The sequence below is a fragment of the Nyctereutes procyonoides genome, unplaced genomic scaffold, assembly GCF_905146905.1.
Source record: "Nyctereutes procyonoides isolate TBG_1078 unplaced genomic scaffold, NYPRO_anot_genome, whole genome shotgun sequence".
NCBI classification, from domain to species: Eukaryota; Metazoa; Chordata; class Mammalia; order Carnivora; family Canidae; genus Nyctereutes; species Nyctereutes procyonoides.
In genome coordinates this window covers 49,929,616-50,073,794 of record NW_026575051.1, presented here as the reverse complement: position 1 = coordinate 50,073,794, position 144,179 = coordinate 49,929,616, and positions in this window count along the sequence as shown.

Below are 144,179 nucleotides of genomic sequence, written 5' to 3'. Positions count from 1 at the left end.
TTGGGATAGTTTTACTCATTGTATTTGAGGAATAAATAACTAAACAATCTTGAAATATTTAATGCGAAAGAGACGCAAAGATTTTTGACACAAGAAAGCATATCTAATATGCCACGAAAGGTAGCTTAAAAAACAGAACATCTCTTAGTAGATACATAATCTCCTATATAACCACCAGCACTTTCCATTTCCTTATTCCTGCCCTATAATGAGCCACTTCATGTTTATTGGTGTTCAACTTGGTTACTAGTGCCACTTAATATAATCCCATATGGTTAAGGCTTTGAGAAGCCCTCCCCCCCCCCCCCACACACACACAAAAAGTCCATCAAACAGGAAGGGAAAGCAGCAGAAAGATAATGTCACTAAGAGCCAATCTGGGGCTAAAATAGAGAAGTGCGTCTTCTCAGATTGTAGAGATTTAAACACGCCATGAAATTGTATCAGGCATCCTGAAGTGAGCCAACACACTGCTTTTACAAAACTTCACATTTCTATGCAACAATCCAGAAAGTAACATTTTTTCCATTGGTTTAGATATTTACCATTCAGTCCATCAGGTTTTCCACTGGCCTAACTCAAGTCATATAAATCAGAAGCACTCCCTACAAAGAATCAAATTTTAAGATTAGGATTATTTGGAAGACTATACTGTTTTTGTATTGTAGATTTATAATGAGGGTGTGATCCCTTCACTCCACATAAGACTTTTTTTTCATAGAAGAGTAGTTTTAGAACACATCTTTGACCACAGGATCCTCATATTGCATTTATTTAGAAAGCTGGTCTTGGCCAAGTCCATGGGCATCAAAAGCTGTGGTCATTTGAGGTATCAACTTTCCCAGCTACTAAAAATAAATCCCAAAAAAAGGACTGAAAGGAAACCACATGTCACTTTGAATACTTATTAAAACAAAGAAACTGGAAAACTCATTTGAGTTTTTGGTTATAAGATAGAACCCTTTCAGTACACTTGCTTTCTAAGGATCACTCCCAGAGCATGATTAATAAAACAATGACCAAAACTGACATAGCACTTAATACATACCAAAAATTTTTCTAAGTGCTTTACATGGATTAAATAATTTGGTTTTCCTAATGATTCCTTGAGGTACCTCATGTACAAATGACAAAATTGAGACACAGAGAGATTAAATAATTTGCACAAAATTACACAGACAATAAGTAGCAGAGCTAAGAGTCAAACTGGCTCCAGAGTCCATAATTATCACTCTGACCTACTGTGGCACAGCACAGTGCTACATATGAATCAAAATACAACCTCAAACATTTAATCAAAAATGAAAGATGAATTAAATAATTAATTTTGTCACTATCTTTTGGTCATTCCACATACTGGAATTCAGTTTTTCACTCAACACATGTTCATTAAGGATCTATCTTATACTAAGCATGATCCTAAGAAGTGGGAATGGAGAAAAAGAATAGTTTTAAAGATTCTCAGGAACTACCAGGAAAGAGACAAAATTAATAGATAAAAGGGGAAGGAGAAAAAGAGAGAGAAGTCCAACGTGTCATGAAATAAAATACTTACAATATATGTCCATGCTAGAACTAAAATGGCAAAATATATGCTAATCTTGAAAAAAAAAAGAAAAGAAAAAATTCTCTTCACTGATCTTTTTTGAAAATAAATATAGCCTTCTTGTGTTCCTCCCTTCCACTACCTCCCTTCCACCTCGAAGAGCCCGAGGTTTATGGCAGTTTGCTCTAGTATTTTTCTTAGGATTGAGTTAGAATTCCAATATTGCCTTTCTAGTTTTTACATTCTCTTTGATATTCTAAAGCCAGTGTGAAAGTTGACTTTAAAAATTCTCCATTGATAGCAAAGGTTTGTTATGCCAGCAGTTTCAGACAATGCAGGGGCCTGAAACCCAGCACAGGACTAACCACTCCATCAGGCCTGACCCAATATGAGTGAAATCATTAAAATTCATGTGCCAATGCCCCAGTCTTGCAGAATATTTTTTTTTCAATTTTTATTTATTTATGATAGTCACAGAGAGAGAGAGAGAGAGAGGCAGAGACACAGGCAGAGGGAGAAGCAGGCTCCATGCACCGGGAGCCTGACGTGGGATTCGATCCCGGGTCTCCAGGATCGCGCCCTGGGCCAAAGGCAGGCGCCAAACCGCTGCGCCACCCAGGGATCCCAGAATATTTCTTTTTAAGTCAAGACTGTATAGCTACCAAGGCTCTTCAGAAACCATTTACAGGCTATCAGAAAGTAACTGAAATGACCTGAACTAAGGAACAGGAAAGAAAATTGTCCCAGGAGGACAACTTGAGTCTGGCTTTTCATAGTCAACAGACTGATTCTGCTTGAATTAAAGTCATGCCTTGTTTCTGACACCTTCCTCCTTGGGCTAACTACTTGAGGCTTCAGCTCAAAGTGAGACCAGAACAGATTAGGCCACAGCCTGAAGCTTCCTATACTGATTTTGAAATCCTCACAGTCATTTAGAGGATGGCTTCTTACATCTGTTCTGCTTCCCTGCTCCACATGAAGCCCTGGATCTCTCTTCTTACTCTAAGGAGTTGCACCTGTCACGAACTAAATCATCTTAGGTCTCTTCCCTAGTTTTAAATGCAGTCTCATTAGCTGTTTGGATTTTATAAATTTTAAACAGGAAGACAGAACAGCATGTAAGACTGACTGGCTCCTACTCTCTACTACTGTAGAGGCTTGAGTCATTTGCTGTTCTTTGCCTCAACTTCTCCATCTAGCAAATTACAATGTTCCTTATTGATGTCAGTTTATAAGAGACACTGGTGTGCATTTTTAAAACTGTATTCATTGGCTCTCTCAGTTCCTGAAATGTTTCTTTATGAGTTTCTCCTGCAGAATTGGAATCAATTTTCATTTCCTTCTGCTCTGTTGCTCCCAAGCATCATCAGAAGTCTATATAGCTTCCTGTAATTTGAAAAGTGCTGATCTGCTGGGCACTTCAATTGACCAGGCATCAGTCCTGAGACCTAACTCCTTTTTAGCCTCTGGCTTAGTCAACTCTTACCTCATCTCTCCCTTTTCTCTTTAGTTTTTCCATTTCATCCACCAATTATTTATCAATCACCTGTAATAACAGATACTAGGTAGTCACTGGGGAGGAATATTGCAAATGGTCAGCCCATGCCCACAAAGATCTTACATTTAAGAAGGGAGATAGGCAAGGAAACTTGCCACTATGAACAGCACCAGCCTGAATCTGGTTCACAGAGCAACCCTGACTTGAAACAGAAAATTCTTAAGCAGCTTTGCCCACTCCTAGACCCAGTTCATGTCATGTAGCAGTAAATTTATGTCCCTGAAGGTCAGAACCAGAAAGTAAAGCTAAGTTATTTCCTAAGACCTTCTAGCAGGCAGAAACACATGACCTCCATTGACATCTGCTGATGGGATAGCACTGTTGTGATGTCTTCATTCTTGACTAGTAACTTTTTCCAGAGTATTTTGGAGAAAAAGTTGACCGCTGTGTGGCCCACTTCTCATGACTGGAAGCTTTCATGTAGTCTTTTCCCAAAGTCTTTATTCTGATCATTTACCTCAACTAAGGAAGAGGCTCAGGGTTGCTCACTCCAAGCCTTTCACCAGAGGATAACTCTGCACCTCCAAACCAAGCTCAGCAAGGAAAGCAGTGTGTTACATGTCAAGGTCATCCTGACCTTATCAGGGCTTCCAAGATCTGCCCACCCCACTCTGCCTACCAATACCACCTCTAATGCACACACTCCTGCCTTTCTTCTGTACTCTGTTCCTGTGCCCTATGTGTGTGTATGTGTGTGTGTATCTATGTGTGCACATGATGTTCAATTTTCAAAAGCCTATGAGCTAGGGTCAATTTTTATGCCCACTTTATAGATTAAGAAACCGACACATAGAGATGTTAAATAACTTGTCTAATGTTATACAGCTAGACGTGACAGGGCCAAGATTTGAAACTAGACAATCTGCTTCCAGAGTCTGCACTCTTAACCTCAATGCTGGGAATCAAACTGCCTTTCCAAGAGAAGACTACCAAATCTTGTAGATCAAATGCAATTACTTCTAAAAATTATTTAACAAATCCTGCATAAACCTATACATTGTTAAAGGGACACAACTTCATATTGCTATTTAAAATTATGCTATATTCTATTTCCAAAGCATGCTCTATGCTCTGAAAAAAAAATTCAGGAATACTTCAATATAATTTATGAAAAACTAAGAGAAATGGTTTTAAATGTCATCAAGGTGGTAGTGTGGCTTCATGGAATAATTCAAGATCACTTCTCAGCAAACTTCACCTCCTTCTAGCAGGCAACTAGATCTTATGTGATGTTATTTATCACCACACCTTTTGAGTCTTTGGTTCCACACTGTAAAATGGAGGAAATATAAAATGTAAAATGACAAAGAAATGGGAAGACCATAAAATATATATGTAAAATGACAAAGAAATTCTGGGGTGCTGGAACAGCATGATTAATTAAGGGTCTAACTCAGTTTCAGCTCAGGTCATGATCTGAGGGTTCTGGAATCAAGCCCCACATTGGGCTCCCTGCTCAGCACAGAGGCTGCTTGAGATACTCTCTCTTCGCTTCCTCTGCCCCTCCTGCAGAATGTACACAAATACACATGCTCTCTTTCTCAAATAAATAAATACAATCTTTTTTAAAAAAATAAAATAAATGAAGCACTGTGTAAACAATAAAGCTTCCTGTAAACATAAGATTTCATTAAGGACAAAATGACAAAATTTTTAAAATGGAAAACTATTTCTTGCTAATAAGAAAAGAGACATCACAAGGCTTTATACTTGCTGACACAGGACCTAGGTTTTTGTTCTTGTATCTTCCAAGATAGAAAATAAAAGAAGATATAGAGAGGAAAGAATAAATTACCTCTGAGAAATCTTGAGAATCTGGCTATCAGGGAAAACATCAGAAGAATGATTCTTAGGATTAGTAGTCTGTGGAATGTTGGAGAAGAGTAAGGCCCTCTCTTTCATGATCTTTAGTAGTTTCTCTCTCAGGGTTTCTTTTTGGATACCAGCACCAGACAATAGTGGAAAAAAGACACCACTGACACAAAGTCAAAAAACTTCGAAGAAACAAACTAGACTGGTGGAAAGAGGAATATGTTAGTGAAGCTAGTTTAAGATCACTTTCTTTGAAAACCATAATGTTAAAAATGGAAGAACAGGCCAGGATCAAAAACAGTTACTGAAGGGGGTACCTAGGTGACTCAGTTAAGTGTGGGTCTCTTGATATCGGCTTAGGTAATGATTCAGTGTCATGATCTCAGGGTCATGAGATCGAACCCCACCTCAGGTTCTGTCCTGGACGTGGAGTCTGCCTAAAATTCTCACCCTCTTCCTCTCCCTCTGCCCCTCCCATACATGCCAGCTCACACACATGCACACACATTCTCTAAAAAAATTTACCTAAGAATTTATATATTTTGAATATTACTTTAAATCATGAATGTGCTTCAAGAAGCTAACATTGAGTCAATCTAGTTCAAAGGTCCAGTAGAAAGGTGATGGACTCAGTAAGTTTTCATTCCTCAGGGTCTGGATCTGTCTCATCCACTTCTGTATCCATAGCAACTAACACAGTGCCTGTCATAGAGAAGGCCCATACTATAAGTAATTAAGAGGAACAGAGTCAGATTCAAGTCCTGACTTTGCCATTAACTAATCTTACAACTCAACTTCTCTAAGCCTCTTTTTCACCATCTGTAAAGTCAGATGTTAAAGAGTCTCTCACTCCCTTAAATTTCTAAAATTCTGTAATTCTGTTGTTCACATTAGAACCCAGATATCTAGGAGAAAATTAAAAGTCCCTGAAGCATTGGTCTTTTCAGTGGAAGCCTACTAAGTATGAAAGTTGGAAGGCTTACTTGATAAATAAAACCTAATGTACAAGATAGCCTGTTTACCTTTCCCTGTTATCCAGAACACACATGAAAGAATCATGTCCTGGGGAAATAGCTAGAGGAGGAGATTTGAATGAGGATCACATCTATCATCACTATATACAAATAACTCAGAGCACAGATCCTACTGAGAGTTGATTCTTTGTAGGCAAATGTAGCATTCTTATAAATTCATTATCACCAGAGGTAGTTATAACTTGTTAAACTCTCATGAGCACAATACTAAATAAGAAAAATACAAAATGAGAAGCATTATCTTAACCTTGGTCCATAAGAGATTACAATGCAGGTCTTTCTAAACAACAACATGAGATTAATGTGGTATTGGGGGGGCTTTAATGACAAATTCAGAATGAGTATAAGCCATGAAATCAATGGTATGGTAACTGGGTATGGTAAGTTGAAAAAATTCAGTGAAATGACATAGTCCATTCCTTGAAGTGCTAAATAACAGTGATTAAAAGTAGATTTCAGGAAAAAGAAAAATTGTTCTACCATTTCAAAATCAGTCAAGATGTATGTAATTTTGCACAGTAGAGTTATCACCTGAATTAAATTAATAAGAAAGCTTTGGAGAGATGCATGACCAGTGCATTCAGTGAGAAACAACACACTTGCTCTCCTCACTCTCCAAAATAGGATCTCTATCCCTCCAGCACCCAAATGCGCTGTGGTGCTGTTCCTTCCATGGACTTCCCTCTGAACTGAGTGAGCACACAATTGAATTAGATCTCACCATTAGAGAAATTGGTCCCTAGAGAGCAGCTCTAAAATCATCCAAGCAGAAAAGTGAGAAAGCACGTTTTATGGTTTGCTGAACGATTCTGAGGCTGCATATAAACCAAGAGCTGAGCCTGCCGAGCACGGAGCCCCATCTATGAATTCCACATTAGATCAAGGAGTGATAAATGCTCAGATAAACATTTTTATTTTATGCCTCAACAATATATCCTTTCTTCCTCGTATCAGACTCTGTTGACCCAACTTACACAGTGAAAACACAAATTCAGAGAATAATTGTTTACCTTTGCTCACTCAGGCAGGAATGTGCAAAGATTCCACCCATTTGTCATCCAGGTTACCTTTTATCCCTTGTCTATTCATCTTGATTTTTCTTTCTCTCGCTATTGATTTTATGAAAGAGATCTTTTTTTAATTTGTTCTTCATAAATGATATTGACATAACTGTGCTGTGCCATTTTGCCTTACATATTGTACTGTAAACATGTTGTGTGAGATAGTTCATTTTCTCCATGGAAAAAAGGCTAAATAGGGGCTAGAATAGCAACATAGGGATCAGAAAAGAATCCTCTCTCCTTGGCAGTCTTCTCAAACATCAGGGACATTTGTATAAAATCATGCCCAATCTCCTTGCTTCTCTTTCTACATTTGTAAGCAAGAAACTCAGGAGTGATTAGTATTGGACAAACAGATGAGGCTACATTTCTAATGCATTTTGTGATCATTAAATAAAAAGTTCTATATAGAAATCAGAAATAATAGCATTACTATTAGATTTGTGAATGCCTTCACTGCAGATGTATTTCTCCACAGTGCTCATAAAAATAAGAAATGAATTATTTGGAAGATATATGCATATCATTTTAAAGGCAAATTTTTATTTGATACCAAGCATTGTCATGAGTTGCCAACCAAATTATAATTACTGCTACTTGGAAGACATTTTTAAATGTATCTAGTTGTAAAATCAATTTAATAAGAAACAAACAAAATAAAATTAATGTATAGTTGGAGAGGGAGTCCCAATACTTTATTATGAAATTAAGAATTATATATCTGTATTTAAAGGGTTCCAAAAAATACCTCACATTTATGGTTTTCAATGTCAGCAATTTGTATGGAGATAAAACTTGGCCTGGAATATTGCATTTTCTTGAAAATATTAAAATTATGCCTCCAATTTTAAGTATACATTTTGTATTGTTTTTACTTTTTATTTTCTTACAAAAGATAGAATGAGAACAGTATCTCATCACTGGTGAACTTCATTCTCTGCTAACTCAAACTCTTCCTAATTTTCAGGGAGAAGGCAAACACTGGCCTTTAGAAAATAGTTTCCTTTTCTCTTTTAGACTCTGCAGAAGTACAGTCTAATTAACAATATATATTTTCCCCTTTAGCTTCTGTTTGAGTCTCTAGGCCTGAAACAAGCTAACAGAGGACATTGCATAAAGAAAGTTGAAAGTACTTAGATGTGGATTAAAGTGCCCAAATTGCCATGTCAGAGCTAACCATGTCCAACCCTACCTTGAGGTTTGGATCCAAACTTTGCCCTCAGAGAAGCCAAAAGAAAAGGTAACATATTTTTAAAAAGAAGAAGACAGACATGTAATTTTCAATCTCATTTTCTCATTTAAAGTTTACCTTTCAAAGCTTCTCAAATGTTTGTACTTCAGTCTGTGACTATATTTACTATTTATTTATCATCCATAATTGGCCAGCTAGAAACAGAACCCTTTCCCAAAACACCAGATACATGATTTAGGGGTGGTGGGACCTGGGGCTAAATATTTCTGGAGGCAGATGTAGTTCAGGAAATTCTCAAGTTCCTCAAACCCAGCTTATGCCATTTCAACACAATTTTTTATTCCTACAGATAGGAAAAATTATGAGTTTTCTTTTAGGCCACAAAGAATTCCACATTATTAGAAGTTTTTTGTTTTTTGTTTTTTGTTTTTTTTTTTTTAGAAATTTTGTTCAGAATTGTTTTACTGTTATTAACTAATACTATCATTATTGAACACTCACCAGCACTATTCAATCAGGATTCCTAATTTCTATTTTGAGCATGCTGAGAATACAAAAGTTATTTCAAAACTCTGTAATATTCTTCTAAGCAATCCTAATACCTTACTATTCAATTATTAGTTTTAGAAAAAAATCAAAGTAGGTTTGACTTAAATAATGTTTACAGTTGGTCAAGGACTTTTAGAGGGTACCATTTACCCCTGAGAAGACATGTGTGGCTCTTTGCCCAAATTGCCCTCTTTGGGGAGGGCTAATTTTTTCCCCACAACCATCACCAAAAAAAAGGTCTATGTTGAGATGCAAACCCCTAGTACCTCAGAATGTTCTGTATTTGGAAATGGGCCCTTTAAAGAGGTAATTAAGGTCAAACAGGGTCATTGGGGTAGGCCCTAATCCAATATGACCACTGCCCTCATAAGAAGAGATTAGCACATAGACATTGACAGAAGGAAGAGCATATGAAGACACAGGAAGAATATCATCTGCAAGCCCAGGAGGAAGACCTCAGAATGAAACCAAATTTGTTGACACCTTGATCTAGGACTTGCAGCCTCCAAAACTGTGAGGAAATAAATGTCTTTGTTTAAGCCAACCAATCTGTGGTACTTTGTTATGGCAGCCTTTGGTATACATACGCCTTCCTCAGTGACCTTGAAGAGTTATCCAATTTTTCAACAAAGGGTCAGTTTGGCACCCTAAGCAAAATCTACTTAATAGTCTACAATTGTGCACAATCGCAGCACAGAACTGCTGCCACTGTTCCATCAGAAACATAGGGATCTGACCATTCCAACCATATCTGTCCTATGCTTAACATCATCTCAAAATGCAAGTGCCTATGGCCATGTTACCCTCTCCAGTAGAAACAATTTATTGTCGTTCATCTCTGTACTTCCAGGTAATGGAGAAGCCACCAGGTGGGAGGAAAGATTCTTAACTCTCTTCTCTCTTCCTTAAAATATCAAAGTTTTAGCTTTTAGTCATTTCTTTTTCTTCCTTATTTTTAAATTTTTAAAAATTTCTTTGTTTTTCTTCTTTGGGAACAGGGATTGTTTTTTCTCAAAGATTTTTCTTTTGTATTAATATGGATCCTCTTAAATTCCCAATGAGTTCATGCATTTTCTAATAAATGGGGTAGAAACTAATCTGTTTCCTGTTTGCTACTCTTTAGTCTCCTACATGACTTGCATGAGTATATATTTATCTAAAACTAAGAACAGCTCATTGTGAGGAAATCAAATTTGTTTGATTTCATTCTTTGGAGTTTCTCTTTAAGTATCCATGGTTTACTAGCAACTTTGCATTCTTTTCATTCAGGCCCAAATTTCACTTTCTTGGACATTAATGGTCCTTTTTATAATTGTTTTTAAATAAAACTTTCTGCAAAAGACCAAATTAAAACCAGCTAAGCAGCTAGGTACCACACTGGGGAAGGCCTCCCAGTGAGATGGCAGAGAGCCATGTCTACTTAAGGAAGACTGAGATAACTAGGCCTGGAACCCATCACTCCTGGACTCAAAAGTGGCTGTTCAACACAAGAAGTGGTACCTAAGGCCACATTTACAGAAGAGGCCAATTACTGTAAAGCATGTTTAGTTTCCCTGAACACCTAGAAATTTGAATGTGAACTAATTTAAAGCTATTAGCATATCATAGTCTCTTCAGTGTTTCAAACAGTGATAATATCTCAGTTGGAGTGGGAATTTGACTGAGGAATTATCTCTCCCTCAATTAGCATACTTGTGTGAATATTCTGATCAAGCAAAGCATTTTAAATCTGACCATAAATTTCTTTCACCCTTGGCTCACTAGAGCAGTGGTTAAGTTGGCATAGTGTTTTGTCCCTTTGTTAACCTCCTATGAAGTATAAACTTAAAAGTTTGGCTTTACTCATCAGTTTCCTTGGTGAAAGAGACTGACCCAAACATAGTGTTGAAATACAAATTTGTGTCCATTTTGTGAAACAGAGATTGAGAATTGAGAGAAGCTAAATTCTATAGGGCTCTCAATTCTCAACCTCTGCTTTCACCACTTCTAGTCACTTCCATTAGCCAAAATGGCCAGGACCATAGAACATCATCCTTGCCTTTTATGACAGGGCAGGATTCCCAGAATCATACAATCCCCTAACCAAATACAGAAGCTTCTAGAAGTCATTTCAATCAGTTGGAAAATAGAATCTTCCTCATAAGTCTGAGGACGAATCCAAACAATGGCATATTAAAGTAGCATTTCTCATTCCATAGGATGAATGCACTGCTGTGTACAAAGTATTTTATGTGGTTCAAACAAGAACTTTTCTATTTAAATAAAATATTAGTTATATGTTCATTAGAAAATTATAATTGGCATATAAAATCCATAATTTCATGGAACTTTTCTTTTGTATTTATTTATTTATATTATACTTAAGGCTTTTTAAAGTTAATTTAAAGGAAGATATTATGATGGCAAAAAAAAAGTATGATGGCAAACATAAGTATGGTGGTAAGCAGATAGGGCAAACATTGTGGAAGTAATTAGCAAATGATGAACACTTGGGATAGGCAATACCAGAATTCCTTTCTTTAAAAAAAAAAAAAAGATTTATTTATTTGAGAGATAGAGCACATACAGAGGGAAAGGGAGAGGGAGAAGCAGACTACCTGCATAGCAGGGAGCCTGACATAGGGCTCCATCCCAGGACCTGGAGATCATGATCTGACCCCAAGGCAGATGCTTAACCCCTGAGCTACCTAGATGCCCCTAGAATTCCTTTCTATGACTTTAGGCAATTATTTTTCCTGGTCCTAAACAGGATAAACAAAAATAAATTATACCTAGACACATAATGGATATGCTGGAATACAATAAAGACAAAGATAATATTTTTACAATAAATAGATAATATAGAAAGCAAAGGCACCCCTAGGGGACTTCCAAATTAAAATAGAAGGGTGAAGGTGGGGTTGGTGGTCAGGGGGAGTGGGATACAAAGTGTTAAAAGAAAATAACTGTCAACTTACTGTCATATGACCAAACTACTCTTGAAGAAGGAGAACAAAATAAAGACATTTTCAAGCTACAAAATTCAGCATAACCACCCATTAGCAGATCCCTACCAAAAAAAACAAATCTTTAGAAGATGCACTTCAGGGGAGTGAACTTAGAATGGAAAAGTGAATGAAGAGGAAAGAGGGATATGCAACAAGGAATAGTGTGCAAAGAACTGGAAGCATGAGGTAAATCCAAGTATCAGCTTTATCAAGTAATCAAAATGACTAATTTTGAGTTTTTCTAAATGACATGAAACAGCTATGAGACAACAACATGCAAACTATTATAGAAGTCACAAGATTTACTGAATTCTAAGATCCTCATATGATTTGGGAGAAAAGCAAGACATTGACTAATATTTGGCATTACTAAGTCAAAAACTTTCTAAAGGTAAGAGTAACCATTAAGGAATTGAAAAGGCAACAAATAACCCTCCAACAAGGAAGGGGCATAGGTGCAGTGGGGAGAGAATAAAGAAAATAGAGAGAATAGAGAAGGAACTAAAGGAAATATAAGGGAAGCCATTAACAGAACCAAAGCAGAATCTAAACCAAATCTTGACATTATGGAAGAGCTACATCCAAAAGCAGATTGCTTATTTCAAAATGCAAATGCTTCTCTGTTCACACACAGCACATCCTGTTGCTGTCATTATTATCACAACCACTTTTTGCTGCAAAGATTGCCAGAGTTAAGCTGCCAGCTTCTAATTAGGAAGCCCCCTCCATCCACAAGTACAGTTATGAGGTTCACCCACCACAGGTCCTTATTATCCCAGTTGGTGCTCAGTTTCAGAAAGCATTGGTTTGGAAGAGCATAACAAAAACCATCCCCAAAAAAGGAGTTCACATTCATAAGTACAAATGGATATACTCCAAAATCCTAGAGCTTGTTACACTCTTCTTTATCTTGATCCTGAGTATGTAACTGTACAGACCCCTGAAGTCAGATCCTCTTCCCAGTATAATTTAGTTAAGGATTCTGTTACATCCATCTGCAGAAGGAATTTAATTTTTTCAGAATGGAAAGTGATAGTGCTCACCCAAAACTGAAATTGAAGGTTGGAACCTCCCTGTTTCTTAGCATCAGTAGGCATATAAAAAGAATACGATTTATGTCCCTGAACCTAAAATATTCTGAAGCAATTATTTACTTAATATTTTGTTAAATTACCTAGGATTGCAGTTTTGATTAGGAAAGCAAAAGAGAAGTCTGCAGGTGGCCTGTAAAGCTAATTTTGAAGATAGCTCTGCTAAGCTCATGCAGTGGTCTTGGAGAATATTAACATAGTGTTACAAACCACAGTGCCCTCAGGGTGTTCACCTGCCACAGAATTTAATTTATTTTATATCTCATCTAATAGACCGAGTCTCATCCATTAAGTAAATATAATGTGGAAATATTGTCTTGTTTCTCTAAAGAGGAAACCAGTGAAGACAGGAGATTTGTTCTGCAGAATCTTTTGCTACTCTAATTGGATTCAAATTCAGGCTGTGTTGTGACCTATCCCTTGTTAAAGTGCAGTGCATAGGGATCCTGCCCGCATGGTGCAGGGTCATGTGTGCTGCTTTAGCACATGGAGGATAAAGAAGAGCAAAAATCAAATCAAATAGACAATTTCTGTGGTGATGAATTTATCAGTAGAACTTGGGATGTCATCATACAGTCGCCTGACATTCATAGACCAGCAATATTTCTAATCTAAGTACTCTGCTTAGGTGTTTGAAGTATTCACCAATCTTAGGAAGACGAGTAGAGCCAGAACTCGATAATTCTGAGAAATGTTTCCTATTAGTGGTGACAGAGAAAGAGGCTTGCAGCAGTAGGCAACCTTTGAAAATAAAAATAAGGAGTGAATCAAACATGACATTACAATAGAAAGAAAATTGAATTCATCTGCACATGATAAGGGTGGCTTCGTTATTCACAGGTGTCCTGACTGTGCCATGACGCTGGAGACCAATGAGGCCACCCCATCTCTGGAAGATGAATCCAACATGCAAGGTATTGTTCTAATATATTCTAAAACTGTTTAGAATGTACTTAACAGATGGCAATGGGATAGTATTTTTATCGTTAGATATTCATAACAAGAAGGAACATAATTTGAAGCAAGAGAAACCTGGAATAAATTTTATACAGACTCACCTTCCCAACTCATTCGGCAAAATTAGAACAGTTTCTCAGGAGGAGTGATTGGAAGCCAAAGGCATTAGGATGCTTTTATAAGTCACCTTGGTAGAAGTCAATAAAACAATTGAGAATGTGCTATCCCTAAGCTGTTAAATAAGAAAGCTTCCAAACATTTGGAGAAATCATCCAGAGACAGAAAATTTCAACAAAAGTTCGTTGGCTCATTTAGTTAGTTTACCCTTTGTCTACCAAAGTTTTTTTAAACTTCTTAAATCCTCTTTGTGGCAACTAATATCTTTTTTAAATATATTTTTTTCTATTCAACTTTTCCCTGACTCCTCCCAAATTATAAATCCAGTTGAACAGATGGCAAATACAAGTAGGTACCCACACATTTCCAATTTCTCGATTGCTGCCCTGGGGCTTTTCTCTCATCTTCTGATTACTTGACCACTTGATTTCAGCAAACCTCTCCATTTACAAAAAAACACGATGCCAGTCAATTGACAGATTTCAGTTTCATATTATGGTGATTTCTCTACGATAGCGTTACCTTTAAGCCTCCTTTCCAAGTGTATAATCGAGAAGTAGCTAAAACAAAGATGAAAAACTGTCAGGGAAAAAAATCAACTTAAATGGTATGAGACACTGCAACAACCATTGGAACATATCTGGAGAAAGCTTGGGACTATAGAGGATGCTACTTGTCTAAATTATTGTGAATCATTCAAAATATACAGAATAGTTTCTTTGTTTCTAAATGTTAATACTTGCACTTTCCTAATTATAGAGGAAATCATTGCAGATGAGGAATCCTGGTCTCTGAGTTAACTATCCCAAATGAAGGACTGGAGAGACAGGTTTAATAGAGGTGGGCAAACTTTGGATAAACTTAATCTTCCAAAAGCTGAGATGCTTATCTCTTAAGTCCTTATAATTAATATCTCTAAGTAGTAGTGTTTTGTAATGTTTGGTCAGAATTCAACACTTTAAAATAAAAAAAATTCTACAAGAAGTGGCCTTACTTGTGTCATAACAGTGCTTTTTGTTACTACTGGACTGAAATAGAAACTCAGATTAGTGGCATGAATCAAGTTTTAGGCTCACCACCAAAAGACTAAGGAAGCCCTTCTTATCTATTGCTAAGTACAAAAAAAAAATTACATCAACAAGTTGACACCTCCTCTTTTATACATCTTTTTTCTTACTCCAATTCACTTCATAATAAGGGCTACTAAATTAATGTTTAAAATTAAATCACCTACTGGGCTTTTTTTCTATCCACTATTAATGAAACACTATACAAAATGCAACAAGTGATGTAGAATAATTATTATACCAAAATGTATATCCTTTTTTTAAAATATTTTATTTATTTATTTATGAGAGACAGAGAGACAGAGAAGCAGATATGCAGGCTCTCTGCAGGAGCCTGATGTTTGACCCTGAGTCAAAGGCAGACGCTCAACTGCTGAGGCACCCAGGCGTCCCCAAAATGTATATCCTATTGCAAAGTTCAAAAAATTGTTTTCATGTGCATCATCTCATCCAACTCTCACAATAACCCTGCAATGTGTTATATTAGCTTGAAAGATAAGGACTCTAAGGTTTAAAGAAAGATTGTAACTATCCCAAGCTAGTAAACAGGAAATGATTGTGAATTCTAAGCAATGTTTTATTTCTTGCATGTTTGTGTCTTTAAGGATGTTCTGATCCAATCAAGATTTGAACTGGAAAATCCTGTGCATCCACAGGAGTTTCTCTGGAGAATAAAAATAAAGATTTATTCCAAATAAGAGCTACAGAGATGATGTTCCTGGGAGAAGTGGGAGTGACTGGAAAGATGTTCTAGAAGCTCTCTGAAGAAATTAAAGTAACACCAGGAGCCTGGAATGGCAACTGCTGGAGGAATATTAAAAGACAAGCATGTAGGAATGCAGTTTGCATAGTTACCATGCAGAGGAGTGAGGGCAAGGTAAAAATATTTAGAACTTGAAACTAGTAGGAAAATCCTCAAGGAGAATGTTCCAAAGATCAACAACAACAACAACAACAACAAAAATGGTCCTTTCTATGGTCAAGCAAATAAGTATTGCATATTCAGGTTACAAAGTCAGGACCATACAGCAACTTTTTGAGGGGAAAAAGGAGGCACTTGGGGCTGGGACATCCAGGGTTTTTGCTTTGCCAGACCAATTCTTTAAAGGAAAACCAAAATGAGTGAACCACAGATAGCTCAAGAAAACAAAGATAACCTTATAGAAGTAAAGAATAGAAGAAGAAAATCCACTCAATCTATTTCAGAAAAGGTTGATGATTGTTTACTTGACCTACTAAGAGGAGGCATCTCTTTGGTTAATGATGACATACACAGTCCAAATGCCACTTGTGACCTCTCAAAATAGTAGCGTGGGCATACGGGGCATTATGTGGGCATAATGACTGAAAAATTCACAAATCTAGGACTCAAACTTAGATCTTATGGCACTAAATTATATTCTTTTCCCTTCTATATCATAAAAGGGAAGGAACAGAACAGCGAGTGCTCTGCCAAGACACTCTCTAGGGCTTACTACGAGTGTCCCTGTGAATGAGACCTGACCTGTGAGGCTGAAAAGACCATCACGGACTCCATCACCAATACCAACTTTGGCATCTGCCACAATGCTGGACACCACAAGGAGTATAACCACTGAAGGATGCTCCTCCTCCACCACTTCTCCCTGGCTGGCCACCCCCTTGACCAGCACCTTCCTTTCCTGATTGGATTCTCAGCAATTAAAGCTCTTCCTGCAACCTTCAAAAAAAAAGCAATTACAAAATATTGCCCAAAAATTAAATAAAATATACTCTACTCCACTCTCCCATCCCCACGTGTTTTAGTCTCTTTAGGCTGCTGTAACATATGAATTTGGAAGGGAGAGGACACATTCAGTGTAAGGCACCATGTAATTTCTTATTTGGACAACTGTGATTGTCTCCTGATTGATCATCTACCCACCATTGCTCCTTGCTCTATCCATCTGCTACACTGTATCCAGTGTGATCTCTCTAAAATGTGGATCTGATCATGGCACCCATATTTGCCCCAACATACACATATTCTTAAGATGCTTTAATGACTTCCCACTGAATACAGAGCAAAGCTTTTCAGCATAAATACTTCTTATACTTTTGTCATACCAATTTCCCAAACACAGACCACTTCTAGCCTCTGCGCCTTGTTACTGTCTGCTTTGCCTGGAATATTTACAGCCTCCTCCCTTCTGTCTGCTAAATCCTGTTGCTGTCTTCAGGCTCACATCCCCTACACAGCCTTTCCTGAACACATCATCCAGTTTATTTCTTCTACTTACGTTATATGATTATATTTTTGTGAAGATGTGAAGGAAATGTTATTTCTGGCACCAAAACTTCTCTTAGGAAAAGAACTGAATTTCTTTGGAAAAAAGTATATCCAAAAAAAGGTCTAGGATAAAAGGTAAGATCACAAATGGGCTGGATCTGGGGAGAACTGCTGGCATCAGACAACAGAAGAATGAGTTGTTCTGAGAACAGTTGGGAGGTGAGAATCCAAAAGGAAGGGATGGAGGGTGGGGAACTCTGAAAGAGCAGACTGTTCAATGAGATCCTTCCATGAATAACCTGGAATTATTGGTACATTCTACAAAAATGCAAGGAAACCTTGGTGTAGATGGATTTATACTTGAAAGCCAACATAGGAATGAATCTTTGAGTCCTGGAGAAGGTGGGTAGAGAAAGGAAGCACCAATACAGGAGCCAGACTATAACAGGGCAAGCCCTGTTAATTTGCAAAAATTTTAGAAGGTTCACATATACTCAAGTCATAGACTTGAACATATGAAATAATGCTGCCTATATGTTTAGAGCCAAGAAGACCCAAGCCAGTATCTAAGTTATCCTTTAGTTATGGGCTCTACCTTAGTCTGTCTTTATTATAATTAATTATATATGTCTGGCTCCCACACTGAATTATGATCTCATATAGGACAGGGACCCAGGCCTACTAACCTCTGTATTCCCTTATATAGGAAATACAGCAAAATACTTATGAGTAGAAACTCAACAAATGTTTGTTGAACTGAATTGAATTGAATTATTAATAAGAACATTTTCAAAATGTTCAGAAATTCCAGAATAATCCCTTTCAGATGCAATTTTCAAAAACCCATCAAACTATAAATGAGGGCTTGGGAAGAAAAAGAAGGAGGTGGTGTAATTGTGGCAGTGGGAAAGGTTAGGATGAGATAGTAATCATTATAGTCAACATGTAATATGAGGCCAACATATAGGAATGGGTCCTTAAGAATATCTTCCATTAACTTTCTCAAACTTGAGACCATTGACATTTTGGATCAGATAATTCTTTACTGTAGCTATCCTACGTATTGTACAATATTTAACAGTATCCCTGGCCTCTACCCTCTGGATGCCAATGACATCAGCCAGTTGTGACAAGTAAATAAATCTTCAAACATTGTCAAATGCCCCCTGGAGACCATATCACTCCCAATTGAGAATGGCTAATCTCAAGTGTAGATGATTTATAGCACCTACTAAAGCAGAACTGGGTCCCAGCTTCTAAAGGGGATGGAGTAAATGTCATGGAGACTGACAATTTGCCATGAGCTATTCAGTTGACTTCTTCACACCCTCACTCTTGGCTGGTCAGTCTTACTCCTGATTTCAGCTCCTACTTTTCAATGCCCATCAGAGCCAAACTCCGCCACATCTCCAGCTTGGCAGCCCTGTGGTGGTTAACATGATCTCTACTGGCTGACCAGTTTGTCCCAGGCCTTCTTACAACCACTCATTTTTTTTATTTTTATGTATTTATTCATTGAGACAGAGAGAGAGAGAGAGGCAGAGACAGGCAGAGGACCAAAGGTGGTGCTAAACTGCTGAGCCACCCTGCTGAGCCCACAACTATTCATTTTGATGCTTTTAATTTTTGACCAATTTGTCATTGATTAATTAAGCATTACATTCAAAATTCAAGCTCCAGAAGTCAGTAGTAGCCTGACACTCTCCCAGTTCTGCTTCCCTTTCCTGGCTCTCTGCAGCTTCTCCTCTATCTGTATTTTTATCCTGAATATTCTACTTTGACATGAAAGGGCCAGTTGCAGTACGTGTTGCAGTACGTGTATCACCATTGTAGTCAATTTCTGTGAAATAGGAATCTTTGAATCCCACCAAGTACAGCTTCAGGATATACAGTAGCATTTCCCCTTTGCATTATGGGTTCTCAATATCTACAAACTGTCACTGAATGGAAGAGGAGCCAATGGTATCATGGAAAATGATGACAATATTTTAGGGTCTTTCCAGACCATATTACATTCTAAATAAATGCGTGGGACAGCAATATTCTATAATGTAATCTGCTAAGTAATTTAAATAAGACTTTAGAAAAATACAAGAAACCAAGACACTATCACTGAAACCACATTGATTATTTTGGAATGGATGACAATGTGGAATGGAAAGAAGGTGGAGGAAGGTAAGAAAATAGAAGGCTGAGGTCCCCATCCAGTCAGAAATTGAGGAGAGGTCATTAAAAAAAGAGAAAATTGCCCAATAACAAGCCAATGAATAACTCAAGCATAGCGCATGTTATGTATGAATTACAAGTACTCAGGATTCCTCAGAAACTTCTAATTAGAAATGAGAGAATTGACTCCGAAAATGAGTTATGGTAATCAGTTTCTTACAAGACTTGAGTCCCAGGAAATCAAGAGTTTTAAACTATTAATTGACTCATTTTGTAAGAAAGATATATGTTTAAATCAAGTTGGATTTCTCTATTGGCCTTATTTTACACAAAGAGAAGAAAGAATATGGGAGGAGGCTATTGAGCACACAACCCATTACTGATTGGAGCTTAAGGAGAATTTATGATATATTTTACCATTAAAGCCTTAAAAAGATATATAGCTATTTTTTAATCAGCTGCTGCTCCAACCCAAGTGCTTTTCCTCATTTTGATTTCCAAATGCAATAATTAAATATATATATGTATATATATATGGACTTACTTTAGTCTCAAATGTGAGAACATTTTACTCACACAAACACACACAAACTAATCATAGCACAGACTACTCCATTCATTCATCAGTCATTTATCTAACATAATTACTGAGTGCCTCCCTTGTCTTAGAAAACAGCAAAATTTATTGACCTAAAATAAATTTAGTGTAGGTGTATTGTCTACAGTCCCATTCAAGTAAATCTTCCAAGTCTAAGTCCTTGCACAAGGTGCAAACATATTTTATCAGATGGCTTCCCAAACCCTCAGTGAAGATGATTGGCTAGGGATGGTCACCTGACACAAGGTCAGCCAACCTAAAGCTGACCAGCAGTTGCTCAAAAAAGATAATCAGAAACCATGAGATTTCCACCCTTGGGAAATCTCCCCCCCCCCCCCACTCGGGGAATTTAAGGAAAGAACCTTAGGAGACTGATATAGTCAGTGGTGAGACCTGAAGTACATGAAGTAAGAGACATCAGAAGAGACACAAGATCCTGTGACAGATAAAGTTCTCCAGAGTTGTTCTGTGAGTCAGCAAAAGAATCCATCTGGAGAGGGAGAAAAAGATTACGTGCATTGATCCAACACAGACCAGGGGGCAAAGGGAAAAGTAAGTCTCTGGAATTGACTTACTCTTGATCACTTCTCATCCCAGGCCACCAAAATTTCAATAAGGGGACTCCTTTTTTCTTAAGATGTTTGACTGAGTCTCTGTTTCCAGTCCCTGAATGACAAAAAGTAGGCTCCAGTCATATGCTTAAGATAGCAATAACCCATTGAAAAGAATAAAAACAAAACAAAACAAAATCCAGAAAATTTCACCCCATTATTGACTCAAAATTCAATTTTGATATAAGCACTGATATGTCAGGCCAGCAATTCAATATCTGCTTTATATGCAAAATCAGGAACACCCCTCCCCCCACCTCTGTCTCCAGTAAGCTTTATGTTAGATGTTTGGATTTGCTGAGGCAATTCTATTTGAATCTGTATATTCCTGTCAGGCTCCAGTCTGAACTGCTTAAATCCCCCATGTTGCTTACCCTGGAGTTATGAACAGGAAATAAAGGCAAAACGGATGGCACCTAAGCTAGCAGGGAGACTAATGTAAGTAAAACACAGTATTGTACTGTGGAACTTGTAATTGGTTTTAATCATATTTAACATCTGTTTCTCTACTTTAGCATATAATTTAGATGAAGCAGCTTAGAAATCTCAGCAAGAATTCATATTTTACATTTATTGAAAGAGGAGCACTTTCCAAGTGATCAAATTGCTCTCCTAATTCACTCATAATAATGTAGTAATTTGGAAAGTCTTTTTTATTTTCCTCATGAAACATTCTTAATCAGTGGTCCTAGCTACTAAAGACTTCCCATCTGCCATTCCCAGCAATAGCAATGTAAGATTATCAACCCAGCAGAACTTCTCAGAATTCTCCCCTCTTTGGCTATGTCTCTCTCTTCATTTGACCTCTAACTTTACCTTGCTGCTGAAACTGCTCTTTAGAAAGTCACCAACTCCCTCCTACTCATCAGATTCAATACACTACTCTCACTTCTTGTCCTCTTTAGCTTCCCAAAGAGATGTATCCCATACAACTTGACATTCTCACCTCCCATGGTGTCATAGGGATAAGTGAAACCTTGTGAACAATGAGAACTAGGTTCCAGTCCTATTTCTCTGGGTGTTTTCTGTCCACATCAGAAGGAGAGCTCCATGACCCTTGGTATAGTCCAGAACCACAAATACATTCTATTTCTCCTACCCAGTGCTTTTAAGTCTAATTTAATGTGTTATAATCCTATGATTCCCATTATAGTCTAGAGTTATGACTTCTTTGAAAAGTCAGAGGATCTGGCCTACTCATAAAACTCACCAGTGTCCCCATTAAAAAAGGCTTACCTCCTTGATGCCTCAGTCCCTACCTCACACTCAGTTGGCAAGTATTCTCTGAGCTCAGACTCCCCCTCCCTTTTTAAGTTACCGGCCTGACCCTTGTAGGCTCATCCAACCCCTGCTCCCACAGTGCTTTCATCCACACCATTATACCAACAGTTGACATGTGCTAACATTTTAACCTCTGCTTTTGTCTTCTCTTTGTCTCTTCAGGAATCTTATTTTCCATAGCTTTCCAAAATTACTTCTGAAATGACACCTAAGTGTATACTTGAATCCTTATATCTCATCTAGCTCCATATTCAAATTTCTAACTGAAGCTAGTCACCTCTACTCAGAAACCCCACTTAATTCAACACACTCCAAATTGATCTCCTGAGGTACTCCATCTTCCTGATCCCACAAGCCAACTTCTCTCAAATTCTTTATGTATGTTATTTCTGTCTCTTCCTCTCAGTCACCTAGGCCTCAAACCTCCAAAAATCTTGACATCTTCTCCCCTGTTTCCTATAAAGCTGGTGTTAGGGGTACCTGGGTGGCTTAAGCATCTGCCTTCAGCTCAAGTCACGACCCCAGGATCTTGGGATGGAGCCCTGTATGGGGCTATCTGCTCAGCAGGGAGCCTGTTTCTCCTTCTGCTTTGCCTGCCATTCTGCCTACTTGTGCTCTCTCTCTGTCAAATAAATGATAAAATTTTGATAAATAAATAAATAAATAAATAAATATCAAGCTGATGTTAAGTTGGTAAAGTGCACTTCTGCAAAGCTTCTTGAATACTTCCCCCTTCCCCTGCCACAGTCCAAGTACATATCATCATAACCATTGGCTCTACTGAGCCAGGCCATGAGCTAGCTGCTGAACTCCTAAGCTGTTCCCTTGCTGGAATAGTAGTCTCTCTTTTCCCTTGAATGCTACCTGTACCCTCCAATTCATTCTACATGCTGTACCAAACTAATTTTCCAAAGCACAGCTCTGACTCTGTTAAATCACATTGCATTTTTTCCCCTGAATGTTAACTAAATGAAGAACTTCCACGATATGGCCTAATCTATTCTCCTATATCCATCTCTTCATGGATATGTAATGTAAGCATCATGTTCCGCACAAACTAGGCTGCACCGTTGCTTGCACATGTGTCATAGTCACCCAACTTTTTGTTTTCCTTCATGCTATTCTCTCTGTCAGAAAACATTCCCAACTGTCTCTTCTCTCTCTGCTCTTTAGACAGTCTTTTCAAGATCCATGGCAAAATTCACTTCTTCCTTGGAGACATCTTCATGTTAACTTTTCCCTAATTCCCATAATAGCTTAATTATGCCATCAGTTTAACATTCAAGGCTCATCCAGGAGTGACCAAAAAGTACCTGATTTTGTGTGATTTTTCATATGAGTTGCACATAGAACAAGGCTTTGGAGCAGGAGTGAGTTGTTCTACGAATGAATTAGCCAAGCTTCAGATGTCTACAAGATAATGTCCTCCTTTTTTTTTTTTTAATTTTTATTTATTTATGATAGTCACACAGAGAGAGAGAGAGGCAGAGACACAGGCAGAGGGAGAAGCAGGCTCCATGCACCGGGAGCCCGATGTGGGATTCGATCCCGGGTCTCCAGGATCGCGCCCTGGGCCAAAGGCAGGCGCCAAACCGCTGCGCCACCCAGGGATCCCGATAATGTCCTCTTTTGATACATAATCTCACTTAAGAGACATATAACAACTTACATTTTATAATTTTTCATTTTAAAAGTGAAAAAGCCAAAGAAATTGTTGACTATAGTGATATTTAGGAATCTAAGGATTCACCAAGCTTTCTAAATAAGATTTAGTCTACTTCTCTTAAGGCATGAACCTCTTAAACACCTACAGTCATTGTGTCCTTGTCCAATCCATTATTCTAGATTGAATTTCCTTAGAGCAAATATTGTAGCTGCCATAACAGCTAGCATAATGCCATGCACATGGTAGATATTTAATATCTATTAAAATGAAATAGAGGGGAGGGAAATCAACTTTTCAGGTCCACCTTTTTCCTGAAACTTTGAATTTGAAAGAATTGTATCAATATCAGAGCATTAAGTATGCAGTTGAAAGAATGCAATTTCAATAAAGAATCAAGTGATGTTCATTAGTGCTTCTCAGGGAATACAATATGAGACATAAGAAGAATCAGTATTGCAGACCACCCACCTCAGGGAAAATGGGTTAAAATCTCCACAGCACTCAGAACCACTCTTGACCCAGCTGCTCTAAGGAGTCACTAGGTCAAAAGCCTTCCTGAGACTAAAGCCCTGGTATGGAAAGTTTTCTTTTAGCAGGATCGGCTCAGCCTGAGACTATCCATCCATTCTTGCTTCCTTCTGTCATGGCACATTTTCTTATTTAAGCTGTTGGCATTTGAAAGGTCCCTCTGAATAATTGATGACTTTCTGGAAATATGCAGAGAGCATTTTGCCAAGAACAGGAGCCCCATTTGGGGAGCTGGTCAGATTAGAAATTCAGTTTCAAGTCCAAATCCCTTTCAACCTGAAACCTTCTGTCAGCCTGGAAAAGGAAGGCCAGGTCTGGTCAGCACTTGGCAAGGAAATAGCCATATATAATTAGGAAATATTTTTTAAAGCAACAAATATCACTCATTTCAATGAACAAAAGCAGCTTTGGGAGTTATTGTCACTGCCATTACTCTTTTGTGAAGCTTGATCACTATATATATATTGCTACATGGCAAATCTCATGCCTGTACATAAGGCACAAAGAATTGAAGTCATGGATATGTCTTACATGACTTTTTAAAAGATCATTTATTTATTGCTGAGAAAGTCCAAACAAATACAGTTAAAAATACTTTTTAACCAATATATGGGGGAAAACCCACAAAGAACAAAATAGTTATGACTTCTTTTCTCATATAGATATCTCTGACATGTAGTAGTAACAAAATGTTACCTCTGCAGTCTCCAACTTATAATCATAATAGACCTGGTCAGTAAAGGGATCTTTTCTTTGTCAACTGTGGCTAGGCTACTTGTCTTCAAAACATCTGACCTGTTAACTCCCAAGTAAAGACAATCATATTATGGCTTTGACTGCTATTAGATCAGGGTTTCTTTTTTTTTTTTAATTTTATTTATCTCTTCACGATAGACACACAGAGACAGAGAGAGAGAGAGGCAGAAACAGGTAAAGGAAGAACCAGGCTCCATACAAGGAGCCTGATGCAGGACACGATCCCGGGATTCCAGGACCGCGCCCCGGGCCAAAGGCAGGTGCCAAAACGCTGAGCCACCCAGGGATCCCTTAGACCAGGGTTTCTTAATCTTTCCTGGGCCATTACACTTTGGAGAGTCTTGTGAGTCTTCTGCATTTCTTCTTAGAAATGTTCTTAAATGCATAACATAAAATAAATGGGATTACAAAGGGACCTAGTTTTATCACAAAGATACCATTTTAAAAATTTTATAATATAATGATCTATGTGCTTCTTTGCTAATGCGTTTAATAACAAAATCTAATGGATTTGTCTAACACCTACCATCATTTCAAATTAAAAATGAGCATACATTGTATTTCAAGATATCTGTATCCACAGTAATATATGCAAATATCTTGTGTCAAGGTCACAAATACTAGTCATTACTAGAATGGTTTGTTGCCTACATTCATAACAGATGGAAATGTAAAATTTTAGTTAAAGGTTAGTGAAATTACAGTTTTAAGTTTCTTTCATCCAAGTTCAGAACCCTTTGGACTTTATTCTCATAAAAACAAGAAGCATATCCTTTTAATTAGTTCTGTTGGTTATTATAAATCCCCAGTATTGTTAGAAACTTTATTCCCCTACCTTAAATTAACACATGGTATGTGTTTCTCAATTCAGTGATTCCAAACAGATGTCATGGAGGGCAGGTAGAGATAGAAGATATTGCTTGTATGTGCAGATCCACAGGTCTGCTGGATCTATTCCACAGAATAGCTTTATTCTATTCAGTAGATTAGGTAATATACATAGTTTTTTTTGTTTTATTTAAATTCAATTTAGTTAACATATAGTATATTAGTAGTTCCAGGGGTAGAATTTAGTAATTCATTAGTTGTACATAACACCTGGTACTCATTATATCAAGTGCCTTCCTTCACTCTCATCACGCAGTTACCCCATCCTCCCACCCGCCTCCTCTCTAGTAACCCTCAGTTATAGCACATTTTCTCTGTTAAGGTTTTCATTAACTCCATAGATTTTTATATAATGTTAGGATTATCTGATTTATTTGTTTAGACTGAAATGCATCTCTTTAACATGCTGTGGTGTTCAGTAAAGGGCTTCTGACAAGAAGCAAAGATTTTAACAATCATTTGGTAATCAGTAGGCTTTCTCAAATCACATCTTAGCCCAGGTACAAATCAGTGACTTATTGTGAACAAAAAAACACCCCATTTATTGAAATAATCTTTTAAAACCATCCATGGGGTGAAACTCTTATTAGACTCTAAAATAGAGGTGTATATTTTCAATGAGTTATTCCAAAATATCTATCGAGTACCTATTTAACTAGATATTGAGGAAGTTCAAAGAATATGAAATAGACTGCATTCTGCTTTCAAGAAGTTGATAACCTAAATGTAGAAAGCAAAAGATCTTGGAAGTAAAAGATATCATTTTAAAGGTTACAGTCTTACTGATATTATATTCCAGTGCCCAATCTTTAGAGGCCATATCTTTACCACATTGATTTCAGAGAAATCAAGAGACATTTTCCTAAAGAAATATTTCAACACTTGCAAATTTTAAGACTAATTTCCTCATATGAATCAATTTTTTTTATCCTTTCTTGTCTTGAGTTTTCAGTTTTTTTTTTTAAAGGCTTTTAACTTTTTTTTTTTTAATTTTTATTTATTTATGATAGTCACCAGAGAGAGAGAGGCAGAGACACAGGCAGAGGGAGAAGCAGGCTCCATGCACCGGGAGCCCGACGTGGGATTCGATCCCGGGTCTCCAGGATCGCGCCCTGGGCCAAAGGCAGGCGCTAAACCGCTGCGCCACCCAGAGATCCCATCAAGGAGTTTTCAGTTTTAATTCCAGTGTAGTTAACATGCAGTGTTATATTAGTTTTAAGTATACAATATAGTGATTCAAAAATTCAAAACACTACTCAATGTTCAACATTAAGTGTATCCTTAATCCTCTTCACCTATTTTACCCTTCTCCCCACCCACCTCCCTTCTAGTAACTATCAGTTTGTTCTCCATAGTTAGTTAAGAGTCTATTTTTTGGTTTGTCTCTATTTTTTTTTCTTTGTTCGTTTGTTTTGTTTCTTAAATTTCATGAGTGATATCATATACTATCTGTCTCTGACTGGCTTATTTCGTTCAGAATTATATTCTCTAGATCCATCTATATTGTTGCAAATAGCAAGATTTAATTATTTTTATAGCTGAATAGTATTCCACTCACACACCCACATACACACTATACAAACACAATTTATATATATGTATATACAATGGTATATATATGTGTATATGGATATAAATATACTAGTTTAGATTTATACGTATATATATTATGTGTATATGTGTGTATATATATGTATATATAAAACATCTTTATCCATTTATCTATTGATGGACACTTGGGCTGCTTCCATAATTTGGCTATTGTAAATAATGCTGCAATAAACATATGGTTCCAAGTATCCCTTTGAATTACTGTTTTTCTATTCTTTGGGTAATATCCAGCAGTGCAATTACTGGATCATGGGGTAGCCCTATTTTTAATTTTTGAGGAACCTCCATACTAGTGGCTACCCTAGTTTGCATTTCCACCAACATTGAAAGAGAGTTCCTTTTCCCCACATCCTTGCCAACACTTGTTTCTTGAGTTTTTCATTTTAGCCATTCTGACAAGTATGAGATGATACCTCATTGTGGTTTTGATTAGCATTTCCCTGATGATGAGTACAATGTTGATCATCGTTTCATGTGTCTGTTGGCCACCTGTATGTGTTTTTTGGAAAAATGGCCATTCATAACCTCTGCTTATTTTTTAATTCTCATATGCATAAATTTAAATAGAGGCTTTTTATTCATAGAGTGAATCCCATTATATTCATTGTGGTCAGGGGCAGGTACACCACAGTGATGTTTATCATACAGCTATATGCCCACAATCTTATCTTTTTCCAATTATCCTTGACTTTATTGCTGACAACTTTAAAGAATTTTAAAGGAAGCCTGGTTTACTTTCCTTTTTAGTTTACTCAGGACCATCTCTAATATTTCCCAGAGTTCTTTCTGCTAAATAATAGCACAGTAAAGTGATATTTTATCACATCTAAATTATGTTGCAAAGTTACTACTTTGGAAAGTAGAAAAGGAAAGAGGGGAATTCACAGGCCAAATGCTAACACCTCTGCTTGGTGAAAGTTGAAATAATGTTTCTAATGGCTCTTTATATTGTTTCATTATAATAAAGTAAATTTAAAATAGCACTCTCAGCACATGGAATAAAGGCATGGTTCACATTATTCTGACAAAGGGTGTATGTTATTTCTCTTTACCAGTAACTGGATATTATATACCCAGTTTATAATTTACTCAGTTTTGAAATTGTATAATTTGGGCAACTTTTTTTTTTAATTTGGAGGACTTCCTTCATCTCACAATTTACATATAAAATATTATTAATATTTTATATTACCTTCTTCAAAATTACATAATGAATTCACATTCATATGCTATGTGATCAAGTTGTAATTTACTGTGTCCAAATAACAATCAAAGTTACTTTTAAGCATTATTGCCCCTGTCCACTTTTAAAATTTTTAGATCCTAGGGTAGCCCTGGTGGCTCAGTGGTTTAGCACCACCTTCAGCTCAGAGCATGATTCTGGAGACCCAGGATCGAGTCCCACGTTGGGCTCCCTGCATGGAGCCTGCTTCTCCCTCTGCCTGTGTTTCTGCCTCTCTCTCTCTCTCTCTCTCATAAATAAATAAAAATAAAATAAATTTTTAGATCCTCAACCATGGGACTACATTTGTAACTTACATAGCTCACATAACTTACAGAGCATTTAAGATTTGCAAGACATTCTCTCTTATCTCATTTGGGTATAATAATGGTTGTGTTCAATAGATAGGAAACTTAAAATATATTATTATCTGGGCAAATTGAGACTCATCAAGTCTCATTTCTAGTAAGTAATGCATCCACAACACAAACACAGAGTTCCTGATTTTAAATCCAGAGACTTTTCTTACCAAAATGAAAACCATCAGATGAGTAGGTACATAACAATCTGTCAGATGAACAAGCAATTATTGCTATGATCATCTGAAGGAGTACTCTAAGATATAATGGTCAGGAAAACTTTATAAAAACAAAACAAAGAAAGAAAAAAAAACTGGTGTTTCGGCTGGCTTTTGAGGGAATTAAGCAGAATTGCTGGAGGACACATCTTGGCTCAGTGGAAAGAGGAGAGTATTTAATAGGTCATAGTTTTCAAAGATCACCACTGACAATACTTCAGTGGGATCACAGATTGTGACAGAGCATATTGGTAAATAGCAGCTAGGATCACCAGACCAGAGGAGACAGAGTAGAATGCCCTTCAATCTCTACAGTGAGAAGCCTGTGTGTGCCATGACACATGGTGTCATGGGAAGAGCACTGGTCTTGGACCCAGGAATCTAAAGCTGTTCCAAATTTTGTCTCTGCCACGTAAATATTCTTTTGGAAAAAGCAAGCCATTTATTTCCAGGCTCTTCATTTTCCACATCTGGAACATGATTCTTGCTTTGCCTGGTTCACAGAAAACTGGATAAGTAAATAGGAACACATTCCATGAAGGGATTCTAATTTCCTTTATAAATGTAAGGGGGGGACCTATGAAGAGTGGAGGAGAATGCTAATGAAGGAGCTCTGTGTGATGGTAGTTTACATAGTTAATAAAGAGCACATAAAAACAAAACCTATTATTTCCCTTGTATTCCTGATAAAAATCTCTATTTTTTCCAGTTATTAAGTGAATATATGCTCACTGTGAAATTCAAATAGCCCAGAAGTGATTAAAGCAGAAATGAAATTTCCCCTTCTTCCTCCCACCCACTCTCATCCCATTCCCCAGAATAACCATTGTCTCCAGTTTGGTGTATACTCTTTGTAGGCCAGACATCTTCAGAAGCATGACTATGACAATGGGACAAAGCATAGATGCCTGTCCTTGGCCCCATCTAAGGAAGAGCACACACTCTTCACCTTATCGGTGGTTCTGGGCTGTAAAGCATAGTGTCAGTGCTAATGCTGACTAGAATCATGCCAAATGCCCTGTGTATATCTCTGCTTTTTGACTCAGGTAGAACTGGGAATCTCAACTGTCTGACGCCACTTCCCACTTCTGACAGAGATGAATGGCTTGCTGTCTTCATTCTGATTAGTGGCCATTTTAGCCAGCCTGGGGGATGCGGCCCTTTTCCCTCAACAGCATTGGCATGTCAGAATTGGAGGAGCCTCTGCCAGCTTCTGGCTACTGCCTGTAAATCAGGCCCATGTGATTCAGTGCAGAGAACAAGACTTCCCAGAGAGAATGTGGGCTCATTCTGCAAGGGGTACTCTCAACTCCTGATTTATAATGACTTCCTGGAAACCAGGTGCAAAATCCAGGTTTGTAAATCAGGTCTTTTTATTTAGGATTTATTTGCATGATTTGAAAATCTACTTCAGGACTTGTAAATCTAGATTAGAATTTGTAAACCCATTTAAGGATATGGAAATTAATTTTAGGACCTACAAAACACTAAAAACAGTTTGCGTATAACCACCATTAGAAAGAAGAAAGACTTATAAATCAATAGCAGCTGGTAAGATTTGCAGGCAGGTTCCATAAATTAAATCCTGGGTTTATGACTTCAAGTGAGTACAAATTTACCCAACTTGTGAATTTTCAAAAAAAAAAAAATCCAATTTGTAAATTATCAAAAAAAAAGCATAAGATTTTGATTCTAATTTGAAATATTACAGAGCAGCACCACTATTGATACCCTATTGATAAGCTAAATAGTCCAAACTAGTAGTAATAATCTATATAAATTAGAAGGATTTTATATATGGAACCAATAGTTCTTTGTTGGAAAACCTATGGGGTAATTGGTCTATGCTTTTATCTGGCCCACACTGTTAGAGCTGAGGGAGTCTGAGACCATATAACTGGATAAAACCTGTGAGAAAATCACTACATTAACTCTGAAAGCCCAGGTCACTTTGTCCATGAACTGGGGATATTTAATAAATGTTCACTTTCCACCATATAAGCCAAACTTCAACATTGTACATATTCAATAAATAGGTTTATATTAATTTTATACTTCTTGAATAATAACATTGCCCAAAGAGACTGGTCACAGCCACCAAGATTGTTATGATAGATAGAGTGGTGATTCTCAACCAAAGCAACTCATCCCCTCAGGGGACATCTGGCAATATCAGGAGATTTTCTTGGTTGTCGAAACTGAGGAAGGATGCTACTGGCACCTAGTGGGTAGAGGCCAAGGATGCTGCTAAACATCCTACAATTCACTAAACAGCTGCCCACAGCCAAGTATCTGGCCAAAATCTAAAAAGTGTAGAAGTCGAAAAAACCTGCCATACCAGGCTATTTTTAGCACAAGCTAGTACAGAATGACTCTGTCAAGACTCCTCCAACTCCGGTTCCAGTGATTCTGCCATTCAGGACAACCCAGACGCTTTTTCTTATTTAGTTGTCTATGTTCCAAACTCACAATGTGGTAAAAATGAAAAATCCCATCATGAATATGCTCTGCTACCTCAAATGCACCCTGTATTTCATCAACAGGTCTTCCACAGAAACTGAAGTTGTAGTATTTGGTGAAATTATATTATTTGACTGGAGAAACCCCTTCATTTTATTTGGAAACAAGTATGTGGGTTAGGAAGGGAATGCAAGGCAAAGAATTCTTTCAGGCTTTGTTCAACAGTTTTATAAAGCAACCTCATGTAGTGAACTCCCTGGGAGCCTGAGACCCTTTTGATTATATGGTGTTTGGAATAAAATAAAACAAATCCTATGTTCTTTTATTCTGACCTGAAAATGATTTCTAAATGATCACCTTGGGTGTTCTTTCCCTCTACTTATTGCTGTGTTCTTCCATTTGAATTACTGCTCAGCATCACCTCAGAAGCCAGCTGAATGTTGGCCGATTGTAAGAAGACAGTCTCATATTGAGATTACAGCAGCTCTCCTCAGACTTGCCCTATTCATGGGCCTGGCCATTATAAGAACCTAAAGATGGAGACAGGACTCGACATTCAAATGGATTTGAAGCACACGGTGAAGTATATTGTGTAAATGCAAATGAACAGAAATATGGTATTGTAAGAGCTCAGCCACTTGTGCAATTAGGAAGGAAATCAGGATTGCAGAGTGCAGCACCCAGCAGAGCACTCAATTCTGTACATGGGGAAAAAAGTTTAAAGAAACTTGGTGTGGTAACTCAGGTCTTTGGAAAGTTTAAGTCCAGAATGTCTAAGAGGCAATCAAGAAATAGGTGACTGTAATCATACCCCATCTCACCTCCTGCCCTCTACACACATTTCTCCACTGACATACTAAAATGCACATTATTCCCCTAATTTATTAAGGCAGTGTTTTTGTCCCATTTAATGAACCATCTGTGGCTCTAACTCAAGAGCTCCAAAGCCATTTTTCTCATGATAAGATCCTTAAATATTCCAGGTACAGCAAAGGCCAGCAAGGAGGGTCACCCATCAAGTCACTCGGATTGCTTATAGGAGCTTGATATATAAATATAGATTGGAAAAGATCAGGAAAATACTGCATTTCTTGGAATATCCTTATTCTATGTGATACAGCAGCAAGCAAACATAAAACCTTATGGTTAGAAGCAGTGACCTCATTTTATATTAAATTCATTTATCTAGTAGGTGAATGCATAAGAAAGAGATAGAGGACAACTTAAGGAAGACTCTCCGAAGAAATATTTAAGATAATTGATATTTTTAAGCAGAAAACCTACTCCTCTCACTGTTCTCTACTTCTACACGGTAACCTTCCCCTATTGCCCAGGATGTACCATACAGAACCAGCCCTCTCCTGAGAACATACAGCTCATGTCCATAATTCTTTTAAAACTATTTTCCCTCCAACCACATCTGCTAGAATTTTTATATATGGCTTTCAGATCCACAATTCATTCAGTAAAGAATCATTCAGCTAACATTCATCATGAACCTAGGTCTTCCCAGCCTCTGCTCAGTGATAGGATACAAAGATGAATAAGCCACCATTTGATACTGAGGCACTCGCATCCTAATGGAGGAGACAGACATGTAAATAATTATAACATATCCCATGTGTATCCCATGTGCTGAAAAGAAGACACTTAAAGCTACAGCAGGAGCATAGAGAAAAGTGGTGAAATCTTTAAAAGGTGATGGTGCTTGAGCTAATTCTTAAAAGACGAATAGTGTCTAGTAGGAAGTGCAGCAGGGAAGTGAGAAGAACATGATAAATGAGGAAACATCCATGTCAGACACAATTCATAAGGAGGCCAATATTCACAGTATTCAAAAAATGTGGCATGGATAGAGCAATGATTTTCAACCAGGAGGGAGAGCAGGAGAAGATGGTATCAAAACCACCTATATCAAACCATGCCTCTTGAAGCATATGACCAGAGTCCAGGATGCAGGTAAGGGACTCATAAGTTAGTGCAGAGGAAGGCAAGAAAAGTAGATTAAAACATGACAACTAGATAATCCAAAGATTTAGTCATGGCCAACTCATTAGTAATATGCTTTCTTCTTTGTGCCTTCCTTTATTTTCTACTAACACACACATCCAGAGGAATATCTTACCATTTGGGTTGGTTTGGTAAGAGATATGGATTTCACAATTGTCCCATGTTCTTATGGCAGCTCATGAAATAGCATCAATTAAGGTGGTAAAAAAAGAGACAGAGAGAGAGAGAAACTAGGGGTCTAGAGAGTCCGTAAGTCATAAAATTAACTTCAGGATGATTTAATATTGACTTTATTGGGAAACTTATTGTGTCATCAAGATTTATTAGCCTTACTAACAATCAGACGCAGAGAAGTTAAGGAACATCACCTAAATCATGTCAAATTAGACTGGCTAAATTTAGCACCTCAGTATGGAGTTTAGGGAATGATCCCAGGGATATATTAAATATATATATAATATTTCCTTCTGTATCTTCAAAGAAAAATCTTACTTCTTCATATAAACTTATTTCCAGTTTCTCTCAGGAGGTAAAAAATAATCTCAGTTGACTACCCAAATCTTTCCCGTAAAATTCTTCTGGTCTTGCAAACGTTAAAACCAATAGGAAAGCAAATTTAAATCAGAAACAAATCTACACAAGAAACACAAGGAGGGAGAAGGGGGAGCCTGATAGATGCCTGGTGTCAGATTTTTGGGGACAGTATCTCCTAACACCTGAGGCATGTAAATTCTCCCCAGGCACTCTGTGGTGAAGGCTGGATGGCTTTCCGGAGTCAGTGTCAGTTAAGTCCCTCATGTCTGCTCAATGGAAACCTCAGTTTATGAGGGAGGGAAATTATAGATTGAAAAATGCCCTTTTTGTAAAACTCTGGTCGTAATGTTCGGTGAAATGATAAATGAATAGGTTTTTACTGGCAAACTACGGTAATTAGGCCATTCCTCACTTTTTTATTGGAGGCAGACCTAGATGTTTAATCATCATTATGTGATCATTTAGTTCTAGCAAAGCATTACTATTGGAAAAAATTATACATTTACCTTGTCCCCTCCCCTTTTTTAAAGGTGGTGATGAAAAGAAAAACAAAAAGCTCTAAATCATATCTGGGGTTTAGGGAGATACAGGGCAGTCGTTTTAAATTTCACATAATTTTAGTACTTTTTTCTGATTTTCACTAGTGTCATGTGATATTATAATAATAGTGTAGAAAATGTGAAAAACCTTATTAGGAAAAATTAATAGTAATTAATTAAAATTACCCATCATTCCAATTTCTTAAGAAACCATTGTTGTTAATTTTTTAGTGAATTTCCTTTCAGCCTTTTTTCTTTGGGATTTTATTTTATAATATTCACAAAAGAAAAGATTTAAACTAATATCGGGTGCACAAAAGCATGCCAATAAAAGCAGTAAAATATGGTTATTTTAAAAGTAATTTTGGAAAACTTAGAAAGCATTTTCATACTAATCACTGACCAGGCATGGCCACAGTAAAGAATTAAGTTTTTCTTCTTATCTTTGTGCCTGAAATCAACTAGGGGAAATGAATAAACATAAATTAAGAACTTTGAAGGAATAAATATCTTCAAAGAGCTTGAATCTGTAATTTCCCTGAAGAACAGATTTATGATCTAAGCCCATTCTTTTCAACTTAATGCATCGACTCTTCCATGGGCTGGTAAAAAGCAGTTCAGTTACTGCATCTTCCGTCCTCAGTGATAAGATCTCCTGCAATAGGATCAATAAGACCTGCTTTCATAGAACTTTTTTCTTATCCCATAACCTCAAAAATCATTTTGTGCCACAATGATCACTACAGGGAGGAAAATAAAGAGATGTTGAATCTATCAAAGTTTTTCATAGCGAGGCTGGTTTATTTCAAACCATCACAGCATGGTGGTTAACAGCTCTGGAACAGCCAAAGGATGGAAGCAGATGGAAAAAAGAAACTGAAAGATCCTCTTCTTTCTTTATAGAGACCTTCAAAGTTAAAGGGGAATAAGATTCATATTCCAGGCATTTACTACTTAATTTGGCACTGGGAATTTCAAACTGGGCTTATTTTTTTAATCCCACTCTTAACGAAGAGATTTCTGAAATAAACTCTAATTCAGTATCAATATAAACATTGCTTAAAAATGGAATAAAAATGAAGATCTGGATCTAAGTTAGTTTGGAAAACCTGTAAATAAATAAATTTATTTTTTTTGTAATATTTTTCTGGGTCTTTCCTATATCATGTAGACTGTAGTGTACAGTATTCCTCAATTTTGTATTTCCATTTTTGTTGCCGAATTCCACAAAACTTATTTTGAGAAATAATTATTTTGTATGCTTCTGAGTATCCAGATAGAGTAAGTCCATGTTCCAGAGTTGATTCCTTTTAATGTGAATATAAAGGTCATACTCATAAATACAAAGTCATAATTATAAAGGGCTTACATGGCATGAAATCTTGCAGCATAATGTGTGAGAAGTATCTCTAAGCTTGGAAACCCTGGTGTAGGGCCACATACTACAATACCACATTTAGGTTTATGACCTTGGACAAATGATTTAACCTTTGTGAATCTTAGTTTCTTCCTCTGTGAAATGGAAGCAAAAGTCTTGTCTATCTCACAGGATTGGGAGGATCAACTTAGAGCTCTTTAGAAAATAGAGATTGTGTAAAAAGTTATGGGGAGTTATTATAATTGTGACTACTGCCTCCTTTTACACTAAAATACATGCTCTTTACCAGATATTTTCAAATAAGCTATAAAGAAAGCTTCTGTGTCATGTTCACTCAATTCTTTTCTGAACTTCTATTTCTATACCTTTGCTAAAAAAAAAAAAAAAAAAACAAGCTGAGGCACCTTAAAAACTTTATAGTTTACTTAAGTAAAAATCGATTCCAATTGGGCAGCACCAAAACAGAAGTGGTTTGGAGCACTCCACCAATAGGAGCCCAGGTAAAGATGTACACAGAAAATGCAGAGGCAAAGGAAAGCAATTATGTGACTGCCATAGCTCATTGTTCGTGACTGATGTGATTTTATAACTTTAAGACAGTCATAGGCTTAAATTTTGTTTTGCTTACATAGGCTCCCACACATCATTAAATAACCACCTCAGCCTTCTAGTTAATTTAACATCTTAGAGTGCAGTTTTTTTCTAAATTTTTTTTCTGTGTCCTAATCTCATCTTCCACAACAGACTAGAAAATCCTTGAAGGCAGGATTGGGGTTAGATATTTCCTTTGACTAAGAGATTGCTTGATAGTATTATGTTAAGATGGAAAATATCATCGATATAGTTGAAGTACTCCCATAGAAAGCATGTTCACTCATGCAGACATCCAAAGTCAGAAGATGGAAGACTAATACCTGTAAGCTGTTTCTGTTAGGATGATATTTATACATCTTGTATGTAAGCAACAATTCAGTCAAAATGGTCAAAACACCTAATATGTCAACACAGCACTGAAAGTAGAAAAGCCTTTATGATTGAGATAGTTGATAACAATAATTATTTAAAAAGAAATACTCCTTTCAATTCCAAGAAGCAAATCAAAAGAGGTCAGAAGAAAAAAATGTGAAGCATGTTGATAAATCTACTCTCTCCAGATAAATAATGCCTAATTCCAAAATAGTTTTATCACATTTTAAATATAATGACAAGAATGCAAAACCTTTGTTTTTCCCAATTCTATTTGCAGTTAGAGAAAAAGTTCTGCCAGAATGTATCTAACAGCAAAACTATATTTTAATTTCTTTGGCTTAAATTACAATCCAACACATGCTTTCTACAGACAGTAGGTCATGCTCCCTATTGTTTAAGCCAGTTCTCCTCAAACCGTTCTTCTAAAATGCCCTTAACTGAAAAGCAAGCGTGCTTATCCCTGGGAACTTGGGAGCCTGGGAGCCCATCTCCGAAGCCGGGCAATACAATGTGAAATTTTTTTAGTCTTATATTTTATTTACCTTAAAATGCAGGGACATTGTTCGATATACTCACAATACATTTGCGTCTGTTTTAACATAAAATTAACACTTATATTTCTTATCATCAAGGAATCCTGATGCTGCAGGAAGGTGTGTCATATGTCTAAGATGTCCCCTGCAATGCACCCTGGGCATGTGCTGAATATGAGCATCCCAGTAAGGATCTAAGGAATCTTCAATTTTAGCAATCTTATTAAGCCCTTTCTTCCATGTTATCCAAAGATATACTACAACAATAAAAAATATATTTGCTTCCTCGAGGAAGAGAATATCTGCAATTCGCACATGGGTTTCTCTCATGAAATAATAAAAGAATTTTTAAAATATGAAAAACCATACAGCAGATGAAGCTATCGTGTGACTTCATGCTCCAAGCAAAGTACATGAACTTAATGAAGCTAATGTTTCTACATTGAACTGAGGAAATTTCTTCTTAATGGTTTTCTTCTTATTGTAACTTAAATTTATGTCAAGGAGCCTCACATTTCCCTAAGGACACAAGTTCAAGGTTTTTGCCTTCTAACTTCATTGATATACAAACCCTCCTAAGCCCCGTTGTGGGAATGCAAGCATTATATCTTGCCTTTCAAAAAAAAAAAAGAAATCCTTGTACTATTTGCTCAAGTTAAAACTGACATAAGATGCTTAGCCCAACAGTATCTGAATATGGTGTATTAAATGCTATTTATAAAAAGTAAAGCTATGCTAATGTGCCTATCTGCCCCCTACTGCTTAACAGTATTAAAGATTAAAGCCAATTGTTTTGTAAACTGAAGAGGCTGTAATGGTTTCTTGGGAAGTGCTTCTCGTCAGCATTCCAGATAAGGTTGCTATTAAATTTTTGCTGCTATGGATGGCTGGCTTGGGTCATTATACACTTAAATTGAGTTGCTGTCATTGTTATATAATGAAATGAAAGAGCCTTTGGCCTATAGTAATGTGGTATACCTTTTAAAGAATGAGTACCACTACCAGATTTATAAGAATGGGTCTGTTAGCATTATTGTATCAAGCTACTGGGTGTTTCAAAGTGATTTAGATGAAATGTCCAAAGAATTCTCATGTATATCAAAGACAAATAGCTGAGTTTTGCATTAACCTGCTTTCAATAATCATTGAAACTTATTGAGTGATTACAGGATGTAGCAGATTCATGGTTCTTTTTTCTGTCTTGTAATTTAATTATGTCTTGCTCTGAAGTGAGGATAGTCAAGAACCTGGATTTTTTCATAATCCTATAAATTACTTGTTCAGATTAAAGAATAGTCATTCTGATCTCTTCATTCTAAGCATGTTATTTGACAATCCTCTTACAACTTGAGATGGCTATACATTATTTTAATTCTTAAATAGGCCAAAAGGTTAGTAAAAAAAAAAAAAAATGAAGGAGGACATTACATTTTTTTAGGCTTAAATATTCTTTCTTTCTAATACAAACAGAAAATTCCAGCTACCATTTCTGTAAGGAGAAATAATTTTCTTCCTCTTTTCCCAGGTTTGTAACATCACAGCTCACTAATTATAGAGAAGAAAGTTTGTCACATTTCTAAAATACTTATTTATAAATATTACCTATGTATTCAAAAGAGTTTTCTCCTCTACTTTTTGAACATATAAAAAATTCCTTTTGCTTAAACTACATGAATGCCAAATAGGAATATAATAACTTTGTCAATATTTTAATAACAGAGGCTCAAGAAAAACTGAAGTTAAGAACTCAGCAGATGGACAGATTTCGTCATAATGCAGATCTTTGCCATCTCCGATTCATAGTAATATGAATTGCTTTGTTAAAACTACAAGTCAGCAATGTTTAACTGTAAACTGGCATGACAATTTTTTTCACTTACAGTATTCTGTAAAAATTGAAAAACTCATGCATTTTCAATTGATCCAACAGCTCAAGAATACCTGAAATTCTAATCATCATCCCTTTTCTGGGTCTTTAGCACTTCACACTCTCTGTTCTGCTTCTCTGGGAAAAATGTTTTCCTCTCCAGTGTATCTTTATCTTCATCTGTGTACTTCAAACTAGAAAGAGAGGACACTCAAATGCTTAGAGAGAGTTTGCTTTATTATGTGGCTCTACTGAGTCTAAAAATGCTACAATCACAAACAGCCCTCTGAAGATGCCTGTATACTCAAACAGATACATGATTTTTCCCAGCAATGGAAAGCAATTTATGGCTTTTTCTACTGCTCCAGAAGTCCTTCAGAAAATGGCACTTGCAAGAATAATGTTATAGCATGCAATCAAAGAAGATATATCTTTAAAGATTAAGTGAGCTGTCCAGCAACTGTAGCCATGACAACTACTGTTGGTCCATAAGCTCAGAAATGGCAGTCCTATTGGGAGCATACACCACTGAGTGAATGGGGCACCTGGCTCCAGCATGATGATGGAGAGTGGACGTTTGTGGTACAGTGTCAATCTTTGGGAGTATAGTAAGGTGCGTCATTCAAGTCTGCTCTGTGGCCATGTGTTGTTTCACCATTTCACCTGAGTAATTCTCTAGAAAAACACAGTATCCTGCAATACAGTCTAGTCTGCAGAAGATAGAACTCTGCAGGTTTAGGAAAATGGGCAGATCCTAAACTTTTATATTTTAGAGATTCTTTCCTACATTATGTTCCAATTTTATCTTTAGGATTTAGGTTCCAAGGTTAATTATTTAGGCTTAGCACTAAGTCTGAGTCATAAGCTAGTGTCATAGCAATGAAGTTAGTAGCCAAGTGGAGTTTTATGCATGAGATAACTGCTCTTCTGTAGCCGGTATTGAGACTATGAAAACTTGGGAATCTGATTCCCATAGGTTATTTTATTGCATTTTATTAATCAGCAAGCTCAACTTGAACTAAACGCTTAGAAAGAAAATTGTACCAGTATGGTTTCTGCTCTCAGGCAAGATACTGATGATGCATTATTTATGAAATGCAACATTATGTGAAATTTTAGTCAGAAAATACTTTTAGAATAAGATAAGAGCATGTGCTGGAATAATAATAAAAATATCAAATACTTATGTAACATTAACTGTTCTAAGAATTTTATGAATATTAATTTAATCCTCACAACAACAGCTGGAGTAAGTTCTGTTATTATCAGCATTTCATGGATGGTGAAATGGAGACAGGGATGAGTAAGGTCTCTCAGCTAGCAGTGGTGAAGCAGTGATTCAAGCTCCAGAGTTTGTATTCTTAAAACTCTGCTATAAGTTGACTGAGACTGATAAGGAGGTAGAAGAAAAGATGTGACAAGAAAAGTAGGAAAAGCAGAGTGAGATGATAAGGCCCTGGGCTTGGTTAGACTGAAGTTGGTCTTTATGGGGGACCATAAGTCATGACTTTGAATGGGCATAGGCTGGCCAGTCAACAGAGAATTTTGAATTCACTACTGAGAGTCCTTTGATCAGAAAGCTATTATGGATTCTTGGGAATGTAAATAAGGTAATTTAAGAAAATATATTTTAGCAAGGTAAAAGAAGCTACTTAAATATACCCAAAGCTATGAACACTTTATAAAACAATTTGGCATTACCCTGCAAAAGCAATATACATATACCCTCTGGCATAGAATTTTAACTTACAATATAAATCCTAGAGAAACCCTTGGACATGAAACCCAGGTATATACAACAGTATTTGTCAATAATAGTAAAATGTTTAAAATAGAATTAAGTGCTTTTTAACAAGAAAATGAAAAAACTAAATTATAGTATATTCACAAAATGAAATATTATACAGCAATGAGAAATGAATGAACTGCAGCTATACTCAAAAATACAGATGAATCTTAGTAATGTGGAATTAAAGCTAAACTGGAAGTCTTCATATAACATAAAAGGAAGGAAGGGAGGGAGGGAGGGAGGGAGGGAGGAAGGAAGGAAGGAAGGAAGGAAGGAAGGAAGGAAGGAAGAAAGAAAGAAAGAAAGAAAGAAAGAAAGAAAGAAAGAAAGAAGAAAGAAAGAAAGAAAGAAAGAAAACATTCAAAATGGTCTAAATAAGAAAGAAAAATAAAGGAAAGAATACGGGGAACAAAAAAGAGAAGAAAGAAAATCAGTAAAGAAGAAGGCTCCTGGACAATAGTGACAATGGAAACGGGTATCATGAAAGCACAACTCTCACTTTTGAAATCTTCTGATTCCTAGTTCAGCCCTCTTCTACTTTTCCACAATTGGTTTCCTATAAGAGAATAACTCTTTAATTAAATCTTATGTGTTTTTATATTGCTTACAATACCAAACTCAGTACGAGGCAAATGATATTTCCTCAAAAATTATGAATTTTTTAAGACTTTATTTATTCATGAGAGACACACACACACACACACACAGAGAGAGAGAGAGAGAGGGGGGGGGGGGACACAGGCAGAGAGAGAAGCAGGCTTCATGCAAGGAGCCCAACGTGGGACTCAATCCCGGGTCTCCAGGATCACACCCTGAACTGAAGGTGAGCCACCTGGGCTGCCCTTCTTCAAAAAGTATAAAGAGAATGAATATAATTGAGTGGAACAGATACCCAAATGATGGACAATGTAAATTACTGTCTTCCACTCAGAAATCCCTCCTACAACAATCCTGGCATTTTATTTCTGCTTGAACACATTCAGTAATGAGAAGATCACTGTTTTGACATCGCTGTTCCACTGTCAAACAGCTGGAATTGATAGAAAGGTATTCCTTATAGAGATCCCAAATTGATGACTGTAAGTCCTAGATCTCCTCTGTAGAACAATGAAATACAAGTCTATTCCCTTTCCCAGGACAGCTTTTCAAATGTTAAAGAAAAATATTAAATCCTTGTAATTTACCCTTTTTCCAAGATAAACTTTCCTAGTCTTTAACAGCATGGTTTCCTGACCCTTTACTTCCTGAAATGTTCTCACCCAGTGCTGTCCAGAATAACAGCACTCTCTTTAAAGCACTGTCCCCAGACATGAGCAGTTTTCCAGATGAGACCTGACCAGTTTAGAGTAAAAAGGACTTAATACAGGACTTAATTAAGGGCTTGTCCTTAATCTGAAGTCAATACCTGTAAATTTGCTACATGTAAAAAAGTTGGCTTTGGCCTTATAAGGCAAGAAATCAGAGTTTAAAGATTGAAGGCAAAAATCTTTCCTTTTCTCACATGAATCTTTCCAAAGATATAAAAATAACAACATATTATATTTGCAAAGCACTTTAGAGTCCATTAAATGCTTTCATGTACATTATCACATTTAGTCACAGTCAGGTGTTAGTATCCCCATTTTTCAGATGAAAAAAAAAACAGAATCATAGAACAAGAAGTGACAGAGCCAGAACTAGACTCATGCATTCACACTCTGAGTCCAGCAGTCTTTCCACAGTAGCATGCTGCTTCAAATAATCAAATAATCATCAAATGGTTGACCTCCCTCTAAACAACCAACTAGGAAACAAATTTTGCAACAGAGAGCTAATATGTTATTGATTTTTAAATCAATAAGAAAAAGACTGGCAATCCAATAGAACAATAGACAATGAATTCATCTGGCAGGTTCACAGAAAAAGAAATACAAATAGTCAATATACATGTTTTAAGATGCTCAGTTTGACTCATAGTTTTAGAATGCAAATTAAAACATCAGTAAGTTACCATTTTTCACTAACCAAATTGACAAAAAAAAATTTTTAAATGATGATGCACAGTACTGGTGAGAGTGTGGGAATAGCAGAAACTTTTCTACTGAATAAAAGAATAAATTAACACACTGGGAGTGGAAGAGCAATTTTGTACAAATTTTTGAAGGTCAATTTGGCAATAACTATTAAAATATGTACACATTTGCCCTATGACCTAGCAATTCCATGTTAAAGACCATGTCCTCGAGACTTAGCTAAGCATGCAAATATATTTGTCCCAGGGTGTTTATTGTTGCATTGCTACATTAGCAAGTAAATGGATATATTCTAAATATCTATCATTAAGGGATTATTAAATAAAGTACAATACATCCATATAATAGAACAATGTGTAGCCATTAAAAAAGTAAAGTATTGCAATTTTCATTCCAGGGACACACATCCATGATGTATTAAGTGAATAAAGTGGATTACAGAATGATATATAATATGATTCCACTTATAAAAAAACATATATGTGGTCATTTTTATGTATATCTATTCAAATTGTACATATTATACATACCCATACACTTGTTTAAGAAAAGAAAATGTCTGGGATCCCTGGGTGGCGCAGCGGTTTGGCGCCTGCCTTTGGCTCAGGGCGCGATCCTGGAGACCCGGGATCGAATCCCATATCGGGCTCCTGGTGCATGGAGCCTGCTTCTCCCTCTGCCTGTGTCTCTGCCTCTCTCTCTCTCTCTGTGACTATCATAAATGAATAAATTTAAAAAAAAAAGAAAAGAAAATGTCTGGAAGGACATGAGATATATCAAATCATCAAAAATGACTATTTCTGGAAAAGGGAATTCCATAATGTGAAAGATGGAGAATAATAGAGAACTTCTACATTTCTGGCTTCTTGGATAATATACCATACACAGGAAGAGGTCTGAAATATTTTGCAATGTCTGGAACATTACAAAAACTAGAATATAATGAGGTTTTCTTTTGAACTAAAAATTTATCAATCCCATTACTTTCTATCCTCTAGGCAACTACTTTGTGTCAGGCATTACACTAAGTACTACACGCATCTTATTTAAAATAACCTGTACATTAAAACACATATGAGTTAAATATTAATATTCCTCATTACAATGGAAGTATAATCCAAACTTCTAATATTATGATCCATTGATTGCACCAGAATGGAGGGGATACATATACTTACCCAACCGAAATTCTTTCTGACCTGTATCTAATGACAACAAGAGAAATCAAAATAGCAAAAATTCAGATTTTTTAAAGGACTTCAAGAGAAAGAAAGTTATTAAATTCACTCGCAATGGACTAGGAGAACTATGTTAAGATTATGATTTGTTGTTGAGGCCAAAAATTGACCTCCTGTTTCTAATATCTTAGATGCATTAGATATTTTAGATTATGCATCAACATTTTCAAAAGGGTCAATGCCCCTAATGAAGTTCTCTACAAAAAGAAATTTTTTAAAAAAAAAAAAAAAAGCACAGCGGGAGAGAGAGAAAGGAAGAACATTTGAAATCATGTGCCTCAACCATTCGTCTTTAAAGAAATAAAAAATGAGTTGTTGATACCATGGAAAGCTCTCTCTAAATATTTAGTAGAGGCTGTCATTTGAAAGGAGAGTTAAATTTGCTCTGTGCCATTCCTTCCAATGAAAAGCTAGAGAGAGATTTCAGTTCTATTTCAGTGGGTAACTTTTTAATACAATTGTCCACATAGAATGGACTGCCTTAGGAAGAGATAAATTCCTCATCTCTTGAAGTTTAAACACAGTTAAATGAACTCTCAGTAAAAAGCTATAGTAAACCTTTATGATTGAATATTTCCTCAAATTAGAAGAACTTTATGTTCTCTTTCATGCTTTTATATTCTCTTATACATCTTGTTTGCTATTCAGATAGCAAAACATTTGGGAATCTGTGTATATATTACTTTAAAAATCAAAAATAGAGAAACAAAGCAGAGAAATAAAAGTTAATGCTTATTTACTGCTTATTTTGTGCCTTGCACTTGAAGTCCTTATGTATTAACTCATTTAATTTTCACAAAAATATGGTAATTCCTAATAATATCTTCATCATACTGATGAGGAAAGTGATGTACAGAGAGGTTAAGAAGTTTGACCAAGGTCACACAGCCACTAAGTGGAAGAATTGGGATTCAAATTTGGTCTATCAGTTCCAAAGCCTATTTTCTCTATACTAATATACTTTATACTCTATACTAATGACTAAGAGTGACATTTCCTGACTTAAAAACAACTGAATATTTTACCATTTGGAGCTCTCCATAAAATATATATTCTATTAAAAACTGTATCATAAGGAAGAGTCAGATAAATTTAAGATTATCCAAATAGACACAAAATTCAAACTCAATTTTATTTTCTAAGTCCCTAAGAACATTTTCACAGTTCCACATAAACAGAATGACTATCACCTCCAAAGTTAGAAGTACACTTTCTCCCATGTTCAGATTAGGGGTAAAAGGACAAGAACATGGGATCAAGCTTCCAGAGGTATGAATGAGATCTCGGTCCTGCCCCCAGGGCACTGTGAGACACTGAGTGAGCCACTTGGCCACTCTTTAAATAACAGCACAAGGGTCCAAAAGTTCCATTTTATCTGGAAAAAAAAATCCCATAAAGCATTTAACTGAGAATTGTTTGTGTAAAATGTATTTATGGCTTTTGTTTTTCTTATACAAGACCTTTATATTTATTGGAGTATGACCTTACTCAGAGCTGGTAAGAAATATAAAGGTCCCTTCCTCATGATTTATCCTTTCTTCATGATTCATCAAAGTTTATTCTGGAGATCTTAGCTGGAAGTTTCATTTCCCCTAAGAAAGAGAGAGATTAATTTACAGAGGTGATTATATTAACAAGAAATAACATGCTACATAGCCAGAAAAAATACTTTTAATGTCCAAGAGAAACAAAATACAAAAATAACCAACTATATAATCCCATAAATAACTCTGAAATAGCACTACATTACCAAAATTTTACTCATCCCATTGATTGGACATTATGACTTACTAGTGTTTCTGTCTTTCTAACAAATCCTACTTCTTACTTTTCCGGTGTACAAATCTTTTTTGTAACTAACACATTAATAATTCATCATATCAGATCATATTAAACCAAACAAAAATGAGATAAAAAGGCAAGAATAAAATGTATTTAATTTCTTATAAATACTGTGTTATCTATTTTATTTACAACAAGCTTTGTCCCACAGATTATTTGGAATAGCTCTCAAGATTACTTTCACTTAAAAATAAATAAGTAAAAAATCAGGGTCTGGGAAATAATAAATTAAGATAGAATATTAAGAACAAAAGATAGGTTAGACTTGCATGTATGTTCTATGCTGTTACTAAAATTGAGATAAAATTTTGTCTCCAAGCATCTGGGTAACTTCTAATGAATGGGGAAACAAAATCAGATACATGACCTTTTTTTAGTCATGAAAAAGGAGAATTCAAAGAAGTTCAAAGATTTTCTCAGAGGCCTTAAAACAAGGCACATTCTGGGATATAAAAGGCAATATTTTTAGTATCATCCTTATCATATATGCATTAATAGGTTTTATTTTTAAAAATGTCTTTTGTATAGCACACCTCAGTGTACATGAGGACAGAATGTCCAACCATAACTTAGTGAAAATTATTATTATTTTTAATATTTTATTTTATCATTTATTCATGCGAGACACAGAAAGAGAGAGCAAAGACACAGGCAGAGGGAGATGCAGGCTTCTCACAGGGAGCTCGATGCGGGACTCAATCCCCAGACTTGGGGGATCATGCCCTGAGCTAAAGGCAGACACTCAACTGCTGAGCCACCCAGGTGTCCCCTTAGTGAAAATTATTTTGCAGAGGATGAGGGTGTGGAAGGGAACAGAGGATTGAAATTAAAATAGATCTGGCTGCTCACTCTTATGGCTATACTAATATTTTTAAATGCATTCAACAAGTCTTAACGGCTACTCATGGCAAGAAAATCCATCAAGATAGCAACCTGACACAAATCCTTATAACCCAAGCAATACACAGAAGCCTCTGAGAGGGTAAGTCCTATGGTCTCCACAACTTGGAGATGATGACCTGGGAATCTCACCCTCTGTCCCAGACCAATTGTCAAACCTTCCCTGAAGGCAGAGCTAACTCGGCCAGGTGTAGTTTCAGCCCTAATGATCATTTCTTCATTTCCATGTCATTTCTCTCCTTATAATATTGCTAATAGGAACAGGTGTCTTCGTAGTTGTACAAGACAGTGTCAGGCAGCTTTTGATTTATTTGGTTGACTCCAATTTACCTTATTCTTGTGATCTCCAAAATATAAACATTTCTCTTTGGAATCTTGTCTTACTGAATGGTCTGTGCTCTTTAAAATCACTGTCTTTTATTTTTATGTACTAAACCTTATATATTTCTCTGCTCCGGTACAATAGAATTTCTTTCTCACAAATAGTACTCAACATTTTCCAACCTTTTACATATCTTTCTTGATATTTTATCTTTTTTTTTTCTTTTTAGAGACAGAGAGAGAAAGAGGTGGGGAGAGGCAGAGGTGGAAAGAGACAGAGAATCTTAAGCAGGGTCCATGTCCAGTGTGGAGCCCAACACGGGGCTCTATCTCACAACTCTGAGATCATGACCTGAGCTGAAATCAAAAGTCAGACACTTAATCAACTGAGCCACCAGGGTACTCCTTAATATTTTATTTTTCACTTTTGTATTTTTACCATATTCTTCTATACTGATACTCCCCACTAGAGACTTACAAGAAACAAATTTGTTTCAAAATTCATTCTATTTTAGTCCAGTTTATGATTGTTAATTTGGTTTTCATCGAAGATTGACTATAAAATTTTAATAATTTATACTGATGTATAATATTGGTACACCCACACACACACCCTGCTTGGGTTCCTTGGAATGGAGACATGGAATACCCTCCCATAAAGAACTTCAACATTTATAATTTTTGTATCCATAACACACTTTTAAGTTTATCCTTGGTGATCATTTTAGTAGAAAAGTATCCATGTAAGTACTTGCCAGGGCAGAGATGGGCATCTTGGCATGGGCCTGTCAAGTAGCATTCCAGAGCCTTTAAGAACTCCTCATGCTCCATCTGCTCAATGCTCAGTTGTAAAATACACTTGCATGATTTCTCATGTTAATGTTCCTTAAATGGGAAGGTCTTTTATTTGCTGGAACATCAAATACAATATTTATTTTTAAAACTTCTTATTAAATCTTCATTGAAATTTACTATTAAAGGCATCTCAGGAAATATGATAGTGGAATTTATATTATTCCTTTAGAAACAGTGAGTTAATAGGACCATTCATGTATTGAAGTCTATCCTGGTGCATGACAATTAAATCATACCATCTGCATAAAAAAGAAACTTCTTTATGATATATAGTCATGCTTCCATATCATCCAAAATTTTAATAATTTATAAGTAACTTCAAAAAATAATAAAAGGGAGGTAGACTATAGCCTTGCTTTATGCCCCTGTGAATTATTCTCTAAAGAATAGAAGGTCATTCACATCTACACAGATTCTTAATATAATATTAAGACTTTGGGTTTATACAAGCATTGGTAACTGTAGGTGCATCTCGAGTTCAACTGCAGATACGTATCGTGACATTTAACTTTGTCCAGACTAAGGAGTCAGTGACAGAAGATTACCCTACAACCTGTTTGTTCTATAAATAGACTTGAAAAACCAAAAAAATTTTTTAAGAAATTCTCATTAAATTTAGAAAGAAATGTCCAATAAAATATGTAGTTTGAGGGATGTAGAATAATGCCTTTTAAAAGACAAAAGAAATTTAAATCTGAACCACTCAAACAGGATCTTGCACGTAGAATTTGACAATGGAGTCCTTGAAAAAACTGAACAATTTTGATGACTGAAAAAAAAATATACCTTGTACTTTTTAAGCAGAGTCTTTCAATGCATATTTTTATGGTGGACATAATAGATGCATTGGTTACATTTTTAAATCATCAAAAAGTGCAAAGATAAAACTGCTTTTAAAATATGTCATTCTAGTTAAGGATCATGATAATGCATAATGCATATGTGGCTAATTCAAACTAAAACTCTTTGAATGGAGAATGAGACAGCAGAACTGAAGCAAAATTTGAGTCAGTTTATATCTTATAGTATATGTGTTAGGGAAGAAATCACCATCACAAAACTAAATATAATAAAAATAAACATTTATCAAATATTTACCAAATATAAGGCACTATACTAAACATTTTAAACATTTTATTCATTTTAGTTCATAAAAATCCCTACAACCCTTCCAAGCAGGTATTTTATTATTTCTACTTTATTTTTGTATTACTATTCCCATTTTATAGGTGATGAAACTAAAGTTCAAAAAGGAAGTAGCTTGTTCAGCAAATAAGTGACAGAACAAAGTTTCAAACCGAAGGGGTCAGATCCCAGAGCCTCTGTCTTAACCACTTACATTACTGAGAACATTGGGCATTCTACTGGGCAAGCTTCCTATGTAAATCCCCCAAATTAGGTCTCTCCACAATTCCAAGGGGATGGAAAACTCTTTCACCTTCAAGAATAGTCTTCCGATTTGCACACATAAGCTCTTTTATATTCTGAGAAGGGAGGCTCCTATGTAACTAATCCTAGAACTAAAACTTTTTTCTCCTACTGCATTTAATTCCAAAGATATAATAACTACTGTGATTAAATATCTCAGTGGCTTCACATATTTCGATTTAGAATGTCATATGGCTACAGTCTTTAATTCTACTATAAGTGTCCTTCCCTTTCAGGTTAACTGCATGGCCAATTAAATACTCTGCACAAAGGCAAGGTGACTCTGGAGGGAAACATGCAATTATGTAGTTTCCAAGTAGTAATTATCTAAAATTAATTGCTGTTTTATGGGAGTTTTGATCATAACAAACAATATTTACAATTGCAATTCAATTCCAAGATATCTTCTTACTCTGCTTAAGCTATCTAGCTATCTGTTCAGTCATGTCTTCTCAGGTTTGGGAAACATATATGACTTATAGTACAGTTAAGTGAATATTTTATTAACTCCAAAGGGAACTATTTGAACAGTAAAAATATGCAATGGTGTGGAAAAAATAACACTGAAGATCCCAAGGGTACTTAAGAAAAAACACTGGCCTTCTAAGTGTCCGCTTGGGTTAACATTTCTGACTTTCATTAAAAAGTCTACTGTTGTTATTTGTATAACCTCATCCAGAAAATTAAAGTTTCATTTTCCATGCTTTTCTCCAATCCTCCATCCTCTGTCTGCCATCAAAAGATAAAGGATCTAAGATTCTGTCCCATTTAAACAATGAGTCAACCCAGCCATTTTTCAAGTCTCTCAGGATAGTGATTTGCCTGTGTTCCTTTTTTCCCACTAAAGTAGAAACTTTTGAAAGTGAAGGCTAGGGCTTATTATCAAAGATCCTTTGTAGTTATTAAGCAGAAGAAATTTGTGTTTCTGATGCTTATCACATATTTAATAAGAAGATATAATTACTGCAGATGGTCCCCTGCTTGAAACCAGTGACCGTTCCTATCACATATTTTTTGAAAAAAACATTTGTGATTAAAACGCCACCCAAGGAGCATTTACAGAACATTCACTGGTGACAATGCACCTGGATAAGTGTATGATCAACTGATACTTGTCGTTTTCTGACATTCTTTGCTTTAAGAGGGACAGACAGCATTAACACTGACAGACATGAAAAGATATGGCTAAGCTTATGTTAAATTCCACTCTGAGCTCTGCACTCCTAGGCAATGATTATCTAGTTTCATATCCTAGAAAGAAAATGCATTCATTTAGCATGATCAGATTGGGTTCAATCTAATTGACAAAGTTTTCAGAGTTAATGTTTCACCAATGAAGCTGTGCAAGATCAAAATCTCTCCCCCCTCTCCCCGCCCCCAGATCTACAAAGGGTGACACTCATTCTGAAGCAGAGAGAAAGCTTTTACCATTTTTCTTTGGGGAAAACAGACTTTGGTTGATACCTACTCCTCCCTCAATTGTATCTGTCCTCACTTTCCCTCCTGCAAGTCAGTTTTCTTCACTGCCAGTGCATTCCTGTTTATTCTCCCTAGCCTCAACCCCTACATTCTCTGGCCCCCTTCACCTACAGGATTTAAAGCGAAGGAGACCACACTCCCACTCAGAACCCCAGAGCAGGGAACTGAGAGAGCTGTCACAACCCAGCAGCAGTGAGACCGCCAGACACCTTGGAATGTAAAGAATGCATGGAAATTCAGTTACATTTTTATGAGTCACTGCTTTTGACCATGAAATAAATGTCTCCCAATGACATGAAAGAAATGGAGATCTGTATATATGTGAGTAAAGTTTCATGCATCATTGCTTCCATGGTGTCACTTTGGTGAAGGTTAAAGGGTTTATACATTAGTGGCTAGGTTAAGCCAATAGATATTTATAAGCAGGCATTTATACTTCACAATTATTGGAGAGAATGAATGGACAGGATAATGTAGAAAAATAACTATCAGCAATAACATATAATAAAATTGGCATTTACAGTAGCCTACAAAACAATAAAAAACTTATTAGGATGCCAAAGATTCTTCACGGAGCCTCCCATGCCTAAAACTTTGCCGTGGAATTGCTTATTCATTGAAGTGAAGGGAGTTGCTGAAGTCTTTGACCTCAGAAATGAAACTTGACAAGTAATTGATAGCACATATTCCACATGTCCGGAAATGTAATAATTAAGTGATTATACATCCTTGATTCTCTGATAAAGATCCTTTCCAGCTGTTGGGCTAGTAGTACCTTGAGGATCTGTAACTAATTCCAGAATAATTAGTGTGTGGTCCCTGCATCATAAGTATTCTCCAGTCCTTAAGTTTCTAGGGAGAAAGGCTTAGCTGAACCAGTATCGCCATCCTGATCTAATACAATCTCTCAGAATTCCCTTGTCATTGCACAGCACAAATCACTGTTTCTCCCAGACTGAGGTTTCTAAAACATCCTGAATTCAGACAAATCAGAAAATTCTCTAGAAAGATTTTTCTAAAGGTCTATCTGGGGGCTACTACAAATTTTCCAATGGAAAGAGATGATCTATTTAAGATCAATTGATTGATTAACTGATTGATTGTTGTGGTTCTTGACTCTTCTTCAAGGTAAAGAGATTTCAGCTTTAATCATCTAATCTGGTCTTAGAAATCACTTTCAAAATAAGCTCAAGGAAATTATATTATGCTCAAAAAATTATGTTTTCCTCAAGCAAAATATCAATACTGTCATCCCATACAACTCCAATTTCCCAAATACTAGTAAAATTTTGCCAGTGCTTTGGGTTCTCCTGATCAACTCAAAGACAAAGTTCGATTTTTAAAAACAGCCCAAAATTATAAGTAAAATATTATACATTTCTCTGACATATTATTAATTATAAAAAGAGTAAAAGAAATTATAAAAAGAGTAAACATTTCTCTTTGTTTGATTTCTTTGAACAGCAGAACACAGAATCCAGAATTTTGTTTTTCATATTTTCCACCCGAAATGGCCTAATTGGTATTCTGTATCTGGGCAGTACAATTTCATAAACCAACCCCCAAAGAGAGACATCTGCTCTTTTTCCTGAAATCTCAAGCAGGCAATCAACATCCACTTTAGAAGAACGACAGTATTAATAAATGAAACTACAAAACTGCATCATCCACTGGGAGCAATATATTGCCCTGCAAAGTTATTTTACAAATGAAGAACCAAAGGGCAGTCAGTCTCCAGTGCCAGAGGATGGTTCTGATGAGAGCCACATGGAAGAGAAATTCCCAGCCCAAATGGTAAGCAGAATTATCTGAGGGACAATAAAAATATATAAAATCCAAGTGCCTCTAGACTCACTGACTCAGATTCTCAAAAGGTTAGCCTAGGAATACATATTTTATAATAGCTGCTCAGTGATTCTGATGACCCACAAGTTAGGGAGCCCATTGATCCAGGACAATGGTTCTCAAAGTGTGGTCCCCAAACAGCAGCGTCAACATTGGAATTGCAAATCACTGGGCCCCATCCTAGGCCTTCTGAACCAAAACACTGGGATTAGAGCCCAGCAAGCCACCTGAGCTTTAGTAAGGCCTCCCGGTGATGAGGTTGCAGCTAAAGTTTAAGAACCATTGACATAGAGAATTTAAATTAAGTTTCAGAAAAAAAAACAACAACAACAACAACAAAAACAAACAAACAAACAAAAACCCAAAGGACTGGGGCATCTGGGTGGCTCAGTTAGTTAAACATCCCACTCTTGATTTCAGCTCAGGTCATGATCTCTGGGCCATGAGTTCTAGCCCTACATGGGGCTCCTCACTGGGCATGGAGCCTACTTTAAATCCTCTTTCCCCCTCTCCTTTAGCCTCCCCTGCCCCCCCACCCCCCCACCCCCGCTCAAGGGCACACAAGCACAATTCTCTTTCTCTAAAAACAAAACAAAACACAAAGGATTTCATCCTTAAGTGGTCCTTAAAACCTAAAACCAACTTATTTAACTTTCTAAGGATTCTGATCACAGTCATTTTTGGAGGGAGCAGAGTGTAGACCAGTACTAAATATGACTGTGGGAAACAAGGGACACCTAAAGACACATTGCCCATGCTTAGATTTCATGCCCCAAAATAGGCAAATTCTGCATGAAACAGAGAATATATCAAACATGACTAATTGGAGAACTTCTGTTTCCTGACATTTGCAGAAACATTTTAAAGAGCTTATAACAATATCTCCTGGGTTAAAGAAATGAACTTAACTGATTTATTATTTTATTTATGTAAGTTTTGCCCATTTAAACAGCAAAAACAAAATTCTTTTTTACGATGCTTGTGTATTTGTCCTTCTCTCCACTTCTTTCCGTTCCTGCAAGTATTGTACACCTATCTTCCTTCTTAAACACCACTTCATATCTTCCTCTCTGACTCTTGTAACTTTCAATATTTCACTAAGAATCTGAAACTCTAGAGCAGTGTTTCTCAATAAATTTTCATTTTCACACCTCTTTTTAAACAGACATCTTTAAATATTTTTCCCTAGTCTCCCCATGATATACCACAGTTATACTGTATAGCTGTATATCTGTGGGGGGTTTTTTGTAAAGATTTATTTATTTATTCATGAAAGACAGAGAGAAAGAAAGGCAGAGACACAGGCGAAGGGAGAAGCAGGCTCCATGCAGAGAGCCTGATGTGGGACTCGATCCCGGGTCTCCAGGATCATGCCCTGGGCCGAAGGCAGGCACTAAACCGCTGAGCCACCCAGGGATTCCATGTATGTCTGTGGTTTATATATAGAGGGAGTAGTACTTTTTTTCACCCCTCCCAAGAACTAATTTACATCACCTTGGGGGTAATATTACCCTTGTTGAGAACACACCCTTTATGGTTTATAATTTTTTTCTGATACATTAGAGGTAAAAGATGTTATACCTATTTTTCAAAATCTAAAAAAATTTAAAAATCAAAATAATCAAGTCTTAGTCCTTTGGGGGCACACTCACATTAGAACCAATACAGTGCTGGAAAATTGCAGAGGGACCCTGGATTTCAGTCCATTATGTTTGTCACTGAGATGCTCTTGGTCCTGCCCTCTCCAAGGAACTTCAAGGACCCAGAGCAAAGGTGTCTCTTTCTTCTTTCAACCTGTCAAACATGCAAACACAAAGCACTCACATTCCAACTATTTCTATTGAGTTGAGCTACTTTTCTGCTCTCTCAATCCTAGGAGTCACCTCACTATTAACCTGGCTCCTCCTTCACTGAAACTTACACTTTAAAAAAACAAAAGCCTTTTTTAAAAAAAAAAATGTATTTCTTTATTCATGAGAGACACAGAGTGAGAGGAGGCAGAGACAGGCAGAGGGAGAAGCACGCTCCCTTCAGAGAGCATATGACTTGATCACAGGACTCCTAGAATCAGGACCTGAGCCAAAGGCAGGTACTCCTTTGAGAGTGCTGAGAGCCCCAAGAACAAAATCCTTTTAATTTCAAACCCTGACTCAAGGCAAATCCAGGTCACACATGACTGTTCTCTGGAGGTAGAAGGCTCATGATACATCTCAATCCTGTTAGGTAAATTTACAAGCCAGTTTTATTTCTTAGTTACTTTATGTCTAAAGTCTAGATTTATCAGAGGTTAGGCTAGAGCTGATCAAAAGGGACAGTTTTAAACCATGAAGAAACCCCTTTCCCAGCAGGCTACTGGTTGAAAAAAATTCTTGTTTCAGACTATCACCACTCTACATAAAGAGCACATGCTTAGCTTTAGAGAGATAAAGGTTCTAATCCTAGCACTACCAGTTAGTACCTGTGTAGTATCCCAATACCTACATTCTACAATCTTCAGCAGCTTTATCTATAAATTGAAAAGAATAAAAAAAAAAAAAGAAAAGAAAAGAGTAACACCTATTGCAAAGGGTTATCATGGATATTAAAAGAGAATTCATGATAAATCTTACACAGTGACTGGTATTGGGTAAATGATCAATAAATGGCAACCTTATTATTGTTAGCTGTAAGTCAACCAACTGAAATGGAAATTTTCTTTCATTGATTCTGAGCACCTGATCAGGGAAGTATCAAGGAGTACTGGATAAATGACTTCACCATAAAGATTTCCTCCCCTTCTTCAGAGAAGATGATGTTTCTTGTAGTTCAAGCTGAAGCCATGATGGGCCAGGAGCTTAGAAAAGAAAGTGGGGTAATTTCTGAGTATACAGTGGCTGAAAGATGAATGTAAATTAGGCTGGGTGAGCTGAGAAATACAAGTAGTTATCTTGGGACCCACTTTCATTTCCATCAAATTGTATCTGAGCAGCTGGGTAGCTTCCATCTCATTCACTAGAGTGCAATGTCCTATCAGCAGAGGACACTTGTCCACTCACATTCCTTTGATCAAGGGATATCATGTTGCAAGTTTAGAATTGGCTAACAAGAAAGTAAACTGCGAAAAGGTATAAATTGATATTCATCAACAGCTTTTTCTAGGAACTTCCCAACTTTTGACTTGCTGTGTTGCACACTTAGAACTGATTCAGTCAGCGGGGAATAATTAGCAGCCATGCCACACAGGAACAAAGTGTGCAGATTTGAGTTGATGTTGTGCTTAATGAGCCTATTTTAAAAGTTAGAAATCACCCAGCTTCCTATCAACCTCCACTTATCACTTTCTCATGTAGAGTGTGACAAAAATCAGAATCCATGCAAATGAGGTAATTCAGTCTTGAAATTTGCCATTTCCCTACATGCCAAGGGTCAAGGTTTATACCAAACTAGCAGATAAAACAGTTTTTTCTTATTTATTATACCTACAACTACTACTATAGGGTTAGTGGGAAGTAAAGATCAAGAAGACTATTATCTGGTCACTTTGATATTTTTGGACAGATAAATAAATACATGAATATCATCCTGAGCAACATATGACTTATTTTTTTATATACAGCAAGAAGAAATTTAAAAAATAAACTGTGCTATAAATGCCCTACTAACCTACAAAGACATTTAGGTTTTGTCCAAGCATTATTGATTGAGAAATATTTTCAAAATCCTCTTTTCTATGACAATCCTTCCCCATGAAATTTCACATTTGCTTTCATAATTTGTTGCTGAATAACTCTACTGGGATCCTCTTTTCAAAAGTCCAATGAGTTTTGCACATTTAGGATGTGGGAGATGCAGAGGTGATTCTAACACAGCTCAGGCTGACTTCTGGGAGATCTCCCACCTGAAGAACAGGGAAAGTTTAAGTTCCTTTTCTTTACTTTTCTTATTCTCCCTTTGTCTTTTGTCACCCTCTTTCCCCAGGTAAGCCTATTAAATGCCTAATGCAAATACCAGTCTTCTTTTCAAATCTTATTTTCAGGAAAAAAATTTTGAGATTTTTGACAAAATAGCTTTGCTGATTCACCATTTCAAGTATCTTTGATTTGTTACACCCCTCTCTATGCACACAGCTATACCCCCACTCTCCTTTATCACCACCTGCCTAGTCCCCTCTTCTCAACATTCTTCTCTCTCTCCCATGTAATCCCTTCTGAAAATGATGTCAGGTCAATATTTCCAGAACACAAATCTTTATGCTTCACTATTGCCCATAGTAGACACTCAATCAAGTGTGAGCCAGATTTCATAGTTACTAGCTGAAGGCTACTGTAATTTATTTCTCAAATATTAATACATATTTATAAAAATATGTAAAAGACCTCCCACCTTTCTATATTATAATGCCATTTCAGGACTTAGAGTCGCAATCACTATATTCTAAATCACATTATCAATGTGATCAAAATGGAATCTTCTCTCTATATAGAATTTAGGAGCCATGGATAATATTCTGAAAAGCTACACAGAGTCCTGAGACTTAAAGATCAGCTATCCCATAATACGGCTTATCTAATGTCTTGGGTATGAATGTCAGACTCTTCCACCCCAGCCTCATAGCAACTATTCAAACCCCCACATGCATCCTAACATCGTCTAACCCCTTTCAGACCTAGCTCCAACATACAATCCTTTCTCATGCAATCCATTCTCCTGGGATATTTCCATATCCACTGTTCCCATTTTGCTACATCTATTTCTATCAGCTCTATATTATGACAACACTGAAGACCCCTACAGATTTATCAGTCTGTGCTTTGTAATGCAGATGTATCTTAAGCTACATTGCTTTCTTGTGCTACAGAAACAGTGTATGCATTTCGGTAACTGTGATATTCCAGACTATCTGGAAAATCTCCATTGCAGCCCTTTCTTGAAGTTTCTCTGAATTCTTCAGCCTAAAGTGATGCTTCTGTTCACAAAATTTCTGTGTCACCTATATAGAAACAATGATTTGTTTCCAACGTGTAGAGGTCTCTGCTTCATGATTTTTTAAAAAAATTTATTTATTTACTCATGAGAAACACAAAGAGAGAGAGAGAGGCAGAGACACAGGCAGAGGGAGAAGCAGGCTCCATGCAGGGAGCGTGACATGAGACTCGATCCCGGGTCTCCAGGATCACGCCCTGGACTGAAGGGGGCACTAAACCGCTGAGCCACCCGGGCTGCCCCTGCTTCATGTTTATTATTCATAATTCTTCAACTATGTTATAAAACCCTGGTGAGCAGGAGTCCTGTCTTTATATCAATTTTACTTTCCACAGAATCAACCAGCGCTGAGTACATTAATAAATGTTTGTTGACCTAGCTTTTTATGTTGACTAATACTTCACCTATGGGTCAAAAATAAGTTTTATGATTCTAGAAACATGTTTTAGTCTTATAGATGTTTAGTATTATTAAGGGAATTGGTCATACTAATAATAATTTAGAGGTAACTAATCTTATAGGGGATTGGATATCAACAAAATTAAATTGAAAATATAGTTTGCAAATATACATGCATGATTGAGTAACAGCATTATAACAAAATATGACAAAGGAATAAGGGGTAGAAAAAGCAACTGTATACAAAAAAGAAAAAAGCTAAATAGCATATAGTAAAATAAGTGAAAATTGGTTGATGAACTTCTCCAATAATAAAAGAATTCTTCTAATAATAGGCACATGTTTACATATAAAAGGAAATTTCTTTGAATGTTTACCAGGATTGGGCAATAATTACTGAGTGCTCACTACATGGCAGATACAGCTTTAAGCATTTTACATATAGTATACCTAAGCTCTATGATTTATGATTACTATCTCCTTTTATCAGATGAGAAAACAGGCACAAGGAGAATAAGCAACTTGCCCAAGATCATTAAGGCTTATAACTGGTAGAGCTGAGATTTGAATATAGGCTTCCAGCCCTAAGGTCTGTGTGGTTACTTCTATGTCTTACAAAAGCAGTAGTTGGTATGCAAAAGGCTTTTACACAGTTTTCTTAAATTTTTTAGTCTCTATAATATATTTTCCTTTGGGGAAAAAACTTTGCAAAATCTGAAATAATTAAACCTAAAGAAAGTTTAAATGCAGTCTGTTTACACAGGCTAACACCTATTTTCTATAAAAAAAATTAATATCCGACTTGAAAATCACTAGTGGTAAATAAATATGGTAATGAATTTAGAAAGTGGTTGAGCCTGGTTCTTACCTACAAAAAATGAGTTTAAATAAAAATGTATCCAACAAGTATTCACACCACCAGAGATTTTCCATTATCTCTATTGTAACACAGTTCTAAAAATGTTTCTTTAATAATTTACTTTGCAGCTGTATCAAAAGCAGCATTACTTTTCACTCTATGAAAACAGTATGTGAAAGTTGAGCTAAATTTTACTCAAGTGTTTCACTTGAGTGAAAGCTTTCACAAAGCAAATTGGAGGTTCATAATAGAATATGAAACATTTCAATTAAGTATTTTTCTTACAAGTATAAGAATAAAATTATTTTCATTCAGTGTATATCTTAGTCCGAATGGGCTAATGCTACGCTGTGACAACAAAAAAAGTCGAAATCGGCTAATGTTATGCTGTGATAACAAAAAAAGAACCATTGACTTAAAAAAAAAACAAAACAACATTATTTCTGCCTTATGCTGTCTATCTAACTATATCTACTTCAGACCCTGTCAAATGGGAGGATGGATAGGAGACAAAAGGGACTCATTTATTTTTGTATTACAGGGATTCACACTGATAAAGATACCACCATTTTATAACTCCATCATCTCAACTGAGGTTTCAGGTTCACTGAGCTGGGAAAGAAAACATAAGAAATTAGCTCCTTCATATCTCCACTAAAGAGGGAAATTTCATTATCAAAATAAGGCACTTAGCCATGCCAACTAGAATTTTGGTGAGCACAAGTGATATTTTGCAGCCATTTTTATTTTCATCAACTCTTTAAAAGTAGATATTAACTTATGAGTCTAAAAAATTAAATTTCAATATTTCAGTTTTTTTAAAAAACAATGCACAAACAAAAGAAAAGCAAAAGTTTAGTAATCTGATAATCTTTTAAATTGAAATGAATTGCTTGAGAGATAAATGGATTGTGGGCGTTGTGGTGAGGACAGAGCTGCAGTCTTAGAGAAGGGATGAGACATACTAATGCAGGGAGAAAGTAAATCTCTATAGTAAATGGCTTGGAAAAGCAATGGGGCCCAAATCCCCTGAATTCTTATAACCAAGAAGATTTAAAGCCTGGAGTTTTAAAGGTCAGCATGCTTGGCCATGAAAGAGTTCAAAAGACATTGGGGCTGACCTTAGAGAGAAGGCAGGGCAAAGAGCCTACAGAAATAGAGCCTGGAAACAGCAATCTATGGAGCACCAGAGGTGCATAGTGGGAAGATCAGTTGTTCAAATTGGAATATGTCCCAGAGAAACAACATTCATGGAGAGACCCTCCTGGGAACAAAGGAACTGCCAGGTGTCATTTCCCCAACTCCTCAGTACAAGCAGAGGGCCACTTGTGGGAACCAACATGGCACCCATACTTGCTACCTAACTTGATTACAGCAAGCTCCTCCCCACAACACTCCAAAAGAACTGCTCTTCCCAGTCATGTGTGCCTCATTCTCAGTAAGACAGGCCCCTCACCAAGAAGGCTGCCTCAAACCCCTCAGTAACTCCATCAGGTCTCTAAACTCAGGAGTTTTGCAAGGCCTCAGATACAGCAGTAAATGTAACAGCTCTCATTTCACAAACAGACCAGAGCACACCAACTAAAACATGCCACACTCAGGCCAGGGAACAAACACAGCTAATAATAGGCAAAGAGAGGCCCTGCAGATAACTGACCTAAAGCATAAAGCACCTAGGACACAACAATAAAGCATAAACAGCTCATATTGGGGGCACACTTCTGGAAGCACCAGTACCAAGGGAACAGAGGACACTATATGGCATGGCACTACAGGGCCTCTTCTTCATAAAATCAGTATCTGGAGGAACAGAATATATAGCTAACTTTACTAACTAAAAAAAAAAAAAAAGTATATATATATATATACTAGATAAAATGAGAAGACATAGAAATGTGTCCCAAATGAAAAAATAGAATAAAGCCATAGCCAGAGTCCTAAGTGAAAAAAATATAAGTAACATGCCCAATAGAGAATTTAAAGCAATGATCATAAGGATACTCACTGGACTTGGGGCACCTGGGTGTCTCAGCTGGTGAAGCATCCAACTCTTGATTTCAGCTATGATCATAATCTCAGAATCATGCTATTGAACCCTGTGTCAGGTTCCATACTGGTCATGGAGCCTACTCAAGATTCTCTCTCCCTCTCTCCCTCTGCTCCTCCCCCATTCTTCCACTCTCTTTAAAAAAAAAAAAAAAAAAAGGATACTCACACTTAAGAGTGAAATATATCAGTGAGATCATTAACACAGAGAATAACATAGAAGAATAACACAGGAATAACATAGAAGAGACAAAGCATTCAATAAATGAAATGAGAAACATACTTGGTGGTATGAATAGCAGACTGGAAGAAGCAGAGGAAGAAATTAATGACATAGAAGACAGAGTAAAGGAAAGTAATCAAGTTGAACAAAAGATAGAAAAAGAAATTATGCAAAACAAGAATAAACATAGGGAGCTCAGTGACTCCATCAAATGTAAAAACATTCATATTATGAGTCCTAGAAAAAGAAAGAGAAAAAGGGACAAAAGATTTATTTGAAGAAATAATAGCTAAAAACCTCCCTAATCTGGAGAAGGAAATAGATATCCAGATCCAAGAGGCACACAGAAGTCCCAACAAAATCAACAAAATCAGATCCTTACCAAGACAGATTGTAATTAAAATGGAAAAATATAGTGATAAAGAAAAAGATATTAAAAGCATCAAGACAAAAGAAGATAGTTACATACAAAGGAAACCCCATAAAACTATCAGAGGATTTTTCAGCAGAAACTTTTCAGGCCAGAAGCAATTGGCATGATATATTCAAAATGCTGAATGGTAAAAACTTGCAGCAAAGAATACTCTATACAGCAAGACTGTCATGCAGAGCAGAAGGAGAGATAAACAGCTTCCCAGACAAACAAAAGCTAAAGGAGTTCATGACCACTAAACCATCCCTGTAAAAAATACTGAAGGTGATTCTTTTAGAGAAACGGTAGGATCAAAAGTGACAGTATGAAGGTAGGAAACATAAAAGCAGTAAAAATGAATGTTTCTGTAAACATTAGTCAAAGAACTCACAAAATAAAAGAATATAAAATATGACAACATATACCTAAAATGTGTAGAAGAGAGGAGTAAAGAATGGTTCAAATTCAAACAACCAACAAGTTAACATAGACTGCATATGCAAATGTTATATACAAATCTAATGGTAAACATATATTAAAAACCACTAATAAACATGAAAAGAATAAAGAGAAAGAAATCCAAATATATCACTAAAGAAAATCAGCAAAGTATGAAAGGCTCGGAGAAAACTCAGAAACAACCACAAAACAAGTAATAAAATGGCTATAAGTGCATATCTATCAATAATTACTTTGAATGGAAATGGAGGGATCCCTGAGTGGTGCAGCGGTTTGGCGCCTGCCTTTGGCCCAGGGCGCGATCCTGGAGACCCAGAATCGAATCCCACGTCGGGCTCCCGGTGCATGGAGCCTGCTTCTCCCTCTGCCTGTGTCTCTGCCTCTCTCCCTCTCTCTCTCTCTCTGTGACTATCATAAAATTTAAAAAAAATACAAATCTTAAAAAAAAATGAATGGAAATGGATTAAATGTTCCAATCAAAAGACAGTGTGACAAAATGAATTTTTTAAAAAAGACCCATTTATATGCTGCCTACAAAAGACTCATTTTATACCTAAAGACAATTGCAGATTGAAAGTGAGGGGATGAGAACAATTTATGATGCAAATGGATGTCAAAAGAAAGCTGGAGTGGCAATACTTATATTGGATGAAATAGACTTTAAAAAAAAGACTGTAACAAGAAACAAAGAAGAACATTATATAATAATGAAGGAGACAATCCAAAAAAGAAGATATAACAATTATAAATATTTACATGCTCCATATGGGACCACCCAAATACATAAAATAGTTAATAACAAACATAAAGGAATTAATTGATAATAATGTAATAATAGTAGGGGATTTTAACATGCCACTCACAGCAATGGACAGATTGTGCAAACAAAAAAATCAACAAGAAAACAATGACTTTGAATGACACAGTGGACCAGGTGGATTTATCAGATATATTCAGAACATTCCATCCTAAAAAAAGCAGAATACACATTCTTTTCAAGTGCACATGGAACATTCTCCAGAACAGATCACATATTAGCCCACAAAACAAGCTTCATACAAGAAGATGTAAGTCATACCATGCATCTTTTCTGACCACAACACTATTAAACTAGAAATTAACCACAAGAAAAAATCTGAAAAAGATCACCAATACATGGAAGTTAAGTAACATGCTACTGAACAATGAATGGGTAACCCAGAAAATAAAAGAAGAAATTAAAAAATACATAGAAACACATAATGAAAACACAACTTTAGGATGCAGCAAAAGTGGTTCTAGGTGGGGAGTTTATAGCAATACAAGCTTAAAAACCAGCAGAAGGAAGGAAATAATAAACATTAGAGCAGAAATAAATAATATAAAAATTTAAAAATACCAGAACAGATGAATAGAACTAGGAGCTGGTTCTTTGAAAAAGAAAAATCAATAAAATTGAAAAACCTCTAGCCAGACTTATTAAGAAAAAAAAAGAGAAAGGACCCAAATAAATAAAATCACAGATGAGAGAAGAGACATAACACCACAGAAAATCAATTTTAAGAGAAAATTATGAAAACCTATATACCAACAAATGGACAACCTAGGTGAAGTGGATTAATTCCTAAAAACATATAACCTACCAAAACTGAAACGAGAAGAAATAAAAAATTTGAACAGACTGCCAGCAAAGAAATTGAATCAATAATTAAACAACCCCAATAATCAAAATCCCAGGACCAGACGGCTCACAGGGGAACCATATCAAACATTTAAAGAGGAGTTAATACTGGGGTGTCTGGCTGGCTCAGTCACTAGACTGAGACTGTTGATCTTGGGGTTGTGCATTCAAGCCCCACAATGGATGCAGAGCTTACTGAAAACAAAACAGAATAGAATTAAAAGTCAATACCTATTCTTCTCAAACTATTCCAAAAAATAGAAAGGGAAAGAAAACTTCCAAACTCTTTCATGAAACCAGCACTATCCCAATATCAAAACCAAATAAAGACACCACAAAGAAGAGAACTACAGGCCTATATCTCTAGTGAACACAGATGCAGAAATCCTCAACAGAATACTAGCAAACCAAATTTAACAATGCATTTTTTAAAAAATTATTCACCATGATCAAGTGGGACTTGTCCCTGGGTTGTAAGAGGTTCAGTACTTGCAAATCAATCAACGTGATACATCATGTGAATAAGAGAAAAGAACCATATGATCTTTTCAAAAGGTGCAAAAAAAGCATTTGACAAAGTACAACATCCATTCATAATTAAAACCCTCAACAATGTAGGTTTATAGGGAACATATCTCAAGATGAGGAAGGCCTTATATGAAAAACCCACAGCTAACGTCATCCTTACTGAGGAAAAATTGAGAGCTTCTCCCCTAAGGTCAGGAACAAGACAAAGATGTCTACTCTCACCATTTTCATTCAACATAAGCCTAGATGGCCTAGCCCCAGCAATCAGACAACAAAAAGAAATAAAAGGCATCCAAATCAGTAAGAAAGAAGTAAATCTGCAGATGACATGATACTATGCATAAAAAATCCAAAGACTCCACCCCAAAACTCCTTCAACTTATAAACAAGTTCAGTAAAGTCACAGGATATAAAATCAATCCACAGAAATCATTTGCATTTCTATACACAAATAATGAGTAGCAGAAAAAAGAAATTAAGAAAACAATCCCATTTATAATTGCACCAATAATATAAGATAATAATAATAATAAGATACCTAGAAATAAACCTAACCAAAGAGGTGAAAGATCTATACTCTGACAACTATAAAAAACTGATGAAAGCAATTGATGATAACACAAAGAAATGGAAAAACATTCCATGCTCATGGATTGGAAGAATAAATACTGTTAAAATGTCTATACTACCCAAAGCTACACATTTAATGCAATCCCTCACAGAACTAGGACAAACAGTCCTAAAATTTGTATGAAACCACAAAAGACCCCGAATAGCCAAAGCAGTTTTGAAAAAGAAAAGCAAAGTTGGAGGCATCACACTTCTGGACTTTAAGATGTATCATAAAGCTATAGTGATGAAAACAGTATAATAACTGGCACAAAAAGAGACACATAGGTCAATGGAATAGAATAGAAAACTCAGAAATAAGCCCACAATTACAGGTCAACTAATCTTCCAAAAAGCAGGAAAGAACATCCAATGACAGGATGCCTGGGGGCTCAGTTGGTTAAGTAGCCCACTTTTGATTTCAGCTCAGGTCATCAGGCTCCACATTCAGCAGGGAGTCTGGTTAAGATCCCTCTGCTGTTCTCTCTCTCTCTCTCTCTCTCTCATTCTCTCTCTTTCCCTTTCTCTCTTTAAAAAAAAAAGGAAAAAATAATATCCAATGGCAAGATGACAATCTCTTCAACAAATGGTGCTGGGAAAACTGGACAGCAACATGCAAAAGCATGAAACTGAACCACTTTCTTACTCTATACATAAAAATACATTCAAAATTTATTAAAGACCTAAATTTGAGTCAGGAAACTGTCAAAATCTTTGAAGAAAACACAGGTAGTATCTTTTTTGACATCTGCCATAGCAAATTTTTTCTGGATAGGTCTCCTGAGGCAAGAAAAACAAAAGCAAAAGCAAACTATGGGGACTGCACCAATACAAAAAACTTCTTCACAGGGAAGGAAACAATCACCAAAACTAAAAGGTAACCTGTGGAATGGGAGAAGATATTTGCAAATGACATAACAAGTAAAAGGTAGTATCCCAAACAGATAAAGAACTTATAAAACTCAATACCTGGAAGGAAAATAATCCAATTAAAAAATGAGCAGAACAGGAATTTCTCCAAAGAAAACATACAGATGGCCAACAGACACATGTAAAGATGCTCATCATCACTTATCAGGGAAATGCAAATCAAAACTACAATAAAATGCCACCTCACATCTGTCAGAATGGCTAAAATCATAATACAAGAAGCAACAGGTGTTAGCAATGATGTGGAGAAAAAGCAATCTTCTTGCATTGTTGATGGGAATGCAAACTGGTGTTGCTGCTGTGGAAGACAGTATGGAGATTCCCCAAAAAGTCCAAAGTAGAACTACCATACTTTCCAGCAATGGCACTGTTGGGTATTTACACAAAGAATACAAAGACACTAATTCAAAGGGATACATGCACCCCAACGTTTATAGCAGCATTATCTACAATAGCCAACATATGGAAGCAACCCTAGAGTCCCTTGATTTATAAATGTATAAAGAATATGTGATACATATATGAAATATTGAATATAATACATGAATAATGAAATATTACTCAGCCATAAGAAAGAATGAAATCTTTCCATTTGCAATGACATGGATGGAGCCAGAGAGTATAAGGCTAAATGAAATGTCAGTCAGAGAAAGACAAATACTATATGATTTCACTCATATGTAGGACCTGAAACACAAAACAAACCAGGAAAGGGAAAAGAGAGAGAGAGAGAGAGAAACCAAGAAACAAATTCTTACAGGGAACAACAAACTGATAGCTACTAAAGGGGAAGTGAGTGGGGGGGGGGCGGTGAAATAGGTGATGAGGATTAAGGAGTGCACTTGTGGTGATAAGCACCAGGTAATTAAAATAAAATCTTAAAAAATAAAAATTAAAGACATTAAATACTAAGAGCAATTCCAAAAAAAAAGAGAAGTCAGACATCTACATCCACAGAGTTTTAAAAATAGGTCAGATAAGATGCCTACATAAAAAAAAAAAATCAAATAGAATGCTTAGTAGATAAATGTCCCAAAAAATGTCATGTAAATTGTCATGTGTGTTCAAAGATAAGAGATCTTTGAGTAACAGTTTTAAAGCTGGAAAGGACCATGGATATTTTTGGATTCAATATCTTTATTTTACAGATAAAGAAAATGAAACCCAAAAAGTTTCAAAATGATCTGTCCAAAATTACTCACAGTTTGGTAGTTGCTCAATATTGTTCAAAGACTAAAAGTTCTTTACTATAAATGAATTCCATACAGAAAAAAATGCATAAAAGGGAATACATCCAGAAGTTTAAGAAGCACTGGGAAAAAAGAACATTTGGGAATTAAGTAATTAAATCAAAAATTTTTTTACATTAGAAAAGATTATTACTAATTGTCATAATAGACTAAAAACATTTACACTTTAAAATCAGTATGAGTAAATGCTATTTTAATGAAATTCTCTATCTCTAAAAGATTTGTAAGGAAACTGCTTTTATACAATCTATTTTATTATCCCACAAAGCACTAGCCAAAATCTATGAAAACTATAACAGTAATTTAAATGCTTAGCCTACTACCTTTTCAAAAAGCCAGAGAGGAAGAGGAAAATCTAAGAATAAAATTACAGAAACTTTATTAATTGCTACTCAAAATGCCAAATTTACATATGTTTAAATAAATCTAAATGGCAAAACTGACCACTAAGCATTTTTAGACAAGTTTGGAGAAATTAATTATGTACTTCATCTTTTAAAAAAACAACTTAGTATTCCAAGCATTCGCCTTTTTGTCAAAGATAATACATTTGATTAAGATTATATAAATTACACTGTACTAAATAGGATAATAACTTAAAACATATGGAGAATGGGATTAGCCATACTCTCTGCATCACTTCCAATTTTAAATCTAATACCAAGTATGTATGCTTAACTTAGAGACTTTTTCTAGTCTTCTTTTTAAAGCTGCTATTCATATAAAGGTCACTAGGTTGTCTTTTAAAAATAAATCTATAATCACTACAAACTGTCATTGTATCTGACCAAGATCAAATGAAAGACCAAAGGCTAAGACTTGAGTGCAGTTGCTCAAGGAGTTAGAATGAAATGGTAGATGTAAAAATTCAAATATATGGGCCAAGACCTGCCCCAACCGCTCAACTGAAACAACCTATTTGACTTTTGGTAGTCATAACCTTGACTGTCTGAGCATTTCTTAATCCACAGTGACTCCTAGCCATGAGCTCACTCTTTCAGAAATAGTAGAAAGCACCCTGAAACTATAGCTCTTAGGTTACCTCAAGAATCATATTGGTTAATTTTATAGGACACCACTATATTCTCCACAGCAGTGACTTTCAACTTTCCTGCTTTCCCAGCCCACCGAAGCAAGGCAACACTCCAACTGAAAGAATGGAATCACTTTATTGAGCAGAGAAAATAGTAGGATTCAGACCCAAGGGATACAACCTGAGATGCAATCTCAGGTTGCTTGCCCCTTCAGCCCCACACCACGATTGTCAATTGATGAGCACTGCTGTAAAGCTTTATAGTAAAACAATCTGACTAAACAAGTTTGTACTATAAACCTGTAAGGTTCAATGAAATGGAACAACACCTGCTAAAAGAGAGACTCAGACAACTCTAACAGAGTATGAACTGTGGCAAACTCCCATCTCTCCTATCTTGCCTCTAATCTTCCAGCACTTTACTCAGTTTGAGCATCATTGCCATCTCTTCCATGTACACATGCAAACTTCAGTGTGTTTTAAAGTCATAAGACTTTAAAATTCTCATACATAATCTTCACAATGACCCCATAAGGAAGGTGTTATTGGTCCACTTAAGAGATCACTAAAGTGGAGTGCTTGGGTGGCTCAGTTGGTTAAGCATCTGCCTTTGGCTCAGGTCATGGGTCCTGGGACAGAGCCCTCGCTGAGCAGAGACTGCTTCTCTCTCTCTTCCCTGCTTCTACTCTTTCTTGCTATCTCTCTCTCTCTCTCTCTCTCTCTCTCTCTCTCTCATAAATAAATAAAATCTTAAAAAGAAAGAGGTCACAAAAGTAAGGTACAGAGCAGTCCAGAGTCTGCCCAAGGTCTCAAAAAGTGGCTAGGCGAGGAGGCAAATCTCCACCTACCAGATAATATCCTAAAGACTGCTTCTACTTCTAGGATAAAGAGGAGACAAAAGGGAATCCCAGGGCTCTGAGACAATCACTTCTCAGGTGGACCACTGATGTCAATGCTGCCGATATTTACTCCTACATCTCACTGCACTGTATACACATGACATTGATTTCTGAAGGCAATCCATAAATTTTGGTTTTATTGCTCACATCTCACCCTAAGATAAAGTCTGAAATATTTCAACCAGGTATCCAAGACTCTCCACAACCCCATTCAAACACATTTTTGCAAGTTTATCTATCACTGTTCTCTGACTGAAATTTCTAGTTCTGCCAAACAGATCTTCTCCCCTCACAGCAAACTCACTTGACTAACTCACTCCAGACTAGCTTCTTCTTTATCAGAACTTTCCAAGAAAACTCCCACATGGCCCACTCATTTGGCATTTATTTTAGAATTCCTTGAACTGTGCTTTATGAAGCAAGCATGTCTTGTCTCTACAGACTGGTGAATTACAGACTGTCATAGCTAGGAACTAATTAAGATATTACATGGTCCAAAGCTCTCACATTTACCAAAAAGGAAAGTGAGCCCACAGTCACACAGTGGATAGATCATATGCCTATAATGTTCACACAAACAATTACTATTTTATCTTACTATTTTAGATACTCCATTTTATATTAATCATCAGCTCTACATTTATTATGTCACTATCCAGAAACTGCAATGTAATAATTTATGAAAGAACCGGCCTTAGAATCCAATTGCCCTGACTCCTCTTTAGAACCCAGCTCCATGATAATCAGATGAGAATATCCTACAGCAGCCAGCCCAGAGTCTGTACATAGGCATTCATTAACTATTCTTTGACTACAGTTTATTTATCCCAAGCATTTTCCATCCAAAGAAAATGTTCTTCATATACTTGACACATGTAGACATGATTTATCAGGCCAGTAACATTACATAACAAACATCCATCCTTGATTCCTCCTTCTCCTTATACTCCATATCAAGTGAGTTTTGTTTTAGCTCAAGATCTATCTGCCTTTCAACCTCTCCATTTCCATCATCCTAGTCCAGGCCATTATAATGATAACATTATAACATTATAAACATTATAATGTTTATCTGGACTACTGCCAAAAAAATCCCAATTGGTATTTCTACTATTCTTCCCTCAGTCTTCACTCAATCAGTTCCCCTCACAAGCACATCACCCACGCTCCAACTTAGAAGTATTCAGTGATTTCTCATTGCACTTAAAATAAGATCCAAACTCATGACCATGATGCAAAAATTGTCTCATATTTCATTCTCTACCCCCTCCCTTCTTGGTTTTCTTTCTGTCCCTCAAACATTCAGGCCCTGTTGTCCTCCAGAGTCTTTTATATGCTGTTCTTCTTGGCAGTGCTCTTCCCTTCCTTTAGAGCTGCCGCCTCAGGTTTCATGTTGCACTCAAATGTCATTTCCTAAAGAGCTTTCTCTCCCTAAATCAACCTCTCACCACCACTGGACACTTGTTTTATACCATTGTCTCCTCCACCTTATCCCAGACTAAACAAATGAGACCAAGGACCATATCCACCATATTCACCTTCTTCTTACAGTAATATCCCCCTGGTTGGTATCAGGTCTGGCCAAGAAGAGTCACCTAATATATCTCTTTTAAATGTATAAATGTCCTTGAAGATACACAAAAATAATTATAAATATAAATTGGACTTCAACTCAGGGGCTACCACCAATTAGATGATATTTTAACACAAAAAGTACAATGTATCACATATGTCTAAGTCATACCAACACTTTTTCTTCCTTTACTGAGAAATGTGGTAAGATAGTAAATCTGGATTTCAACAAGGATTTGACTACTTCTCTGGTCATATCCTTTTGGAGTAAAAATGTCATTAGCATGAGCTATCAGTGCTCCTGAGTTCCTGAGGCTTCCCAGGCAATTCTGACTCAGTAAATACGGATTGGGACCAGGAATTTGTACTTATAAGTGCACTCCCAGATAATTCATGTCATCAGACATTTAGGGAATTATAGGACTTGGTCAATTGTTCTCAACCTTGGCTACACATGAAGGGCTCACCTGGAGAGTTTTAAAAAAAATACTCAATACTACTCCAAGGATTCTGATATAATTGGTCTGGTATAGGGACTGGGCATCAGGATTTCTAAAAGTTCTTCAGTTGACACTAATGCGCAGCAAAAGTTGAAAACCACTGGGCCTGATGACAACATTATATGATACATTTGTAATAGAGTGGATAACTATGCTTTGATGATACCAATTAACAGATTAATGCCAACGTGTGAGGAATTTCTTTCTACGAACTCTGAGCTCGGTCCTTTCATGATCAAAGTTTACTAGTGACTTGGATAGAAATAGAGAAGCGTGCTTAACAGTTTTTTTCTGTTGCACAAAACTGTGAATATAGTAAATAGTTTGGATGACAAAATTAGAATCTAAAATATTCACCATATTGAAGTCATAGGACAAAAACTGTTCCAAACAAGTGACTGCATAAAGGCAAAGTGGGGTGACATGTCTCACCAGCAGAATAATTTGAAAAGAACTTAAGAATTTTATCTGGCATTGAGTTCAATAGATATCTACAGGTCAGCCTGGGTGATTCAGCGGTTTAGCGTCACCTTCAGCCCAGGGCGTAATCCTGGAGACCCGGGACTGAGTCACACGTCGGGCTCCCTGCAAGGAGGCTGCTTCTCCCTCTGCCTGTGCCTCTGCCACTCGCTCTCTCTCTTTCTCTGTCTCTCATTAATAAATAAATAAATCTTTAAAAAAATAGATATCTACAGTATGCTATGGTTACCAAGAATACTGTTTTCCATTAAAATGGCAATGTAATAATTTTTTTTTTTAAAAAAAGGACATAGATAAGACCATGAGTTCACTGGTAGCAAAGGTGACCGACAGAGGAAGAAATAGGGACAAAAGGAGGAGCAAAGACATGACTACATATGTCTGAGGGTTCTTACGTAAACTTAAATTAGATTTACTTTGAAGACACCAAGAACTTAGTTAGAACTAAGAACAACAGACAGAAGCTATAAGAAGACAGCCTTAGGCTCAACATGAACAAGAATGTTCTAATGGTAGTGTCTAAAGGTTAACGTGAGCTGCCTGGAAAGCAGTGAATTCCTCATCATTGAGAATCTTCTAGGTCTAGAAAGTAGTCACATTGACACTTCCTATGTGACCCTCTCTTTCTTTTCTTTTTTTTTTTTTTAAGATCCTATTTATTTATTCATGAGAGACAGAGAGAGGGGCAGAGACATAGGCAGAGGGAGAAGCAGGCTCCCTGTGGGGACCCCGATGCAGGACTTAATCCCAGGACTCTGGGATCACACCCTGGGCCAAAGGCAGATGCTCAACCACTGATCCACCGAGGCGTCCCATGATCCTCCCTTTCTGATCCATTTGTTGGAGTTGATCAGAAAAGTTAGCAAACATCCATTGGAGCCTTGAACTTGGTTGTATTGTGTAAGGAGGATTGAGCCAAGCTGATCCTTTCCCTAAGTAGTTCATTCCCTTTTGTCTCATCCATTCTTTTTTGTTGTTGTTCCAAGACAAATAATCCCCTATTTCTCTTTCCCTTCTAGTTTTGGTAGCCTTCTAAAAGGAAAGGGATCATAAATCAGTCTTTGAACCCCAACAATACTCAGTAATCTGGCAAAAGTAAGTTACAGAATTTACACTTCTTTTATACTGCTTGTTCTAAAATATTTTCCTCCTTTCCCTGAGTTCCAGCCAAAACATTATCAAAATAATGCATAAATCTGTGTCCTGATGACATACATTTATGTTTTGCTCCCTTTCCCCTTCTAACACAGAGAGATCATTCTGTCAACTCAGAAAGTTTCCATTTTCAAAAAAGTCTTCCCTCCTCTTTTACCTGTGTTTCCACCACTGTTCCTGAATGAACATTGGGAATGATCCAACTTTCAAAATCAAACAGGGCCACATATTATTAATCCAGATTAACATAAGATCTGGAAAAATCCATTTTTATACAATAAGACATTTATCATGTGCCCACTTTGTCAAGCAAGGCCAAGACCTTGGAATATGTCAGGAAAATACACACAACTCCAAATTTGTTAAGCATTTAAAAACTGCTAGTCATTCATTCACTTCAACAAATATGTATATTTATTGAGCATCTACAACAAGCTAGCTCATTGTTGGTGCCTGAAGAGAGTGGAGAACAAAGACTGACTCTATCCTTGTTCTGATAGATATAGTTTCTGGGGGAGAAGGACCTTAATTAAATGATCACCCAAACAAATGTGAAATGCAAACATGATCAATGTTGTAAGGAATGATGAATGGAGTTTTTAAAACAAAAGAAAAATTTAACAAAGTCAGGGATGGCTTTGGGGAGGAAATGACCATTAAGACTAAAAGTATCTCAACAGAACTTAAATCTAAGTGAGGCACATGCTAAAATGTTAGTCCTTACAAAAGTCTTCTCCCTCTATGCCACTAGCACATTTTCAGTTTTATTTTTCATAGAGCATTTATCCTTTTTTCAAATTATCTTATATAATCACATTTTACATTTTATTTTCTGTCCACTACTAGAATCTAAGCTCCAAAAAGGCCATTTTTTCCTGTCTGGTTAACTACTGTATCTTCAACCACATACACAGTTAATAGGTAAATTATGGAATGTTCTTGACTATTTCAATCTTGCTAATTTGTAAATAAATTGTCATTAGTAAGAATGAGAAAGCTGAGACACAAAAACTGACAGAAAAGCCATTCATAATCATTCAGAACAAAAAGAAATATTAATAATTTGAAGAGGAGATTTTTATTAGCATAAATATTAATTTTCTATAACAGATAATCCTCAGGCAACCCAACCTGAAGCTTGAATTGGACAAAAATGGATAAATATCATCCTCATGGGTATCTCCAAAAAATGTAGTTGTCACCAAGTTTGCAAAGGTCTCTTAACCTCCCTGTTTCTGTGAGGTTGTTCCAGCCACTTAAAGCTCAGCTGAGAGCAGAGTACCCATTAAAGCTGCCCCCAGAAACCATGTTACACAGGCTCAGCCTCAAAGCCACGTGACTGCTGGGAGATCCTGCCTGCTGAGGCAGGACCTTTGACCTATACAGCCCTCAGTCCCAGTAAAGGAGGCTTTCTCCTCTGGCCAGGCCCTGCTTCATAAAGCAAGGAGTCGTTTCTAATGGCTGAGTAATATTCCATTGTATACATAAACCATTTGCTTCAATGTGGATGGAACTGGAGGGTATTATGCTGAGTGAAGTAAGTCAATCGGAGAAGGACAAACAGTGTATGTTCTCATTCATTTGGGGAATATGAATAATAGTGAATGGGAATATAAGGGAAGGGAGAAGAAATGTGTGGGAAAGATCAGAAAGGGACACAGAACATAAAGACTCCTAACTCTGGGAAACGAACTAGGGGGTGGTGGAGGGGGAGGAGGGCGGGGGGTGGGGGTGCATGGGTGACGGGCACTGAGGGGGACACTTGACAGGATGGGCACTGGGTGTTATTCTGTATGTTGGTAAATTGAACACCAATAAAAATTAATTTATTTTAAAAAATAAAAAATAAAAATAAAAAAATAAAACTGCAGCACAAAATAAATAAATAAATAAATAAATAAAGCAAGGAGTCTCTGAGACCCATGGTACTTGGCAACCTGCAACCCAATGCTTGCCTTCCTAGAGAATACTCTGAGCATTCAGGAGCCTGATGCTTTCTGTCCTAATAGCCTTTCATCTGCCATAAGGACTTGCACAAGATTCCCTAGGGCTCTGTCCTTCCAAGGGCAAATGAAACAAATATGCTCACTCTTGGGCACAGAGGCAGCTGTTAATTGTGTGAAGACTAAGATACAATTACATGTGATGCCCATACAATTTCAGGGGAGAGCTTCAGAGTAAGGGATGAAGCTGTGGGTGGGAAGAGAATGAGCTCAGACCTCCTTTTGTGTCTTCACTGACTCCACCCTAACATTGTTACCCCTGTCCCTGGTATTGTAGTGGCCTTTCCTCATCTTCTCCTCTCATAGCAAATGTGACTTAAGTCTTGGGTTTTCTTAAAGCTATTGATATACATCCAAATAGTTTTCAAGCTCATCACCTTTTCTTTATTCCCATGACTATTGCTCTTTTCTCCCTAGAATACTACTAAATGTCGCTAAATTGTTCTATGACCTGCCTATCCTTCATCCTATTCTGCAATTGTGAAAAGTTTTCCAGATTGCTTAAAAATCCTTGGGGACTTTCTAGCACTTTCTGAATAGATGTCAAACTCCTAAGGGTGGACACTTGGGTCTGTAGCCTGCTTCTCCAGTGTCAGCTCTGGTAGCTTACAGGAAAAGGCCATGCTCTTTTCCATCTCTGTTCCTTTGAACATGCAGTCAGTTTAATCTGCAACACCTGTTCCAGTTACTTAACACTCATTCATCTTCCTGGTCTAATGCAAGGGTCACTACCTCAGGAACCCTTTTGGAACCTTGATCTGAGCTAAGACCCCTCCTAAGGGTCCCCATAATACTAGAGTACTTCTCTATCATAATTATCTGCTTTAACCTGAAAGACTAAATCCCTTGAAAGCAACTCTTTTACCTTTGTATTCCCAAAGCCAGAAACATTTTTTAAATATTTGCTAAAAATTACTGTAAGTAGTTATATATAAGACATATAAGACACTCAGATTTTGAAAATCTGTACTCATTTTGAAAACAGAAGATCACTTTCTACTTTTGGTTTGCAAGAGTTATATTTATTATTCTTAGCCTAACATAAAATTAGGATCTGGAAGGTAAAAATATACAATTTACATAAGTGAAAATACTATTAGTAAGCATACACTGAAAAATGTTCATCCATGCTAGTAATCAAGAAATGCAAAATCAAGCAATGTTAAGAAACATTTTGTATATTAGACTAGCCAAAAATATTTTAATGACAAAACTTAAGGTTGATTAGAGTGAAATTGTTACATCTTTGTTTCTGGCATTGCAAATTGGTACAATTTTTTGGAAAGTAATTTGGCAATATTTATTTAGAACCCATGAAAATATTCATACCTTTTGACCCAATAATTGGACTCTTGAGGTTTTGCCTAGTCAATATAAGTTTCCTAAATGGAACAAAATGCTACAAAATATTCAATAGTGTGTCATTATACCAAAACACTGAAAACCATGTAACTGCCAAAATGTCTCTTAATATACACAGATAATTTGGTATAAGATATTTGCAACCCACATAACCAATAAGGAACTCATATCAAAAACAGGTTTTGAAAAAATCCTATAAATTAATATCACAAAGTATTAGACCAAAAAATATGAAAAGGCATGAAATGGAATTTTTCATTGTAAACATGAAAAAATATGAATGGCCAATGGCCACAGAAATGTCTTTGTTATTTAAGAAAATGGAATTAAAATCAAAATAAGGTATCATTTATACTCATCCAATTGTCAAAAGTGAAAAAGTGACAACCAAATGTTGATTGCCTGTAACTTATGTCCAGAAATCTTTCTCTTTGGAATCTCTCTAGCCTAGAGAACTCAGATTTACACAGGAACATATTTTCAAAAAGGCTCATAAGAGCACTTTTTGTATGAGCAAAATACTAGGATAGCTCAAATGTCCATCAAAAGCAATACAGATAAATAAATTATGGTATGTACCATAATAGAATACTATACATCAGTGAAAATTAGTACATTGTACATGAAACATAGAGGAATCTAAGATTAAAGTAGTAAGTGGATAAACCGAGTCACAGAAAACTATATAAAGTATTATTCCATTTACAGAATGCTTTTAAATACACAACTAAAGGTACTGGTTAATTACCAGTAAACTCATTGGTAAGGGATATACTCATGTAGAAAAACAATAATTAAAAACAATGAGATGATAAGCACAAAATTCAGAACTCCCCTTGGGGTAAATAAGAACAGAAATTGGAAGGAGGACATAGGGGCTTTACAGGTAAGTGAGTTTCCATTTCTTTTTTTTTTTTTTTACTTTTTATTTATTTATTTATGATAATCACACACAGAGAGAGAGGCAGAGACACAGGCAGAGGGAGAAGCAGGCTCCATGCACCAGGAGCCCGACGTGGGATTCGATCCCGGGTCTCCAGGATCGCGCCCTGGGCCAAAGGCAGGCGCCAAACCGCTGCGCCACCCAGGGATCCCGAGTTTCCATTTCTTTAAATAGATGGTTAGCATATGTGTATTTGTTTTATTCTTTACATCCCTCACATATTTTGTAAATATTATTTTTGCTATTTAATATTTAATAAGAATTATTTTTAAAAAAGCAGCAGATCAAAAATAGCAAATATAGTATATACCATCCATATAAAACAAGGCATATTGGTGTAAATAGTAATATGAGATGTAGACGGGGTGAATCAGTTATCAATGATCTAGGAAAAATATATAGGAGGATTTTTTTTGATTGGAAACATTGAATCTTCTGTATGATTATGTATAATTTTCATATAGCAGAACAAATTATAAACTTCTCATTTTAGAGAAAAAATGAGGTAGATTCATGTGGTAGAATTGAATTTATTTATTTATTTGTTTGTTTGTTTATTTTTGGTAGAATTGAATTTAGATATATTTTACCTCTGGGACTTCCCTCTGCATTTCCTTTTTGTCAATTCCCTTTGACAGGCCCATCAATTCAATACAACTCATTGTCTCAGAGATTATTCCAAAAAGAGAAGAAAAATAAGGAGGAGGAGGAAACGAAGGAAAAAAAGGAGAGACAAAATATATTTGGGCTTTGAGTTTCAAAATAGGCTGTGCAGGAGCTCTTAACAAAGGAAAAGTTTTGAAAGTCAAGGCTATTGGTTTGTCAGAACCAGGTATTTTGAAACTAAAGCAAACTGGGCCTAAAATTTATGCAATTAATAGAAGATGGTACCAATAGTTGATGAAGGACCTAGCCATACCTGAAAGAACTCACATTTCCCCTGTATCCTCAAAAAGGGTACAAAACAGGACAGAGAGAATCTTATAGTTAGGATTAGGAAAACATAAAATTATTTACATGGACATAACATAGCCACGGCAGATCCTGACATATCAACAGATGCAGCCACACAGAAAGACCCACTGGATGAATTACACCTCAATGGATGCCTGCGGATGCTATCTGGCCATATACCCTTCCCCATCATTACCTAAACACAGCATAACACCAGCTGAAACTGAAATGTTACCTTGAACAGAGGGGGAGACTTACCAAGGAGAGTGGGGGAGTGGTGAATTGACTCAGAAATCACTTCAAAAAGCTACATCTACCTAGAAGTGACTCCATAGGTTTCAACATTAAGAACAGTTAGGTCTTGGAATAGAAATAAGTTAGCAACAAAGAAATAAAGGTATGTTTGTTACATAGGAAATGTCAGAATCACTTCATCTATTGATCCCATTAAAAAGAAATGAATGGGTTTACATAAAAACTTTTTGAAAAGACAATGGAGTTTTTATTGATACTTTTATGTTTCTATATTTGGCTTAAAATATTTTATAATAAGCATATTTTTGAGATGGAAGAAAGTTATAAAGCTAATTCCACTTTGAAGATTTTTTAAAGCTATGTAGATTCAATGTTCCCATCATTATCTATTCAAAATCTAAATTAGTTGTAATATAGGATTTTTCACCTACATGGAGATAACATTTTTTAATAAAAGTAACGCACCGAAAGATAACTTAAATTTCAAATGGACTATTCAAGTCACCAATATTTCCTCCAAACACAGAAAAACATGATTAACCTGGTGTAAATCCCTCCCAAGAAAAGTGGTTTTGAGTATGGATTTGGGGAGACAATCAGCTTTTAATATTAACTTGAAATTATTTTCCTAGACAAATTTCAAATGTTTCAGAAAAATACTTTTGATTTAAATCTCTAGAAAATTCCTTACTATAAGAAAATATAAATTCTTGGCATGATTGCTTAATATCTTGCTAAATAATTCAATTTTGTATAAATTGATTCCCAAAGACAATAATTAATGAGAAATTGTTTATAGTTATAGGAGGAGCCTTGATTATCAGTGTATATGACCTAAAGTTATTTCATGATTATATTTTCTGAAATTTTCCTAGACTTTATTTTTTTAAACATTTTGTTATGGAATATTTCAAACATATTTAAGCTATTAAAAAAATCTCTTTAAGCCATAACTTAGCTTAAGTAATTATCAATTCATGGCCAATCTTACTTCATCTATATCCCCAGGTACTTTCCCTGCCTCTAACTATTTTGAAGTTCCAGATTTTTAAACTTTTTTGTAGAGCTCTATCACTTCTGGTAAATATCTAATTTTACTGATTACACTCCTAACATTGACATACTATAAAAAGGATGAGCAAGAAGGCTACCAGTAATCTGAAATAGGAACAAGAAATCATAAAAATGACTGAGGAGATACTAGAGATCAATAATAAAATGGCTGAAATTTTAAAACATAGTATACATGAGATTAAAAGTATATGATTATAGCTGAAGAGCAAATCAGTGAACTGAAAGATCAAATGAAAAACTCTGGCAGAAGGCAGTAGGAAAGCAAAAGTAGATTTAAATATAAAAAGATGAGTTGTTAAGTATAGAAGAGTCTTCAGGAACACAGAAAGCCCAGAAGTAGAAGGGAAAAAAAAAAAACAAATAATTATGTCATTCTTATTCTATGCCAGGCATTATTCTAAGTACTTATATACATAAATTTATTTAATCTTTATGAGAACTCTAAAAAGAGAACATTATTGTTCTCATTTTATGTATGAGGAAACTAAGACACGGAGTAGAGATTGAGTAATTCACACAGCTAATAAGTGGTACAGGATGCAGATCTAAATCTCTCTGGCTCCAAAACCTGTGATCTTATCTACTACAATATGCTCCCTCTCATGGAAGAAAGGAAATATTTCCAAAATAATGGTGTTATCTTTCCAAAAACTACAGGAAGTTTAAAAACTTCAATTTGAGAATGGTTATGTGTGCTTAACAGAATAAATGAAGTCTCCACCTGAGCAGATTATAGCAAAATTTAAAAATAGAACAAGAGAAAACTAAAAGCTTATCATTTATACAGAACAAGAACAGATGCAAGAAAATAATGGAACAATATTTTTCAAAGTAAAGGGAAAAAATCTTGATCTAAGAGTTTTATGTCTAGTTAGAAAGTAATTTAAATGTGAGACTAAAGACATTCTCAAAAGTTTATTTTTATTTTTATTTTTGCTTTTGTTATCTGTACTTTTGATAAATAGCCAAGAAATCACTGCCAATACCAATGCCAAGGAAATTTTTCCCTATGTTTTCTTCTAGGAGTTTTATAGTTTCGGGTTTACAGTTAAGTCATTGAATACATTTTACATTGAATACATTTGTTAGTGGGATAGGGTCCAGTTTCATTCTTTTGAATGTGACTCTACAGTTTTCCCCACATAATTTATTGAGAAGACTGTTGTTTACCATTGTTTATTCTTGGTACCCTTGTCAAAGATTAATTGACCATATATGTGTGAGTTTATTTCAGGGCTCTCTATCCCATTCCATTGGGGTATGTATGCATGTATGTATCTATGTATCTATTTTTATAATACCATACCATTTTGATTACTATACTTTGTAATATAGTTTGAAATCAGAAAGTGTGATACCTCCCGCTTTGTTCTTCTTTCTTTTTTTTTATATTTTTATTTATTTATGATAGGCACACAGTGAGAGAGAGAGAGAGAGAGAGAGAGAGAGAGAGAGAGAGAGAGAGAGAGAGGCAGAGACACAGGCAGAGGGAGAAGCAGGCTCCATGCACTGGGAGCCCGACGTGGGACTCGATCCCGGGTCTCCAGGATCGCGCCCTGGGCCAAAGGCAGGCGCCAAACCGCTGCGCCACCCAGGGATCCCCTTTGTTCTTCTTTCTAAAGATTGCTTTGGCTATCAGGATCTTTTGTGGTTCTGTATGAATTTTAGGATTTTTTTTCTATTCCTGTAAAAAATGCCATTGGAATTTTGATGGAGATTACATTGCATCAGTAGATGGCTTCGGATTGTATGCACATTTTTAATAAAATTAATTCTTCCAATTCTTCCAATCCATGAATGCTAAACATCTTCAAATTTATTTTCATCTTCCTCAATTTCATTCATCAGTGTCTTAGTTTTCAGTGTACAGGTCTTTCATCTCCTTGGTTAAATCTGTTTCTAAGTATTTTACTGTTTTGATACTATTGTAAATAAGATTGTTTTCTTAATTTCTCTTTTAGGTATTTCATTATTGTGTGAAGAAACACAGCTGTTTATTATATACTGATTTATATCATGCAACTTTGCTAAATTCATTTATTAGTTCAAACAGGCTTTTTGGTAAAGTCTTTCCAATTTCCAGGTTTCCAAAAGACCTGTCATCTGCAACCAGAGACAATTTTACTTCCTTCTTTCTAATTTAGATACCACTTATTTTTCTAGGACTTCCAGTACTGTGTTGAATAGAAGTGGCTAGAGTGAGCATCCTTGTCTTGTTTCTGATCTTAGAGGTAAAGCTTTCAGCTTCACCACTGAGTATGATGTTAGTTGTTGGCTTGTCATATACGTTTTTTTATTTAGTCAAGGTACATTCCTTCTCCATCAGATTTGCTGAGAATCTTTATTATGAAAGGATTTTTAATTTCATCAAATGTTTTTTCTGCATTTACTGAAATGACTGTATGTTTTTATCCTTTATTCTGTTAATGTTGCATTATGTTGAAACAGGGATAAATCCAACTTGACCATAATGCAGAAAACTTTGAATGGGCTGTTGAATTCAGTTTGCTAGTATTTTGTTGAGAATTTTTTTGCATTTATGCTTATTAAAGTTACTGACCTATAATTTTCCTTTTAGTGTCTGTTATTGGGCTTTGTTAAGAGGATACTTCTGGACTCATAAAAGTAGTTTGGAAATGTTCTCTCCTCTTCTTTTTTGGCACAGCTTGCAAATGATTTGTTTTAATTCCTCTTTAAATGTTTACTAGAATTTGCCAGTAAAGCTAATAGGTCCTGGATTTTTCTTTATTGGGAGATTTTTGATTGCTAACTCAGTATCCTTACCCATTATTGATCTGTTCAGATTTTCTATTTCTTTATGATTCAGTTTGGTAAGTCATATGTTTCTAGGAATTTATTTATTTCTTCTAGTTTACCAATAGTTGGCATATAATTGTTCATAGTAGTCTCTTATGATCCCCTGTATTTCTGTGGTATCAGTTGTTATGTCTCCTTTTTCATTTCAGATATTTTTAGTACTCTTTTCCCTTAGTCTACCCCAAGTTTGTCATTTTTTTTTAACCTGCTCTTAGTTTCATTGATCTTTTCTACTATTTTTCTGATCTCTACTTTTGCTCCGACCTTTATTTCCTTCCATGTTTTAAGGTTGGGCTCAATTTGATCTTCTTTTTTCTAGGCCCTTGAGATATAAAGGTAGATCGTTTATTTGAGAGCTTTCTTTTATATCAATGTAGGCATTTATCATTATAAACTTCCCTCTTAGAATTGCTTTTTTGCATCCCATAATATTTGGTATGTTTTGTTTCCATATTTAAGTTGTTTTTTTTCCTAATTTTCTTATGATTTCTGATTTCTTCTTTAACCCACTGGTAGTTCAGGAGTGTGTTGTTAAATTTCCACATATTTGTGAATTTCCCAGTTTTCTTCCTGTTATTGAATTTTATTTTTTTCTTCCAAGATTTTATTTAAATTCAACTTAGTTAATATATAGTGTAGTATTGGTTTCAGGAGTAGAATTTAGTAATTCATTATATACGTATAATACCCAGTGTTCATTCACAACACATGCCCTCCTTAATGCCCATTACCTCTTTAACCCATCCCCACACACTCCTCCCCTCCAGCCACCTTACTATTACAATTGTTATATTCTCCTGATGAATTTACGCCTTTAACATTATATAAGGAATTTCTTTGTCTCTTATTACAGATTTTGACCTAACATCTACTTTTTATATATAAATATAGCTATTCCTGCTCTCTTGTGATTTCCATTTGTGTTCTTAAAGTTGAAGTGTATTGCTTGTAGGCAGCATTTAGTCTGGTCTGGTTTTTTGTCCACTCAGCCACCCTATATCTTCTGATTGGAGAATTTAATACATTTATATTAAAGTAATTATTGATTTATAAGGACTTACTAATGCCATCTTACCATTTTCTGTTTTGCAATTTCTTTGTTCCTTTTTTCCTCTCTTACTGTCTTCCTTTGTGAACTGATGTTTTTCTATAGAAGTATACTTTGATTCTCTTCTCTTTATCTTTCGTATATCTAATGCAGTTTTTTGCTTTGTGGTTATCATGACGCTTACCTAAAACATGTCATGGTAATAATCTATTTTACACTGATAACTTCAATCACATACAAACTCTACCCTTTTGCTACTTTCATGTTTTTTACATCAATATTTACACCTTTTTATGCTGTTTATCCAGCAAATTATTATTGCTGTATTTATTTTATTTTATTGCTTTTATCTTCTAACCTTTATCCTAGAGTTGAGTGACTAATATAGTATCATTTAACAGTAATAGAGAATTCTGATTTTAACTGTATACTTATCTTTTTCTAGTATGTCTTATATTTTCATATATTTTTATGTTACTTATCAGTGTTTTTTCATTTCAGCTTGAAGAAATACCTTTAGTATTTCTTATAAGGTAGGTATGATGGTGATGAATTTCCTCTTTTTTGTTTGTTTGAGAGATTCTTTATCTCTCCTTCATTTTTGAAGAACAATTTTGCCAGATAAAGTACTCTTGGTTGGCGATTTTTTCTTTCAGTACTTTGAAATAACAATTCACTCTCCTAACCTGAATATTTATGCTGAGAAATTGCCAATAGCTTTATGGGGATTCTTTGTATGTGAGGAATATGTTCTTCTCTTCCTGTTTTTGAAATTTTCCCTCTGTTTTTGATTTTAGATAGTTTTATTACAGTGTGTCTTGGAGAAGATCTCTTTGAGTTGAATTAGGGATCTATAAGTTTCATGAACCTTGACATCCAAATCTTTCCTCAGATTTGGAAATTTCTCAGCCATTATTTATCTTTTTTCCCAGGTTTATTGAAATATAATTGACATTTAACATTGAGTTAGTTATCATTATTTCTCTAAATAAGCTTTCTGTTCCTTTCTCCCATTCTTCATTTTCCAGGATTCCAATAATGTATATAAATTGTTGCTTTTGATGATATCACAAAATTCATGTAGGCTCTCTTCTCTCTTTTCATCCTTTTTTCATTATTATCCTCTGATGGGATACAGGCACACCTCATTTTATTGTGCTTCACTTTATTGCATTTCACATATTTGCATTGTGCAATTCTATCAGTGCCATTTTTCCAACAGCATTTATTCATTTCATGTCTCTGTCGTAAATCCCACATTTTTAAACTATAATAATTATTATTATGTAACATGTGATAATAATTATTATTACTATTATTATATTTATTATGGTGACCTGTGATTAGTGATCTTTGATGTTACTATTGTCATTGTTTGGGGTGCCAGAAACCACGCCCATATAAGATGAGGAACTTAATCCATAAATGTGTATGTTCTGACTACCCCACCAACTGGCCAGTCTCCCATCTCTCTCCTACCTCTCAGGTCTTCCTATTCCTTGAGACTAAAATATTGAAATTAGGCCAATTAATAACCCTACAATGCCATTTAAGTGTTGAAGCGAAAGGAAGGGTCCCATTTAAATCAAAAGTCAGGATTGTTTGAGCTGCTTAGAAAGGCATATCAAAAGCCGAGACAGGCTAAAAGCTAGGCCTCTTGTGCCAACAGTTAGTCAAGTTATGAATGTAAAGTAAAAGTCCTTGAAGGAAATTAAAAGTGGTACTCTAGTAAACACACAAATGAAAAAAAAAAAATCGGGCTTATTGACATGGAGAAAGTTTTAGTGGTCAGGATAGTAGATCAAATCAGACACAACATTCCCTTAATCCAAAGCCCAATCCAGAGGAAGGCCCTAATTCTCTTCAATTCTATGAAGGCTAAGAGAAGTGAGGAAGCTGCACAATAAAAGTTTGAAGGTAGCAGAGATTAGTTCATGAGATTTAAGGAAAGAACCTATCTCTGTAACCCAGAAGTGCAAGGTAAAGCAACATGTGCTGGAGCAGAAGCTACAGGAAACTCTTCAAGAGATCTAGCTAAGATAACTATTGAAGGTGGTTACACTAAAGAACAGATTTTCAATGGAGATGAAATAGCTTCTTTGGAAAAAGATGCCATCTAGGGCTTTCATAGCTAGAGAGGAGAAGTCAATGCCTGGCTTCAAAACTTCAAAGAACAGGCCAACTCTCTTGTTAGGTATTAATTCAGCTGGTGCTTTGAGGTTGAAGCCAATACTCATTATCATTCTGAAAATCCTATGGCCCTTAAGAATTATGCTAAATCTATACTGCCTGTATTCAATAAATAGAATAACAAAGCCTGGAAAACAGCACATCTGGTTACAACATGGTTCCCTGACTATTTTAAGTCATTGTTGACACCTACTACTCAAAAAAAAAGATTCCTTTCAAAATATTATTGCTCCTTGACAACACACCAGGTCACTCAAGAGCTCTGAAATGACAACAGATGTGTTATGCCTGCTAATACATCTATTCTGCAACACATGGATAAAGGAGTACTCCTGACTTTCAAGTCTTATTATTTGAGAAATAAATTTTGTAAGTGTATAGCTGCCATGGATAGTGATTCCTCTGATGGATATGAGCAAAGTCAAGTGAAAATCTTCTGGAAAGGAGAAACCATGCTAGATGCCACTAAGAATATTCATGATTCATGGGAAGAGGTCAAAGTATCAACATGAACAGGAGTTTGGAAGAAGTTGATTCCATCCCTCATGGATGACTTTGAGGAGTTCAAGATTTCAGTGGAGGAAGTAACTGAAGATGTGGTGGAAACAGCAAGAGAACTAGAATTAGAACTGGAGCCTTAAGATGTGACTGAGTTGCTTCAGTCTCATGATAAACTTGAAAGGATGAGGAGTTGCTTTTTATGGATGAGCAAAGAAAGTAGTTTCTTGAGGTGAAAACTATTCCTAGGGAAGATGTTGTGAAAATTGTTGAAATGACATGAAAGCATTTAGAATATTACATAAATTTAGTTGAAAAAGCAGTGACAGGGTTTGAGAAAATTGGCTTCAATTTTGAAAGATGTTCTATTGTGGGTAAAATGCTGTCAAACAGCATAACATGCTACAGAGAAATCATTCATGAAAAGAAGAGTTGATCAATTTGGCAATCTTCATTGTTTTATTTTAAGAAATTGCCACAACCACTTCAAACTTTAATTACCACCACCCTGATTAGTCAGAAGTCATTAATATTGAGATAAGACCTTTAACCAGCAAAAATATTATAACTAACTCACTGAAAGTTCAGATGATGGTTAGCATTTTTTAGGGATAAAGTATTTTTTAATTAAGGTATGTACATTGTTGGGGCACCTGCCTGTCTCAGTCAGTATAGCATGTGACTCTTGATCTCAAGATTGTAGGTTCAAGCCCCACACTGGATGTAGAGATTACTTTTTTTTTAATTTTAAATATTTTTAAAAGTATTTACATTGTTTTCTTAGATATAATGCTATTACACACCTAATAGATTACAATAAACATAACTTTTACATGCACTGGAAAACCAAAAATTTCATCTGACTCACTTTGTTGTGATATTCACTTTATTTCGGTGGTCTGGAACTGAACCCACAGTATCTCAGAGATATGCCTGCAATTTCATTGGCTTCTCCTCCAGTTCACAGGTTCTTTCGCGTGATCAAAAAAAAAAAAAAAACACTCTATTGCAGTTTTTATTTCATTCACTGTACTTCTCAGCTTCAGAATTTCTGGTTGATTCTTTTTTATGATTTCTATTTCTCAGTTAAATTTGTTTTGTTCTTGTGTTATTTTCCTGATTTCCTTTGTCTTTCTGTGTTTTCTTGTAGCTCACTTAGTCTCCTTAAAACAACTATATTGAATATTTTAGCAGTCAAACTACAGATATCCCTATCTTTGTCGTTAGTTTCTAAAAAATTATTCTGGGGCCACCTGAGTGGCTCAGTCAGTTAAGCATCTGACTCTTGGTCTCAGATCTGGTCATGATCTTAGTGTTACTAGATCAAGCCCTGGGTCAGGGGGCTTTGCTCAAAGCAGGGAATCTGCAGGACTTCCTCTTCCTCTTCCCCAAAATGCTCTCAATCTCTCTCTTTCTCAAATGAACAAATAAATCTTAAAAAAAAAGAGAGAAAATTATTCTGTTCTTTGGTAGTATCATATTTCCTTTATTTTTCATGTTCCTTAAATTCTGCATTGCTATCTTTGCATTTGAGGTAGCAGTCACCTCCTCCATGTTTTACTGACTGGCTTCAGAAAAGAAATACCATCTGTCAGTGATGCTGGGAATTCTGAGGTTTTCTCAACCTCTTCTATGGATACACCCACTCCACACTTCTTATTCCCTCTTAGAAGGAATTTTTTTTAAATTGTATGCTTTCTCTCCATCCTAGAAAGCCAGGCCAGGTGCTGACAGCATCCTGGTTTGCTTTTCCTAAGGTAGTAGTAAATGCTCAACTTTATATACTTTCTCCCAGTCCCACAGAGTCAGCCCTAGTTTCTGTGCATAGTCACTAGCCATCTACAAAGGCTCACAATCACTGCCCTTGGGGGCACACACAGGAAGTCAGGAACAGGGGATGGGAGGCTTGGTGTAGGTGAAGCACAATGAGTATTGGTCATGCTCTTTGGGAGGATCCACAGAAAGGCATCCCCAGAGACCCAAGCATGGGCATCCTGATGGAATCCACAAAGTGGCTGCCAGGTTCCATGTAACTTTTACATACCCTTAAGCCCTGCCTTCTGTTCCCCCAGCCCCTCTCCGCTCCTCAGTCACTGAGCTCACTCCAGTATCCTGGATGGGACAAAAAAAAACAAGTGAAATTTTTTTACTGCACCCTGCACATCTAGGGAAATCAGGTACTTACTCTCATTCTCTCACTTTTCACTTTTACCTGTGGAAGAAATCATAGGTTGAGCAGGTCTCTTTTGGAACAAGATTGTGTCACCTTGGAGGAGGAATGATGCAGGTAAAGCAAAACTATTCCTCTTACCCTCTTCAATGTATCCAAAGCTTGGATACTTTTGCTCCAAAAGTGTGCTGGTACTTCTCCACAAAATCCCAGACTTCCACAAAGCTATTCTTATCCATAGATGATTGTCAAAATCAGTGTTCTTTGAGACTAAGACTGTAAAAAACTCTTTTTCTGCCATCTTAATGATATCACTCAGGACAGCATTATTGTCATTGGCCTGAAAATGGAGACAATTCAAATGTCCACAAAAATAGAATGGAAAAATAGGATATTATACATCCATGAGGAAAAATATAAACAAACTGTTCAACATGCAGCAACATGAATGACTCCCGTAAAAAATACAATGAACAAAAGAAGCCTATCATAAAAGAGTACATACTGTGTTCTTAGAAGTTCTAATAGTGGGCAGCCTGGGTGGGTCAGCAGTTTACCACCACCCTCAGCCCAGGGCCTGATCCTGGAGACCCAGGATCGAGTCCCATATTAGGCTCCCTGCATGGAGCCTGCTTCTCCCTCTGCCTGTGTCTCTGCCTCTCGCTCTCTCTCTCTGTGTCTCTCATGAATAAATAAAATCTTAAAAAAAAAAAAAGAAGTTCTAATAGTGACTGGGATGGGGCTTGAGAAAGGCTTCTAGAGAAATGATCATATTTTATTTCCTTATCTGGGTATTTACACAGGGTGTTCATTTTGTAAAAACTCTTCAAGATGTAAACTTAAGATTCATACACTTTCATGTAGGTATATTTTATTTCAATAAAAACACCACCAAAAAAGTAATATTTCTTTTCTGTGACAATTTTCTAAAGTTATCCACAAGAAAATATATCAAAAGCATTAGATACCATTGTGACTATTTAATTGTGAACATTTGCTTATTCTCTAGTTCAGTGCTTCCCAACTGGGGCCAATCCCAAGGACATTTGGCAATGTCTGGAGAAATTTCCTTTATTTGTTCTAAGATTTTATTTTTAAGTAATCTCAAGATGAGGCTCAAGTTCATAACCGTGAGATCGAGTCACATGCTCCACTAAATGAGCCAGCCAAGCATCTCTGAGGACATTTCTTCCCTTTTTAAAAAAGATTTTATTTATTTATTCATGAGAGACACACAGAGAGAAAGAGAAAGGCAGAGACACAGATAGAGGGAGAAGCAGGCTCCATGCAGGGAGCCCCACATGGGACTCAATCTGGGTCTCCAGGATCAGGCCCTGGGCTGAAGGCGGCGCTAAACCGCAGAGCCACCCGGGCTGTCTTCTAAGGACATTTCTGATTGCCATGACTATGGGTGTGCTACTGGCATTTAGTGGGTAGAAGCCAGGAATCCCGCAAAAATAACCTACAATACACAACAAAAATATCTAGCGAACAAAGGGTAGTGGAAGGGGAGGCAGGCGAGAGGGATGGGGTAACTGGGTGACTGCCACCGAGAAGGGCACTTGATGGGATGAACACTGGGTGTTATATGTTGGCAAATCGAACTTCAATAAATAAATAAATAAATAAATAAATAAATAAATAAATAAATAAATAAAAATATATCTAGCCCAAGTTAACAATAGTGCCAAAACTGTGCTCAGACTCCTCCAAAACTATAAATTCTAATCATTTTTCTTTGGTTTATATCTCCAAATCTAGAATCCATCAGTATTCCTAGCACACAATAGGCTCTCAGTAAAAAGCTGTTGAATTAATAAATGAATCTCTCCCTCTCCTACTTCGCTTTCATGCACATGTGTATAGAAATACATGCATCTTTTGTCTTGGATCTTAGAGTTCTCTTACTCTATTGTGCCTATGTGTGCCTGCTTGCTTTGAAAAACCTTGCCTAAGAAAAGCTAATCAGATCAGGAGATAGCCCAGGGAAAATGAGGCATGGGGCCAACTGCTAATACCCCTATGCAGTATAGGATTAAGCAAAGTGGTAATAGAAGACAGGATCACACACCAAGAAAAAGAAAGCTAAAGAGGAATTTCAGGTTAAATCCTGAGATGACATTTAAAAATATGATTTTTTTTCTTGGAGAGGTTTCCATCCTTTATATCCTTCAGGAATTTAGAAGAATTGGTTACAGACCCAGTAGGTGTGGGTGGCTGCCTAAAGGATCTAGGATCATAGCCATTTCTCTCCGACTAACGGTCAGTTTCTCACATTTTGAGAAAAGTTATCTAAAAATGAAACTTGTCTGGTTTTAATTTTAAAACTTTTCCTGAGGTTCCAAATAAAGGTTCTGACTTCTACCATCTGCTTTCAAATCTAAGTAGATAGCATTTTGAAAACATGAGCAGTCACCAAGGAAGCTTAATAAGTGCTTCTCAAATAATTTGTGTGAATTTGGCCAAGTCAGTTAACTCCTCCAGATTTGAATTGTCTCCTCTGTAAATTATGTGAATTACACTAAACAACCTCAAGTTCCTTTCACCTAAAATTTGATGATTCAATGATTTAAAAGGCAGAAATTATAAGCTCTAATGAGGTGATATTTTGAGCTTTGCCAAATCACAGGGTTTTTCTAGGTAGTTCCCCTATTACAGCAGAGTGCAACAGTTTTGCTTGATACCACCAACAGGTGTGTAATTAAGCCTGATCTTTCTCCAGCATAGTTCATTTTCCACTGATGGGTCTACAATTAAAACAACTCCCTCCCCAGAGAAGTATACATCAGTGTTATACTTTTCATCTTTAATTACACTGGTTGAAGATGAGTAAATGCGCCTGAGATCCCAATTGGGAGGGAACAGATTCATTAGGTGGTTGTAATACGCCATCCAGTCTGCATTTCAGGTTTCTGTCTCCACATAAGGAAGATGGCCTTTGACAAAGCTGCTCAATATCTCAATGATTAAGTCCACCTTAAACTGCCTACCTTTACACTGGTAATTGATGAATACTAAAGATCTGGACCTTTCAAAGAGATAAGTACAGTGTCAAAGCCAAAGGTAATTTACTGCTTCAGTGCTTTTTACTAGAAGGGCCAAAATAGCCTTTTAATACTTTATAGAAGAAAAAGGAAAGTTTCCAAATTTTTATATTACCATACCCCTTTCTCTGTTAATCTCTATCACAGCTCCCTCTCTCTTTTTTTCTTTCTCATGCCACTAATACAATCTGACTTTATTCATTTGTTTGTTTACTTTTTTATTATTTGGCTGTCTTCATTGGAATTTCAGCTCTGTGTGTTTGGGGCCAGACAAGGCAGGGTTGGGGATTTGGTTCATTTAAAACCATATGACCACTTGGAACACAATACCTGACTCCTGGCAACATTGATTGACTGAATGATTAAGTATTAGTTCTGAATATTTCCTTTAAACATATTGGTTGGTGGAGATTTGAAGGTTTGAGGTAACTGACATTGAGCTTATGTGCCAGACTTGGTATTTCTCTGGCATTTTAATTCTCTTAAATACTTGGCAGGATTCTGGTTTTTTTTTTCCAGGTTGTATTTATTTATTCATGATAATTATTCATATAATTATTCATATAATTATTATTATATTCATTATATATATATATATATATATATATATAGATATAGAGAGAGAGAGAGAGAGAGAGAGGCAGAGACAGACTCCATGCAGGGAGCCCGACATGGGACTAGATCCCGGGACATCAGGATCATGCCTTTGGCCAAAGGCAGGCACTAAACCACTGAGCCACCCAGGGATCCCTGGATTTCGGTCTTTTGAGTCCAAATTAATTCAATAATTTAGTATTCAAAACCCATGGATCTCATATTTTTCCAATCTAGAACCCAGCCTGGGGAATTTTATCCTTCAGCAATGGGTCTAAGTACTTAGCCCATCCTCTCTTATTCTAATGACTCCATGCTGGCTTCTGCCTGGGAGCAATTTGTCACCAGTTTTAATTGCCCTGTGCCCTAAACTACTCACAGCTCTTATGGGAGAAACTGATCTTTTTTCAGGCACGGAGGCAGAACAGAGAAATTCCCTGAAGAGGCCCGAAGAGTCAGCTTTTCCTTAACCTCACTCTTCCTACTATTTCCTGTTTTCTTGACTGAACACACTATCCTCACTTTGTGTATCTTTAATTTGGGGATTTGGTTTAGGGTTTTCCAAACTTATAAAACCAGAGTTTTAAATTATCTCACATTCTGGGTCGTAGGCAAAAAAAAAAAAAAAAAAGCCTCTCTTAGCTATATTCTTTCTCTGCCTTTAGACAGGACAGTTTCTACCTAAGTTTGTCTCTTTTTGGTAGAACATCACTGTGGCTTCAAAATACAGTCCATAAAGATCCAGCATCCTGCCACTTTGCTATCAAGCCCCTAATTAATGCTCCAGTCTCAGTAAGTACATGGTCTGAGCACCAAGATACCAAAGGTGAAACTTTAGTCATTTGTTTTGCTATTGTATAACATAGCTTTCTATTTCCAACAGTTGAGCTAATATTTAAAAGTGCAACTTAAAAAAAAAAAAAGTGTTACTGAAGGATCTTCATTCTCTCCAGCAACTCTGAAACAGCCCACTCCACATTATAGGATCATTCTTTTATAACCCCAAACTCTAGAACTCATTTTTGTATCAGAGGTTTTTCTGTTGTAAGTCAGAGAAAATATGACCTACGCAAACAAGCAAAATATATTTTAATGGCTCGTAACTAAAAAGTCAAGGTTGACTAGCTTGAAGACACAGATGAATTTCGGTGTATCAAAATGGTGGCCAACAATTCCAGGCTTACATTTTCTGATTTTCAAATCTAGTGGAAAAGAACCCACATATGTTTGGCCACTTGATTAAAAAGACTAGCTTTAGGATTAGCTTTAACCCAAGCCAACTGGTTTGATATATCTATCCCTAAATCAACAACTTAGGCAGGGACATAGTCAGACTTATTGTCCAATGTCCACCATTATTTGAAAGGCAGAGTTAACTCCATCTGAAGCCAGTAAGCAGGGATTATGAGAGGCAGTCATTTCCCCCAAAGAAAAGTGGAGCATAGTTACCAGAATGGCAGAACAGCAACTAAGTCCTGGAAAGCTAAAATCACAGATATCCCTGCCAGCAGTGGTTCACAATTAGGAGCTATTTTGCTCCTCAAGAGATGCTTGTCAAAATCTAAAGATCCTTTTGATTGTTATAACTTGGGGCAGGGGAGTTGGGGAGGGATCAGGGAGAGAGAGGTGCTACTGGAATTTAGTGGTTAAAGGCCAAGGATGCTACTAAACATCCTACAATCTCAAGCCAACAACCTACAACAAAGAACTACACAGCTCAAAATGTCAGTAGTGCCAAGGTTGATAGACTCTGACCTATAGTAACAGAGATGAAATATTTCCACTTGGTTGCACCAAAATAAATGGAAATATAGGATGGAGCAGGCACAGAATATAAACATACTTAGAAGACATACTACCCAATTTAAGGGACTACATGGAAAAAGATTTCCCAAACACCAAAGAATATCTAAGACCTATATGCATACATTGTTCAGCCATATCTAAATTACAGTTCCAAGAAGATGGCTACTACATATTAGTTTTTCAACCCGCCAAATATGTAGCTTCCACACACACTAATCATTATGCTAAGAATATCTCTTAAACATAATGAATGACCATCTAACTCTTAAATCAATGGTCCTATATTTTGTTTTTATTCTCATTGACTTCTCTGTAGCATTTGAAATTTTTTACTACTTACTCAGGTCTCACATGAAATTCTTTTTTCTCTTTGTTAACATGGTCCTGTATTTCCCTTTATGTCCTATCTGTCAGCTTAGATAACTCTGACTTTTACGATCTCTAATAGTATCTCTATGTTGAAAACTCACAAATATGTATTACCAGCCCTTCTTTCTCTCCCCAGGTCTGGTACCTTATTTCTAGTGGTTTATTACAGATACCTTCCTGAGTATTTCACTGTCATGTCAGATTAAACATTGATAATAACAAACTTTTCATTTCCTAAGACCTCTTGCACATTTCCTTTTAATATTTTGAATCACTTAAGCTGTGGCACCATCTTTGACTCTGTCTTCAGTCACTTATCCTAGCAATTGGTCAGTCTTGGCAAGTTTTATTTTGTAATCTCTGCTGCATCTTTCCCCTCAATTCCAAGCCCCATTCTCACCCACCTGTTTTAGGTCCTTACTGCTTTTTGCTAAGCTATTGTAGAATCCTCTTCATTGATTTCCTACTTCATCCTTTGCCAATCCATAAGGCACATTGTTGTTAGATTATACTTCTGCACATTTGCTTTGATGATATCAACCCCTCTGCTCCAGTGTTCAAAGTCTTAATTGCCAACTAAATAAAAGGCAATTACTTTATCCCAGAAGTCAAAGTTCTTGATAATCTAATTTCAATGTCACTTTTTAATGTTACTTCCTACTGTTGCCTTGTATAAACTACTCTCCAATAACTAGCATCCTAACTTTTCTGCATACATCTTTGATTGTCTTCACACTGCCCTTCCAACTCATAATACCCTTTCCTCTCTCTCAAACATCCTTTTATACATTACTTCTTTCTCATTCTTCTACCACACAAATGGAACAAATCAGTTCCTACCTTCATGCTCCAGTTATAATCCCTGTTCCCTGATCTGCTTATGACTAAAAGTAAAAGTAATTTCACCAAACCTCTCCTTTCCCTAATATTCCAGAGTCCACCTTCAAAACCCTCATCCTATTTCTCCAAACAGAACAATGCTTATCTACACTTTAATACCTAGACTGCTACCTCATTTCAAAATGCAATTGCCAACTACTATGCCCAGTTTTTTTGAATGACTTTTTTTTCTCCTGCTCCAAGTTTCTGTCCTGCCTGGTACTCTCCAACCTCTGCCCACCCACACCCCTCCCCTAACTTCAAGAGTATGGAGTTCTGTTACAAGTTCTGCCAGAACCCCATATGGCCATGTCTCTCCTATATATTAAAATACCTTGATGCTTCATCACAAATCTTCCAATAAATCCTGAATCTTCCAATTCTTCGCCACTAATAAGTCTGCCTTTTGAAAGCAGTGCCATGGTTGTCAAATTGGACAGCGTGTCAGCACCTACACCCGAGACAACTCTCTAGTTCCTGTCCTAGTATAATAGATGAGTGTAACACCAGGCTTTCAACTCTCTCTCCTGGACTAACTTAACCTAGTTAACTGACCAGGACTCACTTTATTCCCAAGACTTCAAGACACCCTAGTCTCTGATGTTGCAAAATTGCCCTTCCTTCAAGCCTCAGCTAACAGCACATTCTTCTCTTCTAATCACTGTTTGAGGAAGCATGGCCTGACAAGGCATCCCCAACCTAATTAATTTTCTTCTTTTATATTCCAATAATATGTATTGTCTATAAAGTTTATTTGATAATTAATCATCCACTGCCTTTTGAAATCTCTTCTACTATTCCCAATAGCTATTTGAATCTGAGTTCACTCAACTTTTCACATCTTCACTCATCTATTTCAACTGTATGAGAGGCAGTCATTCACAAATGTTAAAAAGCATGGTTTCTGGAGCCAGATGACCAGATTTAGTACTATGTGCTATACTAGCTGTGTGACCTCTGATTGGAGTTTTTCATGTTCAAAATGGTAAAATAATAGCCCTGATGTCATAAAGATTAAATAAGTTGTGCATATAAAACATTTGGGAATTCCATTCATATTTATTTTATAATCAGAATGTATGTGTTACTTTAAAAATGTTATGGAAGGGAGTTTTCTTTTACCTCATATAGCTTCTGGTACATCCTTGGGGGCTCAGTTCCAGAAGTGAAAGTACATAGGTTAACAGTCTGCAATGGAAGAAAGCAAGTAAGCAGGATGCACTGAATATACAGCCACATCATCCCTACAAATGCCATCACAAGGCCCTATGTTTTATGCACAAGTTGTTTCCTCTTTATTCTATTGCCATTGTCTATTGGTCATGGAAGGCTTTGGAAAACCAACTTTTGATCTAAAAAGAAAGGTCAGGGGCCTCCAATCACAGAGCCATAGATTTTGAAATCTTGCCCCTGATTGAATCATTCCTGGAAATGCAAGTATTACTTTATATAGTTTAGGTTTTTAAAGCTGTCTCTGACCAGCCAAAAGCAATTCACACAGGAAAGTAAGTAGTAAGACATCAAAAGGTAAAATAACTTCTTTTTTGGATTAATTTTATAGCTTAAAAAAAGTTTACTGTGTACTCTTGTAATGTCCTTCAGCATACTCATTTGTGGTGGAAAGATATAAAGCTAGATCAAAAGTGCATAAGTACCATGTTTAGCATCATTAAAATTTCCACAGAACTTTGCTCACAATTTTAGTTATTTGCCACCAAGTCCACAATAATATTTTAAATATCTCTTCCTCCCTTCTCCATATTTTGAATGTCAAGATTGGCTCAAAGTGTAAGCTTAAGGGAGAAAGCAGCATGCATTTTCATTTTGTTTTTGAGTTTTGTGGATGTTGTGATTTCAAGATCTCTCAGCATTTGGATGATGATACAGAATTTCCCAATCAATGGGGCTGGAAGTCCATCCCAATTTTTCCCTTTTTTTCTTTCCTGGTATTTCTTGCAAGAGCAGTATTCTCTAAAGCACCAGTCCAGAAAACACAAAAAATCAAAAACCCTCCCAAAGACATATTCATGCCTCCAAAACTTACCTTGGAAATATCAGCCAACTTGATTTTTAAAAACTTCAGACAATTTGATCTTAAGCCCTCACTCTCTAACTTACAAAGAAAGAAAGGTTTAAAGCTTTGATTTAAAGAATATTTTGGTTTTTACTGGAATTTTAAATTTCCATCAGGAACAGGGATTTTCAAAAACTGTCTACCCCAAAATAAGGGAGAGATATGACCTGCTCACATCATTATTAGAGTGTGATTTCCAAGGTGTAGAGGAATCCCACCACCACTATCACCTGACAGGAATGAGGTAGACCTATCAGAATACCTGAGGAGTTGGAGCATGATTGAAAAATTCAATGATTCCTGAATAGTCCCCAGTTGTCACAAAGGCACAAGTGGGGATGGGCCCTCTGTTCCAGTTAGTAATCCTTGATGTCTGTTGATACATTTCCCCTTCTTCAACAAGTTAATGACTGCTAGAGAGTTTCAGCTCCAAGAAAATTTGTATACATAAAAAGAGAGCTGAGAAATATGAAGTATACCTTTCCTCATACTAAATGAATTTATTTTCAAGTAAATAGGTTACAACCAATAGATACTTGAGTTTTTTATTATTATTATAAAGTTGTAGCCTGATAAAAATTTGTAGTGATTTGAATGCTAAAAGACTGGACAGCATAAAACAACTACATTTTAAGACATCAGTAGAAATAACTACTCACCTTTTCATCCAAGGTGAAAAACAATTTATTCAAGGAAATAAAAATGAATGCTGATTTTGTTCATTTTTATCACCAGTGTAATATACATGGTAGAGGGAAGTCATTCTTTTCATAAGTGGGCTAATAAACTTTTTGTAGTTATTTATCAGGCTATTGTAATGAAATCCTTGCTATATATTTCAAATTCCATAACTTCTTTATTTCTTAATTCCAAAAGATCAGCAACATAATGGAGCTGAGCGTTTTCTTCTTCTACCAAATTCCCAGAGTTGAGGTCTCAAACTAGATCATATTTCCTTTATCTCAATGCAAAGTATAAATTACTAAACAACAAGAAAACTAATCAACAGTTATATAATCTTTTTACATTAATTTCTCTGGCTATAAACTGGGTTCAATAGCCTTAACAAGATTTCTCTTAATACTATGTTTTTCCTGGAAATTTACATTAGAAGCAAATCCCCAGTCAATATTTACAATAATAGATGAAAAACAGTGAGGGATTATCCATATCTTCATATGCTCTCCTTAATCAAAATGTAATTAATAATATACTTTATGTCTGACAAAATATACGCAGTCTGTCTCAATGAATAAACACAGTGAGAGCAGGGGTTTCTCATAGACAAGGTGGTTTGTATGAAAACAATATACAGCGCAGGTAAGAATATAATAGCTTATATCTATGAAATTCCGATTGACAGATATTTCATACTGTACTGTGTTCATTAATTCAAAACCCCAGAACAGCATGTAAATGGTTATTATTTCCATTTTTTATTAATATTATTTTATTTCAAAAAGTGGGGCAGCCCCGGTGGCTCAGCGGTTTAGCACTGCCTTCGGCCCAGTGCGTGATCCTGGAGACCTGGATAGAGTTCCACGTCGGGCTCCCTGCATGGAGCCTGCTTTTCCCACTGCCTGTCTCTCTCTCTCTCTCTCTCTAATAAATAAATAAAAAATCTTTAAAAAAAAGAGAGAAGTGTGTTAACTAGCCCCACTTCACATAGCTGGTAAGTGTTGGAGCCAGCGTTTGAACTCATTACTTCATTGACACATTTGTGAACTAGAATTCTATTTAGAATTTTATTTCCAAAACTCAGTATTTATTGATTCAAGTAAGAGCTTATGCCTTGATTATAAATTCCCTGTACATTTAAATTTCTGTTTTCTTTCGTTTTGCTTTTCCCTCTCTCAAATTTTTGTCTTCATGAGATTTCCACTTTGTAGGAAATAGCTTAGAACCAGGAAATGTTTCTTTGTGTTTACAATTCTGAAAGGCCACAAATTGTAATTAAATAAAAATAAATAATTTTCTTCAAGAGTAACATAGAAAAGCAAATTAATAATTTGCTTACTTTTCTGCTTCACATAGATGTTGGTTGGGTCTGAGAATATCCGGGAGGAGGTTTGCATATCTGCTTTGATTTGGAATGTTTATTATGTGACATTTTTACTCGTTAAATTATAGCAAAGACTGCTGCTAATAAGATAGTAACTTTTATCATCTGTATATCAAATAGATGACTACAAAATCCACCTATGACATGATTAAGTATTAATTATTTATGGACAGTATTTTTCTGTTTGTTATTGGAGGATGGTAATAACAGAGAAGGTAAAAAATGGGAAGTTTCAGTTCAAATTATGTTCACATTGATAGCATGAGACACTAAAGGCACTCCAGTCTCCTTTCAATTTAACTTGAATAAGTCATACATGCAGCATAGTTATCTTCTAAAAAGAACTGCCTAACTTATAAGAATTTCTTATTTTACATAGTACTGAAACTTAAAACAACTTTAAAAATAATATAGGACTTGATTGGAGCTGGAAGACGGCAGCTGAGTAGAAGGGCCCTAGGCTCATCTCAACTGACAAATACAACTAGATAACTATCCTAAATATCCTAGAAATTGACTGGAAGATTGGCAGAACAGACACTCCACAACTAAAGGTAGAGAAGAGGTCACATCAAAAAAGGTAGGAAGTATGGAGACATAGTTTGGCAGAGAAATGAATTGTGGCTACTATGGTGAGGAGGGAATCAAGGTCATGGAGAAGAGTGAGACAGACTGACACAAAGGAGAGCACACAGAGAAAATGAATCCCCATGGCAGTTGGTTTGGAAAGCAAGAGCAACTGAATTTCATGAGTTCTGGCAACTAGGGGGGCTTACAGCCTGGAGTTTTAAAGATCAGTGGGCTTGACTGGAATAGAGCCCAGAGGCATCAGGGCTGCTCTTGAAAAAATGGCAGGGCAAACAGCTGACAGACATACAGTCTGGAAACAGCGATCTGAAGAGTACCTGGGACACACAATGGGAAGGCCATTTGTTCTTCTCAGAGCATGTCCCAGAGAGGCAGTGTTCATGGAGAGATCTCTCCAGGAACAATGGAACTAGCAGGCACTATTCCCCTTCCTCACCCCTCAGCACAAGCACAGGGCCTCCTGTGGGAATCAGAGCAGTGCCAACACTCACTACCTAACTTGCTTACATCAAGCCCTTCTGGCCCCTCACTCTAGAAGAACTGCTCTTCTGAGTCACACTTGCCTCAGTCCCAGTAGCACCAGCCTCCTCCCCCAGAAGACTAGCCTAAACCCCTGCCAACACCAAGTTTCCTAACCTCGGAGTTTTGTGGAGTTTTGGTTCCAGCAGCCATGGAGATGGATCTCATTTCATGAGCAGACTGGAGCCATACATAGTAAAACATGGCACCTTCAGGCCAGGGACCAAACACTGTCCATGCCAGGCAAGGAGAACCTCTGCAGATGACTAGCCTGAAGATTAAAGTGGTCAAGACACAACAGCAGGGCACAGGTAGCACATACTGGAGACACTCCCGGAAGCTCCAAGCCCTAGGCAACAGCAGATACTACATGGCAGAGCATACAGTGCACCTTCTTCATAAGGCCATTACTCTCAAGAGCAGAAGTTGTAGCTGACTTTCCCAACATAGAGAAACAGGCACAGAGACTTAGACAAAATGAGAAGACAGGGAAATTTGTCCCAAATGAAGAATTTGACAAGGCCACAAGCAGAGATCTAAGCAAAACAGATATAAGTAACGTGTCTGACAGAGAATTTAAAATATTGGTGATAAAGATACTCACTGAACTTGAGAGAAGAGTAGAAGGCATTAGCAAGATCATTAACACAGAAATAAGGAATAACATAGCAGAGATAAAGGGCTCAATAAACAAAATCAGAAACATGCTTGATAGAATGAACAGCAGGATAGAAGTAGAGGAGCAAATTAATGACCTAAAAGACAGAATAATAAAAAGTGATCAAGGGCAGCCCCAGTGGCCCAGCGGTTTAGCGCCACCTTCAGCCCAGAGTGTGGTCTTGGAGACCCGGGATCGAGTCGGACATCCGGCTCCCTGCATGGAGCCTGCTTCTCTCTCTGCTGTGTCTCTGCCTCTCTCTCTCTCTGTGGCTCTCATGAATAAGTAAATAAGATATTATTTTTTAAAAAGTGATCAAGCTGAACAAAAGAGAAAAAAAGAATAATTCAAAACAATAGACTTAAGGAAATTGGTGATTTCATCAAACATATAACATTCATATTTTAGGAGTCCCAGAAGAAGAAGAGAGAAAAAAGGGGATAGAACATTTTTTGAAAATAGAACAGAAAACTTTCCTAATCATGGGAAAAAAACAGATATCCAGATCCAGGAGACACAGAGAAGCCCCAATAAAATCAACAAAAGCAGGACCACACCAAGACAGATTGTAATTAAAATGGAAAAATACAGTGATAAACAAAAAATACCGTAAAAGGAGCAAGACAAAAGACCATTATGTACAAGAGAAACAAAATAAGACTATCAGTGGTTTTTTTTTTTCAGCACAAACTTTCCATGCCAGGAGAAACTGGCATGATATATTGAAAATGCTGAATGGGAAAAATCTGCAGCCAAGAATATTCTATACAGCAAAGCTGTCATTCAGAATAGGAGAGATAAAGAATTTCCCAGACAAACAAAAACTAAAGGAGTTCATGACCACTATGCCAGCCCTGTAAGAATACTAAAAGGGGCTCTGTGAGTGGAAAGGAAAGATGAAAAGTGACAGTATGAAGGTAGGAAGCACAAAAGCAATAAAAATGAATATTTCTGTAAACAGTCAAGCAATTCACAAAATAGAAGGATGTAAAATATGACATTATATGCCTAAAACATAGGGAGGACAGGAGTAAAGAATGGGTCCAAAATTAAACAACTATCAACTTAATACAGATGCAAATTGCAGTTGTTATATATAAATCTAATGTCAATCATAAAGCAAAAACCATTAATAAATATGCAAAGAATAAAGCAAAGAAAGCCAAATATATCACTAAAGAAAACCAGCAAAGCATGAAAGAGAGAAAGGCAAGAAAGGATCAGAGAAACAACTACAAAGCAAGTAACAAATTGGCAAGAAACACATATATATCAATAATTACTTTGAATGTAAATAGACTCAAAGGTCCAATTAAAAGACATAGAGTGACAGGAAATAAAAAAAGAAAAAACCTTATCTATATGTTTCCCACAAAAGACTCATTTTAGACCTAAAAACACCTGCATATTGAAAGTGAGGGAATAGAGAACCGTTTATCATGCAAATGGATGTCAAAAGAAAAGACGGAGTACCAATACTTATATTGGATGACATAGACTTTAAAACAAAGTCTGTAACAAGAAACAAAGAATACCATATAATAATGAAGGGGACAATCCAACAAGAAGATATAACAATTATAAATATTCACATATCTCACATGAGACCACCCAAATATATAAACAGTTAATAACAAATATAAAGGAACTAATTGATAATGATATAATCATAGCAGGAGACTTAACACCCCACTCACATCAATGCAAAGAGCATCTAAAAAAATCAACAAGAAAGCAATGACTTTGAATGACACAATGGACCAGATATATTTTAAAAATACGTTCAAAACACTCCATCCTAAAACAGCAGAATACACATTCCTTTCGAGTGCACATGGAACATTCTCCAGAACAGATCACATACTAGCCCACAAAACAAGCCTTAACAAATTCAAAAAGACTGAAGTCATGCCATGCATCTTTTCTGACCACAATGATTTGAAACTAGAAGTTAACTCTAAGAAATCTCTGGAAAGACCACAATTACAGGGAGGTTAAGTAACATGCTACTGAACAATGAATGAGTCAACCAGAAAATAAAAGAAGAAATTAAAAAGTACATGGAAACACATAAAAATGAAAACGCAATGGTTCAAAACCTTGGGGATAGAGCAAAAGTGGTTCCAAGAGGGGAGTTTATAGCGATATAGGCCTACCCAAGAAGCAAGAAAAAAATCTCACATATACAACCTAAACTTACACCTAAATTAGCTAGAAAATGAACAGCAAAATTAACTCAGAACAGCAGAAGGAAATAATAAAGATTATGGCAGAAGTAAATTATATAGAAAGTAAAAAAACACGGGACGCCTGGGTGGCTCAGCGGTTGGGCGCCTGCCTGCCTTTGGCTCAGGTCATGATCCTGGGAACCGGGATCAAGTCCCACATCGGGCTCCCTGCATGGAGCCTGCTTCTCCCTCTGCCTCTGTCTCTACCTCTCTATCTCTCTCTGTGTCTCTCTGACTCTCGTGAATAAATAAATGAAATCTTTAAAAAAAAAAAAAAAGGAAACTAAAAAACAACAACAACAAACAAACACTACAACAGATCAATTAAACTAGGAGCTGGTTCTTTAAAAAAAATCAATGAAGTTGAAAAACCTCTAGCCAGACTTATCAAGAAAAAAAAAGAAAGGACCCAAATAAATAAAATCACAAATTAGAGAGGAGAAATAATAACAACACCACAGAAACAAATAATTATAAGAGAATATTATGAAAACCTATATACCAACAACTTGGACATCACAGAAGTGGATAAATTCCTAGGAACATATAACACACCAAACTTGAAACAAGAAGAAACAGAAAATTTGAAGAAACTGATTACCAGTGAAGAAATGGAATCAGAAATAAAAAGAAACCCTCAATAAACAAAAGTCCAAAACTACATGGCCTCACCAGTGAATTGTACCAAACATTTAAACAGGAGTCAATACCTACTCTTCTCAAACTATTCAAAAAATAAAAAATAGAAAAGAAAGGAAAATTTCCAAATTCATTCTATGAAGCCAGCATTACCCTGATGTCAAGATGAGACAGGCATCACAAAGGAAGAAAACTACAGGCCTATATCACTGATGAACAACATAGACCCCAAAATCCCCCACAGAATATTAGCAAACTCCATTCAACAATACATTAAAAAAATCATACACCATGATCCAGTGGGATTTACTCCTGTGTTGCAAGGGTGGTTCAATATTCATGAATCAATCAATGTGATATATCATATCAATAAGAACCATATGATCTTTTCAAAAGGTGCAAAAAAAGCATTTGACAAAGTACAACATCCATTCATGATTAAAACCCTCAACAATGTAGGTTTAGAGGGAACAAACTTCAAGATAATAAAGGCCATTTATGAAAAACCCACAGGTAACAAGGAAAACTGACAGCTTTTCCCCTAAGGTCAGACACAAGACAAGGATGTTCACTCTCACCACTTTTATTCAACATAAGCCTAGATGGCCTTGCCATAGCAATCAGACAAAAAGAAATAAAAAGCATCCAAATCCGTAAGAAAGTAGTAAACTTTTCACTATCTGCAGATAATATGATATTGTACATAGGAAATCCAAAAAGACTCCAACCCAAAACTACTAGAACTGATAACAAATTCAGTAAAGTCACAGGATATAAAATCAATCCACAGGGCAGCCCAGGTGGCCCAGCGGTTTAGCGCCACCTTCAGTCCAGGGCCTGATCCTGGAGTCCCAGGATAGAGTCCCACATCTGGCTCCCTGCATGGAGTCGGCTTCTCCCTCTGCCTCTCTGTCTCTGTCTCTCTCTCTCTCCCTGTCTCTCTCGAATAAATAAATAAAATCTTTTTAAAAAAATCAATCCACAGAAATCCCTTCCATGACTATATATATCAATAATGCATAGCAGAAAAAGAAAATAAGGAAAAACAATCCCACTTGCAATTGCACCAAAAATAATAAGATACCTAGTAATAAACCTATCCAAAGGTTAGGTACAGTGGAAGAACTATACTCTAACTATAAAAAAACTGATGAAAGCAAATGAAGATGACACAAAGAAATGGAAAGACATTCCAAGCTCATAGATCAGAAGAATAAATATTGTTAAAATGTCTATACTACCCAAGGCAATCTACACATTTAATACAATCTCTATCAAAATACCAACAGCATTTCACAGGATTAGAACAAACAATCCTAAAATTAGTATGAAACCTCAAAAGACCCCTAATAGCCAAAGCAATTTTGAAAAAGAAAAGCAAAGTTGGAGGCATCACATTTCTGGACAAATCTGTAGTGACAGTATGGTACTAGCACAAAAAGAGACACATAGATTAATGGAATAGAATAGAAAAACCCAGAAATAAGCCCACAATTACCGGTCAACTAATCTTTCACAAATCAGGAAAGAATATCCAATGGGAAGAAGACAGTCTCTAAAATAAGTGGCGTTGGGAAAACGGGACAGCAACATGCAAAAGCATGAAACTGGACATACACATGAAAATACACATTAAAATAAATTCAAAATTGATTAAGGATCTCAATGTGAAATAGGAAACTGTCAAAATCCTAGAAGGGAACACAGACAGTATCTTCTTTGATGCCTATAGCAACTTTTTTCTAGATAGGTCTCCTGAGGCAAGGAAAACAAAAGCAAAAATAAACTATTGGACTACATCAAAATAAAAAGCTTTTCACAGGGAAGGAAACAATCATGAAAACTAAAAGGTAACCTGTGGAATGGAAGAAGATATTTGTAAATGATATCCAATAAAGGGTTAGTATCCAAAATATATAAAGAACTTACAAAACTCAACACCCAAAAAATTAATAATACAAATTTTAAAAATGGGTAGAACACATGAACAGACATAACAACCTTCTCTCCAGAGAAGACATACAAAAAGACATGAAAAGATGCTCAACATCAAATCTAATCCGGGAAATGCAAATCAAAACTACAATGAGATAGCCACCTCACACCTGTCAGAATGGCTAAAATCACAACACAAGAAGCAATGATTGTTGACTAGGATGTGGGGGACAAGGACCCCTCTTGCACTGCTGGTAGGAATACAAAGTGGTGCTGCCACTCTGGAAAACAGTATGGAGGTTCCTCAAAAAAGTTCAAATTAGAACTACCCTATGATCCAGCAATTGCACTACTGGGTATTTACCCAAAGAATACAAAAACACTAATTTGAAAGCATGCATGAACCTCAATGTTTATCTACAATAGCCAAGATATGGAAGCAGCCCTAGTGTCTACCAATTGATGAATGTATAAAGAAGATGTGGAATATATATATATATATATATATATATATATATATATATATATATCCAATGGAATATTACTCAGCCATAAAAAATAACAAATCTTTCCATTTGCAACAACAAGGATGGAGTTAGAGTGTGCAATGCTAAGTGAAATCAGAAAGATAAATAATTTATGATTTCACTCATATGTGGAATTTAAGAAACAAAATAAATGAGCAAAGGGAAAAAAGAGAGAGAGAAATCAAGAAACACACTCTTAACTACAGAGATCATACTGATGGATATCAGGGGGGAGGTTGGTGGGAGTTTAACCACAACCAGTTGGTGTGGCTTAACGAGGGGAGATTAAGGAGTGCACTTGTCATGATGAGCATCAAGTGATGTATGGAATTACTGAATCACTGTATCATACACCTGAAACTCACATAACACTGTATGTTAACTAACTGGAATTAAAACAAAAACTTAAACATAGAAATATAGGACTTACTGGCCAAATGATTTTTACTATTTCACTTTCCTAAAAAGATGTGTATAAATATTGATGTAAGATAAATTTTAAAGGAATTCTTTGTCAGACCAGGTCTAACTTGTCTTTTGTAAGTATCTGCAGCATGAAAAACTTAATAGCAATGGTGATAATAGCCAACGGTAATTGCCCATTCAGTACATACCTCCTAGTCTTGTACCCACAATCCCACAGATAATTACTATTACTATACACAATGATGAGGAAAAGTGAGGCTTTGAGACAGACAGTAACTAATTTGCCTATGGTCACATTGAGAGCACATGACAAAGCCAGGATTCAACCCAAACTTGTTTGACTCTAACTCTTATGCTATATCATCTCCAAAACAATACGGGCTTCTTCTGTGCCCTAAGGAAGACCACATTCTCTACAGAGCCCTGGCCTCCACACTACAAAAGCCTTAAGTTCATTTACCAAGGCAAAATTTATTTGTAAACAGAGATAAACTTGGTTCAACCTAAAGTGTTTGATTCCCTAATTCAATAAATGCTTATTAGAGTGTGTACAGCTTGCCCAGGCCATCTGGTAGGCGCCTGGAGTGACACCATGGAAAATGATATGAGCCTGTCATTAAGGGCCCTAGAATCTAATCACAGTGTATGTCACCATCGCTGCTAAAACTACAAAGACGCAGCATCTCTGTGTTTCTGAATCTCTCCTCTATTCTCTTCTGGACACCCAGCACCAGCTCATTTGCGCTAAAAATGTTCTCCATGACCATATGACTTACATTTAACACTTGCATCTTCTCTCTTTTTTGGTAATTTTTACATTGTGATTATTTGTGTTGTTTTTTCCTTCTTTTTTTCTCTTTCTCTCACCACTACCATTTTTATCTGTGGCTGTCAGTATCAATAGGTGCCACATAGGATCACCAACAGGACTCAGATTCTCTAAGCCATGCATGGCCTCCCTTCTTCCCTCCACCTACTATGTGTCCTCAGGCTCTCACTGAAGAGATTGCTTAGCAACCCATCTCAGCCTCCCTGGTAACATAAGCAAGAAATCCAGGGTAATTAATGCTCTCTGGAATAGAGGAGAACCAGTGAGAGCAAGAGATGAAAGACTCAATTGATAAATCCTTCATCCTTCCTTCCATCAAGACTGTCCTGAACTGACTGGTTCTTCATGACCCCTACAGAGACACAGTATTACCAAGCTGTGTTCCTCCTGAAGCTCAATAATGCACCTCCTCCCACCCAGCCTCATTTCCTCTGCCCCCTCATTCTTGCCGCCTTGGTATTGCATCTCTCTCTCCACAGTACATGTCAGCAATTGCTTTCACCTTAGATGCTTTGTTTTCTAGGAAAGATGACTAAGATAGTTACATATTTCCCAAAAGTTCTATGCAGTCATCTCTAGATCAGTATCTCTTCTCAAAAAATGTTTTCCCAGAGCAATGGTATGTCTAAAACAGAATTGTCTTCAATATCTCTTTCTCCAGAATCTCTCCAGGTATTTTCAATCCAAAGATGAATTTTGCAGTGAAAATTTTATTCACAACTCATTTAAGCACAAACACTTCTATTTGGCCATCATATTTAGACTTGCTCCTTTGTATAAGCATTTATTGTTTTAAAATTTTAAATATCCTTGAACATTATAGTATTCAACATAGTTCATGTAAATTAAATTATCTGAATCATTTATTATAGTTGAGCTAATCATTGCATTGCAGCCAGCAAAGACCAAGGCAAAGACAGTAGGTATGCCTGGGTAACATAAGAAACCTGGAAAGCTGAGGTGTCAGGAAAGAGGAAAGGTGTGCAGGAAGATGAGATTGTAAATAACAGAGGCAATAACATATCCTTCAAATTTTACCTCGGAACAAAACCTATATTTACAAAACGATAAGTAGGTTTCATTTCTTCATTCTCAATAACTAGTTTATTTGAGAGACTTCTGTTGGCTATTTTAAAAATATATTTGTTATAAAACAAATCAAGATTCACAAAAAATGAATTCCTTTGTTGTACCTTCATTGCCATATGGAATACTTGACAGGCCAAGACCTTCTTGGTCTTCACCAGCTGGATCAAGTACAAAACAGGACCAGAGAGCATTTCTAGAACAAGGAGAGGGAGAATCTTCTGTAAGAGACAATGGTACTGCAAACAGTCATTAAATACTCTGTCTGTAAATTATAGATCATCATGTGAATAGAACCAAATTTTAGGTCCCATAAATAACAGGGTTATGACTAGGGGGCATGGTAGAAATCTGAGAACATGTAAATGACGATTTACTTGGCATGACTCATAACACATCCACGTGGGCATAAAATTTTAAAAAGATAAATCAAAAAGTGCATCCAATTCAAGATTTCATAGCCACTCACTATTATAAACATTTAGTTAATCTTCACTGATTTATAACTCCCATATTATTCCCAAACTAGTTATGGTATCCATATATACACTAAGAGAAAGTCTTGGTTTTAGCAAGCAATGTTTCTTTAAAAAAAAACAAAAAACAAAAAAAAAACTGTGTATTGTTTCTTTTTGAAACAGAGCTCTTGAGCCTTCTCTTTTTTGTGTCACTTTTTTATTTTCTCATTCACTTCATTTTAACTAGTCTATATGCTATCATACTCAGACTACTCGTTTCTTTTGGCAAAAGAAAGCTATTTAACCTCTTGGTCACGGAACAGCTTTCACGTGATACAATACTTACTCTTCAACATTTCTTCATGACCCTTCCCTAGAAACCAGCCTTCATTAGTTTTAAGGTATACCTACAGACATAACCTGTTTTGACGCTTTGACTGACTTGGCAGCTCATGTCCCTGGTTCATAGCCTTTCTACCTTCTGGAATTTCCAGAAAGAATATTGCTGAGTGTCTTGATTGCATAGAGAGGGGTAGTTTCATTGAGCAGATGTAGAATACATCTGTTTCAGACATAATCATAATACTTTATGTTTGATTTCCTTCTAACTTTTCAAAACACTTTCACATCTATCCTCTCATCTAGTGTCTCATTTGATGTGGGAAAATGAAGGGAAGGCAAGAGTAGAAAGAATGAAAGTTGAGAAACTCAGTGGACCCAGGAGAGGTTAGCTTTACTAGAGTATATGGGAAAAAGAATTTAGAGACCATAGGGGAACATAAGTAAGACTGCCATGTGAGGAAACCTACTAGATGACAGGAAATATTTCAATTTGTAGATGGAGGACAATGAGGAACAAATTAATTATACTGGAAAGTGTACTTATTTTATATGGTATGTTTCCATTTAAAAGCCCAAAGCCTTTGTTCTATGGTACACAAACTAACACAGGTATTTGGAGCACAGTCTCTGATCCCAAACAAATCAGAGTTTGGGTGCTAACACTACCATTTACAAGCTGTTTGACCTAACATATATATTAAGTGATTATTGCATGTTAAGTGTTCAGTAAATGGGAACAATTGTTACACAGTAAAAACAAATATTTTAGTATTGCCTTTTCCAAAAGAACCAAGAAAAAGAATGACTAGATTATAGCCGTAGCGAAACAAAAACCTCATGATGAAGAGCTTCTCTTTATTGAGTCTTATTAGTTTTCCCTATGTCTTCAGCAACTCTCCTTTCCCTTTATGGAAATAAAACTAAAAGGTGACAAAGTAGCTAAATTAATTAGATGATTGTAACATGGATGACCAACTCTGGATACGCGGATATACTAACTCTGCAACTAACTCTACCACTGAAGAGCAAGAGACAGTGACATAGTTGACTCTTCTCATATCAAAAATTGGTGATGAATCCCGAAAGGATTATTTATGCATAAATTAAAATTTTCATCCTATAGAAACTTTCTGCTCTTTCCTCACTCCATCTGACCTCCTTCAAAATATAACCCATGCTTTTCATGAGACAAGTTGATGTTTAATTAGCACTGTGAATTTGCTAAGAACTGTTCCCTCATGTGCTTGAACAGCTTCCAGGAGTTGATCAATACCCAGCAGTGGCTACCTGACTCTATAGGCTTCTGCTCAGTCTATCTCTTGGATGTTCCCTTTAGCAAATAGTGCAGTACTACGTACGGATTTGTATTATATGTACTAATCATGGTCACTCTTACAAAATTTGACCCTTTCTTCATTTAAAAATAAACTACTATTGGGGGTCAGGGAACAGAGAAGACAATGCTATGTCTCTGTGCATTCTAGACTGGGGCTCATCTGCAGAATTCAAAGCCTTTCTTTTTTTTTTTCTCCTTAAACAACTTAGTTACAAATAGAAACAGCTCTGTACTTATTTCATTAAAAGAATCCAGCCTCCAAAGAAACTTTATGTTTCCTCATCCTACAAAGACAGGCTTGATGCTTGAGTCTAATTTATAATTAACACTGCCCAAAGACTAAATTGGTCTTCTATTTCCAGATAAAGAAAGCTTACAAAATAGTATGTAAAATGAGACCAGGCTTAATGCATGCATTTCTCTATCTGAAACTAAGTGCAACCATAAGAAGTAAAGTGCCAGATGTAGGGTTAGGATTAACTTTTCAGTTACTAATTTCAAATATGACTAATTCTATTCTGAGGATGAGGAGGTTGGATTTAAGTTAGCTTAGGACCAAATTTTTTAATTGCTTCTGAAATGAAATCATCCTTATAAATTAACATTTGTAATTTTAGCAGGCACAATGTCAGAAGCTAAACAATAATTTGGCCTATAATACCAAAAGCTTTTTTTTTCTAAAGATCTTATTTATTTATTCATGAGAGACACAGAGAGAGAAGCAGGCTCCCTACAGGGAGCCTGATATGGGACTTGATCCCAGGATCCCGGGATCAGGACCTGAGCCAAAGGCAGATGCTCAACCACTGAGCCACCCAGGTGCCCCTGCTTGGCCTGTACTTTATTTTTTTTTCCTAAGATTTATTTATTTATTTATTTATGAGAGAGAGAGAGAGAGAGAGGCAGAGACACAGGAGGAGGGAGAAGCAGGCTCCATGCCGGAAGCCCGACGCGGGACCCGATCCTGGGACTCCAGGACCGCATCCTGGGCCAAAGGCAGGCGCCAAACCCCTGAGCCACCCAGGGATCCCCTTGGCCTGTACTTTAAAAAGCTTCTTATTTATGTTGTATTTCCAGTAATCATTGAAAATGTTAACTATAAATAAATAAATAAATAAACAAATAAATAAATGTTAATTATTGTCAGATGCAATAGTAGTATGCCCAAGAAACTATTAATTTCTGTGTTAAATGGAATGGAAGCAAAGAGATTGATGTGTGGAAGCAAAGAGATTGATGTGATTTAAAAATGCCAGTGTTAGAGGCCAAACCACCTGCGTTAAGGAAAATTCCTATTAAATACAGATGGGACCAATCTATTCCACTGTATCAGTTTACGGGTTTTATCGACCAAGCCTTTCTTTAAAAAAAAAAAAAAATTATTTAGGGACTCCTGGGTGGCTTAGCGGTTGAGCGTCTGTCTGCCTTTGACTCAGGATGTGATCCCGGGGCCCGAGATTGAGTCCCATATCCGGCTCCTTCAGGGAGCCTGCTTCTCCCTCTGCCTAGGTCTCTGCCTCTTCTCTCTCTCTCTCTCTCTCATAAATAAATAAAATTTTAAAAAATTATTTATTGGAGAGAGTGGAGGGAGAGGCAGAGGAAAAAGAGTCTTAAGCAGACTCCACACTGAGCACAGACCCTGATGTGAGGCTCAGTCCCTCTCTCAGACCCTGAGATCACAACCTGAGATGAAACCAGAAGTGAAACTCTTAATAGACTGTGCCACCCAAGTACCCCTCGACAAAACTCTTCTAACCATAGATTCCCCTCAACCTCTTCAGCTTGCCTGGTTTTCCAAGCATGGCTTTCTTTCAGACAAAACAACAGTCATTTCTCTATGCTATCTTCTGGAAGCTGCCTTTCTACTCATATCTCCTATCTCCTCCTCCTATCTTCCCTGGCTCTCTCCTCACCTGTCTCTCCCCCTACCCATACTGCTTGGTGGCTGGCTCCATGAAGGTGCTCTCAAACTTGCCCATTTCCAAATCCCTGGTATCACAGGCTGACTGTTCTTACCTTCCTTTCCCTGTCTTGATTCTATGAATGCTCACAAGCACTCACTCACTCACCTGGACCATCCTGCTTAGCATCACTTCTCTTCACCACACCATCCCCAATCTACATTCACATCACTGGCATAGTGCTAAGGTCTCACCTGTCCTGGACCAGGTCTGACCCCTTCTTTAATGTCAGTCAGCCTCATACTCCTCAAATTTTAATATGCATACAAATCTTCAGGATCTTGTTAAAAAGCATATTCTGACTCAGTGTATCTGAGATGGAACCTGAGGCTCTGCATTTCTAATAAGCACTCAGGTGATGCTAATGCTAGTACAGGAAGCACACTTCGAGTATCAGGGATTTAGCATTCAAGGCAATGTTGGCATGTAGACCAGACTGCCTCTAATTGTGTCCACCTCTTGAGCCTCATACCTCTGGATTTACATGAATCCTTCTCTTTATAAAACAAGTATAACATTGAACCTCGATAGATTTTTCTCCAGTAATTTCAGTTTTCAAAAAGCACACTCAAAATAGCTCACTATACTGACAAGCACCCTTCAGTCCCTTAACTCGCTCCAAGACTTGTGGAATCTATCACTGCTGTAGGGGGAAAAGCTTTTGAAATGGAATTGAACATAGGGTGCTGCCTGGCATATCAATGAATCCAGTAAGGGCTTTTTCCCCCCTTTTTTGTTAGCCACTGAATTTTTTTTGAGGTAAAAACAGACTAGAAATAAAATAAAATTTCCAAGTGCTCTTACCACAGCCATTTGCTTCTTAAAGTGCTGCCTCTGAGCCTCAGTTTCTCCAAACAAAAAAATAGAATATTTTCCATTCAGCTCTGTTAGAGTAGGATTTTACAGTCTCCAGTGAAACCTAGTATGGAAAGATGCTATAAAAAATGTAGACTGTTCTTTTGATTGTAGATCACATCTGCACTAAGACCAGAAACTTTAACAGAAGAAGGACTTAGTGTTCTCCATTCTCCACATTTTTTCCCTCTAATGAGGTATGGAACTATGTAGACCATAATGCCTACAGCCTAAGGTTTAGGTTGAGTTACTATGTAATTTCATAAATCTCTCTTAGCTATAAGTAACAGCTAACCTCTACTTCCTCTGATATTTTATTTACCCTGTAAATCAGCTCTTCAGCTCTATTCTTTCACTTCACACAAAGGAAGCTGGGAACCCCAGCTCTCTCAGGAATGTGGAGGCAGACAAGCCACTTGTGTATGCCCCTAATACAGGAACACACCCCTCCCCCGAGGGTGGGCCACCCCCCAGATACAGGGCATGGAGTCCCATCAATCACTAAGGACAGTTATGCCAGTGGGGTCCTGAAAGGTGAGGAAAATACTTAGCTAAAAACTGCAGCTGCCTGAATTTCAGCAGCACAACCAGCCAGAACAGAGAATAGAATTACAGAAGGGAAAACATTAGCAAAAAACAGTTGTTGGGCATCAAAGTGTGTCTTACTCTCTTTCCCTTTGATTTCAGTTAACTTCAGTCACACAGGTACCTGTGTGGACACAATGTGAGCAAACGTGTATTTTTCTCCTTTTGTGCAGTTTTGCTCCCTCATTGGAGACTAGCTGGAGTGAGCTACTGTGGCTTCCTCCTTCTCTGGAGCAAGATACCCAGCAGCTAGAACTGACGACCTGCTTGATAGAGCAAGTGAGAAGGTTTGATGCCCCTTCATTTGTCTTTCTTCACCTTCTGCCCTACTCCAAGCATAAGATACAGAAAGGTATGACATTTTTGGAATTCTAAGAAGAAACACTTGAGGTGAACCTATTTGTTAGGAACACACAGACAAGTTTGATTTTAGTCTATTGATGGAAGGCAAAATCTCCCCTAATCAATTTAAAGGAGTATCTTTTGGGCACCAGTATAATGAAATCCAGTACCCTTTAATTTCTTACAGGTCATTTAGTGTCCAATTTCACAGACTTCAAAGGCACTTTAATCACACAATGAAGAGAAAGGCTTATAATAAAATGATTTACATGACTCCTCCCTGCTGCAACTATGCAGAGGTGAATAGAGAAGATAAAAAGCAGGAAAACAAATTAAAGAGGAAAATTAAAGGTGAAGATGAATAGTAGCTGAGGTCAAAGGTGATTGTGAGGTCAAAGACAATATAGAATAAGTCTCAAGATGTATGGGATCTGGAGCTGGGTTTTGAATTAGAACCAGAATGAACCTGGAAGTTAGCCATAGGAGCTCAAAATTAAATTTATCAACAGAAAAAGGAAAAAAAAATGACTGATCTTCTTAGCACACTTTCTTTAGATGCTCTAAGTTTTAAGCAAACTTTGCCTATAGTATTAAGGTCCCCAGAATGTTTATTGTATGCTTGTGTGTGCACATGATGGTTTTGGAGAGATAAAACTCTGATGTTCCCATAAGTTTAAATCACTGACTCGTGCTATTCCTACATGGATAATTTCCAAACGGCGTTTTCTAAAGACCAAAAAAAACATAACTGTACTCTGCAAAAAGCATCCCAGATCACTTGCAGCCTACTTATCTTCTACTAAGGTAAGAAAATTCCACTTTGTTTGTCCATATCACACAACCTTGTATGCTGTGAGCTGACTCACAGATGCCAGCTTCTCTCTGCTTCTACGATCTATACTGCATAGTACACTAGAACATACTGAGTATACTTTCAAATCTACTATGATGTGTCTTTTCAATTGTCTACAAATTGAAGAAAACCCAGCTTTGCACTATTGAACTGAGATTTGAACCACTGTATCAGACCCTTCTTTTAAAAGTCACAATTCCATGTCCCTTTTCTAACCCCAACATCCTTTGTGTATAAGCCAATTTAAAGAGGTTTTTATGCTTTTCCCACCTTTTCTGTGTTTAAATGAATTATTTCTTATGCAGTCTTTGCATAATTTTTTAGCTTTGGGAACACTTAATCTTTCTTCATGGGAAAGGGGTAAAATGCTAGTAAAAATACAGATACAGATTGTCTTACCTGATACCAGTATTCATTCATCCAAATATTCATTCATTCAACATACATTTTTTTCTTTGCTGAGTGTCTGTAGACACTTGATACTGATGAGTATACAAAAATAGGGTATGAATTGCAATATTGCAATATAGTTATATTAGATGTCAACATTGGAAGAAGCTGGGGGAGGAGTATATGGGATTCTGTACTATTTTTTTCAATTTCCTATGAGCCTATAATTATTTCAAAATATATACAGCTAAGCCTTGAACAATGTGAACATTGGGGCACCAACCACCCACACAATTTAAAATTCACACATAACTTTTTTTTTAAGATTTTATTCATTTATTCATGAGAGAGAGAAAGAGAGAGGCAGAGACACAGGTAGATGGAGAAGCAGGCTCCATGAAAAGAGCCCGATGTGGGACTCAATCCAGGGTCTCCAGGATCACGCCCTGGGCCGAAGGCAGGGGCCAAACCGCTGAGCCCACCCAGGGATCCCCCACATATAACTTTTGACTCCCCAAAAACATAACTACTTTAACCTACTCTTGACCAGAAGCCTTGTTAATAACATAAACAGTAGATTAACACATATTGTATATGCATTATACAGTGTATTTTACAATAAAATATCCAGAGAAAAGAAAATTTATTAAGAAAATCATAAGGAGGGATGCCTGAGTGGCTCAGCGGTTGAGCACCTGCCCCTGGCTCAGGACGTAATCCACGGTCTCAGGATGGAGTCCCACATTAGGCTCCCTGCCTGGAGCGTGCTTCACCCTCTGCCTATGTCTCTGCCTTTCTCTCTGGTGTCTTTCATGAATAAATAAATAAAATCTTTTTAAAAAATCATAAGCAGAAGGGAGGAGTGGGTGGTTCAATGGTAGCATCTGCCTTTGGCTCTCAGGGCATGATCCTGGAGACCTGGAATCAAGTCCCACATCGTCCTCCCTGCACGTAGCCTGCTTTTCCCTCTGCGTGTGTCTCTGCCTCTCTCTCTCTCTCTCTCTCTCTCTGTCATGAATAAATAAAGAAATTTTTTTTAAAAATCAAAAGGAGGAACACCTGGGTGGCTCAGCAGTTGAGCATCTGCCTTCGGTTCAGGGTGTGATCCTGGGATCCAGGATTGAGTCCCACATTGGGCTCCTTGCAGGGAGCCTGCTTCTCTCTCTGCCTGTGTCTCTGGCTCTGTGTGTGTGTGTGTGTGTGTGTGTGTGTGTGTGTGTGTGTGTGTGTGTCTCATGAATAAATAAGTAAAATATTTTAAAAAATCATAAGGAAGAGAAAATACATTTAGAGTACTGTACTATATTCATTTTTTTTAAAAAACCACATAGAAGTGAATCCATGCATCATAAATCCATGTTCTGAAGAATCAGCTATAAAAAATAGAATGATGGTTGAATCACTTTATTGTACACCCAAAACTAATATTATGCTTAATATTATGTTAACTAATTGGAATTTTTGAATAAAAACTTTAAAACTTTTTTAATAATTTTAAAAAGAATATTTAGAGCTCTCTCCCCCTGAAAAAAACAAACAAACAAACAAACAAACAAACAAAATATAGGGTTACCAATTGTCTAAGATTCTATTTTAGCACTGAAATTCCCACATCCTGGAAAACCCCTCAAACCTTAAACAAACCAGGACAATGATCACCCTATAAAATGAAGTAAGCATTGTTTCTGTCTCCAATGATTTCATATGTAATGAGAACATTATAAATTAGTAGGGGGAAAAAAACACTAGTTAGCGGAGGAATGAAAGGCACATGGGTGAGCATGCCCAATTCTTTCACCCATAGGAGACAGTGTTAATAGATCACAGCCTTCTTTCCCAAGCTCTGACATAGGCTCAGAATCCTTCTCAACACAGTGCTTTTCCAGATAGCAACTGGATGATGAACTGGATGAACAGTTGAACTGGATGAACAGATGAACTGGAGTTGGCAACAGAATTCAAACTCATTTGCTATCCTTGCAGTATTCCCTCATGCCAAATAATTTTTCAGTCATTTTGCTGAATAGACAAGCTTCAAAAGAAAGCTCCAATTTCTAGACAATGCTCTACCCTTGACTGCAAAAAATAAACATGTTAAGAGTTGCTATGCATGGTTTTGCATTTCTTGTTCAAGGTCCTCTCAATATTGTACAAGGCAACCCAAAACTAGTGTAGCCATTTATTGTCAATCCTAAAATCACAACATTTTTTGGAGATGACCTTTAAACTCCAAGGTATTTCTATATGATATATAAAGACAGCAGTACTTTTTTTTTTCAGTGAAAGGGGTGCTATAATTTAATAACACGTGGTTCATAAAACAAATTTACAAAATAAGTACGCCCCCCCCCCAGCATCTGTGTACTATTAAGAGTAAAACTACATACAGACTCATACAGACATTGTTTCTGTACCCCCCCCTTCCTTCTACTCATCTTTTAGGCAAATGAGTGGGCAAATAACATCTACTCTAACTTATTAAATATACTTGTGCTTAATAATAAAAGTGAAAGCTTTCATTCGGATATATGTCATGCTCCAGGCTGGAATCTACCTCTGTAATATCTGTCAACATTTAACACAGGAGAGCACTAAAATGGTTTTAGAGTCATACTGGGTTGAGTTCAAGGCATGTCCCTGCCAATTTCTAGTTAAGTGATACTACTCTTTCTAGTATTTGGCTTCATCACCTAAAAAAAATCACCTCTGATTCATTGGGTTACTATACATATAACTCATGAGACAACGTGCCTAAAGTACAACATATAGTAAATAATAGCATTCATTTATTTTGTTATATTATTATTACTGCAGTTAATTTCCTTTTTGTTGTTTTTAGTAACAAAATCAAAACTGCTTACATTACTAGGCCATCAAAAATTATTACGGAATTTTAATTTCTTTTTATTTATTTCTATTATAATTAGTTTGGTTATACAATACATCTAGGACTAGTGCTTATATGCCACACAAATATAAACCATTATATATTTTTTAAAGATTTTATATATTTATTTGAGAGAAAGAGACCACACTAGCGAGAGGAGGGACAGGGACCAGCAGACTCCACACTGAGCATGAAGTCTGACTCAAGGCTTGATCTCACAACTCTGAGATGACCTGAACTGAAATCAAAAGTCAGGCGCTTAATTGACTGAGCCACCCAGGCACCCCTAAATCATGATCTTTTAATGAATATTTCTAAATGTCTACTCAACTGTCAGACTGTGTATATGGCACTAACACACTGTTAAGAAGATGCATACCACTTCACATGATTGTACCACCTTAGAAATAAACTCAAATTTTAATAAAAGGTAATATTCTAAACTACCAAAGTTTGAACTAATATCTTAGCAACACTTAAGTTGGGTGATTGCATGTATTTTCTACTTTAAGTCTTTTTGTTAAACAAGCAACAATTATTTCAAAAAGAAAGAAAAAAAAGACAGACTAAAGGATTGGGATTTTTCCTTCTTCACTCTTTAATTTTGTCCAAGACACAGAAGATTTTCCATAAATGCTGTTGCCAACTGGCTGAAAAGCAAATATCATCGTATGAAAATTGTACCACTTATGTATATTTGGTAAATGTTATAATCTCTAAGTTACTTGATTCATTTAATCACCAAACATTCAGTAGTGTGATAGCAATATTCTTATTACAAATAGTGTATTATTTGAGCCTAGTTTCCTTTGATCTTATAGAGTATTTGAATTTCATGACTAATATACATATATTTTTAAACTGAATTTATATTCCCAATATGCTGTTTGGCCTAATTAAGAATCTTGAAATGTGGGGGCACCTGGTGGCTCAGTGGTTGCGCATCTGTCTTCGACTCAGGGCACAATCCGAGTCATGCATCGGGCTCCTTGCGGGGACCTTGCTTCTCCCTCTGCCTATGTCTCTGCCTCTCTCTCTCTCTCTCTTTCTGTGTCTCTCATGAATAAACAAAATATTTTTTAAAAAAAGAATTTTGAAATGTGAACTATAGAAAGGTTCTAAAAATAAGAGTCAGGCTATATTATTAATTTAAATATGGTCTCAAGTAGCACATACACAAAGGTTAAAAGGATAATGTACAAACAGACAAACTTAGTCAATCGGATCATGTAGGCATTAAAGGTTCCCTCTGACTTGCCCTCCAGTTGAAAAGATCAAAGTGAGGCCTGGAATTATCATGTATTGGTTTCAGTCATCCCAGTTTCACAGCATCCTGTCATTTTGTGTGTGCTATATTCAGTGCAGCTGTTGTTGTGGCTCTTGATAGGTTAGACTCACTAATAAGTTATTTTCCAGTCTTTTGGCAAGAATGGAGCTATAAAAGAAATGGCCTGTCTTGATGTGTTCCAGCTGGAAGCAAATATGTTCTCCCATTGAAAAACAGGTCGTTGCCTGGAGGTTTCCAAGTTTTGCCTAACTGAGAACTGGATTAGGACTTGCTAAGGAACCCAATGGGTATATGTGATTAAGAAAATAAAGGGACATAGTGACCCAAGCCCCAGGAAGAGGCTAAGAACTCTTAATTTCAATCCCAGGTTTCCTTGCTAACATGTTTTACAACCTTGAAAACTCCACTCAGCCTTTGGCTGTGCTTCCATAGCTATAACCCTAATTACTTAGTATTTAGTGAATACTCATAAAGAACTGGTTCCTGTTAAGAGAACATAAAGGAAAAAAAAAAACTAGTTCTGTTACTCCTTATTTTATAAGGGCCATATTAGCAGTATTTCACAATCTACCACTTTGAAAATGCATTCTGCACTAGATTAGATAACAAGCACTCAATATTTAGAGAATACAGACAGTCTTCCTATTTAACATGGTTTGAATTCTGACTTTTTACTTTACGAAGCTGTAAAAGTGATACACATTCAGCAGAAACCATACTTTGAATTTTGCGTTTTGATCTTTTCCCACACTAGCAATATGCAGTATTATACTCTCATGATGCTGGGCAGCAACCGAAAGCTGCAGCTCCCAGTCAGCCACATGATCACAAGGGTAAACAACCAATTCACAATCCTTCTGTACTCACATAATCATTATGTTTTTCACTTTTAGTGAAATGTTTAGTACAGTACAGTACTTTTAGTGATGTTTAGTACATTACTCAATAAATTACATTTACGATTTAATACTTTATTGATATTCAATACTTTGTTAAAAATATTCAATACTTTCAATACTTTATCATAAAATAGTCTCTGTGTTAGATGATTTTGCCCAACTGTATGCTAAACATTCTGAGCATGTTTAAGGTAGGCTGGGCTAAACTAAGATTCTTGGTAGGTTAGGTATATTAAATGCATTTTTGACTTACAATATTTTCAAGTTACAATGGGCTTATTAGGATGTAACCCCATCATAAGACAAGAAAGACCAGTATTGATTAGCAATTTTCAACAAGATGAAAGACAGTAGGTGGAATCACCTGCATTTTTGACCCAGGACACAGGTCCAAGTCCTTGGTTTGGAACAAAGTAAGGCTTTCATTCTGATAATAAAATCTGGACTATGAAGATGGACCAAGGGAACAGCCGAAATATGGGGGCAGTAGTGAGGTTTTATTTCTTTGGCTCTGACTTAGTTGGGATTTGAAGTTCTTTTGGTTGTTTTGTTAAAGACAAGTTTGTGCTGAAGCCAAATAAAAATAGTGTTCTCCCTTTGTAATGGTCTAGAAAAGGCTCCCTTGTGTTAGAATGCACACCCTATTTCTCTTGACCCATGTCACTAACACACTTTGTCCTAATCTAACAAATTGTTTGCATAGATACCACAAGTTACTAGGAACTATTTGGAATTGCCACTGTGAATTAATTGTCACTAATGGTCACTTGCTGTATTCAAACATGATACCATGGTGCTACAGCTTATTGATGGATATGTATGGCTGTTTGGTTTTCCTTGCAGTGAGGAACTGCTTTCAACAGCAGATCATACAGACCAGGATCTTTAAAATAACTACTTTACTGCCTACCACTTTGAAATGCATTCTGCACTAGATTAGATAACGATCACTCAATATTTAGAGAATACAGACAGTATTCTGCTAAAGTGCAGAGTGGGGCATTTTTTTCTATTTTGCTTTGAATCCTTGTTTCAAAATGAAGTGCCAAGACCTAAAAAACCTTGGAAAATGTCACATCTGAAAGAGATGACAGAAGTTGGAAATCACGTAATCAGCTAGGAGAATCATTTTTAACCTCTTTTTTTTTAATTCAATGTATAAGTACAGTATAGAAGAAGATATTTGTCTCTCATTTTCTGTGCACACTTTGAATTTTTAAAAGATATCTGCCATGTAAAGATGGAATTGATAAAGATAGGAAACAGTTAAAATATCTCAAGCCATCTAACTACTTTTGTTTTCAAAATTATCAATTTAGTTCCTACTACTTTAAGATTATTTGTGTAGGAGCTATCCTAAAGTTTACTTTAGGGTTATCTGTGAAAAAATAATAGTAATAATAGACTGCAAAGTCAAAAAATTTATCCAGTGTTATTAGAGAATAAGAAGTTCTACACAGATATATTCACTCTCTTAAAATCCCTAATTTTTACTGAACACTATTTCACATGTCCATGATGACTCTGTGTTAACATTGTAGAAATAATTATTGTGCTATGCTTTAATATAGTTGTAACCTCATGACTACTAGATGTTCAGGCCATTTACCCCTACACTAAACGGCCCCAGGCTGCTTCATAATGGGAGATTCTATAGCATCAGACTTCTCTACCTTTCACCGTGAGCTGTCATTTTACAGTATTTGGATTCTCACACCCCTACCTCAAAGCCACCTTTGCTTCAAAGGTAGAGATGGGGAAGTAAGCAGATTCCTTAGAAGTTTGGGCTACCATCTGGCTTGATTTCCATTTGAAGAAAGCTTACCAGAAAGCATGCTAAATTATGAAATGATGGAACAGAACAGAAAATAGTGTGCAAATTGTTTTCTGCTGATAGTGTATACCAGCGGTTATTTCCTATCCAATCTTTGTACAAATTGTTTTCTCTACAGATTTAATAGTATGATCATGCCTTTACCAGACCTCTTCTGCTTTATTCTATTTCTACAGTTTACCAATAAGATTTTTTTAAGACTTTACTTATTTATTCATGAGAGACACAGAGAGGCAGAGACATAGGCAGAGGGAGAAGCAGACTCCCTGTGGGGAGCCTGATGTAGGACTTGATCCCAGGACTCTGGGATCATGACCTGAGCCAAAGGCAGACACTCAACCACTGAGCCACCCAGGTGCCCCTACCAATAAGATTTTAAAACCTAAGGCTGCCCTCAAAGTTCTGCCCACTATTCTATTGACATCTGGTAGTGGAATGGGTTTGATTTGATATTCTAGTCCTACAGGTCTTGGATGAAATTGTAATAGTTTCACTGGGTTCAAGCCTAGTTCATTTGGAATAGTTAAAACTAGTAGCTATAGCTTCTAATGTTAAAACTGATCCTTTGCAAACATCATTAGAGAAAACTTCATGATTTATCTATAAGACCCTGCTATGGCAGAGAATTCAATTCTTAGCCTCTCATTTAGTCAAATGAGCCAAGACAGGCTACCCCTGATGAACATTACCACCACCTCAGCACACAGTATAACAGAGCCAAGGAAATTCCAAACTGCTATTCATCACATATGTGAGAGAAATACTTTATGACCTTTAAAGTGGGCCTTTGTACATTAATACAGCTTTCTGACAATGCTCAACACATTTACTCATGGTAGATTTGACTCTTGGCTCAATGAGATCTAAAGGAAGTTAACTAAAAATACAGAAGGGCAATTTTTATCACTTATTTCTTTGAGAGTGTAGAGAATTTGCTTAGGAATCCAAGTCCTATGGCCTGAAGTACTCAAACTGTCACTAACACACATAGTAAGTTCAGAGAGTGGCAGAGACTACACAGACCTCTCAGCTTCCCCTGGGGGAATCAAATCTGTTTGCCCTACAGCTGTGCTGAGATATATTTTAATAGAAGCACTATTCTTTAAAATTAGTGTCTGTTTCATGACTAATTTTACAGGATTATGTGTGACCATTAAATCAATACACTCGTTTGCAGCATGTGGTATTCACTTCACTTTCAAAAGTTAAAGTTCTTTAAAATTGTATTAGTTTTCTCTTACAGAATAACCAGTCAGTTAGAATTGTTAGAATCATTCTCAAACGATTATATTTTATAATGTGTTTTCACAGGCAAAAGCAGAAGTGGAGAAATGAGCCAAAACTCTCCATCCATATAAAACATGAAGAAACCTAATTAAAGAGGTCATATATCCAGAAGCCAAAGTTGCTTCAGAGGGCTTAGATCAGAGCCCATCCTTTGGTCAACTATCGAGTGGGCTCTGTCTTCACCTGGGGTCAGGGTGTGCAAGGGGTCAAACCTGAAACTGAAAAGTAGAATAATTATCCATTCAGTACCCGACTTCACATGGTGAAATGTCCCACTAAATTATAACTGGGTAAACTGAAACCATATCCAGGTGCCCCCAGGGCTGCTCTGCTCAATACTTTCCTATCCACCTGCCTTTCTCCGTAGCCCTGCGCAGTCCATGGAATGGACTAGTTCGGCTCTATCTCTTCACTTTCCTGTCAGTTATTCTGTCTCTACAGAATGGAAAGTCTTGTTTTCAACTCTAACACTCGCTCCCCACTTCCCTGTCCTTTTTTTTCTTCGAAGCAATGTAATTTGAGCTGAAATACAGAGTTACTCTTTTTTTGCCCCTGTTGCATAAAAACTGAAAGGGGGAAACAAAGGCTCATGTGAACTTTGGAGAGAATACTTCTGGTCCCAGCTGTCAGATTTATTTCTTCTTTGTAGCTAAATCGGGTTATTATACTACAAATCTTTATTCTAGATGAAAGATTTAAATCTCCACAGAATTTGAGGAGTTGGGGGTGCAGTGGGGGAGAGGGTGTGCATAATAACCCATACACAGTAATTGGCTGTAGTTTTATCTGGATGCTTGTATGGAGGCTGCTATCAAATTCTGATAAACTTTTACTGACCCCTTTCACTTTCCAGAGTCCCTGGAAATCCCAGCAACCAACTGCATTGTCCTGGCATTCAGACTTTTGTGCTCAATTATAAACTCTCTTCACATCTAAGACGTCATGTTTCGACAGAGCTACTTTAAGGAATCAAAGAAATTAAAAGAACTTTTGGGTTGCTTTGTAATAATAGTAGTAATAAAAAGAAGTTTCTATAACTCAAGCATTTGTCCTTGACGTGTTCTGAATTATTTCTTCAGAATTAAAAAAAAAAAAAAAGAAAAAAAGAGGCAGACATAATGGAAGGCTTAGAGATTCCATTCAGCTGCTTTAAAACCAAAACCAAAGAACAGCAGTGGCAGCAAAAGTCTGAAAAGGCATTAAGTCATCAAAATCACCATTCAATGGAACAGCTTTGAAACAGATGTCTCTCCCATCATCTTTATCCAAAGAACCAGGGAGGGGACATTGAATATATTAATAAAGATAATAAATTAACCAGCCTTAAGTCAGTGCCCCTTTCATACAGGTATTCTTTAGGCAAATTTGTTAAATGGTCCCGAAGCACCCCTTGTAGATTTTGCTTCATGAGCAACCTCTTATTTTCTCAGTATTTCAAAGGGTAAAAGGATGATACTGGGCACTGAGTCCTAAATCAGGATACTTACTTGCACTTACAGAAAATGGGAGAGTAAAAACTTATCTGTAGCCCTGATTAGGCTGAGTAGAACTCACTTGTGTTTAGGAGTCCCAAGCACAAATCAGAATTTCTGAAGAGCCTTTCATGTTCCAATCTCCAGGTGACAGTGATCATTGTGATTCTATGTGGATAGTCCCCTGGCACTACGCAATGCAGAGGCCCTGGATTAAAGGCCTTTTGAAAATGTCCATTTGCCACATTTTTACTCACGTTTCCTTCCGAACAGCTAGAGAGGTTCTGTTTCCAATTGTTTCAAGAACAGTATACTCCTCTGAAGGAGGAAAGGTGGAGCCTGTCAAAGAGCAGGGGGAAATGTTCTTGGGTCAAAGTACTTATGTCAAAAGTCCTATGAAAACTGTTGGGATCCTGCCATAAATGTTTGAAATCCTGACTGAGAGAAAGGCTAGAAACTAGGGCTGCCCCTGCTCATAACCTCAAGGCCCCATCTGACAAAATTATCTTTGACCTGGTCCTGTCATAATGTCTGAAATTGCTCCCTCTGAAGACCTCTTCCTTGTTAAGTGCATCTCCTCCAGAAGGTCCCTATTTAAATGCTAATGTTTTGCTCATCCAATATCAGTCATTACTTTATCACATTAGCCTCAATCACCCTGGGAAAATGGAACTCAGTCAGGTAAACACTAATGAAAGACAAGGTGAAAGGGATGTTCCAGAACATGTGTGGGGAGTAAAGATGTGAGTGGTAGTGGTTAAACAGAGTATACTGGGGTCAACAGCTAGAGTGACAGGCAATAAACCAGTACTCCCCCTCACAAGTGGGGTACATAACAAGCTTCCTGGAGGAGAATGCCAAAAGAAGATTAGGGGATACTTTAAACAAGCCTTATTTCCTTCATAGTTTTATCTAAAGTTGGTCCTAGTTGGGTATAAGTAAATCCAATAAACAAGACAGAAAATACTAACACTAATCTTAACTAAAGCAATGGTCAAACAGTCCATATGCCACCAGAAGAAATAACTCAACTGGGAATTTAAAATACGCATTTGGCCTTTGCCATTTAAGATGATCCACTGCAAAGTAGGCCAACTCTATTTGACAGAATGACAGCTATTCCCACAGTGGCTTTGGGATGTTATTTGAAAATCAGATTATTTGTTTTTTTAAAGGCAACATCCATTGTGAGGCTTGTTTTTCTTTCAGTTAATCTAAATGGGAACATCCTTATCTGCAAGGACACAGATACCTTTTTGTGGAGCCTTCTGCAAGATACAAATGTGTTGCATGGTAATGATCTTTCGGGTTAAATTAAGATGTTCTGTACTACAAAAGCCTATATGTACAAACAGCAAAGGTTGGATGTAGTAAAGAACAATTCATTGGGTGTCTAAAAGCATAAGACAAATAGCACAAGATGGCATAATATTTGTGCAAACCTATTTTTTGAAACATATTTAAAATCCAACTTGTTTTATTAATATTTTTAAATGATGCTTATTCTTAACATGCTTAAATGTCTCCCAGAGGGAAAAGTGGTCTGCAAAAAAGCTTTTGATCTTCATTTATTTTCAAGCATCTGCAAATTAAAAGACCTGTTGGGGAGATATTTCACTCATTTGTTGGCTGAGAGGCACATTTGTTTTCAAAGAGAAGAAAGAGGCTCATTTAAATTTGAAGGAATCTCCTTAAGTGTAGGAAATAGCAATGTCTCCATGAAAGAATATATGACTTCTCAGGTATTTTTCAGTGGCTTTCTACTGTTCTCTATTGGAAGAGAAATTTCAGGATACTCAATTAATAAGGCAAGAATATATGTCCTTTAAAGTATATATGTGTTAATCTTTGCACTTATGACACCACCTGCTGAAGGTGAGGGAATTTGTTCCTAGCCAGAAAGAAGGTGAGCTGGTGAGATAAAATTGTATAGTGTTGGTGAAGACAAAGTTTTTTGGTCAATCTGACATGGATTTGAGTTCTAGTTCTAACACTTCTTAATTAATTTGAGGCTGGAGAAGTCAGTCATGCAATCCTAATACCTCAGCTGCATTATCTACAAAATGGACACAAAAATAGAACATCCTTCATAAGACTATTGTTGAACATTAAAATAAGATAATGCCTATAAATGGTAATGAACATATAATGCTCAGCACCTGGCACACAAGTATCCAACAAATAATAACAATCTGTCACATCATTATTCATCAATGAAACTTTAATTTTAGGCTATGTCTATATCAATTTGATAATAGAAACATTTTTGTGTAGTGAGGAAGGTTTAAGGTGGAGAATCATTTAGCAATAATACCATCATTCTCAGATACTAGTGTATACTTTTATAGATGAGTTCTTATAGCCACACATAAAATATTTGAGTTGGCCACTGCCCTAAACTCTGGAAAAGGGCTGGGGATATACACCCTTTCACATCAGATCTAGAAAATAGTCATCAAGTCTTTTTAGTAATAGTTACTCCAGAGGCCTCTGAAATACCTGTGAACTACCTGTGAAATGAAATTGCTTTGTCAGCAAGAGGGGCAGAGACAATTTGAAAAGGTTACTGTCATGTGTGGCTAGCATATTGGGAACATCTAAACATTCCACTTTCTATTGTCATGTGTAGCTAGCATATTGAGAACATCTCAACATTCCTCTTGAGTCCTACCAGAAGAGACATAATTTCAGTACAGTTCGTTCAGCATTGACAAAGATATGAAAAATCTCTGATGTTCTTGTTATTCATTCATAAAGTAAGTCAAAGAATAATACCAAACGGATACAGAAATCCATCAGTGTATCTTATTCAGATCTTACAGATTTTCAGGCATATTTAAATCATGGCTCATTACAGGCAAAGTTGTATTGGAAGGCATGGCTCATGATAGTTCATCCAGGCCTCTTTTCACTACCCGTTTATGGCTTATAAGGAATACAAGAGGTTTGCATCTCTCCTAACTCCAAACTACATGAGTCAAAAGGAAGGTTTTCATGGGGAATTGCAAATCAGGTCACTCTAGTGAAACTAACAATTTTATCCAATATTTATTAAAACAAATTAGGGGGCATTTGGGTGGCTCAGTTGGTTAAGCATCTGTTTTCAGCTCAGGTCATGATCCTGGGGTCTTGAATGGAGCTTTGTGTTTGGCTTACTGCTCAGTGGGAAGTCTGCTTCTCCCTCTCCCTCTGACCCTCCCTCCTGCTTGTGTTCTCTCTCTCTTTCTCAAATAAAGAAAAAAAAAATCAAGTCATGCTACTCTATTAACTTTGCTTAGAATTCTCAATATACTATGAGCTAATAGTAACATAAAGACTAGGAAATTGTTTAAGCAACAAGACAAGCTAAACCATGCAGCATCAGTGATTAATGCACAATTTAAGCGTTAAGGAACCTGAGTTGAATTCCACTGATGCATTCAATGTAGCCCATTAACTGGTACACTACAATGTTAACAGTCCTGTTGAAGATATAAAAGTTTTCCCTTAATAAATTGATAGACCCAGAATGAGTTTTATTTTTAACTATAAAGCCCCTATAACATTTTTTTTAAAAATGACTTATTTGTAGTTTTCCACAGTTAGCCTAGTTCCTTCCATAATCACTTTTGTGAGGTCTACACACGCGCACACACACACACACACACACACTCCCCATTCCCCCATTCCACTCTCATTTCTGCCAGAAATTGTATACTGCACTAATTACTATAACAATTCCACAACAAGGATGGCTGGTTGTTTGTTTACAATTCTGATTTATAGTAAAGAAGGGAGAAGTCAGAAGCCTCTCTAGGTAAAGAACTACTCAGCTACTTCTCAGAGCTGGAAAGGTGTGTCTGTAGGAAGCTGAAGAGAATTGAAACATCAAGAAAGAATTTCCGTGTTCTCATTCAGTCTGAAACCAATATAGAATTGGAAATCTTGCTTCGCGCTTCCTTACCCCAGTACCTGCAAAGCTCACATAGCACCCTATAATTCAAACAGAGAATGAGATGGCCTGGGGGCATTGTGTGAACGAGTCAGGAGCCAGCAAGGCAGACTGAATTCAAACTTCCCTGGTACTGATGACAACAGTTAGCTTCCACTATTTCTGACTTTTCTATGCTTGCTATCTAATTATGTCACATCTTGAAAATGTAGCAAGAGAAAATTCCATTTCAGCTCTAATAATAGAAATGGGTAATATTTACCACTTTAACAGATTGTGCTATGTTGTGAATGAAGGCTGACTCTTCAGTCACATTATATAGATGAAGTTGCTTTGGCAATAGTGGAGCAGATGGGAATTAGAAAACTAAGTAGACTATGGGAGTGATGTGATTTTAAGAAAGTAATTTAATCTAAATCATGGTGTTAAATGGAAATCTTATCCATAAAAAATTGTATGTTGGAAAAGCAACTAAATGTCCTAGTAGGGAGAAAAAGGCAATTTTAAAATGTTATTTTAAAGTATATTAATGGCACTGAATCCTACTCTATTGAAAAATCAAATCATTTTTCCAAACAAAAGCTTAGACTATAAACTTAGTAATAGCAATATGCAGCATTAGTGGACAATAGCAGGAAATGCCAAGATGTCCTTGAGCCACAGATGAAAACAAAATGACTAAATAAACCATCTATATAAACCAATATAGGAGAGAATGAGGGACACTTGATGAAGATTCAAATAATAATGTGCGAAAAAAAATGGTTCATACTCTCTATGTGGGGTTTCTCCTTATTTTAATTCCACCAGTCCTGCAATTCCAGATTTCCACCATGGTCAGCAATGACCATCGCTGGCAAACCCCATCAGTGTTCCAGGAGCTGCAAGTAGATACTCCCCTAGAGAAAATTAGGGATGCTTTCAGCACATTTAAAACTTTTCCCTGGGTCACACTTAAAGACAAACAAAAACAACAAAGTCAACTAGTACAAAGTACAACAGTCTCTGCTGAGGGAGTGGGGTGGGAATGAGCCTAATAAGTGTGATAAAAGTTGCAGTCAATTTGCAGAGAATAAACCTCCTATGATACCAGCAGACCTTAAGAATTGATAGAATATTTTCTGAGAAGCAAAGCAATACATTAAGTTCTGCGTTAATTAATATTCAACAAACCTTTATTGTGCCTAACTAACAGTTGGGTGGAGGCTAGCTAGGTAGCATATGCTTTGCCTAGACCTGAGGTCAATTAAATTAAGCCTTAGGTCCTGCTAGCTATCCTCAGTGGCTCTTTTATAAGATGTGTGGGGTAAGTTCGATAACAGAGGATGGTGCACCACACTAAAAAGTGCTCGCAACTTATCTTGGACTGGGATCCACTGTAGCCTTTTATAGATCCTCCTTCAGTCACTGAAGCCTCCCTGGATTATGCCTCCCTGGGCATAATACAGGCAATACCTTATTTTATCATATTTCACCTTATTGAATTTTGCAGATATTCTGATTTTTACAAATTGAAGGTTTGTGGCCAACCTGCATCAAACAAGTCTACTGGCACCATTTGTCTAGGAATATCTGCTCACTTTGTGTCTATGTCACATTTCAGTAATTCTCACAATATTTCAAACTATTTCACTATTATATTTCACTGTGATCTGTGATTAGTGATCTCTAATATTACTATAGTCATTGTTTTTGGGTGCCATGAACCATGCCATGTAAGAAGGCAAACTTAATCCATAAATGTATATATTCCAACTGCTCCACTGCCTGGCCATTAGCCTATCTCTCTCCCTCTTCTCAGGCCTCCCTATTCCTTAAAACACAACAACATTGAAATTAGGCCAGTTAACAACCCTACAATGGCCTCTAAATGTTCCAGTGAAAAGTTCCATGTCTCTCACTTTAAATCAGAACTAGAAATGATTACAAGCTAAGGAAGGCATGTTAAAAAATCAAGATAGGATAAAAGCTGTCTTTTGCACCAAACAGCCAAGTTGTGAATGCAAAGCAAAAGCTCTTTTAAAAAAAAAAATTTATTTATTTATTCATGAGAGACACAGAGAGAAAGGCAGAGACACAGGCAGAGGGAGAAACAGGCTCTATGCAGGGAGCCTGATGTGGGACTCGATCCAGGCGTCCTGGGATTATACCCTGAGCCGAAGGCAGACGCCCAACCGCTAAGCCACCAACGCATCCCAAAGCAAAAGTTCTTGAAGGAAATTAAAAGTGCTACTCTAGTAAACACACAAGTGATAAGAAAGCAAAACAGCCTTATTGATGACATGGAGAAAATTTTAGTGGTCTAGATAACGTATCAAACCAACCACAACATTTCCTCCAACTAAAGCCCAATCCAGGGTAAGGCCCTAAATTTCATCAATTCTATGAGGGCTAAGAGAGGTGAGGAAGCTGCACAAGAAAAGTGTGAAGCCAGTAAAGGATAGTTTGTGAAGCTTGAGGAAAGAAGCTGCCTCCATAATATAAAACTGCAAGATGAAGAAGCAGAAAGTGCTGGTGTGAAAAGTACAACAACTTATCCAGGAGATGTAGCTAAGATAATGAATAAAGGTGGCTACACTAAACAACACATTTCCAAGGTAGATGTAAAGGGAGAAGGGAGATGCCATCTAAGGCTCTCATAGCTCGAGAGGAGAAGTCAATGCCTGGCTTCAAAGTTTCAAAGAGCAGGTTGACTCTCTTGTTAGGGGTTAATGCAGCTGGTGATTTGAAGTTGATGCCAATACTCATTTACTATTCCAAAAATCCTAAGGGGCCCTTAAGAGTAATGCTAAATCTACTCTCCCTGTACTCTAGAAATAGAATAACAAAGCCTGGATGACAGCACATCTGGTTACAATACAGTTTCCTGAATATTTAAAACCCACTCTTGAGACCTACTCCTCAGAAAAAAAATATTTCTTTCAAAATATTATGGCTCCTTAACAATGCACCAGGTCACCCAAGAGCTCCGATAGAGAATGACAACAGATTAATGTTGTTTTCATGGCTGCTAACACAACATCCATTCTGCAGAACATGGATAAAGAGTAATCCTGACCTTCAAGTCTTATTATTTAAGAAATACATTTTTTAAGTCCATAGCTGCCATGGATAGTGATTCCTCTGATGCATATGAGCAAAGTCAAGTGAAAATCTTCTGGAAAGGAGAAACCATGCTAGATGCCACTAAGAACATTCATGATTCATGGGAAGAGGTCAAAGTATCAACAGGAGTTTGGAAGAAGTTGATTCCAATCCTCATGGATGACTTTGAGGAGTTCAAGATTTCAGTGGAGGAAGTAACTGAAGATGTGGTGAAAACAGCAAGAGAACTAGAATTAGAACTGGAGCCTGGAGATATGACTAAATTACTGCAATCTCATGAAAAAAAAACTTGAAAGGACGAGGAGCTGCTTTTTATGGATGAGCAAAGAAAGTAGTTTTTTGAGACAGAATCTACTCCTGGTGAAAATGCTGTGAAAACTTTGGAAATGACATCAAAGGATTTATAATATTACATAAATTTAGTTGATAAAGCAGTGGCATGATTGAGAGGATTGACTTCAATTTTGAAAGACATTCTACTGCGGATAAAATGCTGTCAAAAAGCATCACATGCTACAAAGAAATGATTTGTGAATATAGGAGCCAATCTGTGTGGCAAACTTTACCATTGTTTTCTTTTAGGAAACAGCCCCAGCCACCTCAACCTTCAGCAACCACCACCCTGACTAGTTAACCTTTCACCAGCAAAAAGATAATAGAGGACTCACTGAAAGCTCAGATGAAAGTTAGCATTTTTTAGCAATAAATTACTTTTTAATTAAGGTATATACTTTTTTAGACATAATATAATTGCATACATAATAGACTACAATATAGTGTAAATATAACTTTTATATGCACTGGGAAGTGACAAAATGCATTTAACATGCTTCACTGCCATATTCACTTTATTACAGTGCTCTAGAACCAAACTCATATCTCCAAGTTATTTCTGTATAGTGAGCAATAAAACTGTGCCTCATTATGAAATCTTAGGGAAGAGTGTTGCCACCATGATACCCAAAGGTATTTCAGGAGAAAATTTATAGATGTCTAAATCAAAATTTGTGAATGCTATTATGTTATCTTGCATGTTGTATTTTCTTTTATCACTGTAGCATAGCTCACACATAATGTTACATAGTTTCAGGTGTACAACATAGTGATTTGACAACTCTATTTTATGCTACACTTACAAGTATAGCTAACATCTGTTACCATACAACACTATCACAACCATTGACTATATTCCCTATGCTATACCTTGTATCATCATGACTTATTCATTCCATAACTAGAAGCTTGTATCTCTTACTTAGTTTACCTATTTTACCCATCCCACCAACCACCATCACCTGCCCTCTGGCAACCACCAGTTTGTTCCCTGTATTTATGGGTATGTTTTGGCTTTTTGTTTATCTATTTGTTTATTTGTTTTGTTAGTTTCCACATATAAGTAAAATCATATAGCATTGGTCTAGGTCTGACTTATTTCAGTTAGCATAATACCCTCTAGGTCCACCCACATTGTCATAAATGGCAAATGGTAAGATCTCATTCCCTTTTATGGCTGAGTAATATTTCAGTGTGTGTGGGTGGGCTATTTATATCTCACATCTTCTTTATCCATTCATCTATTGATGGATGTTTAAGTTGTTTCAAAAGTTGGGCATTGCAAATAATGCTGCAATAAACATATGGATGCATATATCTTTTTGATTTAGTGTCTTCATTTTCTTTGCATAAACAATCAGTAGTGGAATTACTGTGTAATATGATATATTTTTTTAATTTTTTTTAAGGAAACTCCATACTGTTTTCCACAGTGGCTGTACCAATATATATTTCCCCCAAAAGGCACAAAGGTTCCTTTTGCTCCACAGCCTTACTAACACTTGTTATTTCTTTCTTGGTAGTCATTCTGACAGATATAAGGTGATATCTCATAGTGGTTTTAACTTGCATTTCCATGATAATTAGTGATTTTCAGCATCTTTTTATATGTCTATTGGCCATATGTATATCTTCTTTGAAAAAAAATATATTCAGATAATCTGCCTATTTTTAATCAGATTGTTTTGATGCCAAGTTGCATAAACTCTTTATAGATTTTGAATATTAACTCCTTATCATATATATCATTTACAAATATCTTCTCCCATTTGGCAGGTTGTCTGTTCATTTTGCTGATGGTTTCCTTCATTGTGAAAAAGCTTTTTATTTTGGTGTAGTCCTGATAGTTTATTTTTGCTTTTGTCTCCCTTGCCTGATGAAACATATCTAGAAAAATGTTGCTACAGTCAATGCCCAAGAAATTACTGCCTATGTTTTCTTCTAGGAGCTTTGCGGTTTCAGGTTTCACATGTAGATTTTTAATCAGTTTTGAGTTTATTTTTGTGCATGGTGTAAGAAAGTGGTCCACTTTCATTCTTTTGCTTGTCACTGTCCAGTTTTTCCAGCACCATTTAGTAAAGAGAATCTCTTTTCCCCATTGTATAGTCTTGCCTCCTTTGTTGTAGATTAATTGACCATATAAGTATGGATTTATTTCTGGGTTCTCTATTCTATTCCATTGATTTACATGTCTATTTTTGTGCCAATAACATACAGTTTTCATTACTATAGTTCTGCAATATATCTTGAAGACTTGGATTGTGAAATTACAGCTTTGTTTTTCTTTCTCAAGATTGCTTTGGATATCCAGGTTCCTTTGTGATTCCACACAAATTTTAGGATTGTTTCAATTCCATAAAAAATACAATTGCTATTTTGATAGGGATTGCACTGCAGCTTTAGATTGCTTTGAGTAGTATAGATATTTTTAATTTTTTTATTTAAATTCAACTTAGTTAACATATATAGTATTATTAGTTTCAGGGGTAGAATTTAGTGATTCATTAGTTGAATATAATACCCAATGCTCATTACATCAAGTGCCTTCCTTAATGTCCATCACTCATTTACCATTCCCCCACGCATCTCCCCTCCATCCACCCTCAGTTTGTTCTCTATAGTTAAGAATCTCTTATAGTTTGCCTCCCTCTCTGTTTTCATCTTACTTTATTTTTCCTTCCCTTCCCTATGTTCATCTGCTTTGTTTCTTAAATTCCACATATAAGTGAAATCATATGGTATTTGTCTTTCTCTGACTTCTTTGCTTAGCATCATACCCTCTAGTTCCATCCACATCATTACAAACGGCAGTATTTCATTCCTTTTGATGCCTAAGTAACAAAACTAAGCTTCCAATCTAAGAGCATGATAAAACTTTCCATTTGTGTCATTTTTAATTTCTTTCATCAATGTTTTATGGTTTTCAGGGTACAGGTCTTTTGCTTCCTTGGTTAAATTTATTCCTAGGTATTTTATTTTAGTGTAATTGTAAATGGAATTATTTCTTAATTTCTCTTTCTGCTACTTCATTATTGGCATATAGAACATATTACATCTTGCAACTTTACTAAATTCATTTATTAATTCTAATAGTTGTGTGTGTGTGTGTTGAATCTTTAGCTATTCTATATACAGTACGACATCATCTGCAAATACTGACAGTGTTACTTCTTCCTTCCTAATTCAAAAACCTTTTACTTATTTTTCTTTCCTGATTGCTATAGCTAGGACTTCCAGTTCTGTGTTGAATAAATGTGGTAAGAGTGGACATCCTTGTCTTGTTAAAGCTCTCAGTTTTTCACCATTGAGTAATTAGCTGTGGGTTTGTCATATATGGCCTTTCTTATGTTGATGTATGTTCCATCTAAACCTACTTTGCTTTTATCATAAACAGATGTTGAATTTTGTCAATGCTTTCTCTGCATCTATTAAGATGATCATGCTGTTTTTATCCTTCATTCTGTTAATATGACATATATCACACTGATAGAATTTGCAAATACAGAACCATCCTTGTATCGCTGAAATAAACCCCACCTGATATGATCCTTTTAATATATTTTTGAATGTGGTTTAACATTTTGTTAAGGATTTTTGCATCTATATTGATCAGGGATTTTGGCCTGTGGTTTACTTTTTTTGTAGTGTCTGTCTGGTTTTGGAATCAACACAATGCTTACCTTGTACAATATATTTGAAAGCTTTCCTCCCCTTCTACTTTCTGGAATAATTTAAGGAAAGTAGATTTTAATGTTTGGTAGGATTTTCCAGTGAATCCATCTGGTAGGAGTTTTTGATTACCAATTCAATTTCACTACTAGTAAATGATCTATTCAGATTTTCTATTTCTTTCTAATTAGGTTTTAAAAGATTGCATGTTTCTATGAACTTCTTCTAGGTTGTCCAATTTGTTGGCATATGATATTTTTGTAGTATTCTCGTATCTTTTGTATTTCTGGGGTGGTGATTGTTATTTCTCTTCTCTTTCATTTCTCGTTTTATCTATTTGGGTTCTCTGTCTTTTTTTCTTCTTGAGTCTGGCTAAAAGTTTATCAATTTAGTTGATCTTTTCAAAGAACCAGCTGGTTTTATTGAATTTTTCTATTGTTCTTTTTTACTATTTCCACCCCAATATTTATAATTTCCTTCTTTCTACCAACTTTGGGCTTTGTTATTCTTTCTCTGGTTCCTTTAGGTATAAGTTTAGATTGTTTATTTGAAATTTTTGTTGTTTCTTGAGGTAGGCCTGTATTGCTATAAATCTCTCTCTTATAAATGCTTTCACTATATCTCAGAGATTTGGGACCATTCGGTTTCATTTTCATTTGTTTTTATGCATTTTTTAAATTTCCTCCTTGATTTCTTCATTGACCTACTGGTTGTTTAATAACATGTTATTTAGCCTCCATGTGTTTTAATTTTTTCTAGTTTTTTTCTTGTGATTTTGTTGTTGTTTCATACCATGGTTGGAAATGATGCTTGATATGATCTCAACCTTCTTAAAATTACTGAGACTGATTTTGTGACCTAATATGTGATCTGGAGAATATTCCATGTGCACTTGAAAAGAATGTGTTCTGTTGTTTTTGGAGGGAATGTTATGAATATATCTATTAAGTCCACCTGGTCTAATGTGTCATTTAATGACACTGTTTCCTTATTGATTGTCTGCCTCAATGATCTATCCATTGACGCAAAGTGTTATAGTCCCATAATATTATTGTCTTACTGTCAATTTCTATCTTTATGTATGTTAATATTTATGAATTTAGTGCTCCAATGTTGGGTGCATAGATATTTACAATTGTTATAGCCTCTGTTGGATTGATCTCTTTATTATTATGTAACGCCCTTCTTTGTCTCTTATTAGAGTCTTTGTTTTAAAGTCTGTTTTGTTTGAACACAATAGAGAACCTAGAAATGGACTCACAACTATTTGGTCAACTAATCTTCAACAAAGCAGGAAAGACTATCAAATGGAGAAAAAAACAGTTTCTCCAGTGTTGGGAAAACTGGACAGCAACATGCAGGAGAATGAAACTGGACCACTTTCTTACACCATATATACAAAAAATTCAATGTGGATGAAAGAAAGAAATATGAGACAGGAAACCATAAAAATCCTAGAGAAGAACACAGGCAGCAACCTCTTTGACATCAGCCAGTATAACTTCTTACTAGACATGTCTCCAGAGGCAAGGGAAACAAAAGCAAAAATGAATTTTTGGGACTTCCTCCAGATAGAAATTGTCTGCACAACAATGGAAATAATCAACAAAACTAATAGGCACCTACAGAATGGGAGAAGATATATGCAAATGACATATTGGATAAAGGGCTAGTATCCAAAACCTATAAAGAACTTACCAAATTCAACACCCCAAAAATAAACAATTCAGTTAAGAAATGGGCAGAAGACATGAACAGACATTTCTTAAAAAAAGGCATACAAATGGCTAATAGACACATGAAAAAATGCTCAACATCACTCATCATCAGGGAAATACAAATCAAAACTACAATGAGATACCACCTCACACCTGTCAGAATGGCCAAAATTAACAATTCAGGAAACAACAGATATTGGCAAGGATGCAGAAAAGAAGGTACCCTCTTATACTGTTGGTGGGAATGCAAACTGGAAAATAGTATAGAGGTTCCTCAAAGAGTTCAAAATAGAACTATTCTGTGATCCAGCAATTCACTCTTAGGTGTATCCAAAGTCTACAAAAATACTGATTCAGAGGGGTACATGTAACCCAATGTTTATAGCAGCACTATTAACAATAGTCAAATTATGAAATTGTGAAAAAACCACATGCCCATTAACTGATGAATGGATAAAGAAGATGTGGTATGCATATTACACACACACACACACACACACACACACACACAGAGAGAGAGAGAATATTACTCAGCCATCAAAAAGAATGAAATTTTGCCATTTATAAGACTTGGATGGAACTAGAGGGTACGATGCTAAGTGAAATAAGTCAGTCAGAGAAAGACAAATATCAGATCATTTCACTCACATATGGAACTTAAGAAACAAAACAAATGAACATAGGGAAGGGAAGGAAAAATAAAATAAGATGAAAACAGAGAGGGAGGTAAACTATAAGAGATTCTTAAGTTGGTTAGGCAAGTGGGAAAGAGGGTACTGGGAATCTCCATGATGGGATGCAGGGATGCCTGCTAACTCATTTATAGCCAAAATGGTATCAGCCCGGAGTGTTCCAGGGTGCTTTGTGCCAGTGTCATCTTGACATCTTGGCTAGACCTGTAGTGAGTACTCAACAGGGGTGTCCCAGTATGTTCTGCACTGAGCCCACCTTGGTGGGATGGCTTGTGCTGGTGTGGGCTAGGGACTTGCAGCTCAGTGAGGCAGTAGGCCATCTAGTGTGCTCACAACCTACTTCCATCTACACTATCAAGGTGGAGGAGGAACACAGAAACCAACACACTCCCCACCCCCCTACAACCTGGAGAGAGTTCCAGCAGTTCCCCTGCCATTTGGCAGAGTTCTGAGGCTGGAAACCTTATATTCATTCTAGTTGCTCTCTTAAACTGTGGAGGGGGCGGTTTCTGTGCCCCACAGATGACAAATTTTCTGACAGTCCCTCAATAATATCCCTCCCCATTGAAGTTTGCAGCATTGGGTATAGGGGTTCCCTTAGTTACCTTGTTTCTATCTCTCTTGCCATTCTCTATGTGGCCTTCCTCTCTTTCATTGTGCAGAAGCTGTTCAGTCAGTCCTCAGTTCTTCTTCAGGAGGTACTGCCCTATAAATAGGTACAGATTTGGTATATTAGTGGAAGAGACAAGTTCAGGGTCTTCCCACGTTTCTATCTTGGATACTCTCCTATCTTGCCTATTTTAAATGCACCATAGTTGGAATTTAAATCCCAAATTGTCTAGGCATCACATACTGCCAAACATGCCTTTAAATAGACAAGAACTATACTATTTATAATCTACAGAACACCATGAAAAACCTCATTTTCCTAAGTATAAAATGTGGAAGCTAGGATGAGAGTTTCACTTGATTTATAAGCTTTAATAAGGCCCTCCAAACCAAGAATTTGTGCGTGAGTACTTCATTTTTTTACTCTTTTAGGAGATAAAAAAGCAAAATATTTAAAGAACATGGAATTTTGCTCTACTGTGAATATCAGATCTTTTCTAGGAACAAACTATTTTCCAGAAGTAGAAGATATTTCAAAGGCTTTAACTGAGTGTCCAAGAGGAGTAGAAAAGAAGCAACATTTTACAAAGGAAAAGAGATGTGGTGAAGAAAGAAAGATGGAGAGAATGCAGATTAAATTGTCTGTTTCATCATTTTGCCCATAATTTTGGTTTGATGTAGCAGCCATGACAATTCATGATGCAGATAGTATTAGTGAAATTGATCAGGGGCCCCAGCTGCTGTTCTGTGAAATCCTTCTGAGCCTTTGCCCCAAGGCTGTAACTCCCACATGTGCAGCAGGGTTACTCAAGCAAATGGGTTCCTGGTCCCTGGGAGGTATAAGACTCAAGGCCTTGATGAACCTTCCCCAGACTGCACAGCAGTTCTACCAAGCTTTTTGTTCTCTTTAACTCAAAGTCAGGTTTACTTCATGATCTAATGATTCTCTCGGCCTTTTCCAACACTCTCTCTATGAAAGAAAATAAGATGTTCTTATTTCATAGCCACTTCCCCTAATAAAATCACTGCATATTAATTTCCATTTGCTCTCTGCCCGAAAAAAAAGTACACAGTGACCTGATAGGCTGAAAGGATGTCTGAGCTTCCTTTAAGCCCTTATTTTGCCTCATATTCACATCCTTGAGAGGTTCTCTCCATTTTTTTTTTTTTTTACTTTTTTTTGGTTCTCTCCATTTTTATCCAGAAAAACTGTGTGAACTTTTAAAAATTTATTTTGGTGAATTTCACTACCTTGTATACGACTCACACCTACTTGGAAGATAATTTTTTAGAACACTTTGAAAAAAATGTTTTAACTAGAATGAGGCAGTTCATGCAGAGAGCGAGTTTATGCAGTCAAATAAATACTCATCAAAAGTTGGAAGCCAGGTCTTGGTTTGGGTTTCCTTATTTATTACATTTTAAAGCTTATAAATCAAGTGAAACTCTTTCTTTCATCCTAGCTTCCACACTTTACACTTAGGAAAATGAGGTTTTTCACGGTGTTCTATAGGTTATAAATAGCATAGTCCTTGTCTATGTAAGGCATATTTGGCAGTATGTGATATCTAGATAATTTGGCATTTAAATTTCAACTATGGTGCATTTAAAATATGCAAGATGACATAAGCCATAAGCTGGGCTTCTAAACTCTGGCTTTTTTATGACTGATATTTAAAATAATGTATCAAGAGGTTAACACCCCATTGAAACTGTCTCTGTGTCTCTTTTACACACAATTGGTTTGACTGTTATGACTGTCAAAATAAATTAGAAAAGAATTGAGCCAATGGTACCTTAGACACAGCTTTAAATATCTCTACAATAGATGAAAAATGAAAAGGTTAAACTAGAAAACGTCTAAGGTTTCTTCCAGCTTTAGTAACATAGGATTCTATAATTCTGTAGTTTAATGCAGTCAGGTATATTTAGAGTTCTCCCTCCCTGACCATTAAGTTCCTTTTACATTATGTACCTTTACATAAGTTTAGAGAATTTCCTTCTCTAAACATTTTCAGCAACCATAACAATTCCAGGTCTAATATGTGGGCATTGCTGGGCCATTTCTGTAACTAGCATCAATCAGATGATCAAGAACCATAGCATTGTCTCTGAGAAAGCACAGATCTCTCTTGCCTTTATTCTCATTTTTCTATTGCTACTTTAGGGGAATAATAATGGGAAAATTACTCTAAAAATATCCAGTTTTAGCATTTTAGCATACACTAAAAGCAAACCAACACAACTTTCCCTAAAGATCACACTTTCCACAACCAAAAGTTACTTGCAGTAAGTATCTTCTGACGGGTTCTAAGCCATTGAACAGGGCCAGTTAGTCATGCTTAGCCATTAAAATCTCTCAAAGCCACAAATACACAATTAAGTTCAACTTGAACTTGAATGATGAGAGAGTAAAAAACCATGGTTTGAGTAGGAGAAGCTAGCTCCCCCCCCTTTTCCAATCAAAAATAAAGGAGAACCAATTAGATATTTGCTGTTATTACTTAAATAAACTATAAATAATTCATTAATATTCTTGTTATCTAGTGTACCTGCATTTTATATTTTAGTATCATTTAAATTATATATGCTTATATGTATAAATACATGCGCAGATGCATATATATCTAAGCTTTGACACATCTACTCTCTATTATCCTTCCTGTCTTGTATTTAAGTACCATGACCAAGAAATAAATAAAACTTTAGGAAACCCCTGCCATGAGAATTTTAGAAACCTAACCCTTACAGATGAAACAGGATTTCTGAATTGTAAATACCTATAAATTCAGAAAAGTGATTTTTTTCATCTTTTCAAAGCCCTCCAATTCTTTTTTTTTTAAGATTTTATTTATTTATTCATGACAGACACACACACACACACAGAGAGAGAGAGAGAGAGAGAGAGAGAGAGAGAGAGAGAGAGGCAGAGGGAGAAGCAGGCTCCATGCAGGGAGCCTGACATGGGACTCGATCCCAGGTCCCCAGGATCAGGCGCTGGGCTGAAGGCGGCGCTAAACCGCTGGGCCACCAGGGCTGCCCTTAAAGCCCTCAAATTCTGTTCAAAGTTACTGATTTTCAAGTCTATGCACATAGATGTTTTATAAAAATTAAATTTAAAAAAAGCAATGCTGGGATCCCTGGGTGGCGCAGCGGTTTGGCGCCTGCCTTTGGCCCGGGGCGCGATCCTGGAGACCCGGGATTGAATCCCACGTCGGGCTCCCGGTGCATGGAGCCTGCTTCTCCCTCTGCCTGTGTCTCTGCCTCTCTCTCTCTCTGTGACTATCATAAATAAATAAAAATTAAAAAAAAAAAGCAATGCTTACTATTCTCTTAATAAAAATTGCAACTAAAAATTAATTCAATTACATTTGATAGCAAGATGTTAATAGTCCAAATGTTTTATAATATGTAACATTATCTAAGATGGCAGAGGAGTAGGAGACCTTAGTTTTGTCTCGTGCCAGGAATTCAGCTAGATAGCTGTCAAATCTTTCTAACCACTGGTGAACTCAACCAGAGATCTAAGAAAAAAATTACTGCAATTCTACAAATAGAAAAGCGACCACTTTCTGCAAGGTAGGAGATGCGGAGAAGTAAATCCAAGGTGACATATCAGAAAACAAATCCCAAGCAGAAGGAGCCTCTGTAAACTGGCCACTGGGAAGTGATACAGAAGCAGAGCACAAAATCTCCAGTGAAGGATGTCTCTGCCTGAAAGGCACTTAGGTGGCGAAGTGCAGCAGAATCCTAGGTGGTCTCAGGATCCATGGGGTCACAGAAAGAACAGGGGTGCCGGAGTGTGGTGGAGTCCCCAAGCCAGGAAGCCAGCTGCAATCAGTGCGCCCAAGGAGTGGGCTTTCAGCTTGGTGTTGCTATAAACCACAAATCAAGGCAGTCAGGTGACAGCTCTCCAAGCAGGGGCTCAGCAAGCGTAGAACCGCAGCAAGACCCCTCTTCCTCCCCAGGGAGGAGCGGCAGAAGAATATGCTGCAGGAGTCTGCAGAGTTTGGAGACTCAAAACAAGTCACTGCCTGAGATGGAAATGCTCCTCACAGGCTAGGTGAGCATGGACTGACTGAGGACAAAGACCAGGAAGCAAGGAAGAGGGGAGTGATTGACTGCTTTTCCCTGAGGGCACACTGAGGAGGGGGAATCTGAGCTTTCAGCTCTGGTTTTGGAGATTGAGAGGCTGACATTTTCACTCTCATCCTGTAAAGCTGCAGGGAAATCCTCACAAAATAAAAGCCACCTAGAGCAAACTGGAGCAGATTATGTAGCCTGGCCCCCTGCCAAGGGCAGTGCAATTCCACCCTGGGGTGAGGACACATGAGAATCAGCATAACAGGCCCTTTCCCCAGCAGTCCAGCAAGAACATCCACTAAGACCAAGTTTACCAATGACACAGAACTGCAAAACTCAAGTGTTAGAGGAAAATAGTATATTGAATTCATGTTCTTTTTCTCATAATTCTTTAGTCTTTCACTTTAATTTTTTCTCTTTCCTTTTCAATTTATTTTATCAACTCTTAAAAATCTTTTTCAATTTTCATTTTTACAGTTACATTCTATCCTTTCATTGTATTTAATTTTATTTTATATATAAATTTTACTTTTTTTGCAATTTTGGGATGCAATTAACAAACTGACCAAAATTCA